General features: G+C 46.6%; 1 protein-coding gene across 1 annotated transcript; it reads left to right on the top strand.

Moving 5' to 3' along the window:
• The first annotated feature begins 30,859 nt into the window (after positions 1-30,859).
• Positions 30,860-143,851, top strand: ntrk3b (neurotrophic tyrosine kinase, receptor, type 3b). The gene is made up of 17 exons (XM_048969528.1): positions 30,860-31,718; positions 59,637-59,711; positions 62,181-62,252; positions 79,792-79,860; positions 88,143-88,297; positions 88,882-89,024; positions 89,119-89,260; positions 90,356-90,661; positions 90,864-90,875; positions 91,795-91,850; positions 93,043-93,145; positions 115,134-115,322; positions 127,520-127,650; positions 130,084-130,256; positions 132,087-132,330; positions 137,812-137,970; positions 142,143-143,851. Exons 1-17 carry the CDS (start codon positions 31,474-31,476, stop codon positions 142,326-142,328), a joined length of 2,460 nt encoding a protein of 819 aa, XP_048825485.1. The 5' UTR covers positions 30,860-31,473; the 3' UTR covers positions 142,329-143,851.
• The last annotated feature ends 328 nt before the right edge of the window (positions 143,852-144,179 follow it).

The following is a 144,179-nucleotide window of genomic DNA, read 5'->3' as shown; positions in this document are numbered from 1 at the left end:
TGGAATTCTAGTGTTACCAGCTGTTTCGAGTCATGTTGATTGCTGTTGTGTATTTAAGTCTGCTTCACAGTATGTTTCCTCAGTCCGACTCCACGCTTACCTGTGCCAGCTCTCCATGTGCGAGGTCTTGAAGATACTAAACGCACCAGTCTGTGGTAAGTGTCATGTATACAGGGCCTGTGCGCTCATACTGGCACAGAGTAATATGTGAGCGCACTTGACGTGTCACATGACCGGGCTCGGTGCGGCAGGTGAGTCATCCTGTCACTCCTGCTCCTCCTTGTCATTACGGATGACCACTCTCATGTAAAAAGGTCATTTCGTCTCTGCGCTCGCCGCTCTCACGCTTTCATCTGACTTTCCAAGTTTTTAACGCTGTTACCTCCTGCTGAATTAACTGCCCATGTGAGAAAAAACAAATCCATACAAAAGCCCACAGGCGAGTCATTCAGAGATGTATAATTATCCCCGTCACTCAGACGCCGCTGAACTGACAGGCGTTTGCTGCAGATGTATAATTTACATAAACAATTTCAAGGTAATAACAGCAATTGCAAAACAGTCTTATTGACAGACCTTATTGAAATCTTAATGAAAAAATGCTTCATTCGATTGCTGTTGATCAGTCCTTGAATTCACCGAGTATTTAAAAAGGACATCCAAGACTATAATATGTATTTACTGACACCATCTTGATTTCAATTGAGCTTTTGAGCAGTGAGAACCCATTTTTAATAGAGACCTTTATAAGTACACAGCACGGCGGAGTGGTGGACCGCGATGTACGCATTCTCTCCCTGTGTTGCATGTGCATTTCCTTCCGGATTCTGAAGGTATGTTTCATATGACCTTGTGTGCCTTAATTTTCCGTGGTCTGACTGTGTGTTGAGTCCAGACTTATTGTGACTCTGCAGGAAATATGGGAAATAGGTGGATATGTAGGGGGCAGCATGGTGGTGTAGTGGTTAGCACTGTTGCCTCACACCTCTGGGACCCGGGTTCGAGTCTCTCCCTGGGTTACATGTGTGTGGAGTTTGCATGTTCTCCCCATGTCGTTGTGGGGTTTGAATGGTGTGTGAGTGTGCCCTGCGATGGGCTGGCCCCCCATCCTGGGTTGTTCCCTGCCTCATGGCCATTGCTTCCGGGGTAGGCTCCGGACCCCCCGCAACCCAGTAGGATAAGTGGGTTGGAAAATGGATGGATGGATGGATGGATGGATAAGCCATCATAATTATGCCCCTGTATGCTTGGAATGTTTGGATTCGTTATTAAAAATGCAAAATTAACGGCACTGACAAGTTTAAAAGTTACTGTGAGAAACGTGAGACGTCCACTTTATCAAAACTCTTCACACAGTGTGTTTTACGATACAAGTCTGACCACATCAGTTGACCTTTGGGGCAAAATGCACTTTGACCACTTCATGATTCATGCTGCCATAACTGTCATATGCTCTTTCCCGTAAGACTGCTGCATCACTCACTGTACAATCAACTAAACACAAACTGAAGCATCACAAAATACATATATGTATCATATGTACGCATGATGTTTCCATGTGTTCTGTTTTTGTATAGTAGTGTTGCATCGCAAAATAAGGGAACAGCAAACATGGTGAGTTCAGCAAGTAAAGTGGGACATCAAGTAAAGTTGGACATTTAATCTTCGCCCTATGCTACTTGGAAAAAGAAAAAAACAATAACTGGTGAAAATCATGCTACAACAGGGCTTGGTCTTCCTCAGCTGCTGTCATCGCTGTGACCTGTGTATGACAGCTGTGTTCAGAATTTCAGGACATGCTGTGTAGCTCAACCGCACGGCAAGTGGGCCGACAAACAAAATGACTGTTTTGTAAGATAAGGCTGCTAGAAGAATGTAATGGGGTATATTGTTTAAGATGGTGCATTTAGTAAAAGAGAGCTGGAGATTGTTTTTTAAAACAAAGCACATTTTTGAAAATGTATATCAGCGTTTAGTTTATTTTTATCTTTAGTGCTGTACCAGTCTTGCCGAAGGTGCTAGTAAAAGTGGGAAAGTACTTTTCAGGTAAAATGAGACACATTTTTTTACATGGAAATAATGTATATCGGGGGTGCCCAAGTCGTCAAACGGGATAAACCAGTGTACGTAGGTAGATCGCGATACGATAAAGGATAGTACAATGATCTCCCGCCTATCGCGGAAGTTACGTTTCAGACCCATAAGCGATAGATGAAAATACATAGAAAGAGTCTCTCTGCCATGGGTCTGTGTGTGTGGAGTTTGCATGTTCTCCCCATTTCCTCAGAGTACTCTGGTTTCCCCACACAGTCCAAAAACATGCTGAGGCTAATTGGAGTTACTAAATTGTTGTGTGTGAGTGAATGGTGTGAGAGTGTGTGAGTGAATGGTGTGAGAGTGAATGGTGTGAGAGTGTGTGAGTGAATGGTGTGTGAGTGTGTGTGAGTGAATGGTGTGAGAGTGAATGGTGTGTGAGTGTGTGAGTGAATGGTGTGAGTGTGTGTGAGTGAATGGTGTGAGAGTGAATGGTGTGAGAGTGTACCCCGCGGTGGGCTGGCCCCCCATCCTGGGTTGTCCCCTGCCTTGTGCGCGGAGCCTCTGGTGTTTGCTTCAGACTCCCCGCAATCCTGAATAGTACAAACGGGTACAGGAAATGGATGGATTGACGGTTTCATGGATTATCTTGTGCGAGACAAATAATTTTCAGTATTGTTTTTGTCTTGCGCATGGAGTTCAAGTTTCTGCGATCTGTTTGCAGGCTCCAGAAATATTCCCACTTAATTGTTCATGGCCAAACTCAGGAATAACCAAAACCAGGAATGCCAGGAATCCTTGCAGTAGAGAGTAGAGGGCAGCCTCGCTGGTAGTGAATGGGGGGAGGGAGCCTGGGAGGGGCTGGGAATGATGTCGATGTGTGCGGTGACCTGCAGCCATGGCGATGCCCCCAAATTTGATGGTAGGCGTTGGAGGACAAGGGGGGAGGTGATGGGGGAGGGGGGGTGCTGATGGATGGGTCTCTGAATGCACATTATTAAATCGGATAAAGGGATTCCTCCCCAGGATTCCCTGGGAATCTCGGGGTAAAACATTTTTATTCCCCATGTGAGGTGTGTTTGTTTGGTGTGACCCCCTCCCCCGCCCCCCACCTGGCTTCGCCGTGAGATGAGACGTGCCCGTCAGTGCACCACGAGTATGAAACTAGCCCGTGCTGCTGGCCGGTGACATTACTATGCGTGCCACGTCGCCGCAGGATGACGAGGTCACCTGTTCTTCCCGGGAGTCACATGGCTCTGCACGGCCGCCCCACTGCTGGCTTGGCAGGACGCCGATGCCGCACCCGGTGAACCCGTGAGGAGCCGGTGATTAATGAGGAGGGTGTGCCGATTCCCTCCACCGCCGCGAGCTTGGCGCCAGGGGGTGGGGGAGTGGGCTATGCAAGGAGGCTGGGCCGCCTCGCTGTAAGCGGATAAAATGTCAATGTGTCGACTCCAGCTGCCTGACGGACTTCGGGGAGCCGGCTGGGCTCCCCGCCGGACACAGAGGCGCCCCGCCTATTTTGGCTGAGAGCAGATTTTATCAAAAGGGGCTTGTGTAGCTTAGCACCCCCTCAGCCTGCTGGCGTGCGAAGGGGGCAGGCCTCTCCCATGCGTATCGATCAGGCGTCCGTCCTGATGATCCCCGATGGGCGCCATCGTCTCCCCTCTCCTGAGCTCCTCTGTGTCTGTGATGCTGAAATGTGACTCTGCATGCATTGGTGGTGATGCAGGGAAGAACAGTGTCTTGGGTAGGGGGACATGAAAGCTGACTGAGCCGTGGAGATGTTGGCGTGTGTGTGAGTGACTGTGTGAGTTTGAGTGTGTGTGTGTGCATGTACACTTGTGTGTGTGTATATCTATGTGTCTATGTATATCTATGTGTGTATATCTATGTGTCTGTGTATATCTGTGTGTGCATATCTATGTGTGTGTGTGTGTGTGTATATATCTATGTGTGTGTGTGTGTATATCTATGTGTGTGTGTGACTGTGTGAGTTTTTTTGAGTGTGTGCGTGCATGTGAACTTGTGTGTGTGTGTATATATCTATGTGTGTGTGTCTGTATATATCTATGTGTGTGTGTATATCTATGTGTGTGTGTCTGTATATATCTATGTGTGTGTGTATCTATGTGTCTGTGTATATCTATGTGTGTCTGTGTGTGTGTATATCTATGTGTGTGTGTGTGTGTGTGTGTATCTATGTGTCTGTGTGTGTGTGTCTGTGTGTGTGTATATCTATGTGTGTGTGTGTGTGTGTATCTATGTGTCTGTGTGTGTGTGTCTGTGTGTGTGTATATCTATGTGTGTGTGTGTAAGTGACTGTGTGAGTTCGAGTGTGTGCGTGCATGTGAACTTGTGTGTATGTGTATATCAATGTGTGTTGTGTGTGTGTGTGTATCTATATGTGTGTATGTGTGCGTTGGGTCATGAACTTACAAGCAATGAAGTAAAAACAAAGTAACCACGTTTGCTATCACTTTTGATCTATGTCTGCTTTTTGGTGGTTTGGGGGTTTGGGTACTTAATTAAAACTGGAGTTTGGGGAAATAAAAGTGAACACAGCAGGCGTGTGCATGTGTGCCCCTCTGCGCGACTCTTATTGCATCAAGCGTCTTTTGGTAATGTAATTGGGCAAATCAACTTACCGTGAGGTGTGTAGACGCACAGTCGAGTTGTGTAAGTATACCGAGACCTCAAAACTGTTTAACTGGTTTTCCCTGTAGATGTACTGGAAACTGTAGGAGAAGCACTGATTTAAGGTGGCTGCAGGTTTAGCACTTGGTTGGTTTTCATAAATATGAAAAATCTTATGTTGAGAATATATTTCTAATCACTAACTTATTCTCACAGCTATAAAGATATTAAACTTGCAATTACCAATTAATTCTGCAATAAATACATAGCATAGTGAAACACATAAAAATGTCTTTTGTCTGTGAATCTTATAATGGAAGGATGGTTTGCTGCTGAAAATTATCAATAACAAATATAAACAAATTGTTAAATAACATGTCATCATGAAGGGCCACAAGTGTTTAAGAGTTTTGAAAAATATTCATTTAAAGCAGGACATTCTGTGCTTGTCCAATAAAACTGGGCACAAGTCTTTGAAAGGAACCCAGCAGAGTCACATGGTGCCATAGCGCTCAGGGTGTGATTGTTTGGGTGAAGGTCGGCCCGGTTACAGCCTGTCGCCCATCACGGCACTCCGAGGGGTGTGAGTTAGGGCTGCTTCTCGTCGTTACACTTCCTGTCCTCCATCGTCGGAGTCGGTCGCTCAGGATCTCGTGCTTTTGCTCTGGCATCAGGCTCCTCACGTTAATTCTGCTACAAACCGTCGCCTTCGGTTCCTGGATTAATTTGTACTACAGGCCCCAGCTTTACACTGATGGTGACGGACACGTGATGGTTGGGTAAATGCTTCTGGAAGCTGCGCTCCCATTGGTCCACCATGAAAGCTTTGATCTGCAGCCGTGTTATTGATCTCGGAGTGCCGTGGGCTTCCGGCGGTATGATGAAGGGCCTTTGCGGACAGACAGAAAGGCCCCAGCATCAATCCTGCCGCCCACCAGGAGCGCCGAGACGGGATCGACACGTATGGGGGGGACTTCTGGGGCCCGACCTGAGAAGACCTGACCTGGTGGACCACCATTCCGGCAGGCGGGGATCCGTTTGCTGGGGTCTTTTCATACCCCGCTGGCAAACGTCCACACTTCCATGCTTCTGACCTTCCAAAAATTCCAAAATTTGGTGCCGCTCCAAACTGCAAGTTTTGCTTCTCTGTGCTGATGAAGAACAGCCTCTGTAGCTCAGCAGGTACCGTACTGCCTTTATAACTTGAAGACTGTGGGTTTGAATTCTTTAGTGCCCATGCAAAATTTTAAACCTTTCCTCTACTGTAATCAGGTAAGAGAAATTTTGGAAAAACTTCACTCCCCCCTCCCTGTTTTTCTGAGGGTGAATAGCCTGGCTTTTCTTTTTATTTTCTTAAAATACAGGTGCCAGTGTGGGTCTCTTGCCATCTCCCCAGGTATGAGGAGGGGGGTCTGTAAGTAGCCCTTGGCGTCCTGATATGTGTGTTGTGTATGTGTGCCTGTCAATGTGGTGTCCCCTGCCCGATGTCCCCTGCCCGATGTCCCCTGCCCGATGTCCCCTGCCCGATGTCCCCTGCCCGGCGTCCCCTGCCCGGCGTTCCCTGCCCGGTGTTTCCTGCCCGGCGTCCCCTGCCCGATGTCCCCTGCCCGGCGTCCCCTGCCCGGCGTCCCCTGCCCGGCGTCCCCTGCCCGGCGTTTCCTGCCCGGCGTTTCCTGCCCGGTGTCCCCTGCCCGGCGTCCCCTGCCCGGCGTCCCCTGCCCGGCGTCCCCTGCCCGGCGTCCCCTGCCTGGTGTCCCCTGCCCGCTGGGATTTCTCTCAGGCTCACACTGACTCGTGCTACATAAGCAGCAATGGAAGATGGATGGATCACCAGGCCGGCTGTCAGTGCTCAGACACTCACTATGCGGCCTTGTTTCAGACAGGAGCTGCTGTGAAAATGGCATCTCTATATCTCTATCATGCGGTGACAGATGACCATCTGTGTTTTGGACACAAAAGTGAATGAAATACCTGAAATAACATGAAAAACACGGGGCAATGACCTATAAAGACAAATAAGAATGTGATGACTGAATAGGTGTTTCCTGTACACTGGGGTTTCAGTAACTGAGGTTATAGACCAGAGGAGAGGTCCCCCCCCCTAATTTACCCCAGCCACTTAAACCCAGCTGGCCTGTGGGGGTGAGTGCAGGTAGCTGAGATGTCTCTGACCCTGGGGAGGCATCATTCACCTTAGACTGCTCCTTTAAGGATGGAGAACAACGTGCTGTTTCTGCTGCTCACTGACGTGAGTGTGGTGCTCTTTTCCATAAAGTAGGGGGCACCCTTTCAAGAAGACTAGGAAATTCTTTGGCAGAGGTGGGTAGTTCAGGTTCAGAGAGTAAAATTCCAGACCAAAATTTATTTCAACCAACCAGTTGACTACTCTGTGACTGTGACTCAACTTTGACTGGTTGGTTGAAAAAACATCTTTATCTGGACTTTTACTCTTTGGACCTGAATTACACACGTCTGGTTTTTGGTTGCTCAGTCGTTATCTCTGTTGCCACCCAGCTCAAAGGGTGGGTAGATTGAATTCCCCTTCTGCTCTGCGTGTGTGGTTCACATGCTATCCCTGTGACATACCAGTTTCCTTCTGTGGTCCAAAGACATGAAGTTAGTGACTGGCATCGTTAATTTTAGCATGACAGTATGTGATTTGTGATGGACTGGCAGCCCATCCAAGGTGTACCCCAACCTTCTTCCATATTCTGCTTGAGATACCACGTCCCAGTCTGGGATAAGTGCTTGGAAGACGGGTAGGTGAGTAGATATCACTCTGGATTCTGCAGACGGGTTTGACGTGACTTGGGATCAACATGGCGCCATTTCTGAGGAGAAAGCAGCAGGTTAGCGAGCAGTTAAACGTCTCGGTGACGGAGAGTTTTTTCTACTTTCTGCCTTTGAAGAATCCAGGATTATCTGTGAAAGTGAGGAAACAGCTTTAGGATTTCAAGTCCACAGCTGAAATGCTTTTTAAGAGTTTAAAATTTTCCATGCATTCACGTTAAAATTAAATATTTATTTAACAGCATTTCAAAATAATTTCATGCTACACTGTTCTAATCCACAATAGCAATACATCACGAAAACAGAAAGTGATTCATTTTCAGAGTGATTACAAGTAGACATTAAATAACATTACAATTACACATGAAATCAAACTACAATTAAACATTAAATAACATCACAATTATGTGCACATGAAATCGCATTAGCTGGGCATTAAATGTATCACGATTACGTATGAAATCAGATTACAATTATATATTGAAAGGCATTGCAATTACACACAGAATCACATTAGCTGTTATGGATCATTGTTCACGGCCAACTCAGGAACCAAAACTACAAATGTCAAGTCAGCAAATACCAAGGGTTTACTGTATGTCACAGTAATTTTGACAGTGTTCCTCAGCCCTGCAACCTGTATACGCATTTAGAAGATGGATGGATGGATATTTTCCCGCATTCAGGTAATAAATACCGGCACTGATTCCATGTGGTGCCTGTAGAGGGAGCACTCTCTGTCACTGAAGTGTCTCCCTTCCCCTGTTCCCTGTGCAGCTGATTTGCGGCTCTCCTCCGCAGTATATATTTCAGCTCAGGTTGGCTCATTCACATATGGCCACACCCCTTACCGTAAAAGAATTACTCCAATTTGGCCATTTGCTCCAGTTGCTGTGTCAGTGTTTCCGTGCTGCTCCCCTGAGTGTCCTGTTGAATTGGGGGGGGGCGGTAGAGAAACAGGAGAGAATGCATCACCAGGTTAGTCTAGACGGTAGTATGTGCTGTGCTGGACCTAGTGATCACCTTCAACTACCCCTAACCTTAACCCCTGACCTTAACCCTAAGCTGATTCCAACTTATTTAACCTCCAAAAACAATCTGGTGTCTTGAGAAGAATACTAGGACCCCTGCCCCCCCCCCCACTTTAGGAGGCAAGGTCATTTTGTCTTTGTTGTGCTTCTGTTGTTTTGCAAAAAAGAGCAGTGTTTAGTGAACAGGGATTTTTAAAAGACCGATAATAATAGTGATTTAAATATAGTAATGTAATGAGGGTCTCGCACTGCCAAAGCCATCCCTGCATGTGATGTCTGCAGGGGTCCCTGTGTTTGATGGGTTCCCTCCGGGGACGCCGGTCCCGTCACAGTGTCCAAAAACATGCAGTTAGGAGAATTGGCATCATGCGGTGTGACTGTATGTGCTACACTCTATGATGCTTGTCCTGCAAAGCAATGGAAGTCCGTTCACGGAGTCCCCTGCCTCGTGCCCTCTGTTCCCTGGGACGGTCTCCAGGCTCATTTTGACCTGGTGGGGGGGGGGGAGTATCGAGAGAAAGTGCCTGTTAAGCCTCAGATCAAAAATCGTCCTTCAAAGGGGTTCTGCGCCCAAATTTTCATAGGAAGGGTTAAAAGCCACCCTGAACCATTGAATCATCCAGAAGACTCTACTTTCTCTTTCCACAGACAAAATGTTTGCCTTTTATCTTTGTGACATTTAGCTTACGGCGTAGGGCGCGCTGTGGGGTGTCCCATGTAGGGTGGGGGGGGGGGGGGGGGGCAGACACTGTGGACCCTGGCGTGTAGGCGGAGACACAGACAAAAGGTCAGAGCCCACTCCCCACTCCCATAGAAGAGTAGAGGGAAGGAGAAGCCACATTTCTCCCAGGACGAATGGAGGAATCACAAGATGGAGGTAGAGCGTGAGTTGGCCTGGGAGAGGAGGCTCCCTGTAGGCAGAGTCTCTACAGAAAAGACACTCAGAGATACAGATGTTTTATTAGCTGTGCAGGGGCTGGGAGCTGACATTAAACATGCTGCTCCCCAGATTTAGGCCTCTTGTTATCTAAATATCCAGAGGAAATGTTTGACTTCACTGAGATACTAATGTCTGAATCAGGCCAGCTACTCTTTTCTGCTGCCCTTTGCTGTGTTGTCAGGTAGGAGACCTGGTTTCTCAGCTCTTAATTCATTAACGTTAACGTTCATACACGGTACCCTGTCACGTGGTTGAACTAACAGAGGTGTGTGGGAACGTAGCTGGATACCTGCTAAACGTCATAGAGGTACAGCCTCAGAAGTCGCTGCAGAACTGCACTGGTACCCGTGACCCAGTCTGCAGGTTGAAGCTTCACTGGCAAAATGCTTGTATCAAAGACCAAGACACGAAGACCCGGAACTCCAGGGGAGCCAGATTCCCGCACGACTCACGCTTTCAGACTCTCACGCTCATGCAAGAAATCCTACGGCAGATCTATTATATTCCATTATAAACCTAAAACTAGCTACACCAAAAGCATTGAGGTAGTTTGCAAGCCCAACAGACTGTTTACAGGGTAATAAAACTGTTACATGCATGTAAATAGACATGCAGACTTTTCTCAAATTGAAAATCTCAAGCCAGCCAGCGGACCAAAGCTGGCAACCCTGTGAGTCAGTGTAAGGAGCAGAACACCTGGACCTCTGAACAATAAAAAAAGAAATGTGATCTGATGAGTCATCATTCCCCCGGCATCCCAATATGGGCGGGGCTAATGAGCCACCCACCCCCAGTGTATTTCAGCAAACATGTGGTCCTACCTGTTCTGTCTACAGGTCTCAGAGGCCCAGGAGTGCCCTGTGCTCTAATCACATGACAGAAGACCTCTGCCTTGATCACATGACAGAACGCATATGGCCTGGTCACATGACAGAAGGCCTCTGCCTTGATCACATGACAGAACGCATATGGCCTGGTCACATGACAGAAGGCCTCTGCCTTGATCACATGACAGAACGCCTATGGCCTGGTCACATGACAGAAGGTCTGGTTAGTTGGATTACCATCCCACTTCAGGCACAGCGGAAATCACGGCGATTATGAAGGATCCGCAGTATGATTCGCCGACATGTGCAAGTACATGATATTGTGTTTTTACAGTGGGTGTGTAATATGTCTTCTTAAGAGAAGCATCGCTGACTATTTTAGGACTGACTGTGATGTGCAGATCTGAAGGTGACGCTAACTCTAGACGCAGAGATGCTAACCTGAGTTTGAATGAGGCTGGGCCCCCTCTGGTAAAATGCCATGTTAGCCGTAATTACAGTCACGCTGGCCCAGACTTCCTCAGCCACGATCAGACATCAAATGGATCAAAACCTGCTCACTCTGCTAGACGCCCTGCATGAATGAATGGCGGCCTGTAAATCTTCACAGATGGCCAACAGGCCGAAGTGCAGCTCCGATTCCTCTGGCTTGTGATGAATCCCGTGCCGTTTTAAGATGGATGCTGTAAAATACCACGTATGATGTTCACAACATTTAAATAGCATTTTCAGTGGTTTGAACTGCAAAGACAAGTGCCCTATGGGAATATATTTTAACTAGTATACAGTGCTAGCTTTTTTTTTTAACGAGGGCGGGTAGTACCGACAAAAAAAAAATATTAAAGTTTAATTTTGCTTAAAGGGAAAATGTTGCATTTTCTCCTCTGGATCCTTCTTCATGATTTAATGAAAGAAAGAAACATATGAGGACGATTCCCTCATGTTGTAAAGGGGGGGCCTGAGAAGTGGGGGGGACGAAAGACTTTCCGATGGCCCGCCAATTAAGGAGAGGCGGTACGATCCAACACCGCCACCCACGGGCCGCCGGGCCTGGCTGCGAGCATCGGCAGGCAGAGCCGTGCGGGAGGCTGATGCAGTGTTTATATGGCATGTGTCCTTGGGCGTTCTGGTTCCACGGAAAGTCACGGATGGTGTATACAAGCGCTCACACCGTAAAGCACCTCTCTGTGACAAAAAAGCACTTAATCACTAAATATTCACACCTGCTCCTGTATAATCTTTAACGCAAAGACATTGCGATACCTTGAAATATGTAATAGCTCTAAAGGAACATAATTTCATTTGAAATGTAACTTTAGGTTTGCTGGCAGCCCTAAGGAACTCCTTTTCTTTTACAGAAGATAAATTATTGTTTTTTTTTGCCATCTTTACAGCATGTTAGAGGCATTTATTGTCTTAGATGAAATTTTAAACTAATTTAGATGTCTAAGAAAGGCATTTTAGATCCATGCAGCTTTTGGCTGGGAACACGTCTGAGAGCGCCTCTGAAATAGCGTTTCTGCTCTCCCCACGGGCACCGGGCTTCGTGACATATTTACTCATCAGGAACGGTCATAAAAAGAAATGGGGATTTAAAACCAGGCGTGCTATGAGAAATCCCACTTTTTAAACTGGAAGAGAGTCTGCTGAGGTCTCACAAAGGCAATGTTCTCGCTAAAGCTTTGACACACTACTGGCTGAGAAGTATTGCTGTAATAAAACTATATATCTTAATAATAAAAGTTCTGAGTGGTTTTAGGGAGACTCCGTGGGTGTCGGCGCAGCCTCAGCCTGTAGGGGGAGTGGGGTCAACTCCCACCGCCGGCTCTCCACGTTCTTCCTGTGTTTTTGTGGGTTTCTGCTGCCTGTGTGGTGTGAGTGTCTGCCCTGCAATGCAGGCAGAAAGGGGGCGCTGGTGGGCATCAGAGCACCTGCCCCCTTTGCCCCAGTTATTTAAAGTGCATCCCCTTTAATGTGTGCATCAAAGGCTTTAAAGCAACTGCCCCTCAAAAAATCTCTGCAGGGTACGACTGTATTAACCTGTACTTCCAGGGATTTGCTCCAGCTACAGGAAACAGATAATGATATACAGTGGAATATTGTTGGAGACACAACAATAATCCGATCCATAGTCACAGGTCATAAAAAACTCATTTTTACTAAGTCTGTTCCATGATATATGATAAATGGAAAGTTCTGGCCTCTTGTCAGGAGTTTTTGGGGGTGCTGTTATTTCTGAAATCCAATCAGGACCTTCCCATTGACTAAATGTCGGTTCTGGCTCGCTGTAGTGACACGTGGTCGTCCCGGCGCGACTCACAGAACACCGTGAGGCGCAAGGTGACGGCCTGACAGTTATGGATAACGCGGGCCGGCCATCTTTCTGGATGCGGAGAGCAGGAGTGAAAAAACTACTGGCAATATGATAAATGTCGGGTCCAGCGGGTTAGCGAGGCCTGGTGGAGTATAAAACAGGCAGGTCCAGAGGTTAAAGGAAGAGCAAACATCTTCTGAATGTTTCTGAATGTGAGGAACATGGTTGAGGCCTGAGGACCCCAACGATTGCTCAAATGTTACAGCGGAAGGAAAAATCCGAACGTTTAGCAGAGGGAACCAAAAAGAGCTCTGCGAAGGAATAAGATGGATATTGGAAATACTGTGGAGGGTTAATGACACTGCAACCCCATACTGGATAAATGGATAGAGGATAGATGGATGGATGGATGAAAATGTTTGAGGGGTTGCCTCTTGCTCACTGTGGATCGGGGCTGGGGTTTTGCATGTAAATGTGTATCGATCTCCAGGTGGCCCTGTTCTTGCTGGCCAGCTGAAGGTCTCTCAAGCATTAGAGTCTCCTGAGGACATGCCTTCCTGATGTACCATAATGAGTGTGCCCCCCTCCCTCGACTGTGATCTGTCCCTCAGCTGTAAGAGCCGGCATAATGAACGAGGACAATTAAAGAGGCTTGTTTACGCAGCAAGACATTCTCCATAACATCAGAATTCTTCAGGGTGCCGCCCAGTGGATCATCGACACTGATGAACGCGTCGATGATAAAGGGCATCGCGACGTCCTTCGAAAACTCCCCAAGTATTACTGGGAATCAGTCACAGTTTTCTAAATGGCGATTCAAGCTATTACAACCCATGGCGTAATCTACATTTATGGAGGTCATCACCCTAAAATGCGACCAGCCGCAGAATCAAGTCCTTTCGTTGTCCCCAAGCACAGCGTGGCACGCTCCCGCTAGCGTATAGAGGAGTACGGGCGACGGGGGCTCGGGGGGGAGCTGCCCGTACGGCCTTCCGGTGCAGCGATCCGCATGAATCATGATCCCTCATTTTTCTGACTCATTCAGGTTATGCAACTTCTGACAGTTTGTCATTCATGTGCTGCTCGGATCAGTCCCCGGATCTTCTGGGAATAAGCCAGTGCACTTTATGTAATCATAACCAGCAGCCACTGCAATCGCCACGGAAACAATATTGTTTGATGCAATATAATGTCATGCATCTTACACTGTTGCCTTCGCAGACATGAATACATTTATGGTCATTTTAATTTCTGTTAATGACTTCAATTACTTCAAATGAATATTTAAAAAAAACTTTCTGTTAATGCTTTGGTCATAGTCTGGGTATTATCTTTATAATATATGCTTTACAAAAGCCTTTTTGAAGTGCGGTTGGAATTATTATTTAAAATATATTCTACGGCCCCAGTGATCGCAGTGAAATTTGATACCTTTCCTTTTTAATGAGACAGGCGGGTGTTGAAAGGGAGCAGGTTTGTGTGGCAGGAGTCGGAGATCCGCATGAGGCGGTTCTGCGGGCCCTGGGGCTGATCCGTCTCAGCTGTGGGGTGCATGTTTGGGGGGGAGTCAGAGTAGCGTGGTGTGGTGAACCTTTGTACAGTTTCTTGTTGGTTCAACAAGATAAAACTTCCGACAGAAGTTCACTCCTATTTTTATACTTTTGTATGCATACCACAGACTTCAAAAATTATTTTGGGGATTTTGGATAATATCTTTTGGCTTCCAAGAGCTGCCCGGTAGTGATAGAGGGGAAAAAAAGCAACATCCAGTGAAGAAGATAAGAAAAGGACCCTGGAGCAGGGGGGGGGCGGGGGAGAGTAAGCCTGGGTGGAGAGGGGGGTGCTTTTTGACATGGGAGCTAATCCTGGACCTCCGTAGCAGAAAGACTCACAGATGCCGGTATCTGGCGTGAAGAGAGTGGAGAGATTACATTATAAGGTGCAAAGAGGCCCCCCCAAAAAAATCACCCTTAACGTGCAAGAAGAGAACGGCAGCATTTACAGGACGCGCTGCTGCCGTGTCGAGCCCAAGTGGGGGGGGGGGGGGGGGGTAAGGCACCTGCAGACTTTTCATTAGCAATCCCCAGCATTCACTCACTCCTCAGAACCAGGTCCTGCTTATCCATCATTTTCACAATTTTAACATGAGCAGCTCCTGAGGCCTTTGTCTATCGCCGCTACTCTTGAGGATCGGCTCTTGAGGAGCGGCTCTTGAGGATCGGCTCTTGAGGAGCGGCTCTTGAGGAGCGGCTCTTGAGGAGCGGCTCTTGAGGATCGGCTCTTGAGGAGCGGCTCTTGAGGAGCGGCTCTTGAGGAGCGGCTCTTGAGGATCGGCTCTTGAGGAGCGGCTCTTGAGGAGCGGTTCTTGAGGCAGGTTTTTGGTCCGGGTTCAGACACATATTTTGAGTCTCGTTTGAACAGTGTTGGGACAGTTACTTTCAAAAAGTAGATTATTAGTTACCCTGTTAATTAAACACAGAATAAATAATGTAGCTATTTTGATTACTTCATGAAAGGAATGAAGCGTATTACATTTGATTATTTTCTGATTACTTTTCGAACAAATGTTTTACACTGGGCAATTGAATGATAAAGTCAAATTTGTCCGAATACCTTTGCTGACCATTGCTGTCCAGAAATATGACAAAGGAAGATGCAAAGCAACAAAAATGAATGTTAAATTCTACATATAAGCTTTTTACTGAAATGAATATATTTGGATGTAACCCTTTTGTAATCGGCAACATTTTATTTAATCAAATTGATTACATATTTTTTTCTCAGTAACTGTAACTGATTACAGTTACATTTATTGTTGTAATTTTGTAATTTAATTATATGTTTGAGGATGAACTTCACCCACAGCCCCCAGGTTCTCAGCCGCACGTTTCCAGTCTTAGGGAGCAGGACACTCACAGAATTTCTTATATTTATATGTCCATCCATCCATCCATCCATCCATCCATCCATCCATCCATCCATCAATTAGAAGATAGATGGATGGATTAATGCAGTGGAGTACTGAGAGAGGTGAAAGCCCGGAAAAAGTCTGAACTTTGTGCCCTTGGGCCCACGGGGGGAGGGGGGAAATCAACGGGAGGACAGCACATGAACTCCTGACCGCAGCAAAAAGGCCCTTCAAGGGGACGCTCACCTGCAGAAGGATGGCGAATCAGCACCTCTGAGCTGCATCTGTGGCTGGTGAGGGGGGACAAAACCGTGAGCGGGGACGTCTCCCAGCTTAAATCGGAAGGAGTGTAAACGGCCCCTTAATGCAGTCCCTTAATGCGGATGACAGCGCATTATTGTACAGAGAGAACATATGAAGACAGGGCTGGTGAGTAAGTCTGAGATGAGAGCTTTCCCTCCTAAAAGCTGCAGCCTCCCAAACATGCAGCGTATTCAAGAAAAACGGCACTAATTAAGTCACAGGTAAGCTGTAGCCTCCCCACGGTAACGTGACTGTAATCCTGTCCACTCAGCTGTTCCTCTGCAGAAAGCCAGTCCAGGAAGGAGATGAGGATTTCAGAGCACCGATGGCAGTAATAGGCACTGAGCTCGCATGATTATTTATACCATATTTTTAGGGCTCCCCCCACCAACGTCTGCGTTCCGCCTGGCAGCCCTTAGATTACAGCCTGCTGTTTGCTGTCTGCGGCCTTGCGGAGGCTCTGATCTGGGAAATTCTCAATGCGATCGACAGGCCGGTCCCCGTCCTCGCAGGCTTTCTTAGGACATTGATGACACGTTAAGGAGAGATCTTAGTAAACCCACTTCAGGGTAGCCCTGCATTGCTACACGTTCATTAGCTAGAACGAGTCTGGCTGCAGCAAGCTAACCTTCAATGAAATGGTGATGTCGTTCGGCTGAAAGGGAAGCCGGCTCATTCGCATTCGACAAACACCATGCGTCGCGTAGATATGCGCTAGGAAGGCAAACAGTCCTCCTCGGCAACAGATGTTCGCCGCCGGATGCGTGTTCTTGTTCACGACAAATCAAATTTGCACAGGGCGAAAGCTGAAAATGACGGAAACCCGCTTCACAAAGAGAGAACATGACCGCGACTCGCTCAGCCTCTGTAGGAAGATGGCGGTCTCCGCCGTCCAGTCTGACGTGAGTGGGATCACATGTTTTGCTCCAAGAAACCTCAGCCTTGTCTGCCAACAGCCAACAACCCACTTCCCTGCTGGATTCCAATAGATTAACTTTAATTATTTATTACTGGATGAATGACCCTGACCAGGATAAGGGGCTGGAGGATGGATGGATGGATGGATGGATGGATTGTTTTGACACTGTGTGTTACTCCAGCCAATGTCAGTGGGCCGTTTAGAACCAGCCTATTGACTCCTGCCCAGTCATGAGGTCCTCAGCCCTGAAAGAGCGTGGCGATCCTTCGTCATCCCAGCCGCTGCCAGTAAGTGCAGTGGAGGCGGATGTTGTGAGGGACACCTGAGTATGAAGGGGGAGTACCGGAAACACCGCCCCCTGTTGGCGCTCATGCCGCCTTCTCTGGTGACCCGAGATCGGGGTGGAGGTGGGGGGGGGGGGGGGGGGCCTTCTCTGATTCATTCATTCATTTATTGCGCCCCTCACCCTCCACCCTGAACGGAAGGGCCTGGCCGATGCCACGTTATCCTGGCGCTGGTGGTGGCGTACCCCGAACGCAGGGGTGTTTGCGCTCTGCCCGGCTTGTGGGACAGAATCGGACACTTTGTGCCCTCTGGGTCTTACGTGTACTGCAAGCTACATGCGGTATAACCGTACTGCAGAATGCGTACCTGGGGGGGGGGGCACCCCTATTGCCACCCCTATTGCCACCCCACATCAATAAATCTGCCTGATCAGATTGCTAGCACCCCTTCTCTCTCTCTCTCTCTCTCTCTCTCCCCCCCCCCAGCCACAAATTATAAGACTATTGATTGTTTTTAATTCTCAATCGTTTCACTTTTGGCTACATGGCCCCCCAGAAGCGACAAACCCGCCCCTGGTTACCTCTATAAATATGTTTTATTATTGCATTAGGACGTGCTGCCCCCCCTTCCCACCCTTCCTTGTAGCACTGAAGCTGACAATATTTGTATTCCCCCAAGTACTCTCCACCCCCCCCCCCCCCCATTATGATCTTATGATCGCTCTTGTGATTTCAGATCTCGAATGTAGGCCAGTATGTTTTGGCTCATGTGCTACTTTGAAAATACACGTTACAAGGCTTCATTCGGAGACCTTCAGCCCTGCTCATGTTAAAGTCAAAAAGAAAGAAAAGTAAAAAAAAAAACACCTTTATCACAACACTTTTTTGAGCATCCAGTGTCAAGCTCTCCGTCAGAAACACAGACCAAAAAAGGAAAGCTGTTAAAAACGTCTCTGGGGGACTGTTTCAGTGCTTGTGAATCTCCTGGAAGAGATCAAATTAAGGCTGACTGCTTTATTTTCAAAAGGTCTTTTAACCGTCCCGTGTCTGTGGCAGTGAGGGGGAGTGGGGGGGGGGGGGGGGGGTTCAGGTTTGACCCCCTGTATCTCCAGCTGTCACAGGAACACAAGGCCCCCAACCTCTTGCTTCATTGATTACTTGGGACAGCCTCAATTTCTGTCTTATTTGGTGAGCTTGTGTTTCTTTGGAGGTCACGTCGACGGCATTAATGGACCTTCTCACAAGATTCCACTTGGACAGGTGCAGACCTAAGAAAGGGAACACAATTTACCCCCCCCCCCCCATCCCATACCCTCCACTTCTGAAGAAGGCCCATTGGAGCAATGAGTTCAATTAAAGGCACATTACAGGGACGTGGACCAGGCTACAGTCTCAATTCGTCACCAGACAACTCTCTCTTTCCATTGCCATCCTCCTCTCCCTAATTTTGTCATGTGACTTTCCCACCTATCACCCCCCCCCCCCCTCCACCTCCAGGGCCAAGAAAAAGACCTGAGGGTAGCTTTACTTAAACGAATAAAGATTAACAATAATGGAGCGCGGTCTTTGTGCCAAAGGAGACCACATCCCTCAGGAAGCAGACTGCAGCTGTGCCCGTGTCTCTGAAAAGGAGGTTTCCCTCCCACGGCTGGGAAGGGGAGGAGCTTCACTCAAATCTGCCAAATGGCAGCACCGAGATCTGGAGAAGTCGCACCCTCGGAGAATTGCTGGCCTGTGTCTGGATGACTTTGCCAGCAGGCTGAGTACAGAGAGGCAAACCAAATTATCCAATATCACCTAGGTGTGCAAAATATACAGCGCCAGTCAAAGGTTTGGAGACGCCAAGCCACCTGGGAAGCAGAGTGATAGAGTGTCGCACCGTCATTAAAAGATAGAACTTACGAATGTCGTAGCATTAAGAAGCCGTCGGGAAGCTCAACCCTGGTTACCTGACCTTAACACAGTGGAAATGAGAATGAGTTTTGGAGGAGTTTGCAGGTGAAGGAAAGCAGCCAATGACTGGCGAGCTGGAAAAGCAGCCCAGGAGGCCGCCTCATGGAGCTGGCATGGAGGAGACAGTAGGTTCAGCCAGTCCCTGGGAGTGATTGGGGTTAAGGGCCTCGCTCAAGAGCCCAACCGTGGGATCACTCTGCTGACCAGCAACCTTCTGAGTCCCTACCCAGAGAGCTGCTGTTATGACCGGCACATCCAGTCCCCGTGTGTGCCACGCCCCCCCTCACCATCCATGTGTGCTTCCCCGATTGTGCCCAGCTGTTCCCTGTTATTTTGCCTTGTCTTGTGTATATCAGTCTGCGTCTGAGTCAGTTCCCCAGATCAGACATTGATGTTTGTGACGTTGTCTGACGTGTTCTTGTACCTGTGCCTGCAATAAGCCCCGTTTGTTGGACTTCCCTGTTTTCATGATCTGCTTCCCCGCTCGCTGCCCGGAGAGTGGACGTAGCAGCTGATCCCCCCCCCCCCCAACAATTTTTTTTTCTGTTTAATACTTTTTTGCTCAGTGCATAATCCGTATATGTTGTTTTACAGTTTTGATGCCTTTATACAGAAATTATTCAAAAATGTAGAGAATAGTGCAAACAAACCTTTCTACAGGTAGGTGGATCCAAACTTTTGACTGGCCATGTACACCCAGCCCATGAGCTTCACTGAGTACTAGTTGTACTAGCTGCACCAAGCAGATGAAGGGCCCATCTCGCGGGGATTTCACGTTGGTCCGAGGAGCGAACGGTGCCGCTGCAGGAGTTTGTGGATCTGTGAGACTTCTTCTCACTTAGAGGGAACGTTTCTCATCTGGCGAAACAAAAACAAAGAGCGAGAAAATCTGAATGTGCCTCTTATTGGCCCGTTCTTCTTTCATCTGACTTCCCTGGTTAAAAACTGTGCATCTTCACTTCCTCAACGACACGCAAAAGATTAACCCTCTCCCCGTATCGGCTTCCAATCAAGCTCTGATTCATACGTTTCGAATCAAAGATGACAAGGGAACAACTTTGATGTGCTCTCTACTTAAAGCCCTGGCTCGGAATGTTCCGTGCGGGAACGACGTGACGCAGAAATACCAAAGGAGCCCATCGCAGAACTCAGCTGTCACCCAGCCCAAGGCCAAAGGTCGGCATCGACTGAGCCTTAATAGCCTTAATATTCGTGACGGGCACATTTGGTTTGTAATTGGTGTCGGCTAGTTTTGGCTAATTTTTCCAAAGAGAGAAAATGTGTTTTCAAATAACAATAAAATTTTAATTATAGTGATGAGTTATTTCAGTGTTGCTTGGTTTATAATTTAATCTCTAAAACAGAGGAAGTTATAACTCCTCGACCTCTATGGAGCAGCTGCCTCTGTTTCTAATGTATTAAACCCAAAGTCCTACACCTACTCATGTCCCTTGTTATAAGTGGAGCCTTATCAGTGTCGCCCCATCGTTTGAACTTGCGTCTTTTTTTGTTTTCAAACTGCCAAATCACTTTCACTATGTTACACAAGTTCATTCAGCTGAAACAACGGGTAAGGAAAGAAGAATTATGTTACAATTTTGGCTTACTTGCTGGATGCCTGATTTGCTCCCTGGTGTGTAACAATTGCATTGCTGAGGAACATTAAAAAAAACTGTTTGTCCAACATCTGCTGTTGTCCAGTGATGGGCTGATGTCATGCATATGTTGCCTCCTAGCATAGAGTTCCTGGGCTGGATCAACACGACCTGCACTGGACATTTTACACTGACATTTATTTATTCTGTCTAAAGCAATGTGCAAGAAAGGCAGTAAATGCACCACAGGCAAGAAGTCAAGCTGCTGCCCAGATGAGCCCCAATGGGTAACTAGTAACAAGTGCCGGTTGTAAATAGTACAGGGACAAGATAGCAGGAGATGGTACAGGTACAAGATAGCAGGAGATGGTAGAGGTACAAGATAGCAGGAGATGGTACAGGGACAAGATAGCAGGAGATGGTACAGGGACAAGATAGCAGGAGATGGTACAGGTACAAGATAGCAGGAGATGGTACATGAACAAGATAGCAGGAGATGGTACAGGGACAAGATAGCAGGAGATGGTACAGGTACAAGATAGCAGGAGATGGTACAGGGACAAGATAGCAGGAGATGGTACAGGGACAAGATAGCAGGAGATGGTACAGGGACAAGATAGCAGGAGATGGTACAGGAACAAGATAGCAGGAGACGGTACAGGAACAAGTAGAGAAACATCATTATGACATCATATCAGAAAGCTTTTCAGTTGAATAACACCAGGAGACTCCAGTAAGAACCAAGTCTAAGTGTAAAATACAAGAACAGAAGAATCAATGACTCTATTTCACTTGGACAGTCATCAAAGACAGAGGGAGGGTCAGTGGTGAGACAGGTATTTACTGAAGTGTGTATGCAGTTGGGATCCACCTCACTGATCTTCAGAAAGAGCGAAGTGACACACCATTGATGGCGTCATGTTCCCCATGGATGGATGGATGGATGGGTGGTGTAATCATTGCATTTTCAAAAGGTCTTATGGATTCTGGTACAATCATGTCCCTCCATCTCTGAGATGTTTCTGCTCTCATACTGGGACATGGTACCGCAGTGCTTCATTCTGGCCAGTGTCTTTCCAGCTGAAATTAGCAGATTTACACCCCCATGCCCGCAGATCCCCTGGGGTAAATCACTAGGGGTATTACACAGCTGTGGAAAACTGTGTAAAACTGAAGCAGGTCCGCTTGCCGTGAGGTTACGGGGGGTAGCGTCTCTTTGACAGCTTTATATGTAGCGTTGCTCTGGGAGAGAGCGGGCGAGAGTGGGATCCGGATGTTGCCAGTGCTCGCCAAGGCCTCACCAGCCTCGCCAACGCAGGAACCGAGGCCTTGATCTAGCGGGATGCGAGGCTGCTGCCTCTGTGTCTGTCACAGCCTTCAGTCCTGCTGTCACTCCACCTGTGACTGACGCTGGGTCTCTCTCACGATGCCGCATAAGCACTCAGTCACATTCCTCACTTCAGAATCACTTCATTTCCTGCACGCACACCCTCACACACACACAGGCTCTCATGCAAACGCACACGTTTGTTTACTTACCTATCACTGAGTGCCACTTTCACGCAAGGTTCCCAGTTCCACTCCAGAACAATTCAAGGACTTAGGAAATTTGACAACAAACAAAAAAAAAACATTCCGGCACTTTTGGTTTTGTAGAACGAAAAGCTAACTCAGTTTTTAAAAATCAAATTGTGGGGATATATTTTTTTTCAGGATTCATTGTTGTGCTGTGGACATTTCCCACGGAAATATCACCAAGGTTAGAAGCACATTCATGCAGAAACTTCCACAACAATGTCTCTAAATCTGTGAAGACGTCAAACTTTCGATAGCAAACAAAAATTCTGGCCCATCTTTAAATCTTTTCTAAAAGTTCATGAACTTTTTTTTTTTTTTTTTTAATAAAAACACAGCAAAGTCTTGAAAACCTTGCAGTATCTTTATAAGACAAGCATCTCCATAATGGCAGGTTTTCAGGACTTAATATCTTGGTGGATGCATTTTCCAGAAGTTTGGAGAGCACAGACATAGTGGGATGTGCACAGACACCCACACACAGACTTCCTGATACACGTAACACATCCATTGAAGTGTCTGTCTAGATGCGTGACAGGAGATGCGACGAGATTGCTCTCCTAAAAATGATGTTCAGTTTTGAACTGATTAGTACATTGCTATTGCCCAGGTCATGTGTGGTAGTTTTGATCAGAGGGGACATTTTACAGATGGTTTCCTCTCACATGCATGTGTAATTTTGACTTTATTTGCTACGGGCATCTTTTACATCCTCGTCCTGGTTTCATGGATTCCTCGCTACGATATCTTTGTTTTTGTACCCGGTGATGCTGTAGAGTCTTTAGCATGTAATCTATCTTCTCAAATTTCTCTCCTGACCCAAATGACCTTCATTTGAATTCATTCTGGGTTCTAAGACAGAAGGTTTGATGATGACGTCTTAGATGGAATGACCTTGAATTAATCTGGGTCATCCTTCTGTCCCAACCTGTCCTTGTCACATTCATCAGCTTACTGTTTTCCTCATTGGAAGGACCTTAGTCATCAAATCAGTTGACTGGATCTATAATCAATACTACAATAAATCAACGTCAATGGCTTAGTAGTAGTGAAAATGTCAGTAGTGAGCAATTCCCTGTGATCACACCTGTTACTTGACCCGACACCATTACACCGTCACAACTCTGGGTTGTGACATCACTCCGGCGTTCTGCATGACGTCCGGGGTCGGCAACACTGCCCCGCTTTACGTCGTATTCGCCAGGTCATCGCTAAGGCGTCGTGACAGGCCTGAGGTGTCAGTCGTCCTTCTTCCGTGAGCGATTGCCGTGGGCTCCATCTAGCCCGACACCCACGAGCTAACACTGCACAGACTGTTGGTGAAATATTTCAAGAACTGGCATGTGCACAAGAGAACATGTTCATCGAGGTTCCCGCCAGCGTATCTCTTACGTAAACGGTAATCTGCTGTTGTTCTCCACAATAATTATTTATCTTCGACCAGCTATTTATCTCGGATGCAACGATGGAGCCGCGCCGCCCGGCTTCTTCGTAAGTCCGTGGGGAAACAGGGTGTCCAGGCAGGAAGGGACGGGGAAACAGCCCCCATCGCAGCAAGGAGCGGGAAGCAGACGGCACATCCGCGCCTGCGATTGCATAACTGAATATTAATTATTTACCAAAAGATAATTATCGCCGTTTTTTTGTTCTGCTCCGTACGATATTTAGCGGTCGTGGTGTTTCCTCTCACACTGATGAAAACAACAAGAGCCACAAGCTCACAGGAAAAAGAATCGAAGGCATGAATTAAAAAAGAAAGAAATATAGCTTCAAAAATGCGTCCTCCCCAGCTCTCCCATGGATACCTCCTCAGCAGATTATTGCGGTGCTTCTTGATTGTGGCGTCACCATGGCAACGCGGCAGCCCAGATCGTAGCCCCCCCCCTTTTTTTTGGGAGAAGGTAGAATTTGAAATGTATGCATAATGAGTAAGTGTGTATATGCTGCGGGGAGGGGGGGGGGGGGGTGCTATTTACAGGGTCCTGTGCAGCCATGCAGCTCACAGAGAGCAGCTTAAACAAACCTGCCTTTTCCTTCTTCGGGCAACAAGACTATCACATGTCCTCAGAGGAGCCAGGGCTGCCGTTAAACAGCCTCATCTACACATTCAAAATGTTTACAACTTCACGGACTGTAAAATGTTCATGAAGTTTGTGCCATGAGATCTCAGACAACACCTAACGGGAAGATGAGGAAATCAGTCCAAGAGTGGCTGATAGCCCAGCAGACAGACAGCTAGACTTCAAACAGACAAGCGTGTGTGTGGAGGGTGCGTGTGTTGGGGGGGGGGAGATACATCTTTTGACAGGAAGCCTCAGATCACACTCAGATCAGGGAGGCAATTAAGGTCAGAAATAACCATTATTTAACATCCCCTAAGAGTCTGAGTCTGTCCAGTGTTCGGGTATTGAGGCGTTACAGGTGCTGAAGACAGCAGGGTTTGTGTTTATTTTCCAGCCATTAATGACTTTAATGAGTTAAAAGGGCTTCACTTGCTAAGATTCTTCCCCCTTACCTCCTCCTGAGAGTGCTGTCAGAATTCTGCTCTTTGGATTATCAAATCATCTATTACATCATATCTGCCTAAACTGGCTTCTTTGAAGTGGCAGCTACCTGTGACACTCGCTTGTAATGAAGGAGAAGACTGTAGTGGAACAGCGACTGACAATATGAAAAGACCTTCAGGTTCAAAACATTATTTTAGATGGAAATGGTCAAATATTCAGTTCAGTAAACCTCTAATGGTACAACATTTGGTATTTGCTTTGGTGAAATGTTCATTTAATGAAATACAGCTGAATAAATCAAACTAGCAACTTATCCTGATGTAGAGACAAACTTTTTATGATCTGGAAATTATCACATTGCTTATTTCTTGTATGACTCCATGATTTTAGTATCATAATGTAGCTAGATTCAGACTACCGATTTCTAGAGTAATGCTACTCCGATATGATATTCTACCTACATAAGGACTATTGAATTCTAATGTTACTCCATGATTTTAGTACCATGATCTAGCTGGATAAGCACAATTGATTTCAAGTATTACTCAACTTAATTTTAGTATAATTTTCTACATTGGTAAGGACTACTGATTTCTAAAGGTACACCAGTAAATTGTAGTATCATCTAGCTGGACAAGGACAGCTGATTTTAGTATAATTATCTTGTCGGATTAGAACAGTTGATTTTATATTATTATCTAGCTGGATAAGCACTAGTGATTTTTAATGTTACTGCCATCGATCATAGTATTATTATCTAGCTGATGTTACTGCACTGTTACTGCATCCCACTAGTACTGCAGTCTTGCCATTAGAGAGTATGAGGCCCCATTGCAGTCTGCAGTCTCACAGTTAGAGAGTAAGAGGCTCCATTGCAGTCCGCAGTCTCACAGTTATGGAGTAAGAGGCCCCATTGCAGTCTGCAATCTTGCAGTTAAGGAGTAAGAGGCCCCATTGCAGTCTGTGGTCTTGCAGTTATAGAGTAAGAGGCCCCATTGCAGTCTGCAATCTTGCAGTTAAGGAGTAAGAGGCCCCATTGCAGTCTGTGGTCTTGCAGTTATAGAGTAAGTGGCTCCATTGCAGTCTCACAGACAGAGAGTAAGAGGCCCCATAGCAGTCTGTGGTCTTGCAGTTATAGAGTAAGAGGCCCCATTGCAGTCTGCAATCTTGCAGTTAAGGAGTAAGAGGCCCCATTGCAGTCTGTGGTCTTGCAGTTATAGAGTAAGTGGCTCCATTGCAGTCTCACAGACAGAGAGTAAGAGGCCCCATTGCAATCTGCAGTCTCGCAGTTAGAGAGTAAGAGGCCCCATTGCAGTCTGCAGTCTTGCAGTTAGAGAGTAAGAGGCCCCATTGCAGTCTGTAGTCTCGCGGTTAGAGAGTAAGAGGCCCCATTGCAATCTCACAGATAGAGAGTAAGAGGCCCCATTGCAATCTGCAGTCTCGCAGTTAGAGAGTAAGAGGCTCCATTGCAGTCTGTAGTCTAGCGGTTAGAGAGTAAGAGGCCCCATTGCAGTCTGTTGCTGTGGTGCAGGACCAGGCTGGTAAATTAATGCACCTGATAAATAATGCATTCTGCTGATAAATAATTCATAGTTATTTTGAAAGTTAAGTGTTTTGAAGTAATGATGTGTCAGTGAAGAACACACATCAGTGTCTCAGTCAGAAAACCTGACTTTTGGCCTTGCTTAAACGTTTCTTTTCCATGTCCAGTTACAGCCACTGTTGTCATGAGGTTGAGCACTGTACGGGTCTGACAGATAAAACCGGCATGATAAACAGCTCTCTGTTGAACTACACTGTCACAATGACTAACATCGTTACATACAGGTCCTTGAATGTGTGTTTCACCTATAGAAGATGTATTTCATCAGCATATCTATAACAGCGTAAGTCGGCTTTGAACATTACCTGTGAGGTTTAGGAAGCAATCAAACAAGTGGAGAGGACAGGCAGGTTACTGGAGGGAATTTTATCAGCTAAGTACATGAAGAAGCTGACATTTCCTCCTGTGCTGTTGGTTTGTTCTTAGGTGGTCTCAGGGTTAAACCCATTTCTCTGGCCGGTTGTTCATCTGAATTGCATCTCAGGGACTGAAAATTAAAGTCCGACTGATGAAACACGTCTTTTGTTCATAAAGGTCTTTTCTGATAGTGCCTGCAAGATGTGTCTGACAGATGGTCCTAATTCCCTACCCTGTCAAAACAGGCCGTCAGCCATGTGCAGTTGGACGGAGATCTCTTAACATCTCATCGGAAGGGAGGTGTGGCGACACGGGCAAGTCGGTGCAAAGGCGGCGTGGGGGGGGGGGGGGGGGGGTTACGCGAGACACCTGCCGCACGCCAAGCCATCAGGGAAGCTGTTTCATTATTTCCTGCCCACAGGTCGTTGATCATTTTCTTGCCAAGATCATGGGTTTGAAGGTTCGATTGGAATCAAAATAACATGGCCTACTGCCACGGGCGCCCCAGGCTTTCTGTTGTTTCCCATCATGTCACTAATTTAAGTGTCTGTATTTATTAAGAAAGTAAAATGGCAATCTGCAAATATACTATAATACAGTTAAAAACATTTTTAAACAGATTTCTAAAAACGTATATGTTACATGTTAGCATACATGTGTGGAGTGTGGGTGTGGCTTTGCTGATGGGTGGGTGTGGCATGGGTGAAGGGGGGTGTGGGTGGTGGGTGTGGCTTGAATGAGGGGTGGGTGTGTTGTGGGGTGTGGCTTGGGTGAGAGGTGGTTGTGTTGTGTGGGTGTGGCTTGGGTGAGGGGTGGGTGTGGAGTGTGGGTGGGGGGTGTGGTTTGGGTGAGGGGTGGGTGTGGAGTGTGGCTGGTGGGTGTCGCCCGGGTTTGGCTAATGTTCATAGCACCTTTTTGGCTTGTACATTAACTTTAAACAAAAATCATACCTGGACCATTTCTTGTCCATCTGTACATGATGGTTATGGACACTCTGATGATTACTGGGATAGATTTAGCTCGAATTGTTCCAGTAAAATAGGCGAGTATAAGTAGGTACAATTTATAGCTGAGCAGCACAGTAATGATACTGGAAAATCAACTTGCATTATGGAGCCAAAAAAACAAAACAAGTTTATTATGCTTTTATGTGAAGTTACTGATGTTCTAGGTGATTGTAAACTAACTGGGAAAATGCACTTCATTTTATTTCCGACTATAAATGGGATTCATCTGTAATATGAAATGCTTTATGTCCACTGTTGCATTTGCATTTCCATATTAAAAAACTCTTGTTTCTTTACAGGCTACCTAATGTCAAAATATCTGTCAATAAATGAATATTTTTCTAATTGTCACACAATTTATTTGATGCGACAGCACCTGTATGCATCTGTTTTTAAATATTTTTGCTTATTTGACAGCTATTTGCTTTGCTGGGGTGAAATTCGCTGTTCATTGCTCACCTGTGAACCTGTCTGTAGAATTCAGCTTAATAAAACATATAGCACAACTTTTCCCTCATGTTATCATTACAATGGCTAGTGACGTCTTTGACTGAAATGTCATGTTTCCTTGGTTTGTTCTGCCCTCAGTCTGACTTTGAGGGTCTGCATTCACGTCTGAGTTCTGGAGTCAGAGAGTATGGGTTAAACGGGGCACTGAAATGCGCCGGCTGAACTGAAATGACCGTTCACTTCTACGTTTACGCGCTTAAACAGAAAGGATAAATATAAGCGCCGTTTGGCATTGTGAGGGACTGGCATCCTGTCAGTCTGACTGCAGCCCCGTGAGAATAATGAGTCAGTGAGAGTTTTATGTGTGAACGATCCTAAAACCTTGGATGTTATGCTTCGACAAATAGCGAAATCCAATATAACTGGTCATTTGTCTTGCTCACCAGTTTTATTGGGTGTTTAACAAGGAGAAGGTGGTAAAAATTGTGCCATTGTCATGTGATTTCTGTAGTGATCGTGCTCACATACTAATTAGTTATACTGACAGCAGCGCACCATTGTATGCAGGTGAAATTTCACCCCCTTTGGGTGGCATGCAGGCTCACTGGGCAGCAGATATGGGGAGTTTTGCTCTACCTGCTCCTGTGCTTGTTTCCTGTGAAGAGTCTGCATTCCTCCCACCATTTAAAAACACAGAGTGTCGGTTAACTGGTGATTCATAATGTCTGGCTGTCCTCTGCTTCTCAGATTAGCCTACAGGCTCATGGCAACCCTAGATGGAGAGGTTATGGAAGACAGAGGATGGGAAACAGGTTTTCTGCTCAAAACTTACCCTGCTGATTAGCATTTGAAATTTAATTTGGGTGCATATCCTGTTTCTTTGCTGTATGGTGTTTTGCAGTGGGCTGCAGGCTGTTTGAAATAGTACAGTGAAAAATAAACGCGCAACCTGGATTAGACATTAACCATGTGTCGCTCTACCACCTCAAAGGCCAGATCGCTTGGACTCTCATGCATAAGTGAGAAATGAGCTCAGCCCAGATGAATTGGGCTGTGGCCTTTTCAGGCTGCGAATGCTATTCTTTGACTGGTCGTGTCACTCAAGATGCTGAATAGGCCAGTACTCATCTCCCTCAACAACCAAACCATCTCTGTGTTTCCTCCCGGGTCTGGAAATTTGCTGGAAAGGCTAACTCCAGATTTATCGCCCCCGCGCTGTTGATCTCAGATGACACAGTTCCACTGTTTGATTTATTTTAGCTCTAGGCCAGCTTGTCTTGCAAGTTCCCGAGATCTTCTCCTCATGTCTGCCTGAGATAGCTGTGGTCAAGCGTGGCTCTGTCTGGGCATGTGATGTGTGGGGTCTCTTTCTATCACACCCTCTCATTTTTGCTGCCTCCTGTGCAGAGTCTTGCATGCCTTCCCGTACCAAACCATTTTTGTTGAACTGACATAAATTGCAAACAGAAATCATCTTGGAAAAGTGTCAATTAGTGTCTAGTCCTGTATGATAATTTTGTCCCCTATTTCAAAGATACCTGCACACTGCAGAATCTTCTTAAATTATTTCTCAAATGAAGATTTAAGAAGACAGTTGATCTGTATTTAAATCTTGTGTCAAAGTCAAGGTCAAATATATTGTCATTCTTCTCATTACAGACAAATGTGAGAGAGAATGAAGTACAACGTCTCCAGGGACAACAGCACAATTAAAAACAGCGACAGACAATGGAACTAAATAAAAGAGGCTGGTCTAGATAGTAGCTCTATGTTCTACTGTGGCATTTGGAATATCCGTTGCCAATTTTTATAGCGAAATCTATGGCCCAAGAAGGCGAATTAAGAGGTTTTGGGCTGTTAATAATGTGGGTGTGGTTGCCAGAGGTTGGAGAATAACTAATGTTGTCACCCATGGAATTACTGTTTGGTATCAGAAGCTTGGGACAAGGTTCCACTTGCCATCCATGGAGGTGGAATGTCTGTTTGAAGGTCTGCAATGCAGAACAGATCTGTTCTAGCAGGTTTTAAGCTAAAGTGTCAAGGTTCCTGGAAAATGTGCTCAGGGTGGGGTAGTACGGTCCCTGAGTCTGTAAAAAGCAGGTTGGGTCGGGTCTATAGCTGGAGCAGCAGTTTGGGATGCGAGTCTGACCGTGGTTTTCCTTTGGCGGACATGATGTCTTAATATTTCCATGAAAATTGAGTAATTGATATCTAAGGACCATTTCATGGATAGAAACATCACTCAGGAAAACAATCTGATGTTTTATAAGTGACAAAATCTATTGGCACTGGGAAATAAATGACATCTTCAAGCATCCCACTAACGGCTCGTTACAGTTCAGGCTCCTAATTCTCCACGTTGGTGTCAGAATGTCTAAAAGAAAGAAAAGTTAATCAAATCTAAGTGAAGAGCAAAGGGTTTCCTTATTTTGCGATAGAAATGACAAATAACTTGTTTTTGGAAGACTTCACAATTCTGTATGCATGTATCAGCACATACTGGAGTGAAAATCGGCCATTTCTGTAATGTGTGCAAAACCAGGCTTGGCAGACGTTAAACACAGTCGGCTAATTCGTTTGTTTTGTAATTCTTTTAAAGCCTCGGTTCCGTTGTTTGACAAATAGGATATGCGAAAATCAATACTCTGCTCCAAGTCCGGCTCCTTTTTTAATATTTTACCACTGTTTAGTTATAGCTGCCATTGAGTTGTCAATTTAACTTTAATATGATTTCACAAAAACAAAACAAGAGTAACCACATGTCCTGCAGATCCCCCTTGTATCTGCCCTAACGCTTTCAAGTGAGATACAAGAAAACCAGGCTCCTGCTAGAGTCACGTTTATTGCATTGGTCCGAAGGAAAATTGGAAAATTTGACCTTTGCGTGGTATTGGAATATTTCGAGCCCACAGCCGTATGAATGCGAAAGCGCAGAGATATTTAACGGTGGAAATTTAAAAGGCAGAGGCGTGTAACTGTGGTCTGCGGATGTTTCCTCATATCTGATGGGGTGCCTTTCTTGTTCTGCTAGTGTGTCAGTTTTAATTCTGCCCAGTAGGTGGGACTTGATGTTCAGAACACGGACTTCTCGCTTTCCCGTCCTTCTTCCTTATATCATCCATATAAGTCCCAGCGCTGCGCAAGAGCAACCTGGACCGAAGCGACAGCAGAAGACCATACCATGCTAGAGAGGAGCGCCGACCGGGAGTACTGATTTTTTTCCCCACCGTCTTCTTCTTTAACGGAGTATTTTGGTTTTCTTTTCTACTTTTCAGGTCTCTCTTATACAGGAAGAAGGCTTCGTTCGACTAATTTTTAATACCGCAACACTTATTAACACTGAGGCGTTTATCTTTCGCACATACACATACACACACACACACATCACAATTTATATACTACCGCAGAAGGGCACCGACCCTCTACTGGCTCGGGAGTCATGGATCTATCGCTCTTTCCATCCCGAATTTGCTGGTGGAGGGTACTGTTTCTCCTGAGCATCTTCCAGGACTATCTGAACTCCATGCTGGACTGTCCGCCAAGCTGCAGTTGTTCGCCCACAGAGATCTATTGCAATAAGTCCGACAATGGGAAATTCTTTCCTTTGCTGGCTCTGCAAGACACGGGGAACAATGGGAATATCAGCAACAGTATTCCCGATATGTTCAAGAACATCACCTCCATGTAAGTGCAAGATGAGTGAATGCGAATGTATCAGAAATGCATTTTAGAAAATGCTCCCTGCGGGCTGCCTTTTCGTCTCCCAGTCACACCTGCATATTTCATTCGAAACGCCAGCGAGAAACCACTTGTTCATTTCATCGATGGTCATTACACTTACGTTATTACCATGACGATATGGAACAAGACAATCGGTCAGTTGATAATGAATGAGTATTTAAAACGTGGGTGTGTTTCTTTTTTATTCCTGTTTCATAAGAACTGCTGATCATTTTCAATTCTGGTGAAATTTAAAACAAAAGTTTTCCCCTGGTGTTTGCCTTCCAATGAGTTTTTTCGGATTAATGAAAGAAAACCTGTTGTTAAAAATGGTTCTCGGTCGATTAACGTCTTCTTCGGTAAAGAGAACACCGGAGGGATTTTCCATTTGTATATGAAATTTGCCTGCGTTTGCGGCTGCCCTTCTTCTGACAAATACTCAGCTAAAGTGGGGGGAGTATTCCCCTAAGCATGATAATAACAAGGTTGGTGCGACTGTAGGAAAAGAAAATCATTAAATGCACTTTTTAAAATCTAATTGCCTAGTCTCATAAGTGATGCCGTATGTGACTGTGCCTCACAGAGGCGTCTTGGAAAAGGGCTTGCTTTATATTCCTGAGAGGAATACAAAGAGGCTGACTATAAAGGAATGCAGTCACAGACCTTGCCATCTGTGCTATGTGAAAGTTGTCATGTACTGTATAACTGTGCCTCTCGGGATTGGCATATTACAACACATGAATAGGGTATTTACACCTTAAATCCTAGTTATATAAACAAATCTAAATACTTATATAAATCTCAGCGATTTTAGTCCGTCCCTTGTTAAGCAAACTAAAACCTCTTTATTATAATCGTTTAAGAAAATCAGACAGTTTTATCTATTTGTAAATGAACCCGGAAATTGTGTTTATAAAAAAGATCGGTAAGTTACACACCATGAATATGTATGAACCATCGACGCTATTTTATAACTGGTGTATATGCTGTAGCGCAGCCGGACACGCTTCTTCTTTCTTTTTTGAAGTAGAGTATATCTGCCACCCTAGTTTTAAAACATAATTTAAACGTTTTTTTAAAATATACTCCCATACACATCACTGTATGCGTAACACGCCGTTTAATAGTGTTTGCTACAATGATTAGGGCTTGTGCGAAGTGATTTTTAAAACGAAGTCATTTTTAAAATGTCATTGGTGACATATGTTCTATACAAGGCTTTCGCTTTTAGAAAAGCCTTAAGGTGTAGATCAGATTCTCCCCAGGCTGTGTCCTTCTGCTCTCAACCTTAAAGCGATCATATTCTCCTCATTCATTCTCTTATGAACTCCCCCTCCATCCCGAAACAGACACACACACACGTATATATATATATATACGTGTGTGTGTGTGTATCCCGGAATAACGCGAATCAAAGCTGTTACCCCAGCAGTGCGTCACGGAAATAAAGGATGTATCATCGATTTCTTAATGAGGTCGGGAAGACGCCGCGACAACCTGCTTTGTAGACTTTACAGTTCGCACGATTTCTAAACATTATGTGTTTTTGCTCGGCACAAGCACGCGTTTTTTAATTTTTTTTACTGCGTTTACTCGGTTTTGTTCGTGAGCTTAGCCCACTTTCCAACTTTGCATCCCGCACACGTCCTGCCTGGGAAGGTGGACATCCTTCGGCTGTCTTTGATATTCAGTGAGAAATGCCTCTGTTTCCTTTGTGGTCTCACATCCTCGGGCCACCAGAGGGAAGACGCTGGTGCTGTTTTTTGCGCGGATCTCGGAGGGGACAGATCACGCACAAATTGCCGTATAACGAGATGCCCTGTGTGCACAGTACCGCTTCGCAAACGATGTCATGAGATCGCTGCAGATCTTCTCCCCCGCGCACGGAAGGATGAGGCTGAATCTTTCCCGGTGCACCTGTATCATGTCTATCAGCACCCGGTCTTCCGGACAGCTCCCACCTCTGTGTGAATTACTGCACGGCTGCGGCGGGTGCATGTTTTAAAAAGCTGGATTAATCCTTTAAAGCAGACCCGTATTCCATAAGACGTATGTTCTCCTTTTCAACTATTTGAGCTCAGTTTACGTAAGGATGCATTTCTGCAGACCTCCATTGCCTTGAAACCAGTTTAAATGTTTTAAGTGAAACTTCCCTTGGTCAGTTGATGAAAGTGGCAGGTGTGCACCCTCCTTTAGGCTTAGCTAAGCATAAGCTAAAATGTCTCAAACTGCCTGATAAGAATGTAACATTTCTGGGTATCGTTACTTAAGCAGGATTTTGAGATCTTGCAAATCCCACAAATGGGATAAAGCACAACTTATTGGGCGATTCTGGGACAAAATAAGCCATATTTTGAAGATGCCTTGCCAGCTGATATAAGATGGGGGCTGTGTAGCCGTCCAGTTGGAATCGCGACGCTCCTGAGGGCCGTGATTGGGGGATGGATTAGGTAGAGTGTCACTTACAACGAGGCGGCTGACAGGAGATGCCCACTGAGTTCTGCCTTCATGTAGACTCTCCCTGCTTGCCAGCCAAGGCCTGGATGCTATTTATTTACTTGAAATGCTCCTACAAATTGGTTAATGGAAATTTATAATGCAGCATGTTATTAGTCAACTTTCAGACACGTTGGTCATGTGACCTCTTTCTGCTCCATGCTCTCAAAGGGTGAAAGTGAAAAATTCTCGTTGTTGACACACCACAGCAGACAACAATGAAATGTGTCCTCTGCATTTAACCCTTATGTGACCTTGTGGCATAGCGGGGAGCAATGCTGGGGGGCAGAACCTTGCTCAGTGTACCTCAGTCAGTACTTTGCAGGCCGGGGATTCGACCCAGTAACCTTTCAGAAGTGTGTTTGCCTCACCATTAGGCCACCACTGCCGTACGTTAATGTGTCTCATGTGTACGTTCAGAATATCAGGCAAACTATTGACCAGAAATATAGGATTCTGTGCATCATACAAACATTATTTTGTATAAGGCTTCCATTCTACATATACAATATTCCGTACGAGTTGTCTTCCTAATCGAGTAGCTTATCCATACCTCATCCATTCCCATCAAGGGTATCCATTAAGCTAATTGCCTTTTCTCTACTTAATAAGACGGTTTCTGTATTAAGCATTAAGCAGTGTAATTTTTTACATTCCTAATGGAATGTCACAGCTCATGGCATGACAAGTATATATGTGTGTGCGCGTATTGGCCTGTGCCTTCGTTATTGAATTATGAACTTTGCTGTTTCCGCACCAAATACTGCATTTATACATATTAATAAAACTTAAGTTTCATTAGGTTATAGTGAGGCTCTCTGCAGTATGTTTGCAACAACACGGTTGGCCTATACCCAGAATAGTACCAGTGGTATACTGATACTCTATATGGTATAACTATACTCCGAACCAAGAGTATAGTTACCAGATTATGTTGCAGTATGGTTTTGGTTGTATAGTGAACTGACATGCAGCACAGTTTGAGAACAGAACAGAAAATAGTGAGACAGTTTATACATTATGCTTCCAGTGGTAGAGTATGCCAATGTATAGTATAGTTAGAAGGCTATGGTGCAGTATGGTTCCAGTACTATAGTGAGCCAAAATGTAGTATAGTTACCAGACAATGGTGCAGTATGGTTCAAGTAGTATAGTGAGCTAATATGTAGTGTAACCATAGAATTTGGTTATGAATAACTATGGAGGTTTCTGCTATAAAATGAATATATATATATGAATGAACGAATGATCCCCAGTCTGATCAGACACCCTCTCAGCATTTGTTTCTCTCATTAAATTCACACTCTCCGCTTCCTCCCTTTTTCTGGAATGGCATTAAGCCACCATGACACCGCCTTAGCAGACAGCGCAGTCCGGGTTTCCGTGGGACAATTAGACGGTGTCTGTCTGAGTCTGCAGAGTCTGACCTTGCGGTCCCGTCTGATCTCTCACATCCGCAGAGCTGGAAAATTAAACAAATGTTCTCCTCTCAAACATCCAACCAAATCGTACCCTTGGTCTGCAAAAACAGGCACAACCCCGCTTCCAAAAAAGTTGGGACGCCGTGCAAATAAAAACCAAATGCAATGATTTACAAATCGTATAAACTCGCATGTAACTGGAAACAGAACAAAGGCGACATGTGAAATGTCGAAGCTGAGGAATTTTATTGTTTTATGACAAATATATGCTGTTTGAATTTGGTGCCGGAAACACATTTGAAAAAAGTTGGGACAGAGGTAACAAAAGACGGGAAAAGTTGTGTAACGCTAAGACAAAACACCTGGTTGAATATCTCACATCTAATTAGGTTAATTGACAACAGGTCAGTAAGACGATTGGGTATAAGAAGAGCCTCCCAGAGAGGCAGAGTGCCTGTTACGTGAAAATGGCGACAGGTTTCCCCACTGTGTGACAGACTGCGTGGGTAAATAGCGCAACAATTTAAGAATCATGTTTCTCCGTGTAATATTGATTCTGCTCACTGTTTATCCTTTACTCTGTGTACCATGTTATTTTTTTTGTTATCTAAGCTTATATCTATAGCTTATTAGTTGAACATTAGGCAGAATGCAGAAGAAAAGCCTGCTTCAGACAAAGCTGGCCTTGCGTAAAAGCCTTCTGGAATTTGGTACCTGTGTTTCTCAGGGTTGGGCTGCTTCAGTTTTTCCTGTTGAGCGATACCGATCTCATGTTCCTGGAATGTTATCGTTGCACTTTCTGGTCATTGAATTGTAGTTTTATTAGGTTTTTTACGTTTTTTGAAAGATGCTGCGTAGCTCTTGTTCCCATATCGCTTACGCTTATACCTGGGTGTTCATTGGAAGCCCAGCTGCACTTATGCCTAGTCGACTCGTTATCTTCCTGACTTCTACTACATAAAAATAAATGTGAATGACATGTATTATGTTTAGGGAGGGGGGCTGTAGGGCTCCTCAAAGACGTAAGTGTCTCTCTTTGGTGAAAGATCCATCTGTCTTCGTTCTTTTTCTGAGGGTCACACACTGTCAGTGTAGCAATTTGTACCTTTTGAAGGTACAATTACTTGTCACTGAGGCTGAACCTGTAAGGTTCTGCCAGTTGTTCCCTGGTTCTAGATAAATGTTCCTTTTAGTCTAATTTAAGGTACAAAAAATGGACTCTGATGAACAATTTTGTGCCATTGGGGACGATATTGTTTGTACTTTGGGGAACAAAACTGAACCAGCGTCCTACCTTTGTTCTGACAGTGCGGCCTTTGTTGAAATATGCGATTCTGAAATCTTTGATTTGAGTCAGGGAGACCGCTAACCTGATTTAGTCATCTTTAACTAACCTCCAGCTGGACACAGCAGTCTCTTGCTAACATTAGCGCTGTTTGTTTCCTGTTTACGCTGGGCTGGAGGCAACAGTGGAAGGTGCATGAATGATTTACCCCGTAAAGGTCCTTCCTCAGTGGCACACACGGCTGTCCTTTTCTTCAGAAAGCACGCGATTTATACGGCGGTCTACCGCTGGCGGAATGGATGACGGCGCGTGAATCGATCACAGTCCATTCGACTCGCTGACATGGATGTTTATGTCAGATTTGGCTGGAAAGGAAGCTGACGCCAGTGACACTGGGAATACTCGGGTTTATGAACAGAGCGTGATTTGTTGGTATGAAATGGCCACCCAGTTTTTGTGGCAGGCTGTAGTTATTCCTAAGGTATCGATGTACCATTTTTTATGTCCTCCTGTCCCAGGCTACGATGGAAATATTTAGAATGAGACTTTTATTGACTGGTAAAATAGGAACACTGGGTAACACTTTACTTGAAGGAGCACTAATATGTCACAGTAACTCAGTAAGTACTGAATCTCAAGTCATAAGCAAATATAGTAGCTGCTGGCGGTAAAAGATTCAATATTGATGTAAAAACGTGATCAGTATCTTATGCTATTCATTACTAGTTCCTTCAGTAGCTCACAAAGGTTTACAGAATTAACATGAGGTCAACGTAAGCATCATTAAGACATAAATAATAGCATAAAACTATATTTTTTGTGCCTCCTCAAAGAAAGTGTTGCTGAATACTGTAGTTTAATCATATGGTTCTTTATGCTTCTGTCCCTGTGTCAAAATGAGGGACATCAGATACCTTCTTCCATACCTTACTGAAAATCTATCAAAGGGTACAGATGGGAACGTGAGATGTCATTAGTTCTGGTAAAAATGGAAAGAATTTCTGCATGGGGGGGGGGGGTTGAAAGAAGGAATGGAGCAGGACTGATGTACCCCTCGAGGGGGGGGTGTTGGGGTTAATGTAGCCAGGTGGAGACCATACCCACAATGCACCCAGTCTGGAATCCAGTTCCCTGTCAAATAAAACATGTTTTCTTGATGTTTTCCTCATTTTTGGTGCCTTTTATTTGCCCCCCCCCCACCCCCCTGCTGAGGTGATGGGCAGACTCTCCAGAGCTCTGCGAAGCGTCCCACTGTTTTTGCACGTCTTTTTAGGAGGTGTCCAGTCACAGCTGCCAAACCGTGATTGGATGCTTACAGCAGGTTTTAACGGAAGGCTGGGTTTTGTGTCCTGAGAGACTACTGCTGTTTCATTAGCCCAAAAATAAAGAAGAAATACTGTAGAATTATACAGAGCACCGCAGTTACCCAGCAGCCCTGTGTTAACTTTTTCTCCCCTGACTTTTGAATCCTGGACAAACGGACACTACAAGGCCACTCGCAAAAACAGGAATGTGGTGTTTTCCCCTTCTGTCCTCAGACATTATTCCGCTTGTTAATAATCCGATTATCTGTTCACTGGAAATATTAAGGCCTCGGAAAGATACTTGTAGCCCTGCAAACATACACAGACATACAAAAAATACATGTAATACTTTACATTTCTGTAAAACATGGTGTTCGATCTTAATTTCTCGCGAAAAGACCACTAGCTATCAGAGCGGACGTCTGAAAATGAAGCCTATGTCTTCATTCCAAGCAGAAGGAATATTTTTATAGCGCTTGTATTTGTCCTCGCATTGCTCTCCAAACATCTTCCAACCACTCATCCAGTACAGTGTCGCTGAGGGAGGGGGCTGGAGACCGTCCCAGGCACACAAGGCAGGGTACATCCTGGACGGGATGCCAGTCCACCACAGGGCTCACACACGAGCACACACACAATGGCACACTATAGGCAAATTCATTTATCTGAAGACAATAAAACACATTGCTTCACACAAAGGATGGTTAAGATCCCAGCAGTGCAGATAAAGCGCCGCTTAGATTCATTTAAATCAGCTTGACATTAAATTGTACAATCATTTATTCAACAACCACTTTAGCTGGATGAGATAAATGGTCGGCTCTCATTTTTCATATTTGTTTTGTACTTATAATGTTGGAAACTTCTCATTTAGCCAACAAGCTCACACAACAATATCTTTTATCCCGTCGTATGGGATCGCTGGATTCCCGTGATGGCGTTTGACCCAAATGAAAAGCAGATTAAGTAGCTTCTCTGTTGCTATCTAAAATGAACCGGCTGTGCTTAACATGCGGTGTTCTAAAAATAAATAAAGCAATGTTAGGTGTGGCTATTAGCGCTAACTAGCATAATCCTGGGGGGAGAGCACAAAGGAGTAAATAGCTGAAAAAATGGTCCATTTTTGTTATCTACTTGCTTAATTTTTGCATTAGTTTTTTCTCTTGCTTATTGAATGCTTTAATTATTATTTTTATTATTATTTTTTAACAATGTAATAGATTTTGACATGTCACAACCTGTAGCATAGGATAGGGTTTGCTTGTTGCTAGTTAACTTACTCTGCAATAACAAATAATAAATTACATGCATATATGCAAGCGAATAAAATTGCTTATCTTGTTACAATGGCACCTGTGAAGGGTATCATTATATATGTGGCAAGGGAACAGTCGGTGATTGAAGTTGTGTTAGAAACTGGAAAGATGGGCAAGCGTATCTTTCTGAATGACTGAGCATGAGGGCTAGATGACCGTGCGAGAGCATCTCCAAAACTACGGGTCTTGTGGGTGTTTCTAGAATGCAGCGGTCAGTACTTATCAAAAGGGCTTCAAAGCCTGCCAACCATTGAACCGCCGATGGGGTCAGGGGTGCCCAAGACTCATGGATGTGTGCGGATTGCGAAGGCTAGCTCGACTGGTCCAACCTCAGAGGAGAGCTACTGTCGCAAATTGCTGAAAAAGTCCATGCTGACCATGATATATGAGTATCGGAACAAACAATGCATCATAGCTTGCTGTATATGGGGCTGAGCAGCCAAAGACCAGTCGGAGTGCCTGTGTTGAGCCCCGTCCCACCACCGAAAATGTCTACAATGGACCGTAAAGCAGCGGAAGATGGTGGTCCGGTCTGATGAATCACATTTTCTGGTACATCATGTGAACGACTAGGTACTTGTGCATTGTTTGCCTGGGGAAGAGATGGCACCAGGATCCACTATGCGTTTGACACAAAGGACCAACTTTGACCAAACATTGTTACACACTAAAGATCCCCCTCTACAGTAGTCAATGGCAGTGGCCTATTGTAGCAGGATGATGCACCATGCTACGATACAAAAATTGTTTAGAAATGGTCTGAGGAATATGAAAAAAAGAGTTCAAGGCTTCCAAATTCCACAGATCTCAATCCAATCAAGCATCCGTGGGGTGTGCTGGACAAACAACCTCCCAACTTACAGGACTTGAAAGATCTGCTGCTAACGTCTTGGTGTCAGATACCACAAAACACCTTCGGAGGTCTTGTGGAGTCCACCTCTCTGTGGGTCACTGTTTTGGTGGCACACGGGGGCACTACGCAATATTAAGCAGGTGGTCGTAACGTTACGGCTGATCAGTGAATATCCTACCTGGAAAAAGTCGCGCGTTACGTCTCCCGCATGAGATTACGTTACGTTACATCACTTTATTGTCTGCTATGAAAAACTATTCTGCGTGACATTCTGGCAGTTTGGCAGATAATAAATCACACGTCTCAGCCAGGACATACAGTAGATACTGAAACGTTCCAGTATTTACATACAGGGTTGCTCTCCGTGGCCTAACCAATTTCTGGGGTTCCTGTCTGTGTAGATAAATGTCCACTGTCATGTGTGTCACCCTTGAAACATTAGTAGTCGTACAGTGACTGCTGCTGAGCTCGCTACACAGTGACTAGTTCGTTAGGCACTTCTGCTTGCTAATGCAAACAGCCAATCACATGGTTGCCACTGCCACATATTGCACACACACAAGAAGGTCAGTTAATGTTCAATTAAGCGTTAGATGCCTGACCTAAGCAATATGGATACCGTCAAAGATTTAGGTTTCGAAATACAGCAGTTTTTTGTTTCAGCAGGGAAGGGTGGCTAAGTAAACAAATAAACGAACAAACAATGAATAAGGACGAGTAAGTAAATAAATGTCCAGACTCGTTTTTATTTTTATTTATGTAATGACAAAAACATCGACTTTAGGTGTATATAGCTTTCTATGATGGAGCTCTGCCCTGCCCTGACATTTTGACACCAGCTAAGCTAGCTAGCTAGCTAATTCATTCAGCATTCGACATCCTGTGGATCTACACAGAGAGCAGCTGCGCAGAACCCATGAATCCGGCTGCGGGTTGCCAGGTTGTGGTGACAGATGGGTGGGAATTGTATGCAGTGCGTGGATTGTGCGTCAAGATTGTGTTTCATAGATGATCTGGCGAACCTAGGCAATGTCAAACAAACATGCATAACTTATGGATCCGTCTACGACAATTAGGTTGTGGGCCAAGCAAAATCATGGGAGTTTCCCAGGAGAAACAACAAAACAGGAAGGTGTTGGGAGATGCCCTCGGAATGTAGGAGATTCTCGGGAATGACGGAAGTGTTGCCAAGTACGAGTATCATTGTTGGTGTAGTAGCCGGTGGTTCTGGCATATCTGAGACAGCCGCTACCCTGCGGTTTCCATGCACTACTGCTTCTGCAGAGACTGCTGCGATGAAACAGAAACATCCACTGGATATCATTTCTGTGGTGGGAATCCACCTTGTTAATGGCGACGGTCAGAGGAGAATGGCTTGACTTGTTAGAGCAAAGAATGAAGGAAAGCACAAGCATAGACATATCAGTGCAGTAATAGAGGGGCCGCCCTGTGAATGCACAGCTCACCTACACCTGGTGTGGTTCTGGAGACCATACTGAGTCCTACCTGGTACTAACTACACGTGCCATAATAAAGTTGGCCCTACTCATTAATAGCTAAGCATTCCTAATAAAGCGGGTCCTACCCAGTACCAACTAGGTAAAACTAAACGCGCCCACTGAATGTACATTCAAATATAAGTCTGTCTCAACTTGTCTGGTTTATTTTCATATTAGTCTTTGTTTTTATAGCAATATTCTATAGTGATTTGGTTATAAATGTATTGGCTTACTCTGATGTATACTAATAAATGAACACCGGTTTTCCAGATAAAAATCTGGAAAACATTTTGGTTAGCTCATAGCTTCATTGATGATTTTGAGTTTGATATCCGCTCCGTGAGCAATCTGCGTATTTTAAAGTTGTCCTTGGCTCCTCTGGTCTGTTGACAGACTTCGTCGGCATCTGTGTGCATTGATCCTAGGAGCTTCAGGTTGCAAAAACACACAAAAATTTAAAGTATTGCCTGTTCGGTTTGATCTACATGATTAAACTCGGTGCCCAAGTTGTCATGTCCTCGAGTTTCTCATGTAAATATTTACCCCGTCTCTTACGTAATAACCTACTTAGTGTTTAGCGATTAGCTCGGCCGCAAGTGCCTCCCTCCTAAGTGCTATATTTGTAAACGCTTGCGTCTTCTTTAATCGCTCCCAGACTTTATAAGGTGTGAAATTTCTACAACGTCAAACGGGGCCGCGTGGTGCCCAAGAACAAGCGGCAAATGGGTCCAGCCATCTGGACTGAAGCCCCACTGGTTTTATTGGTTTTATTTCAGAGGCACTTAATGTCAGATAAGGAGCCAGATGTGTGGAGACTCACCTGCTCCCCCAAGGCTTCTGATACCAGGCCAGTCGTCCTTCGACATCCTACATCCGTGGAGGGTCGGGATGATGGTTCCTGCTGCTTACAGCGGAAGCACAGAGATCATTCTTCTTATACTTGCTCTGTACCCTGTGATACTTTGGAAAATCAAAACCCACAGTATTACAGAGTCTATGATGTATTATCTTCCTCGCTTGCATGTCGCTTTGTACAAAAGCTAAATAAATGAACATAAAGTAGTCCCTCGTATCTTCTCCGTGGTTTACCGCGGTCCGGGAAAAGAAAAAAAAATCTAAAATGTGTAACAATATGTTTTTTCATAGTTCCTTCATCCTTTGAGGGGTATAAAAGCCAAGATTCTCATTGCTCCGTCATCCCTTGATACATGTTTTTTAATTGCTCAATCATCTCTTGAGAATTAGGCTAAAACATCCGAATTCCCTTCATTAGAGAGAGTTCAGTACTTCATAAAAATGTGCAGTGTACTTCGCCAATATTACGTACAGCGATAATAATGTATTACAGTGCATACTTTATCAATTAAAGTTTACCATATACATGTACACAAAAATGACGTTCTATATGAAATTTGCAGATGTTCACTATTATCTGCAATTTTGGATATCTGCGGTAGGTCTTCGATCGTATCACCGGGGGTGTAGCTAAACATTCTGGCTCCGTTACAAAATACCACCTATTCATGGGCCCCTGTAAAATGCTTGCCCCTCTGAATCTGACAGGGTATCCATTTCCCTACAATGCCCCCGTTTATCACTCATGGATGCAGGAGAACCACTGTATATATTCATGCGCAAAAAGTACAGTGTACTCACAAAGAATTTGTCAAATCATCACCAACAGGCCCTCCATATACTGTAGATTTTAATAGTAAGTATGTTTAATACTATCAGTCAAGAGCATAACAGCACGCAGTCCAGGTGGCTACAGCCATCCTCAGCTGTTTCTTAAACAACTGCCATTCAATGTGTTAAACTACTATAATTAAACTGCCCACGATCTAATCTAAAATGTTTTCACCCAGCATATAAATCTTACTTTCAAGTCAAACTAACAACCTTTCTGCAAAAAAGTATTTAAAATAAGTTATGAAATGGAACCTGTAATTCTTTACATTTACTGCACCTTCATAATGCATTCATAGAACATTCATAAGCAGCATATAAGTACATCTTAACATACCTTTACAGCTTTATTAAACATTAATAATGAATATCATATGATAACAATCATATAATAATATGTTTCTTGTTAATTTATGAAAGTTATTCATTAGATATTCACACTTGGACTGTAACATCTGGATAAATGTATTTCCTCACACAGACGATAGAGTCTATCTGTTGGTAACCTACATGTTATGCAATGGCCTTCAATAGCCCTTAAATAACCTGCAATTTTAATCTGGATAATATATTAGCCATAATTAGTTTCCTTTTAAAATGATTTCGGGAAAGATTAGCAACCACTTATAGTTTTACAGTTGTAACTCATCAGGTTGCATACGTACTTGACATTGTGTATAGACAAGGTCATGAAAAGCCATCTAAAATGATAACAATGTCACGCACGGCGTGAGCCATAATTCTATGAATGTGGTAGTTATATTACCTGGAGTATAGAAGACTTTTGTTTTGACGACATGTTTTGGAAGCTCCCAATGTGTAACGTGAAAAAGGCATTGATTAGACATTATTCATATTTCATTTAGATTTTGAAAATGCTCGTTTGACCTTAAAGTGTGTGAATATCAAGTTATACAGTGCCTTGGAAAGTTAATTTGAGATGGGGCAAAAATGGCTCCAACCATCTCAAGACGGAACATAGAAAGCTTTATGTTACCGGGAAGGCTGAGGTTACAGATAGAGGCTTGAAATCCTTGAGGTTGCTTGCTGAGGTCTCCTGCGTGGTGGGGGAGGGGGGTAGTCAGAGTAGCACCCCTGAGAACCTAACCTGTACGCTTTGGTTATGGACTGTTTCCAGGGCTTATTGACTCACATTTCAAATGTGCTGATGCTCGCTCTATTACCCAGGACCAGTTCAACGTTAACAGCGTTCGCAGAGTTCGTTTGACGAGGTTGCTGCTCCGTTCGAAACGTTCCTAGGCTGTACTGTACCTGCCATACTGGAGACCGTAATGCAGCACAGAACAGCAACAGAAAATGGATCAGCGGCACGTCTTTCGACAAGCACGAGATAAAGCTCCCAAATTGATTCTGCTTCACAGGCCTGTTAGCTATTTAAAGGATGTTTAACGTTATGAATAAAGTAAGAGAAACAGTCAAAACAGGAATAGTGCAGAAAGAGAATGCAATAGACATGCTAGGTTACTTCCTATCAAGAAATCCAAAAAAATATATCTGCCTTTCCAGGTCTTTTAGAGCTTGGCTTAAGAGCAGGAAGTAACTGGCTGACACTAAGAAGAGCGAAGCCCACATTTACTGCACCTATTTCTTTATACACTCTTTTTTCTGTTGTGATTTACAAATCATAGCATAAGTGAGATATTCTATTCAATTCCTTTATTTTGATACTGTCCCTACTGCCCACCGGTCGCCTGCCTAATCCCATCGCGGCGTGTTTCCTCCCTGTGGAGGAAGATCTCTACCTGCACAGGAGAGCCTGGTTCCCCAGGGACCGTGTTGCTCCATGATGAGATGATGAGAAAGCTGGCCGTCATCCATTGGACTTTCTGACGACGTCGGTGGTGTAGAACGTTCACGGGCCTGCCTGAGGACGCGCGGGTGCTGGTGGGATGTGGGCGTCGTGGAAGCAAAGTGCTGATCTCACGTGCACCATTTACAGAGCACCCCCCCCCCCCCCCCCACCATTCTTAGCTGCTTTTTAAATAGATCAGGTCACACTTTTAAAAACAGCACAGTCAGGGGTGGAGCTTAAGACTTTTTTTTCTACTAGCCAACTGGGCTAGTTCAGCAAAATATGCAGTTTGATATGCAGTTACTGACCACTGGGCTAGTATACACTGTTTTGTACTCACCTTTCGTCTAAATTAACTACCTCAGGCAAGTGGCTGAGCTTAATTTCTAGCCCTGGGTCCATCCATCCATCCATCCATCCATACATACATACATACATCAGTTGCTCATAAGATCTTATCAGCTGCAGAATTCAGGGACACAAAAGCCCAGGATGCCAAGGACAGAATGATCCTTCATTACAAACAAAACGACCTTCCCTGAGAAATGTCCAAAAGCCCATTAGTAAAACATATAACTTTAAACATCCAGCTGGGTGTCCATTAGGGCTTAAGACCGTAGCGTTGCCTCCACATTTAGCAACAGTGCCGTGCTCCTCTAATTGTCTGTTGTAAACAGTTTTAGACTGGGTTACACGGCGCGTTCGACTTTCCGGTGAGATATAGATCTGCAGAGTAAAGGTCACTCCGAAGCGGCAGAAAACGTTCTTTGAGACGTGAGATGGTTATCAATTAGACTGCGTGTTCGCCAGTCCTTTTCAGTCTTCTGAAAGAGCAAGTTGGCGCAAATGATTTTTTCGTGAAATAAGCATCTGCTAATCACAGCAAATCTGGAGTCAGAGGCAGAGATATTTCTGCGTCAAGCAGGTGCAGTTTTTGCCATATACTGTGGCCAATATTAATCCAGTTATTTCATCATTACGGTTAATGAGATCTTTCTCAGGATGTGTAAGAGTTCTCTGCGCTCTTCCTCTTCCTTTCTCTCGTAGCTTGAGTACATTGTGGTGTTTGGTTGACCCGTCCACAGTCCCCAGATGGATTGTATTCTGCAATTTGTGCATACTTAACATTTGTAACGATTTTTTTTTTCCCACGTCTTTTGAATCCATAGACTCTGTGTATTTTTTGAAGTCCTGGTTAGAAAGGTAGATTCTGTCAAAACCCACTCCCTGAACTCTGGGTCATAAACTGCAAATGTCTCTCATTCGCAGATAATCGGTAACACTCCAGTAAATAACCTTTAGGAGTGCCTTCAGCAGATCCATGCTATGCACTGCTATGCACGGGAGATGTGGGCAGGGTGATGTCCCATCCTTTTCAGAATCAGTTCAAAAGCAACAGCATGATACATCCTCCCTCCCACATTCACACCGGAGGCTGCTTCAGCTTGCATCAGAAATGGCGGACGTCCGGCGTTAGCCTTTAGCTTTTAGCCTGTAGCCACAGCACACCGCCGCAACTTAGTAACGGTTTTCCTGGTTTAAGTTGCGGTTATTATTATGATTTGGGTCATTATTTAACTTTGGTGAAATCTGCATTCAGACACCACATCGAGGGCTGTGTTTTACGCTAATAGTTAATCGTTTTGGGCTCCGTGGAAGGAATAATGCAGTTTTGATCCTTTGTTCCTATGAAGTTTGGTAATGAAATGCGATCAATATGCATACAACAGCGTGAAAAATGACTATAGGTAAAGCGCATCAATGGAGAATACTTGACCCATTCATTCATCCATTGCAAATTCTCTAGGACATCATAGTTTAATTAATTTATAATTGCTTTGGATATTCTGGAATGCTCTCTGCTGCACTATTTTCAAAATAATTACAACTTTGCTGCCCGATGGGATGGATTTTAAGGCTGATCATCTGGTCTTCAATTAAATTACTCCTGGAGTATGTTGGACTCAATGAAAAGTTTACCTTTAATTAATGACAGTATTGTTCGGTTTGAGTGTCACACTGAAATCTCATTATGTGAATATTAACGTCTAACCGTGCGTAGTGTATGTAATGAGCCAAAAAGTTGTCGTTCTCATTTGCGTTGTTTCACAGAGGAAGCTGTGATTTTTCCCGTTAACAACCGTGTTTATAGTACATTAAATCTTACTGATTATAGTAAGGCTAATTAGATTTAGTCAATTTTAATTTAGTGACTAATATTTGTTCGGAGTGAAAGTGAAGATTCTGCTGTAATTCTGCCGCCGAGCAGAAGCATCGATTGGCGGCCGTTTGCCAGCTACTTTCTTCACTGCCAAAGCGCAAAGGTCACTGGTGACGTCTAGGTCACCTAGACTTTCCTGGGACTGCTGTCCACGGGCTGCAGCTAGCTGGCTTTCTCCTTATCGCGCGGCTTTCAGCAGAGGGGAAAAAAAACCTTTACGTGTTTCAATTAGCTTGATGAGTGTTTCTGGGCAGATAGTGCCAAAGCTTTCCATTAGAGGAGTGAGCCCCGCTCTTACATAATGGGGGAGGGGGGGAGCGTACATGACACACACACACACACACACATCGGGAATGAAAGAGCTCCTCGTTGGGATACAAATCCAACCAGGGTATGATGTTTTTGGGCTGTTTGGTGCAAAATCGCACAGATGACGCTCGATAATCGCGCCACCCTTTCGTCTCGTCATCGGCACAATTATTCTCCAGTGCTGGCCCGGGATCGAGCCCCAGGGGTGATTTTTGATTGGCTGCTCACCTATATTTTTCACAGATTTAAAGACGTGGGGGTGGGGGTTACTTGTAGCTTTCCCACGTTATCTGCGGAGCGAGAGGCATTACAAGCAGCGCTGGGGCGCACACGGAGAATAACGATATCACTCCTCACACTCATCACGGAAACGTGCGAATGAGCCTCATGCCCGAACTCCCGCGTGCTTTCTAATACCGCAAAGCATCCCCTGGCTTTCCCCTTTGGGTCCTTGAGGTGGCGCTGTTGCTGTTATCACCATGCCATCGCGTCAAGGGGCGACATCAGAAGTCGCACTGGACTCCTGTTTCTTCATTACCAGCTCGGTCTCCAGAGACGCGGTTGGCTGTTCTCTGCATCGCTGCTGTAGATTCATATGAATATACGGAAAGATGACGACTGTGAGGACCGTGTGCATGGAAACTAGACAGACCAAGTGTGGTTGCTGTGTCCAAGCTCAGCTTTTTTGCAGCGAGGACAGACAGGTATTATTCACGGTGTCAGTGGTGCCCATGACCACTGACCACTGGCAGATGTGCTGCTTTAATGGCCCCCAAAAAGGCTTGCCAGGCTTGTGCTAAGCAGTCTGGATCCTGAGAGAACACAGAAGACCCGCTATCGTCAAGCTGACACGCTGCCGTCTCCAGGACGACATGTCACACGCCATCGCTGTCCTTGTGGCAAGGACTTTGCGGGTTCCGGTTATGTAAGCATCCGTTCCGTTCCCTCTCGCGGTGGCGTTCTGAATCCTTTCCCTCGTAATGCAGTGGTGTGTGAATTATTCCCTGGAATGTTTCCTCGTTTCAGGTGCCAAGGGAACCTTTCAGAGAAGCTTAATCCCTTTGAGCAGTGAAATACCCCTGCTTCACTGCGTTTGTTCACAGGTCTTACAAGACGAAACAAAACAAAACCAAACCAAACAAATATGCAGCTGTTAGAGACGGCCAGAGAGGTCCCATGGGTACAGGATTTCATTAATATGATTATCTTAAAATTAACTCATGAAAACTGTGGAAATAAGAGTTTATTTTTCTATTTCACATGCAGAAGTGCTTATACCAAACCTCCTGGACAGGGCAAAGCCTCTGCACCTGTGTTATGGGGCGATTCGGGTTTTAATTGGACCGCCTACATTAATTCTGTATAATAGAATGTACAACAGACTGAAGGTACCAGTATTCAGCACAAAATTCATTTTCGGGTCTGATATTCTGATATTAAGCACAATGGTGCCCATAAATAGCCCTATAATTTAACTTTATATAATCAAAGTCACCAAAATATTGTAAACCTGAAGTGTTTTGTCATTTGTCGTGTTGTGTCTGGGTCCTGTCACGTTCCCCAGTTCTCTTGTCGGCTGTGGGGATGGTTTGGTTTCACTGTGGCCTGCTTGGGGGACACTCTGGTCCTCAGCCTGCTGTCTGTCTCAGGAGATGGACCTCGTCTAACGTCATCGCTGTGGAATGTGGGATTCAGCCTTTCAGACACTAATTTGTTGGGATCTGTTTGGTCCCCATAACTACACGGACAATTCCCTGCAGAATGACACAGGTCCCAGTGTGGATATTAATTCATTACATGCTTTTTGTTGTATTTTTGCTTCTTGCGGTCTGGGATCAGTATGAATGGTAACATGCATGATTCAGCTCCACGCTTGTTCGGCAATTTCTCACATTTCAGTGCGTATGTGATTTTTATTTAATTAAAGGTAAATGATTGTGACATACAGACAAAATTGTAATTAATGGATTTTTTATGCCAGTATGTAGAGCCACATGAATCACTATCTCAGTTTATTCAGTTTATCTCAAAGGGCATTTCACTATGAACGTACTTTGATTAAAATTAATGTAAATATGCTGTCATATTTTACCCTTATTTGAAAAGCCAATTGACTTTCTTTGATGTTTCCATGGCGCTGCGGCGGGGGGGGGGGCGTTAAACGAGCGTCATCACAGCAACCGCCTTCATTGTCGCTGGCAAAAATGTTAGGGGGTGCCCAGTTTTAGCGCAATTATGGGGAGAGCGCAGGAATGTGTGTGTGTGTGTGTGTCATGTATATATTACATGTATATTAAAAACCACCTTTTATCTCTCCTCAAGGGGAAACTCAATTTTACAAAAGTCTGTGACTTCAATCAAAAAACTAAAAATCTTTTATGTTGTTTGGTTACTTATGGTTAAGGACCAAATGTTCACCACAATGTAATAAAAACCTGTTATTTTGACATTGTTGGGGACCATTTTTCTGGTCTGTGAATGAAATCAAAAAACTTAAAACGCTTTTTTTAAAGTCTTGTATTTTGTTTGGTTGCTTCTGGGTGTGGTTAGGGCTGGGTAGGGGGTTAAGGTCGTCATGTTGGGATTAGAATTTTCCCCATAGAAATGTATGGATAGATGGATGTGTGTGTGTCTGTGTGTGAGAAAGAGGGAGAGAGAGAGAGAGAGAGAAAAGCCACCTGGCTTTGTGGACTAAGAAAGGCCTGGAGTCATATTTTGTCACTGGAGCGTTAAAGAAGAGCGATGCTGGTCCAGAACAGGCTCATTTTTAAATACCGGGCCAAATTGAATAGTTTCAGTCTTTGCCAGAGCTAACTGGCCAAAACTAACAGCTGCTTTCAGTCCAACCTGACTGAGTTTGGTCTGTATGCGTAAAGGCTCTTCAGGAGAATGTACACATAATTACTGGTGGGTGTTTGATATGAAGGAATTTTAATTATGTATTAATACTACTCAGGGTGCGATGCCTTCAGTGTCCTACAAGGGGCGCGATCTGAAAGGATTAATACTACTCAGGGTGCGATGCCTTCGACGTCCTACAAGGGGCGCGATCTGAAAGGATTAATACTACTCAGGGTGCGATGCCTTCGACGTCCTACAAGGGGCGTGATCTGAAAGGATTAATACTACTCAGGGTGCGATGCCTTCGGCGTCCTACAAGGGGCGCGATCTGAAAGGAACACTGATGAATCATTTCCAGAAAATGCCCATCCATCCATCCATCCATCCATCCATCCATCCATCCATCCATCCATCCATCACCTATACCCACTTGTCCTATGCAGGCTTGCAGGGGTCTGGACCCCTATCCCAGATCTTAAGGCAGGGAATAACCCAGGATAGGGGACCAACCCATCACAGTTAAGGAAACGTATTTAATAAATTCAACTTCCACTGTCTCTTTTCTTACGTGTGTGTGTGTGAGCCAACCGTCCAAGGGGGGAGCGAGTCAAGTTTATTTTTTATTTTATTTCTCACTTGTGATTTATTTCACATGTAGGGCTGTTTTTGCTTGTTTTTAGCCAGAACCCCAGTGCTGACGCCGGTCCCAAGACCCGTAATCCCAGCTAGTGCGTTTGATCCCTGAAACGTTGCATGTTTTCATGTCTGTCACCCTTGTGGGATTTGTTGTTCCCATTTATGAATAATGTGTACTTGGAAACTCATTACCCCTTTTAAAACATTCCTTAATTATGTTAATCTTTAATTGGAACGGAATTGATACATGTATTGTTTTCGGAGTAATTTTAGTTCTTGCTCACTGCTGCTGTTTAAATACATCTTTCGATGTCTTTGGGGAATTTCCGTTTCAGGAAAATCCTCTCTTTCTTCAACTCCCCAAACTGTAGCTGTGTGTGTTATTGAACACCGTAGCTCTTCCGCATAGCATAATCTCTTGGTGCAGCAAAGATACGATTTGCATTTGCTGCAAAACCCGGCAATCGCAACTCTGTTTGAGTGGTACGCCTTAAATATTTATATGCATTAAAGCAGGTCCAGCTAATGTGATTGCAAAACAGTGGCTAAAAATAAGCCGGGCCAAGCAGTGGCACAAAACAAGGAAAAGGCTGGAAATATTACGGAGTGTTTAACATAAAAAGATAAATTAACCATTCAGATGTAATTCACTGTATGTGTCAATAGCCGTAGTTATAAGAGGAGGGTGGATTTCATCATGTAGCAGTGTTTAGTGTAAATGTATGCGAGGCACCTGCAGAAAATAAGCCAATCCTGAAAGACGGAAAACCGCGCTGTCGCCACGGGCGACAGTAACTAAAGTAAAGGAAGGAGAAGAGCAAAGACGAGTGGTTATGAAAGCGAGGCAGAGCCCCCCCCCCCCCCTCCGCTACACTTACAGGCCAGCACCTGCTCTGCGCTCAGAATCCTTTCGTTTTAGTCACGGTCCGTCTAGAACACATCACCGTCACCAAACATGGGTAATCTGTAACCAAAATTGTCAATTACAAGCCTGACCGGATGGCTACTCGTAATCTGTGATCCGTGACATCGGGCGAAACCACGGAGAACAGAGAAACCGATGAAATACAGCAGACCTCATAAGGGGGCCCAGAATAAGCCAAACACTACACCCACAGATGATGATGACACACTCGACACTTACTCTTCAGATGCATATATTTCAGCCGGTGAGAGGTAACCAAGGTAACCACTCACATTCACAAAAGGATCAGAATCCGACCCACTCCTCTGACAGCTAGTGGGCCACAGCCCACCGAGAATAAACCAGCGAGCTGAACATTTTACACCTACAAGATCCCACGGCATGACCGTGAGCTCCGGCAGAACCGCACGCTGATGGCACTGACTAATCCCGGTCTCACGTCTGTACTTTGTGCTGCCTTTCATATCTCTGAAGCACGGACCTATTTGGCTTTTTGCCGTTTTTGAAAGTGAAAAGATGTGCAGTTTTATTACTACCCTCTCAAGCTTTTGATGCACATGATGTAATAATAAAATGGAAGTTTAGGGCTGGATGGTGCAGTGTCCTCGCACCTACAAGGCGGCAGGATCCAGTCCAGTTCTAGTGCTATTGTGTTTTCCTTCTATACACGTCAATTTTCTTCGGGTTCAGGTCAACTAATGGCTCTAAAATTGCCCCTAATGTGCGAGAGTGGGTGTTTCTCGATGCCAAGAACACAGAGATCGTATTTGTGGCCTCGGCAAGACCGACCTTGTTAACTTGCCTTCCACGAAGGAACTTGGGGTGCAGTGAATCATTGGTCTCGTTCAGCAAGGATGCAACCGATGCAACCTTCGTATACGGAGCAGGGAGAAAATGAAATCCAGGGATGTTTACCATCCTCTGTACTTCTGTTCTTGAGTCTTGGAACTGGTCATCGGCAATGGGAGACGACGTAAAACGGGAACGCAAGTACGGTCCAGTACGCATATTGAGAAACACCCAGTGTATGCTACAGTGCCTAGAGCGCTCTGCCCCATGTACTGTCCTGGGGGTAGGCTGCCCTCCGTCTTGTACTTAAGCCATATCTGCTTATCCTTGACTGGTGGTCGAATTCGGAGGGCAGACATATTACTGTTGTATGATGATATGAGAACTGTGGAGCGGACGTTTATGGAAAGTCTGATCGAAGAAGGAAAATAAATACGGTTTGTAATACTAATCGCTCACATAAATACGGCCATAACCAGCCCTGTGCCTGATGCTAGACCTAAGGCTTGCTCACTGAAGCATTTATCAGCCTTTCCAGACGGGAGGACTTTGAAGCTCATTTTAGTCCCTTGGTAAAAAACGGTCTTCAGATTTGCATGCCGAACAGCACGTTTGGCTGGCTTCCAGCACGATATGATCATTTATTTAATTGAAATATCCAGCATGCTAGCAAAGTTTGACAGAGAGTCAATGTGAAAAATCACCAGGATGTAAATGGTGACCGCGGGGTCCTAACACTCACCGGATAGCCATGCTTTTCTCTAAGTTGCCTACCTGGTGCCCTACACCAACTACTGCAGAACTCTACTTGCAAAAGGAGTTGTTAAGTAACACAGAGATTGCTGCTTTATCTTGCAATCTTGACCTTTCTATGGGGACCGGAACAGTACATAGCCTTTTTTTCATAGGTGTTCAAAAATAACCACCTGATGCAACTTTTACGTGTGAAAAAAAAAATTACTATTAAATCTGCCCTTTTCTTCTTTGAACCCGTTGCCAATTTAATTAAATGGCAGAACAAAATAGGGTTGGAGGCATGAATTATGATTGGCTCTAATTATTTAGATTAGCGCTGAGAATTCCCCAGCAATACCAATATTGTTTATAACTTTCACATTTTAAAAGATCTATTAGTCTGCATTAGTATTCAGCAAAATGTCAGGTTTCCATGACAACTCTTTTCAGTGAGTAGTGTTATTAACAGACGGAGTTAGTCTCCATTTACTGGTGAAAAATTTCCATCGTATTTACTAACCCTGACTCAGTTCAGACAGCAGTGTAGCCCTACCCAGAGGTAATTCACGAAAGCAGAGTGTTTTTAGTAATATGATCAATGCAGTTGTTATAAAATCATGCGGAGGGGGGCGGGTGGGGGGAGAACAGTCCCTCTGTAAGACTCATGCGAAGAGCTCTTTTTATATCCGTGACGTGCAGACTTGGACGATTCTAACACTGAAGCAAAATGTAGTAAAGATACCATGTTTGTCCATGAAATTGGGGGTAAATGAATAGGCCTCTGTGCTCTGGGAACTTTGTGTGAAAGATATGAGGTCTGAGACCTTGAGCTGTCTTCAGCGCCCCCTCTGGGGGGGCAGAGAGGAGCAGTGGCTACTGATTTTGTTCTTCCACTGGACCTGACCACCGTATCGGTACAGGTCTGTTCTGCTGTTGTTACTTCGGCTAGTCAGGCCTCCGTATTTGCGACTGGCCAGCGGCCGGATCCCGATACGTGCCCCACTGCATTCCACTGCTTACTTTCCGTATGTGCAAATTACAAGCAAAGTCCACGTAACATTGCAACACAACACAGGGAAACTCGAAAGTAATGTGACTGGATACTACTGTACTAATGAGGTAATACTGTTTTCATGACTTCGTGATTCAGAGTAGCTGTGATTGCAACGTAATCGTTCCCGAAGTGCTGCTATCGCGCGATAAAATACAAAGACCTTGTGAGCAATGCATACCTTACAACTGCTGCTGAGTGTTAAATCTAGCATGCCAACCATGTCATAATCAGAGCAAATGGGTTTTCAGGAAAATGTATGATGAGTTATGATAAAACGATGATAGAACTAAAAAAATTGAGGCGGACAGTTTTGGGATGAAAGAAGTGAATCTGGAAGGTTTCAGAGCCGATTCCATGAAGAGGGCATCAAGCCAGGCTTTAGCGTGTTCAGGAGCGAGCTGCAGATGGTACAAGGGTTGAGAACCCAACTGATCGTTTTTGAACACCAGAGAACTTCCTGTTAATTCTGAAGATTAAAGAGGAGAATACAAAGGTCCTGCGAAGTGCAAGGTACCACTGAAATAGATGTAGTTGAAAGAAGCATCTTAATTTCCATCCTTCATCAATTAGTGCTTATCCATGGTAGAGAATTCAGGATGCTGGTCTCTCACAGGGCACTCTTACATGCTAAGGGCAATGGGAAGACCTCGAGTGGAGTCAGGGCAGGACTCAAACCCAGAAACATGGCGCACAGAGCCATCACCCTGCCTACTCTTGTCCTGACCACAGGGAAATGCTTAAAGCTGTGAAGCAGAACCCACACAGTACCGGCGGGGAAGCAGCATCAGGGCACCGGCACGGGTATTGTTCTGACGACGGAGGCAGAAGACAAGACAGCGATGCAGAACCTCAACGGCAGTGAAGCAGACTGTATGAAATGAGTCGGGCCATTTTAGTGAGGTTTTACGGATGGGTGAGGTTAAATAAAAGCCAGATGGGCAATGGAGGGCTCTCACCTGAACATTGAGGTCAGTCTCTCAGACAGGCTCAGCTCATTACCCATGATGCCAGTGGGTCACAGACCACATATTGACTTTTAAACCTTGACATTTGCTTCCTAATATGCATGGTCGGTTAAAGCAACTTCTCAATGAGAATAATGTGTCCACTCCGCCATGACGGTACATCAAAAACGGAAATGAATATACGGCCGAACCTAAGGGAAAATATGGACTTTTGATGTCCTTAGATTTTGTGAAGGTCATTATTTACGCTGAGACTTGAGCAGGGATCGTTGTTCAGGTTCTGTATTACGCTTCCTCAAAGAGACGCCATGCTCGCACGAGGGACATGCTGATGACTGGGGACAGAGTAAATTTACTGCTGGGCCAATCCAACCCCCCCCCCCCCCCCCCCCCGCCTGGGTCTTCACATGCCACACAGAAAGTCTCCGGCATCGGCAGCCCTGCTCCGTGTTGCATGTCCTTCTAAATGAATCTGTCACTGATCTAGGCTCCATCAAGCTGCCTACTGTCACGCTCTGAGCGGGAACACAACATCGGAGCAGCAGGGGGCGCCACATGCTCCAAAGAGATAACCTGCATTTTATTAGTTTGCATGGCTGCAGATGTTTCGTGATAGACTGACTGACAGGACTCGTGTGTGATTCTTGGTTGATTTCAGTTATTTATTCAATACATTTTCAATAAATGACCTAAAATCCATTAAAATACATACGACACAGACCCATGACCTTGACAAAAAGATGGCTGTAACTGGTTAAAAGATGCATGGATGGTTATATAATACATAGATCCATGACTGGTGAGAGATTCTGAGTTTAGCGATATGTATATATAGAAATTCTGTTTAATTTGACTTTAGATGTGAACAGAATTTGGTTATTGTGCACACTGTCATATCCCAATAAGTACCAGATTGATTTCTCACCCTTGCTGGAAAGAGAAATGGCTTCGTTAGTTAATGGAAATGTCCTTAACTGGCAAACGCAGCTTGCTGCTGTGTGGAGGTTTTGAAAATGAAGCCAAATTCAACACAGGTCACAAACCAAATCCTGGCTACCTGCAGGGAGGAGGGCATGATTGCTCTCCAGACAAGTTGTAATTTGTTGGTCTGGCCCAAATACAGTTTTACAAGGCTGTGATTCATTGGCAATACCTATTAAGAGAGAGGAATGCTTGGTACACCAAATCTCTAATGGCATTAGTGGAAAACTGAACCTGAGACCCTTAATTATACTGAGTTAAACGGGAGCAGGTGGACCTGGACCGCACGTAGTTTATAGATGAGACTCGGCCGTCCGCGAGAGGATTGAACGCCAGTGATTACGCCATTCAGGGGAGGGCTGCGTCCCGCTGAGAAGGCGTCACCCTTTCAGCTCAGCAAACACGTTCTGCTGCAGACTCCCTGCCTCAGACTTTATGACGGACGTGTTTGGCCAGGTCCCGGTTCAGGCCAGGAGATCGATAAACATGCATTATTTATCGTACTCGTGTTTGAGTTTAATTTAAGTGCGTCCAAATTAGCTATAAAATATTTAGTCGCTAAAAGTAATTTAAAAAAATTACAACTATACATATGCAGCACATATGCAGTACCGAATAAGGCACATGGTCTTTTAACCCCCGGTGACAAACACCACATTTAGGGATGACGAACTTTCCCTAGGAAAAGACGAGGACGAGGGAGGGGGACACCAGGGTTGCCAACTTCGGTCAGCTGGTTGGCGTGAGCTTTTCGATTCCAGACACGCATTTACACCTACGTGACAGTTTTATAAATAGTCTGTAAGGTTTGCAAACCAGCCCAACGGTTTTGACGTAGCTAATTTTAAGTTTATGATGAAATAATATAAATTTGCCGTATGATGTTTTGCGTGAGCGTGAGATCCTGGGAGCGTGAGTGTCACGCCTGATGCGTGAGAGTCTGGCAGCCCTGGGGCACGCCGCGACAGGGTGCTGCTTCTCCTGCATCACGCCCTCCCCCGAGTCCTGCCTTCCCATTACTGGCCACTTAGATGGTCAATTGATCAACTGGTCACTTAGTCTATTGGCCAATTAATCCCAAGAGAAATTTACGTGTGAAGTCTGTGCTGAACTCGGCAATCAATTAGAATTTTATTCGCTTTCATTTTTAATTTCAGTGAGTATTGATTTATACAGAAGCGGCGGAACACTGTTTCTTCTGCTTGTTGCACATCGCGAATCTCATTTTCCAGATGCTTCCGGCATCGTTACTACGTATGGAACTGAACTATCTGGGGATTGCGAGCAATTTCAAAGGTTAATGATGATGATGATACATTGGGATGTGCATCAGTTGTCCAATCAGTGTGCAAAGTTCACAGTTAGGCATCGTCCCACAAAGTGGTAACTCCATCTTCCATAACTGTTTGTCCATTACGGGGTCTCTGATAACGATAACAGATGAAATTTACTACCCCCATAACACTTTCAGTTCGGTGTGTTTCAGACACACAAGCTTTTTCATTTCCTTTATATAAGCAATAGATGCTGAGACCTCCGATACTAAGAGGGCATCGCACCAACGCTCAGAGACGGGATGAAACCATTTATTCGCGCATGTCTCGGAGTTTATGTTGCATTCGCTTCCCAATACTCATCCCAGTTCAAAGAGAAGAAATAAATCGCGTTGCCGGAGCTCCCCGTTTAGTCTGTCAGCAGATATAAACATCTAAAGTAATTCCCAAAAGTTTCACGTCTGTGATGTTCCGTAGGATGAGCTGCACGGCGTGCCACATGAAAACCGCCTGATTTTCCGGGTGACCGCAGAAGATCAGAGCACCTCGTAAATCTGCGCAGCATTAACTGCGTTCACGGTCCAGCGCCGTCGCGGTTCAGCGGCGGGGACGCGCACGGAAGCGCGCAGAGAGACGCACGTACAGCTGATTTACCTCGGGCTCCTACTACATTTACCATGGCTGTCAGCTCCGCCTATCAACCATAATAACAACCTTTAGCTATAAATCACATCACTGGTTCGCGGCACAAAGTGATCGGTTGAGGTACAGGTGACATTACACGTATGGTTTTCTCCAGATTTCACGTGGAAGTTGATGATCTTCTAGGATTCCTCCCCAATCGGCGTATTTAAATGTTCGATTCAAGAGAATTCAGTGCATACGTAAATAAATCTATTGATAAGGAAATATCCAGAAAACTACGAGCCACATCCTCCGCTCCCTGCAGGGCTGGACGGCCATCTGGCGTACCGGGAATTTTCTGCTGGTGGGCCGATGGGTATTTGGGTCGGCAAAATGTTCCGCTCGAGAAAAGTTATTAAGGAACCCCCTCATCGCGGGAAGTCTCCCCGTCGGCAAAATTTATCCTGGGTGCGTGGGGGACCTAAAAGTCCAGGACCGCAGTTTATTTCATGGATGCACGCCAGTGATCACAATAAATGAAGATAACTCTAGGTACAAACCGTATAGCTTTGTATTATGTTTGTATTTATGGTATTGTCACGGGGGGGCGGTGATCGGTAGAGAGACACAGCAACACTAGTGTGACCTGAAAAGGTCCGTATGTCGGTTCTTTCGGAGTTTAACCACTCTACAGCAGCAGTCGGACAGCTGTGACATAACTCACCATCAGTTATTATCGTTTGGCATATTTAGAAAAATAAATTATCTGAAGTTGAACTCAACTCGGGCTTATTTATTTTAAGCCGTCCTGTTGCAGGCCTCTTGTCTGACTCTCCTTTTCCAATCTTGTTACAGACACATAGAGAACTGGACAGAGCTTCAGACGCTGAAGGACGTCGACATGGAGCTGTACATCGGGCTTCAGAAGCTGTGAGTATCCAGAATGGGCAGCCATGTCTGGCTTTCTGGCGTAGGGGGCGCTACGCTCTGGGGAGGGCAACAGATTAAGGTAGACATTGATTTTGTTGGGGTAGCTTAGCACTGACTGGCAGGACTGGCCCAGAATGTCCAGCAGCAGCATTAGACTTTCAGGTGGGACACTGTTATCCTTTACTGATGCCTTCGTGGCTGTCCACCAATCGCGGGCAAGCTTTTAATTCCCTCACAGCACATGCAAGCGGGGGCCCCATGCGGCCATTTAACACCAATCAAATGACGCCTAAAACGCAGGCAGGAAATGTAGTTACGCCCCCCTCTGTCTCAGATTAACGTGTTATGATGAGCCCTCCCCCCTCAGTACCCACGCCCCCCCCCCCCGCCGGCTCCCCTTCCTGACACCGCCCCCCACCGCCGTCTTTCCCGCTAGAGCCTGCTGTCTCCTGAACGGGGCTTTGAGTTGCGGGCCGGTCCCCGGCTTCCTCAAGTCACTGTCTGGGTGGCCAGGCGTGAGCAGAATTAGCATTTTTCCCATTAACATCGGTCTCACCTGCCCCCCCCCCCCCCCCCACCCGTGCCTCGAGACGTCTCGACGGAGCAACTGCGACAGGCGTCTCTGAAGGTCAGTGGCACAGCGGCGAATGAATCCCCTCCTCTAACCCCCATTTGAATATTCAGTTTAGGACGTTTCATATGCAGATGTGGATCAGGGTCTCACACAGGACTCTGCGTCTCTCTTGAGCTCCCTGTAGTCAGCTGTAACCGATTTTAAAACGTAAGGCTTTTCCCTTAATAATGACCTTTCATAAGTGACAGGACTGGAAAAGTACGTCTTTGGAGCAGTATTCTGGAGTCTGGAACATTTGTTGATGAATCCATCCTAACCGTCTAATCTAACTCCGTAATTACAGTTATGATGAAATCCAATTCCACTTTCAATTCAGTTTTATTTGTATAGTGCATTTTCACAACCTTACATTGTTTCAAAGCTTCAAAACTTTACATTATCCCTGCCCAAAGCACCCAGTGATCAGGCCAGAGGCGACAGTGGCAAGGAAAAACCTGGAAGGAAGAAACCTTGGGAGGAACCAGACTCAAAGGGGGAGCCCATCCTCCAGGGGGCAGCAGAGGAAGCCCTAACCCTAACCAGACTCAAAGGGGGAGGGGAACCCATACTCCAGGGCTCAGTGGAGGAAATCAAATTAACAACATAGCCAAATCCTAATTTGCGCTGTCCAGATTTTAAAATTTGAGTCTCAGTGTGGGGGGCAGGCAGGTGATGGCAGGCAGGTGCTGATGCTGCTTCTGATGGCAGGATGAACAGTGGTACAGCAGCAGGGTAGGAAGGAGAGATGTCACAGCGACAAAGGGCAGCCAGGCCGGAAGGACCTCACAGGTAGTAGAGGCGTCACAGGCAGCAGGGTACCCAGAATATCTTTTTGTTTTGGGCTCCAGGCAGCCCCCCCCAGGAGAGGTGGGGGGAATGAAAAGTGCATTAAGCTAAAGTAGGGGGAGACTAGAGGCAGTGCAAACAGTTTGGTGACTGCAATATGTAAGCTCCGGCAGATATGGCTATGGCAGCGTAAGTATGAGGGAGAGGCAGGTGGGAACACAGGCATGGGGGGTCCCTGAACATGAGTGTGACAGTTCCGTTCATCCAAAGCCAACGGCACCGATCCCCACCCACCTCACACTGCAGGCCTAACTGGAGGTGAGCAGTTAGCTACAGCTAACTGGCGGGAGGCACGGGGGACACAGAGAGAGCATGCACACCGTGCATCTGTACTGTCCAGTAGGCGGGGCTTGAACCTACCGCCCTGGCGGCGTGAGGCAGCCCCTCGCTGAGCTTCCTCGCTGCCTGTTGTGAATAACGTCGTTTTTGCACGCTACCGGTCCCACCGTCCGTGTAAATAAAGACAGAACGAAGCTGGTTTTGATAATAATTTCCCCCTGATAATATTTGCTGGGCAGCGACAGTTTAGATCACTGCACGGCGCTTTTACACTCCCGGATATTGCTGCTAGCCGGCTAATTTATTATCTGACTGCCAGATCTGCTCCGTCCAATTTTTTTCAAACTACAAAAAGTAAATGACTCGACTCCACCTGCTATATTTCCTTAGCTGAGCTGTCGGTGTCCATGCCTGACATTAAATAAAGTCTTTATCGGATGCTGTTATTAGCCTGGTCGAAATACAGCAGGTTTGCCCTGTGGGATGTAGATGTCTGCTTGTAGCACACGCACATCTTGGTTTCCCTCTGTGAATTCCTGCTATTTTTTTAAGGATGGTCTCTCCAGGCTTTATTCTGGAACCAGGACAAGGTTGGACATTGGTTTGAAGTTAATAAGCAGCCATTATAGCTGGGGACAGAGCCCCCCCCCCCCCTTCCCCTGCAGGATCCCTCAGCTTCAGGGGTAGTCAGGAGAACCGGTGTCTAATCCCACATCTCTCCCTTTTTTCAGAACCATCATGAACTGCAACCTCCGAGTGATCCAATCGCGCGCCTTCGCTCAGAACCCCCACCTGCGCTACATGTGAGTCCCCCCTCCCCTTCCTTTTTGTTATTCTGTCCCATTAAAAAAAAAATAATGCTACATAAATAAACAGGATAGGCATTAGGGATCTGAGAGAGAGGCATAATTTTATATATTAGGAAACGCGAACAGACGGTGATGCTTCACTTTGGCTGTAAATGGATTCCTGTTCCGCTGAGTCGGGCTGGTTGGAGGTATGCACGATTGCGCACTATTCCTCACTATTCCGCCCTTTCCCGTGAATATCTGTGCCCCTTATCTCCTGCCGTCTCCTTGATGATTTACCCTCCGGTTAGCGTTTCTCGCTGCAAGATATTAAAGGTGGAAGCTTCGTGTTTTATTTTAATAATTGGAGTTGTGTGTCAGCTCGGAGTGACACACACAGAGGGGGCCGCTGTGCTCTGAGTGCATAAAGCTGCCGGAAACGGGGTGCGGGGGGTGGGGCGCATGGGGGTTAATTTTCCTAACGAAGGCCGGTCTTGCATTCTGACAGTGTGCAGTTCCTCAGTGTTCTTAGGGTAAATACAGAGAGAGAATGAATTGCTCGATGCTTGGGTAGAGCAGCCATTTGCAGGCTAAGCTGCCCATTAAGGGCTGTGTGTAGCAGTGTATGCTATCGCGTTTATGACTTACGGAGGACTGGCAATTGGCTCTTTATATGGCCTTATAGAGGACCGGCCGGGCCAACCAAGAACACCTCATCAGCACATAAAGAATTGTAGCAAGAGGGAAGATTGGAGTGCTTTCATCTGAACTGCAAGCGGATCATTTACTGTGCTGATGGATGTTCGGTAGGGGGGTGTAGGGGGGTGTCGATCCTCCTCTTGGGTGGAGTCTGCTGTGGGATCCCAGTTTATAGGGGGATAAAGGGATACGGGCGCCTCAGTTGAGCCGTTTTGTGCTTGCCGGTTCATCCGGAAGATGCCGCTCTGGTTTCTGTGGTTACATGCCCCTCGTCTCCGAGGCCCTGACGCGACCTGAACCGTCTGCCCCATGCGGACACGCCGTGTTGGGTCCCTGACACCCCGTGAAGCCGTGATACGTACAACCGTCTGACCGCAGTCCTGCCCAACAGTCTCTTCATGTCACAGCTAAGCTGTAATTTTATGCAGGAACATCACCAGCATAGAGAGCATGAAGAGCAGGACCTGGGTGTTTCCATGAAGGTGCTGCGTACTGAAGCTGGAAAGATGTGAAGTTGTTAATAGGGATGAGTGGTGGCCAGGGGCGTAAGAACCGGAGCCTGCATCCCCCAGTATTTGGGTTCATTGCCCCCCCCCCCACCCCATAAATAGACCTTTTCATTTTAATTATTAATTTTGCCCTAATATCAAACGCTCTTCTGCACCATTGGCGGTTGAGGTTGCTGTTAGTTACTGTCGAACACCATTAGCAGGAACTTACCCCAGGGGTCTGAGATGAGAGGGCTTTGACCCCCCCACCCCCCCACCCCTCTCCCCCTCCCCCAATCCTCAATGCGCTGACATCTTCTCATTACTGTGTGCTTGAGTGAACAGATTTTCCATCATTTTTAAAACCAAACTGGACTGTTGCCAACCTGTAGTGGGACCCCCCCCCCCTATAACCAAGGGAAACCGAATTCTGAGAGGGAGGGGCCTGATGCTCGGCAGGTGAGAGGCATCTGCTGGCCGAGATGGAGTCAAGAAACATGGTTGGCCCAGAAAAGCTGGGCGCCTGTAATGCTACCGGGCCCCCTCAGTCAGGGCGACCCGTGCCACGCTGCCTCCACCTCCCTCGGCAGGGTAGGGCTTTCATCTAATCATGCGGAGCTGCCGGTCACGGCCGGGATTCCTCACAGACCGCCACTGCTGAGCTCTGTGACTCGCTGCTGGAATAATACAATAATATCACGTGTTTGCTGGAAGTAATACATCTCTGCCGAAATCGATCGAGCGACACGAGACCTGCATTTTCTGAGGCTGTGTTTAAAAGTGCAGATGTGCCTCTTTGTCCTTAATTGCTTTGGATAGTCAGACGTCCGCTGTGAGGAGGGACCCACAGAGGGACCCTCCTGTTATTTCACGTATGAATGGAGTCCTGGGAGATCTTTAGGGACGCCTATCGCGGGGGGGCTGTGAAAGGTCACTCCTGGGGCGAGGAGTGCCAGCGATGGCTCCCATTAAACCCCTCTGTGTCTTTGCACTCCAGAATGTCCTTATCATTCACACAATTCTTCCCTCGATGCTTGTCTTATTCTCCTGACGGTCGCCTTCCTGCAGCAAAGATGGGAACAGATACACACGGTTTGCGTTCAACTAATGGGCACCTCAAGTCCAACTGGGATATAAAGGAACAGGTCCCTCCTGTGTGTGTCTGGGGGGGGGGTGTGTAATCATCACCTGATGATCATGTACATGCTAACGTACCTAACCTTGGAGAATCGGTCTCTAGTATCTGTGTGTGTCCTTGTCTGGCTTTATTAATGACAGTCTGATCCAGACTGCGTCAATCACAATGCAGACCAGCAGACTCTGTGTGTGTTATGTGTTGCTATATAAATAGCAATCGATCTAATTCTACACTTTGCATCGCTAAGTGAGACGTTTTTATCCTTCCCAGGCCTGACAGTTGTTTTTGGTTTGATGTGTCGGTCTTCACTTGTTCAGTCTGGCTTTCCTGATTAAATGTTATGCAACTGTTTCCAATATTCACCTGCTTCTAACGACCCACTGACCCTAAACTACTCCCTCTGTCTCCCACTCCAGCATTTGTGTCTTCCTACTTGTCTTTCTGCTGGGTCTGTGTTTTGATTGACATTTTGGGGCAGTTGAGAGACTGCAGTGCTGGCCCTTTAAGGAAGAGGCCAATTTGACTCGCGGCCACCTTACTGGGGAGCAAACCGGATCCGTAAGTGAATACTGAACAAACACAGGAGCCTGCTTCACTTCCTGGGACGGCCATTCAGGCTGCTGTACGACAGAGAAATCATTGTGTCATTTACCGGAATCTCAGCCGCTGTTGAATGATTTTGAAGATAACTGCCTTTGTGGATGTTATGTACTTTACTGTGTAGGATAGAATGCATTAAAATGTATTGCTTCTGGGCTGCAAATATCCCACTGCAACTAACTGAAATAGTTTGGCCATTTAATGTGATAAAATTCCGGACGGCGATGCCAGAACAGGAACTTATTAGTGTGTGTTTGTGTGTGTGTGTGTGTGTGTGTGTGTGGGGGGGGGGGGGGCATTTTTAGCATTCCAAACAATTCCACATAAACTTATTTGTGAATCTGCGTGTGTTGATCTGTCTGTTGCATCCCTAGCAGGTGTGGCCGCTCCTCTCGCCCGCGTGACAGTGTACCATCCCAGGCTTCTCTGCAGTGGCTCTCACACGCTCCTTCTACAGCTTCCCGAGCAATTCCAGGCTTCCGATTACACCCATACGGCACAGATACAGCAATGCGCCCGAGACACGTAATTAGACTGCAATTCCCTAACAGCCGGGGACGCAGCTTAGGGAACTCACGGGCTTTTTCTGCTTTGGTGTGATCTTGCTGAGGATTCTCTGAATTCTGAAGGGGAGACACGGAAATCACAAAAAACAGCAGATTTCACACGGGTACAACAGCCGGCCCCCAGGGATCTGAGGGGAACTGACAGCGAGTCTGGCAGACTCGCTTGTGACATTCTGGGTTTGCGCGATCCCTGAGCTTTTGGTAGCTTGTTCCCAAAATGAAGGGCTGCATTGTGGGGAGCTACATAGTGCTGATTTCTTGGAGCGAGATAATCTGGAGCAGGAAGCTTGGTTCTCTCTTGTCTTTAGGTAATTCACCAAATGAAGGACAATTAGGCATTGAGATAATCGGTGGATCTGTCCTATTCTGCCTCAGCCAGTTCCCTACATCTGGATATCTGTGCTGTGTGCAGTCACAGCAGTAACTGAGTGTTTCCGTCAGTCAGCATTAGTGATGGCTCTCTCCCAATCTCTCTCTCTCTCTCACTCCCAGTCTCTCACTCTCTGTCCACTGGTTTTCTGCACTTCAATTTTACTCCCTAACCTTATTTGAGAAATCTAGAAATTTTCGCTCAGCGAAATGGAAATAGATTTGGAGGATTTTCCAAGTAGAAATGGCTTGTTAAATCAGTGACTCTCACATTTCTAGCATAGTGTTATATGAATTTTAGGGCTACTGGAGACTACAGTCATCAAGACTGTGTCAGCGTATGAAACCTGGCACATCCCGGAGAGCAAGACTTATCAGTGATGAGCTTGATCTTAAATCCTTTGTGATTGAGATTCAGTAAAACCCATATTGCAGCGTTTAAACATGACTTGTCTCCAAGTGGTCTTTTTGCTGGCCTTTGTCAGGCCGGTTAATCTTCTGGTCGTTTTGACCTTAAGCGGCCGCGACATGCTACGCAAGTTTTTCTGTTTCTCTACCTTCCTCATCAAAACACTTAGTATATCCGCTTTCCAAATTAATATTCTTAGCAATTCTGTCTGCACAAAACAAACTCTTTTTTTTTTAGCTGTTTAAAGCAGAGAGTATTGATTTTTTTTCTTCTACTCTGAGTCTCATTATTTGATAAAAAATTCCCCTCTAGACGTTTATATTAAAGAAAAAAATTGAGCCTAAATGGGTTGATTAGAGGAAAAACTCACAATGTAACATCGTGCCTCATTCCCCTCCGATTGCATTAGAGGGAGAATTTGCTGAGCGCCTGCGGTTCTGGGTCCTGGGTCCCGGCTCCCAAGCCCGACTTTGGGGGCATGATTAAAGGGCCAGGGTGATCCGTGCCAGGTCTTCAGCCAGCCCAAACGGTGCCGGTTTACCATGGCTTGGTTGTTTGACTGTGATGCTGTTGCTTTGAGGGGTGGGGGGGATCCTGCATGTCCAGCAGGAAATACCCAACCAAAATTCCTTCATTTCATAATACATTTGGTGTCCTCTCAATGCGATGGATCAATCAGGCCCCTCCCTCAGGACACACCCCTTCCTCAATTCCCTTTCCCAGGTTTTTTGGTAGCTTGGCTAAGTGATACTTTTCTTGTTGGTCATGTCCTTGTTCGGGGGGGGGGGGGGGTTCGTATGTTCTCATTCGACACACCGCAGGCTACGGTGAGCGTGGAGGAGGACGCGCTGCCTCCCTTGGCCAGTAGGCGTCACTGTGGAGCGACGGTGGGTTTTGTCCAAATGTAGCAATGTTCCGAATCAGGGATCCTGCGCTCCCGTCACGAGCCAATTAACCAACTGTCGTCCAGCTGCTCAGTGTGTACAGTTTGTGAGAATGATCCACGTTAATGACGCGTCAGCGTGTTAAACAGCGTGGCTGTGTGGTCAGCCTCGGCCACCCAGATGAGGGGCTGAGCTTTGGAAGTTGGTCCTTCCAGAAGCTGCTGTCTGGTCTCTCCCACACATGGATTTTTGAAAGCCGTCTTGGGTTTCCGGCCATGAGATTCCTTCTGGTTCTTTCCTTGTTAAATTGTGATAATTAGCAGGATCTGGGACACACTGTAATGAGTTAAGCTTGGTATCTCAACCGGTAACCAATATTGGAGGGAGATCCAGAGCCAAAACGCCTGTTTGTAATGTGTTTCATTAGATTCTGGAGTGCAGTGTACTGTTTTATAATAGTTACTGACTACTTGATATTTAATAGCGATAATGTATTTGCCTAATAAGTGTCTGGGAATGTTCAGCCTTGGTTGGCTTCAAATGAAGTTCCATCCATCCATCCATCCATCCATCCATAATACATCATTTTTTTAATAACCATCCGTCAGATCCATGGTCATGATGAGCTTGGAGCTTGTTTTAGAATGAGATACGGTGTTTTCTATCACACACACACACGGAGGCGGGAACCAAACCCACCACCCTGGAGGTGTGAGGCCGCGGTTCCCCCCACGTTGAAGCCGGCCGGTCAGCACCTCTGCCTGCTGGCTCGCACGTGTCCTGTATGGATGTGCTGTTGGCTCTGAGTGAGTGATGTAAGGGTGGCTCTCCATTTGCTGCCAGGTGGGCGTCCATCTCGATCCCGCAGCATTGGCCGACGCTGTTACTATGTGGGAAAGGTTAGCTGCCTGGCGGCCATCTCGTCCCGTTCCCCCACGGAGCTCGTAACTCCATCTGTCGTATACTACACTGTCATTGGGAAACAGAGACAGGGTGTGGGACAGTTAAAAGACCCCCCCCTTCATAATGGTGTCTTCTCATTTAGCTGTCAGCCCATGAAGACCCTCACAGCTTCCTCCTTTCCCCCCAGAACGACGATCTTCCTCTCTGGGGATTCTTCTCTTCCACTCTGTGCTAATTCGTCCCATTGCGCTAATGCAAGCAGACAGACTCCTGACAGAGGCTGGAAAGGGGAGGGGCTTCAGTAATTAGGAGTGACGAAGGCAGGGACCAGGCTGGGCAAGTCGAGGTTACCTGTCGCTATTCTTAATCGCTTCCCTGAATCTTGCTGGTGCTTTGTGTCCGCGTGGGCAGGAGGTACAGCAGCCACTCAGCGGGGGGGGGGGGGATCGGCTTGGCATAACATTCACCTGGATCATTTTCCAGTGGAAAAAATCATAACCAGTTGGAGATGATGTGACCTTTTATCTTACAAAATGATGACATATAATTAAACTGTGGATGATTGGTTGGAAGGTGGGTGCATGTAGTAGCTTTGAGTTTCCGAAAATGTTATGAAACTAAGACTCCTAAAAGTGCTCTTTCAGACTCATGGCTCACAGCCCAAGGACAGAAACCTTTAGGGCTGTAAAGGGAGAGTTTACTCCTCAATCCGCAGGCCGCTTTCCGATGTGGGAGAGCGGGTTTGCACTCAGGAATTTTTTATGAGGAATCCTAAAGAGTTATAGGGATTGAAATCTGTTATTTCTCCTCTGCAGCTTCTGAAAAAGATCAGGGAAGAACCTGCCAGGGGCTCAGAAACACACACTCAGCCTGAGAAGCGGCACTAATTGGTTCCTCTGTTAGTTTCACGGGAACCTTTGACAGCGGTGCACCGAGAGACCTCTGACAGGGAGATGGCAGCCCTTCAGGGATCAGGGTGTTGGGGGGATGGTGGAGGAAGGGGTGGAGCTAAGACCACCCAGTGAGCCCATAGCCACGCCCACACCCTCAGTGTATATTTGATGACAATTCAAAGGGCCCAAATTTACATTTGGCATGGTTCAAGGGGCGTGTAGAGAAACAGTGGGTGGCAATGTTCCAAAGCATTGGCCGTCATGCCAAGCATATGATGGTAGTGGTAAATCAGCACTGCCCCCTACAGGCGCAATATTACAACATGAAATGAATAAAAATCCACATGCTCCACTGTAACCGCAGAGGTCAGGGGGTGCGGGATTCAGACCTGGACCTAAATCTGAGCAGAAGCCCAATCGTTGGCCTTCAGGAAGGGGAACCCCAAGTTTGGAGAATGTTAGGCTATCGGGTTTCGGAAAAAAACTAACAAACCAAAAAACAGCAACCTTCTTAGGGGTGACACTTCTGTTCTCTTGGTGACCTTGTGCGCTGTATCAAATAGACCCCTCCGTCAACCTGGAGGGTGGGGTGGGGGTGGGCGCCGTTGAGGAGTTCAATTAATTTGTACAGTGCTTTCTAATTACAAGGAGTGGAGTAAATGCGAGGGGTTCTGGTGGTGATTTTCCGAGGCAGATGAGAAGCCCACATGATTAAAACTGCAGTCGCAATTAGGGCTGTCACTTTGCCGATTAGAGACGTCACTCCCGTGGCCGGGCCCCCATTCAGTGGCCCTGAGCCGCCTGTCATCCCAGCTTCCATTACAAGAATGCATTAAAAAATATAATAACTCACATTAATGGCCAGCATTGCAAACTGCCATCAAAATTGGCAGCAATTAGAGGAATACTTAGATCCTGCTAATACAGTTCCTACTATTGCCGTTTATCATATCTTCCAGCGAAGCTGTTTAAATCGCCTGCTGTATATTAACGAGTGACGTCATGTGGCATAGCATGTGTTTCGATCGACTATGGTGTCACTATCAGTGTTTATGTAAGACACGACGTGAAAAGCTCGCATCTATCCCACTCGCCCACGTCGCTAAGCTGCGATGCTGTCGCTAGGATACTCTCTGGGCTTGCTTACCTGCGGGTTACCAGCCGTCAGATTGCAGATTTCCGTGCATGGTCCTACCAGCCATGGCCAAATAAGCTAAATATCGTTAATCATTATCTTTGCGTTAAGCGTATTTAAGCGTATTGTAACTTCATAATGGGTTCATAACAAAAAAAAGTTCCCTCATCCGCTCATATCTGATTTTTGGGTGGTTTCTCCTCCCCAAACCCAATGCACAACTAACCCTCCTCAGACTCAATGGCCCTGTCTTCCGCTTTAATGAACCAAGATGGCGGTCAGTCTTTTCTTTATCAACCATTCCCAAATGACATTCCTGACCTGTCTTCCCATCCCCAGACCACGTGGAAACTTCTTATGCCTCTAAGCCCAACACACTGACCCATTAATCCAGTCTGAGTCTCGCCTGAAGCGGGACAACTTGCAGCATCATCATCTGGTACCGGGTTCCTGCTTTGGCACTAAGGCTTCAGAAGTGGCAGCTGGTTTCCGCCCGTGTCGTTCTTTCGGGGGACGGGCGGGGGTGCAGGTATGCGGTGTTCTCACCCCTATCACCACCTACACCCCTAACCTTAGCTCCCTACCACCGACGACTACCACTTGCGTCATCACTGTCGGCTTAGAGATGCATAGCGAAGCCACCTTCTATATTTGGAGGGGATTTGTCAGCTGCCGTACGGCGGCACGTGTGGAGGCGGCCCCCCCCCACCCCCACCTTTCGGAAGGTCGGCGTGACTCAGGGTGCCTCCCTCTGGGGAAAAGGCCGTGATATTCCTGCTGGGATCATCTCACCTTTGACATCTGAAGGTCTTTCATTCTGGCTGCAGGCCGAAGCGACACTCTGTTGGCACTCCCCATGCCTCTGTGTGTGTGTGTGTGTGTGTGTGTGTGTATAACATCAATTTTATAAAAAAAAAAAAAAATAATAATATTGTATTTCGTTTAGTTACTTATGGTTAAGGTTAGGGCTGGGTAGGGGGTTAAGGTCTGCATGTAGTGATTAGAGTTTTCTCCATAGAAATGAATGGAGAGTCCCCACAAAAATATAATTACACACCTGTGTGCGGAGGTGTGTGTGTGTGTGTCCCTTGGGAATATAAGTGTAATGCGTGGTAGCCTTATGCACAGGAATGTACCAAGAAACCCCAACAGAATAGGGGGGGTTATTCAGCCTGTAATAACAGCGGGCCATTCCTAGGTTATGAGGACACAGGGGATAGCAGCCCTGCTTTTGGCCTCTTTACCCGTTAGCGCACCCTCCATTCTGACACTGATGGCACGTTCCTCTCCTGTGCTCTGTGTGCTGCGCAGGTAGCCGGTAGCCTTCAGCCTTGTCAGCTGACAGGCAGCACTTCACACACGCAGACCATCACCTCTAAAAAAGAAAGATGGCCGCTTTCCCTGTTCATCAGTCCTTACTGCCCAAAGTGGCCTCAGTGTTTTTTTTTTCAGTGCTTATTATGACGATAAAGGAGAGGGGGGCGTCAGTGGCATGGCGGGGGCATGTTGGCGTGATGAGCCGAGCCGGGAGCCCTGTAATTTACCAGCCCCTGGATCCGTACGCCGCACTCAGCCAGGCCTGTGTGCTGACAGATAGCAGCCTGACCGCTCCTGACACTCTGTACACAGCAGCCGGGGGTGCGTGCGTGTCCACCTGTCAGTCACACTGCGCGGAGGAGCCCGCGAGCTGTGAAAGAGCAGGGAAACGGGAAAAGGAATTCCGTGTCGTATTCGCGCTGGTCAGTTTGTAGGAAAACGGAAGGGCTGCACCTCCTGCGCGTTTTCTCACCACTGCCTGAGCTGACGCTGCAATCAGTCTCATGCTGCCAGAGCTGGGATCTCGCATGGGGGTGGGCATCCGTCACCTCAAATCCGCCCCACTGCTCACTCGCTCGCTCGCTCTAGGCTCCGGCTTCACTGCCACATGCGAGGAACGGTGTGTGTTCACATTCTCTCTCTCCTCTGAGAGCGGCCATCCGTAGTCATGGCGGCCTGTGCTCAGCGTGTGGCGATTATCTGTGACGATGAGGGAAGCTAATTTGTGAAACACAGCCACGGCCCTCTGAGGTAACCCAGAATGGTAATAATCGGAATACCCTTCATGTTCCGGGATTAATCCCGAGGCCCTTACTCCTGATTCGGTCTGTTACTCTAGCGGTGTATTCCCGTTCATCAGGGAATCAGTGTTCAATGTATAGGCCAAGCGTATGGGAGTGCATGGATGTGGACAGTTGGGTCCTCTTTTTTCCATTAAATGATGAAGGATGGATACGTCATAGGATTGCCTGTAGGGGGATTCCATGCACTTACTGCCAGGAATGTTTTCCTGATCCATAGCGAGTAGAAATGCACAGTAACATTGACGAGCAGCTTCCTTTGAACGTTTGCATCTTTTGTGCTTTTATTTATTTACCTAATAAATAGTGTGAAAAACCCTTATGCCAGATGCTTTGATGATATTAATGAATATAAAAAATACCGTAGCAGTTTAAAATAAGCCACATTAATGTTATTACCATGGGATAAACGCTCTTCAGTGTTGTTAAGATGGAAGATTTACACTAACCTCCAGTAAATTACGCACTGAGGCGACCATGGCCTTTTTCCTCTCGGGGTGTCCCGTCTTCCTCTGCCTTCGATGTTTTTATTACGCAGCCGCCTGACGGGGGCGGAGAGAGAGTGTGGGGGCGTGTGCTGGCGTCACGCTGGGGTGTCGCAGGCTCCGGGAGAGCGCGTGGGGGTGGCAGGAGGGGGAGGAGCTGTGCGAGTGGGAGGGTATCTTGTTCCCCGGCCCGTGACGCTTCCCGGGGGGGTCACGCACCAACTCACAGCGTTTGGACACGCCAGCCATACAGCAGCCATACGGCAGCTTTCGTCATGTATAAAACACGCATCATGTCTGCAGATTGTTGCTGCGGTGTGTCAATGACGGTACGATGCCTGTATTAACGATCTGTTCATGTGTGATACTGTGAATGTGAAAATTATTTATTATAAAAAAAAAAGTAATATATTTCTTGAAGGCGGCTATATTCATTTTAGAGGCTCAGTTCCAGATTCTTGGCCATGGCCCCCCAGGATCCTGCTCGGAGAGGCTTCCTTAGTCAGTCTGCCTCTTTCCAGCTTTCTTCAAAATTTTATGTCAGGAACGAAACCGGTAAAATGTGAGCTTAGACTCCCCATGTGAAGTCAGCTCAGACTGCAGCTCTCCCGCATTCACCTGGGCCGACGTTGGTGGGCACTCCCCCCTCCCCAATGGCCACCCTGTACGCCCCGCCTCGCCCCCCCATCCGTCCCCCCAGCTCTGTGAGTTATTGATCAGCTCTGCACCTGTCAGTATAGCTGCGAGAAAGTGACTGATGGTGTGGGGGCGGTAGCAGGTGAAATAGATATGACGTGAACTGGGGCACACTGCTTAACTGGATGGGGGGGGTGGGGGGGCTGGAGAAAAGAGAGGAAACGAGGGGAGAGAAAGGAGGAGGGAGAGAAAGGAGACAGGCAACGGGAAGGAGAGAGAGGGGAGGGATGGAGAGATTTTGCAGAGGTTCAGAACAATCTCTGTCATCTGTGCATTTTTCCCATTTTCAAAGAGAGAAGTACAGTTTCTCATCTTTGGGCAACTGAGCATTTTTTTCTCCCTCTTTCACTGACGTTGAGTATCGGTAATAATATAAACACATGATCTACAGCCTTCTGATTTGACGCTAATGGGAAAATCTATTTCCTGTATTTTGTTTTTTTTTTTTATTAGTCATACATTACTGTGAAATATACTGTGTGTCTCCTTATGACGTGCCGCCTCTTACCGTGTGAAAAATAATGTCTACCTTTATCTCTGCATAGCACCCAGTATAATGTCCAATGTCCTTTTTGTCCTTCACAGCTTGTCTAAGTTGATTACGTTGATTTATGTGCAACTTGTCATATTTACATAAGTTTTGGCTGAGGCCTGCAGACTTTCATCCAATGACAAACGCTCTTGTGGTCACCTGACTGCTGTGTGTGTTTTAAGTAGCGTGGGTTAATAATAACTGAATTATCCAGAGGCCACGTCCTGATTGTCATTGGGACGGTGTGTTCGGTTCGGGGCCGGTCGTTATCTCTGCGGCCGTCATGCGGAGGTAGTTTTCGCCAGCAGTCCTGTGGTTTGCTGTTGTTTCTGCTTCCCTGTTCCTTTTGTTTTACATTCTGTGGGAATGATGAATTAGTGTAGGTGAATTACGCCGGTAGCAGCAGAACCGCAGGGATCATAAGCGAAACAATTAGCGAGCGTCTAAGTGCCCGGCTGGGGCTCGAGTCGGACAAACAGCCTTGTGTCACCTCCCCCCTGTGCTCTGGGCCAAGTCACCCCTCCGCCCAGCACCGTGCGCAATCGAAGGAGACGATGGACCTTCATGCCTATTCACTCATTCGCCAGGCACATCAGCACCTGAAAGCGCTCATCATCACCATCATCATCATCATCATCACCATCATCTTCATCACCATCATCATCACCATCATCATCATCATCATCACCATCATCTTCATCACCATTATCCTCACCATCATCTTCATCACCATCATCCTCACCATCATCATCATCATCATCATCACCATCATCATCACCATCATCATTATAGGTCCACACTGTGAATTCTCAACACGGAACCACACTGTAAACTCTATACATCGACACCCTCCACTAGCAGGCCCCAGATAACTAGATGGTGGATACTTCTAGAATGTCATCCTATTACATTTTTAAATTAACCAGTAGCGTAGCCCAAAGAATTATGTTTTTTTTTCTCTGTGTACAGATGAACATACTTTCCAGACTAATTTGTGGTCCTGGTTCCTTATTCTGGATCACAGCCTGGCCATTTCTGGGATTCGAACCAACATCCTATGGGTTACAAGTTGGACTCCTTTAGTAACACACTGCTGAAACATCACATCTTTGTTATACACAGAAGAAAGTTTAACTAGCCTTGTCTGGTTTATCGAGTAGTGACAGGCAGGAAGGGGAGAGGGTGGATGGGGGAATTAATTAAGAGCAGTTGTTGAGAGATAATTATTTACTGATCAAACAATGACAGTGTTGTAATGCGGAGTTGGGGAGATAATTCCGTCATCACTCGTTATTTCCCACATGGATTAAAGGAGAAGAATATGCATTTTGCTTTAATTATACATGTTTGAAGTCTCTACTGCAGGTTTGATTCATTGTGCCGCATGCTGGGAGACATTAAGAAGCTCTCTAATCTAATTAAAATCGTACTAGTAATTTACTCTTACTCGTCCACCAGATCGTAAACGGACACAAGATCACGGCTTTGATGTTTCTTGGATTTTCCCTGATTTGTGTATGAAAATCGTGGTGCACTTGCGCTGGTCCCATGGACACAAATAAATTCCTCCTGGGGACCCTGAGGGGCAGGTGATCCCATCGCTGTAAGGCGCAACATAAAATGTTAAAGACACAGAATAGTAGCAGTTATATTCGCAATTAGCTACCGCAGCATTTCTCAATCCGGCCCTTGGGGACCTAGAGACAGTCGATGTTTTTGCTGCCTCCCAGCTCCCTTCTTGGGACCTAGCAGGGAGCAGAAATGTGGACCGTCTGGCAGGGAGCTGGGAGGGAGCAAAAATGTGGATTGTTTCTAGGTCCCCATGGGTTGGATTGGGAAACACTGAGCTAATGTTTTTGTCCAAGCGATTTACGAGTTTTCCTAGGGAAGGTTAGATGAAGTGTCGTACCCAGGAGTGCAGCAGGCGGCCCGCTGTCATGGGGCTCAGATTTTGCTTCTCGTGTCCTTAAGCACGCTGCCGCTTTCTATCTCGGCGTCACGAGTCTCTGAACTTTCATATAACTTCAATGGCCCCGTGTCTTTAAAACTTTCTTAATAATGTTCCTGGAAAACGGCACCATCGAGAGCTTTGCCCGTAAGATGGTTTGCTATTGAAAGGGTGCAAAATGGTGACAGAACAGGCCTGAGGAAGAAGGAAGGCCGAGGAAGACAGAGCGCCCTCTATAATTATGAATAATGGATATTCCAGCAATTTCTCTGCTCAAAGACAGACAGAATGGGCCTTAATAATGTTGCATTTTAAATGGAAATGGGTCTGAGCTGAAAACTAATGACACGGACATTTTAAAACAAAATATCTAGGGGAAAAGACCAAAAAAATATCAAGGGTGAGTCCTTTGTGCCTTTGAAGCCTCTGGTCCCTGTGTTACGCTGATTCACTCATCGCACTGATCCCTCTCAATTTTCATAATTGCGCGCCGCCCGTCATTGGGTTTCTCGTCACGTGTGATGGCTGATTTATTTTTTATTTATTGCCTTCCACCAAATCCAATTTGAGTTGACATTTCTCTGCACTGTGGCAAAGGATGACCTTTGAAAAGGACACTTCCTGCCGGCTCTGCGAAGGCCGCCTGCGAGTCCGAGGCGGCCCGTTTCAACCTGGCCCACCTCTCTGGAGCTGGCCCACTTTTAGCCGTTTTCAAAAGCAGGCCGGCATTTTGCTGAGTGCGCCGATAACAGACCATGTTCAGCAGAACCTGGCGCTTTCGGGATTCCGTGCAGATCCGGGCCTTTTTCCCGTCACATGGTGACCGAGGCTGTTTCGTGGTCGATCTGTATGTGAACAAAACAAATCGAGCGTAACAGATAGGATGAGACTCTCTCACATTTATTTGTCTGATCGGATGGTGACTGAGCTTCTAGAAAGATCCCGAGTTTCCTCTGTTTGGGCTAAATACTGTCTATTATTGATGAGGTCGGCAGATTGACGTCCTGCTTTCATAAAGACCCAGTTATTAATTGTAAATCTAATGTTAGCAGTGCTAGTAGTAATTAGTAATAATAGTAATAATCCCAGAACCCCCCACACAAGCCAGAGAGATAGTGCCAGGTCGTACAGGACATGAGGCAGGGGACACACTGGGAGAAAGTGCCATCAGCATGGACATGTGGAGAAGTCGAGTCCACTGGCTGGGATGTCTGAGGCCACAGGGCTACCTTAGACCCCTTGACTGTTTAGTTACTGTATGGTTCTGTTGTGGGCAGTGATCCAGGGATTTGCTCATAGAGGCAACTTTGTCCTTGAAGAGGCATCCAGGAAATGCTTCTGGGAATCTGGCAACTGGATTCCTCACTCCAGCCATGGAATTTCCTCCCATCCTCCTCATCCTCCCCTTTCCCTGTACACTCCTCATCCTCCCCGTTCTCTCCATGCTCTGCATCCTCTCCATCCTCCATTCTCATCCTCCCTATTTTCCTCATCTCTCCCTCTTCCTCCCCAGTTCATCCATCCTCATCCATCCCACTCTCTTCATATTTCTTATCCTCTCCATCTTCCCCGTCCTCCTCATCCTCTCCATCTTCCTCATCCTCCTCCTTATCCCTCCCATCCTTGCACATCCTTCCCCTTCCTCCCAGCAAAAGCACTGACAGGAAAGGCTCTCTCCGAGGAACGCTGCTTTTCGCAGCCTGCATCGCTGAGATGAGAGTCAGAGGGTTCAGCCTGCCGTTGCCATGGAGACTGGCCCGAGCGGGGAGTGCTGCTGCCTGCGGGCGGATGCGGTGCTGGGCCGGCGGAGCGCCCACACTCAGGGTTCAGTCGCCCTCGTCTTCAACGAGGGTCACAGGACTGAAGTTGCCTCACTGGTTTTTAGCATCAGTGCGTGAGCCTGGCCCCAGTATGATGACAGCAAACCAAAGCAAACAAGTACAGGCTAACAGCATTAAAGTGTTTCTGTTTGGTCTGTGTGGTAAAGCGTGCATCAATGTTTGGAATACATTGACAGCTCTCCCCCAACCCACACACACACACATACACACACCACGCACACGTTTGTAATTTTATCTTTGTGGGGACTTTTGGGGAAAACTCTAATCCCAACCTGACACCCTTAACCCCCACCCAGCCCTAACCTTAACCATAAATAACCAAACAAAATACAAGACTTTTGGCACTTTTAGTTTTTTTTAGTCATCTTTGTGGGGACCTGAAAAATGGTCCAAATACCAGGTGTGTATCACATTGTGGGGGATCCAAAGACACACACACACACGGTGACACACACGGTGATACACACGGTGACACACGGTGATACACACGGTGACACACACGGTGACACACACGGTGATACACACGGTGACACACACGGTGACATACGGTGACACATACGGTGACAAACGGTGACACACGGTGACACACACGGTGATACACACGGTGACACACACGGTGATACACACGGTGACATACGGTGACACACGCGGTGACAAACGGTGACACATGGTGACACACGCGGTGACACACATGGTGACACACGGTGACACACACGGTGACACACATGGTGACACACACGGTGACACACGGTGACACACACGGTGACATACGGTGACACACGGTTACACACACGGTGACACACATGGTGACATACGGTGACACACACGGTGACACACATGGTGACATACGGTGACACACACGGTGACACACCCTTATTCCTTGGGAGGAGCGAGTGACTTTCCCATTGGCATCCCCTAGCTGCAGGAGCTAGCAGATCTGCACGCCCCCTCGTACCGGTGTTAGAGGTATGGGGTTGAGTGGATTGAACTCCAACCAGGAGAGATCACAAGCAGTGAGCAAGTGCCTTTCTGCATGAGGAAGCGGCCATTTTGGTGTGTTTCCGAACCTCCCGCCCCTCCCCCGCTCACCTGACTGTGGTCAGCGCCCCCCTGTGGTTCACCTGGCTGGCCCAGTCTGGGATGATGAACCTCGCTTGGCTGCAGTGAAGCACAGGAAACTGCAGAATGCAAACTGATTACATGCCGGTGGCTTGTGGCGTGATCCGGTGTTGGTCATGGGGGGTATTCGGCTCTCGACTGCAGGGTGGGGGTGTCTTTTACATGTGGCAGCATCATCACTTAATATAACCACGAAAAATCATCATTGTGCTTGTTTTGATATACAGACAGCATTTATTTGTTTGTTTCCTTTAATCTCGTGTGAATTGCTGCAAACAGGAGATTACCCCTAAACCAAAAATCCAGGGACCTGTATCACAAAGCAGGATTTCTCGCTTAGCCGGTTAACTTGTTGGATTTAAGGTAGTCTGTGCTAAATGTAAGTGAAGGAAGATATAGTCTATTTAGCCCAGACTGCGTTAAATCTAACAAGTTATCCAGCTAAGCAAGAAATCCTGCTTTGTGAAACAGGCCCCAGATTTCATCATTTTGTTAGGTTTGCTGAAAGGTTTGTGTTGACTTGCTTTCTTATCTGGTCTTCATGCTGTGGATTTCGAGATGACAGGTTTTCTGTCCTTCATGTGGAATTATTGTACCATCCATCCATACAGGGTTTAGGGGGCTTCGAGAAATCTGCTCATTAAATTAATTGCAGGATTCCATGTTGCTGTGTACTATGGTAACTTTTTTATCACTGCAGATTTTGAACATCTTCCCTTCTTCTCTTTTTAGAAACTTGTCCAAGAATCCCTTAAGCACCTTATCATGGCAGCTGTTCCAGAACCTTCAACTCACCGAGCTGTAAGTTGCACCAGTCCTCTTTACTTGTCCTTCTGTCTGTGTTTCCCATTTTGAAATGGGCAGTGGTGGCTTAATGGTTAAGGACATGCGCTTGTAATTGAAAGGTTGCAGGTCCGAATCCCCGACCACCAAGGCACCACTGAGGTACCCTGAGCAAGGTACCACCCCCAAGCACTGCTCCCCGGGCGCTGAATTAGCTGCCCCCTGCTATGTCACGATGTCACATATGGGTTAAATGCAGAGGACACATTTCGTTGTTGTGTGCTGAGGCGTGTCAACAATGACAATTAATCGCTAAATTCTAAAACTGGTCATTAGTAGCCTACATGTCGTTCCTTCTATTTATACAGTAACATAATAGTGTTTATATCTCATGGAATCTTTAGTAAATTACATCCCATGCCTACTGGAGGTGTTCAGTTTGTGTTCTGGGTATTAATGAAGCTGGATTCATTCTGAAGAAGTAACATCAAGTGTTCTGTTGGGGACGGGCTTAGAGGTGGAGCCCCCGGTGGTCAGTTAGGCAACATTCATAAACACTCACGGTAATTATGTAGGTAAGATGGCTTCTCAGGCATGGAATGGGCCACAGTGTGTGTAGGTTACTTTGCAGAGTCCCACTACTGGATGCCCATGTGGATCCCAGATCCTTGTTAGCTACAAGCCTTAAGAGTTAAGACGTTCGGGTTGAAATAAAACCAGAGTTCCCTCATCAGCCATGCGAGCGAGCGAGCGAGCGAGCGAACCCTCTGACGTGTGCCCAGCCTGTGTGGGTGCATTGAGAGCCACCTTGCACGTCCACAACGTCTCTTTGTCCCGCCTTCGTGAATGCCACCATTCATGCACAAATCCTGCCCGCCTGCGCTCTGCGTGGGCGCTGCGTTGGACGCACTCAAACTAGGAGGGGTATTTTTAAAGGCGGTGATCTCCAACGTGTTATTTTAAGTCATGGAAGCGGGACACCTCTCCTGGGGGCGCCCATCTCCTTTACGGTATTTGTCCCACCCAGATAACACTGAGGAGATGTGAGGTGGGGGAGTGGGGGTGTCTATATGTATGCAGACCCCAGTATCTGCATTGCACCCTCTTTTGACACTTTGCTAGCCCGAGAGCTTAAAAACGCCCCACACCTGCTCTCTTACATGGGTGCCACCTGAGGGCAATGACGCAGTGACACAGCTCTTGGTGATCAGGGAGAGTCTCCTGCACGTGGATAATCACAGCCAGCGAATCAGGCTCCAGGTTCAAGCGGAAAGCGAAAGAACCGGGCCTGGGCAAATGAACGACAAGCACAGATTTTGCTGCAGAGTAGGAGTATTCCTGCTGAATGTGCAGGTGGATTCAGTAACACACAGGAACTGTAAACATTCATTTAAAGTGGCAGGCGTATATATATTTTAATCAACAAGTGACTAAAAACCGGCAAAAGCTGTTTCAGGTCGATGCTTCCAGAACTTTTCCCAGTAAGTTCTCAGTATATCTAGGTCTTCCCTCAAAGGCTGCGGTACACAGCCTGCATCGCGGATTAGACATTTAACTGAGATGAAACACAGCAGGGGGGGCTTTGGGAGGACCGGGGGGGGGGGGGGGGGGACAGGGCAGGAATTGGGCCTCAGGCGAGTTAGAGAGAGTGGGAGAGTGGGGTGGGCGGGGCTAGAGTGGAGACAGACAGCCGGGGAACGCGGCGAGGATCGGGAACAGCTGTCAACGCCAGCACAAACGAGCGATCTGCATCTAAAGCGAAGCGTTCCCCCATTCCGGGATTTCGTCGCAATTTATCCCTCAAGAGGTGTCATAAGAGAAAAGAACAAACTCAAAAAAGAGAGAAAAAAACAGAAGAGACCAGCTTTCTTGTTCGCGTGAAGCATCCAGTCAATCAAAAACAATAAAAAAAGAATCATTTGTTTTAAAAAGCTTGAAGTATTTATGTTGTCTTTCTGTGGGGGACTCAAGCATCGCTGGATTTAAAGCAGGAGGATGTGGAAAGGGGCTTTTTTTGGCGCCCAATTGTATTGCGGCTGAAAGTTGACTTCATGCAATCACGCTGTTTTTATCAGTAGCTAACAACCAAGAAACATGAAACGTAACAGAACATGAAGGATCCAATGAAGGAATCAGTTAATGGTTTGGAACTTGGAGGTTTATTCCTGAGCTGCGGTCTGGTTTGTAGCTCAACATTTAGAGCATTGTGCTAACAAGATAAAGGTTATGGGTTCAAATCCCTGGACGCGCACACAAATTGTACGCCCTCATCTCTACTGTAAGTCGCTTCGGGTAGAAAGCATCAGATGAGTAGTGTTTGTGAATTTTACATAATGTTATCATCAAGCTTTGTGAACAGTCTGGAATCGGTAAGATTTCCTCATGGAAAAGCACCCAAACACACAATGATTTCTATCTGAAGGCAAATCGAACGTAATCTTACTGTTCAACCTGGTATCAGGATTAAAGGCTGAAAGCCGGCTGCAGATGCAGTAACGATAACACAGTGGGAGGCGGGGCAGTCGCTTTCTTTTGTGATGCTTAGGTATGGCCACTAGGGGCAGTGTTCCTCAGCCCTTTGACTGCACTGTGAATGAGCCAATGGGTAACAATTCACATTGTCGCCTATGGGCCCCAACAACCAGCCAATGTTGTGTCATAGCCCTCCAAGTTCGGGGAGATAAAAAGTTATGAGCTTATTAATTTGTAATAACCTTTCATTCATAAGAGCTCGTGAAAAATGTGCTGAAAGTTTTATTATGAATATGCCAAGCAGGCTGCAACACAGCAGCATGTTCACCCTGTTATAGGCATCATGGGGAACAATGTGGGATTTATATTCTGCATTATTTCAATGTCTCTATAGAAACTTCAGAAGGAATTTCTCATTGCATCTAGAGCTGTTGAGTGGAAAGTTAAAGTTAATAAACATCTGGCTTAGACATGAACTCATTTATTGGTCTAATATCTCCTCAACAGTTAGTAAATACCTTATCCTCAGCTGGCCAGAGTTTAAAGGCAGCGTGTGTATGTGCTCCCCTTAGTAGCCAAATGGACCTTCTGCCCAAAGAGTTAAGGGATGCCCGATGCAGGTGGAGAAGCTGTTCTGGGGAGTCGCTTTGGCCAGGTGTGCAAAGAGGAGAAACAAACCCAGACTGAAGAAGAGAGCAGGAGAAGAAAGGATGTGACAGAGTGATGGGAGAGAAGCACCGGGATTCGTCCCAAATGAGAGGGACCTATCATTTCTGAGCAGTGAGGCTGAATTTCACTCATGGGTTCAAGGAAAGGGTGCAGCAGATGTCACAGAGAGTCTTTTGATGGCTGGTGTGGTTGTGCTGTGAGGCGTCCGTGGCTTGAGATCAATCTGAGCAGATTATAATTAATGTAGTGGCTGGTGAGCACCGGGTTGCTGCGAGCTCATGTGAGGTTTAGATTAGCCCTTTATCTACCGACTGATTCACACCTCAAGCGGCCATTCTAGGCGTGGATGGTTTGTGTCGGTTGGTCGCCGGTTTGAGGCTAATTAGGCCTCCCCCTGCTTGCTCACCGCGCATCAGCTCCTTTTACCGTGTCACCTGTGCTGTGACTGGAGGAGTCATTTAGGAGCAGCTGTCTGCTCCTCACTCTTGTGGAGATTGACAAGGAGCGGCAGGAGAAGAGGCAACAGAGAATGGTGTCTCACTGGCCATGATGTCGTCTGGGGCTCTTGTTTTACCTGGGGCTGGAACTCGGGGATTCCAGGCCTGAGGAATCACTGTTGGGGTGACATATGAGGTGGGGGTGGGGGGGGGGGGGGTGGAGGGGGCTGTCCTGAGCTCTGGCTCACCCCCCTCCCCCTCATTTCCTCCCAGGTCGCACCTTTTAATGTGACGGCTTGAGTAAACACTGGCATTCTGACGGAGCAGGACCATCTGCTTAGGACCTGGCACAGCCCGGACTGTTCCGTTTAGGTGCCCATGGCCCAGAGGCTCCTCGGTAGCTCAGGGTTTACAGAGCGACAGGCCCGCTCGCGAAACGCTGCTCGTCATCGGCAGCAGGGGGACCGGGGCCGTCCAATGGGGCACCTTCGGCATGCGGATGACCGAATCAGACTTGCCGCTTGGGTAGTTTCCCTACAGTGTGTATGGACACCAAGCTGGAAATTTCCAGGCTTTTCAGCTTGTGTCCTGTCTGAGTTTCAAAAAAAAATAAAAATGATGCATCCAGTTTGAAACCACATCTCATGCCGAATACACTTGTCATCCCTTCAGGTGATCCGACTGCTTCTGGGCCAGTGGCAAAGTATGTTAGATAAATTTACCAAAAAAAAAACAGAATACATATCTTACGACCACGTTCCTCACAACTTCAGGGATATCGGACTCATGTCTTGTGGCACGGGGGAACCTTAAGGATCATGTGAGTCAGTCCGATGCCCACGTCCGGTTGGATGAGTCAAAATGAATGTCTTACTATGGGACTTGATGCTGAGAGGGCAGTATAAATCATCGGAACAGCATCTGAATCTCCCACAACATGACCCGGTCCAGGAAACTGCAGGGATGTTCTGTGAAGCTAAATCATTTTCCCATCTCAGAATTATTTCTGACCCCAAGATCAATAGGAAAATAGAGAACAATTCAGCATTGTTCTCATGCTGATAATTCACCCACATATCTGGGATTCAGCAATCGCCTCTGTTTCGGGAGCAATTTAGTTCTTCAATTAACTCTAAATGAGGAAGCCAGACAAGTGCGTCCATTCCACAATATGCCGAGAAATAAATAGATTATAAATTCAGATCTGCACTCGTGCAAGAGTTTCCTTAGCCTACGAGTCTCTTAGCTTCTCAGGCAGAGTACTAGAAATTTCTTGGGTTGACATCAGCATTGTATCAGTATGGAGAACTGAAATTGCTGTGCCAACTCTTCTCCTATACAAATAATTGGCATCATCCTTGTCTCCGTTTTACAACCCATAGACAAACAGCACTGCTGTGTAGTTTGAGAGTAAAGAAAGAGCATTTTTAATTGAAACTGTACTCATCAGCTGATGTTGAAGGACCTTTGCTAACAATAAGAATGTTAAAATAGCTTTAAACTGAAATTAAAACATAAGACAGTAGGTTTGTTTTTTATTCGGGAAGCAGGGAAATTCTTGCACTTAATGTTTCGGCATTTTGTTTTGGAGTATTGTGTGTGGAATGGGATGGATTGGCACCACCTTCAGGGAGGTCTGTGCCTTGTGCTGCCTGGGATAGCATCCATCCATCCATTTTCTGTAACCACCTGTCCTGTTCGGGTCGCTGAGCCTATCCTGGAGGCTACGGGCGCAAGGCAGGGAACAACCCAGGATGGGGGGCCAGCCCATCGCAGGGCACACTCACACAGCATTCACTCACACATGCACACCTACAGGCAATTTGGGTAACTCCAATTAACCTCAGCATGATTTTGTACTGTGGGAGGAAACCAGAGGACCTGGAGGAAACAGCACTTGGGAAACATTCAAACTCCGCACATGGAACCCTGGCAGAGACTCGAACCCTGGTCCCAGAGGTGTGAAGCGACCACCCCACGTGTAGTTGTATTTATAGATAATAATAAATTGAAGATTTTTTACTGGGTTAAACATGAGGTAGCTAGTTTCTCCTGAAAATGAGAAAAAATCAGCTCAAAGCTATTTTTTTGTCCTGTGGGGACTCACCCCAGGTATGAGGGAAGCACCTGCAGGCTGCAGACATTCGCAGCCCAGCTCACATGATACAGGGCTGACGAGGCTGCCGTGCTGATGCAGTACCACCAACAGCCTCCAGGGGGTGCCCTGCTGCACCCTGTGCACGAAGCCACTCCACTTATTTTACACAGTTTATGCGATCACACTGGTCTATATTATCACCCAAACAAGAGAATATGCTAGTAATTTATTTATTTTTTTTAATTTAAGTTAACAGAGTTCAGCTGTAGAAATTGAGTGAGTCGATTCCGGGTCGAGCTCCGGGCCGCAGTGCAGCTGTAGATGGAGGAAAGTGATCATACAGGCCACCTCAGTCATGCGTTCTTCACGTCTGCAAGGGAATTTCTACATAGATGAACCTGCATCTGATGTAGTTATATACTGTTGTATGTGAAATATTAATCAATATAAACAGATCATTTATTTGATTTGTCTTTCGTACCTTTTCATAAAGGAGATCGGTCCATAGCTGATATAATTAGGACTGTATGATTATGGAGATCCACTATAAATGACTTTAAGAAGCCTCCATTAAACTGGCTGCCGTCTCTCTGATTGTATTCATGGGTCTTTTTCCGAAAGCTTTGATCACAATTCATCAAAGACTTAAAATGCACATACTTAACAATGACCCCGGAAAGTTTGGCCTTGAGCAGAATACAAAACCATTTTTTTTCCCTGTCAGATTTTGTTATTGGGGTGAGATTGTATGATGAAAAACATCTCTCCTTCAGGACGTTAATTTTGATGCTTCTCCGTTTTATTAACTTGCTGTGCCTGGACCCGCTTGTTTGATACTCACGCCTGTCTTGTTCATATCTTCGGCCCGATCTTGTAGCGGAGAAAGGCTGTCCTCCTCGAGTGAATGAGCAGAAGGGTGAAACTCCTCGTCCCAGCTTCTCTGAAGGGCTTCCCCGCCAAAGACTTTGCGGTCCAGATCGCTGCTGAGATGGCTCATCAAACATGCTTAAGATCCTTGCAGATTAGCCGTATTGTTGCTCTTTGGTGTTGCTAGCTGATATGTAAAAAAGCTGATGCTTTAAGTATAATAGATGTGCACTAATTCTCCACAAGGCAGATGGCAGCTGCTCCCGGATCCATATGTGAACTTAAATTCTTTGATGTTTAATTGTCTCTGGATGTATGAAAGCCTCCAGTTAACCCCGGCGACAATTAACCAGTATCAAAATACCGCTGCTCGAAACCGACCACGCCGACGGGTCCCAGTCTAACCTGCGGCTGTAGTGTTCCACTAAATAATTCTAAATCCAGCTGAAAAGTTGGAACTTTCTCCTGGGTATTCATTCATATTTAAAACATTGATATGTTCTGTCATGTGATATATTTTGTTTTAAAATTTCTGATTCATCGTAGAACCGTTTTTTTCTGTATCATGTTGTTATTCACTGTCCTCGTCCACATGCTAAATGTACAGACACCTCTGATTATTGTCACACTGCACTTATTCTATTATTATTATTAATAATAATATCTTATTCTATTATTATTTGTAGCATTATTATTAATAATAATAATGCTCAAAGGTCACATATGGAATTTAAATAAAACCAAAGGCAGAGAAGCAACTAACAGTGAATGAAATTATAGGAAGATGGAAATAATCTAAGTAAAATAAGTAAATAAAGGCTAATCAAACAAATATATAAGTAAAAAATAAATGACATGGAATATATACAATATAAAGGGATGCAAAGGTAAAAAGACATAAAAACTGGAGATAATTAATTCCCTATTTTATGGATATGGTGTGTATTTACCATACTGTGTTCACATCTCTACGCTATATTAGAGTATTACTGCGCCAGTGACCGTGCTGCTCGCTCAAAGCTATAACCTTTGAACTGCAAGCTTGACTCTCTGGTCCGGTCCCTGTTAGGGGAGTCTGCTCATGGCAGTTACAGTGCGGCCACATCACCACTGCATTTCCCAATGAAATGGATTCTCCTGTTTCGTGATACTTCATTGCTATCCCTGTCACACCCCCTCAAACCCCAAAAAGGGAAGCCCCACTCTTAAACAAACGTGCCGTTTGCGTTCCTCTTCAGGCTCTCAGGATTTTCACACCCAGTCTGGCGAGCCTGAGACCTCTGAAGCACCCAGGTGCACTCAACTTACAGAATTTCCAAAAGGGTCTTTAAGCGTAGCTGACTGTGAAGGTATCTACAACCAAACAGTGCAGCTCACACCATCTTTGTAGGAGACGTGCAGTCCTGTAATTCTTGCCGCGGTGTTTCTAAGACGTTCCGGAAGGGAATGTCAACATTTTTTTAGACATTCCTGGTATGAGATTCTATTAAATCATAGAACCTCTGTCCCGCTGCACCTGCGAGGTTCTGGTGGTGACCGAATAGCACAGATCTATGCTTTCCAACACAGTGTGGCTCTCCTACCTCCAGCAGCTTCAGGTCCTTTTCCTCCATATCCGAGGCCCAACCGATGCTACAAGCTGTATTTCAGCAGAAAACATCCTCTTGCTAATTGTGCCCTGGCTGTGAGTGACAGAAACGGCCTTTATTAGTGATCACTTATTTATTGATCTATTATTTGTTACGCTTATTTTGCAGGAGGCTGGAGGGAGTGGTATTTAAGTGTGGCTGCGATATCCGCTGGATCCAGCTGTGGCAGCACAGAGGGGAGGCAGGCCTGCACACGCAGAGGCTCTTCTGTAACAATGGCGTCTCCAAGATCCTGCTCAGCACCATGAACATCTCACAGTGTGGTAGGTCGGCTTCCCCTTCTTACTGTCCTCAGAGGTGGGTAGTTCCGGTCAGAGAGTAAAAGTCCAGATCACAGTTTTGTTTCAACCAAACAGTTCAGTATAAAGAGTCACAGTCATAGTACTCAACTGGCTGGTTGAAACACAATTTTGGTCTAGATTTCTCTAAACTCAAAACTAGACTGGCTACCTCTGATAGTCTGGGCTCACATGAGAACATTGTGACCATTTTCACTAGGGCTGCTGAATTATGGTAAAAATCATAATCACGATTATTTTGGTCACGAGATCACGATTTTTTAACACGATTGATTACTCCATTTACTTCGGAAATATCACATTTTAAAAAAAAAAAAAACGTAACAATGGATTTACTTGAACTTTAAATATAATTCAACTGAGAAACAAATAAAGGGGGGGCTGGATTCAAAACACAAAACAAAACGGGAGCATCATTGCGAAATCAAATGCATAAAAATAATTATCACAATTATTTTTTGATAATCGTTGGAAGCCAAAATGGTGACTGGAATGAAAATGAACGGACCCTGCCGTACTTTCCACTCAGTTCCATGACTCTTCTTTAGATCTGCCTGACATCAACCTTAGCAGAACCAACCTCGTTGTGATGGAGGGAGACAATGTCACCATCACCTGCAATGGGTCGGGAACCCCGCTCCCCGAGGTTGACTGGACCGTTGGTGGCCTCCATTCCATCAACACCCACCAGGTGAGCCGGTGAACTGACTACAGCACCCCGCCCCCCCCCGTCCCCTCCCCCTACGAACTGGCTCGACACTCCCTGATGTTGCTTTTATCCACAGTCCAACGTTTACTGGCCCAACGTGCACTCCATCAATCTGACGCTGGTGAACATCAGCCGTGACGACAATGGCTACATGCTGACCTGCATCGCCGAGAACGTGGTGGGCATGACCAACGCCTCGATCCAGCTGGTCGTGCAGTGTACGTCCCGGCCGATAAGTCACTTGCTCCCGGGGGTCCGTCGTAGATCACGCACGTCATAAACATGCCGTCTAATGTTCTCTTCTTGATGAATGAACCTCATCTTCAATTCATCAGACACAGTGACAACAGTGCCTAATATTTATCTGCCTTGGTGATGCACTTAATATTAACTGTGTGCAGCTGGGTTAGAGTACAGAACAGTTTTGTGTTTAATCATGTTGTTCAGTGGTACAACAGCTGGATTGTGCTGGGACTCAAACCAGACCCATGGCTCCATGGGCATGTCTGTCATACCCTGGTTAGTAACCCCCCCCCCCCCCCCCCCCACACTTCCCAATTAAACAAAAGTGACCCGATTTTTGTCATAAAACACAGCTAACAGCTGTGGTGATTAGTCAGTCTAACTGACAGTAAAACGAGCGTGCAATTCCGTTCTCACTGTTAGACCACTCCTTTATTGCACCCGTATGTTCTTTAGGCTCCGTGTCCCACCTGCCACTGGGGGTCCTGAGATTGTACCCCGCAGCCCCAAACGCATTCTGCCGTGTCAAAGCACCAGGGCGAGACTCAGAGGGGCAGATGTCACGCCGGGGGCAAATTTGGGTACTAAAAAAGGACTGTGATCCTCCCGCAGAAGGTCCTAGAAAAATCTCCCCTCTCCCTTTACACAGGGGCAGCAGCCTGAAGCCTAGTGGTTAAGGGCATGGGTCACTGGTTTAAATCCCAAAAATGGCCGAACCGTGGAGCCCATGAGAGAAGTACTCAACCTAAAATATAAAGCAGGTTTTCTGGTTTTGGATAAAGGCCTCAGCTTGCCAACTTTATGTGAATTTATGTTAGCTGTCAGCAAATAACAGACGTGATTGTCCACTGATAATCCCATGGTTTTCACCTTGTATGTTTCGGATGGATGAAAGAGCGAGTCCAAATATTAAATGGACCCCGGTGGGGTATTCTGAGACCCCAGACTAGCACTCTCTGGCACTGTGCAGGGAGGTGGGCTTGTATGAATCAGGAGGCATAACGTATTAAACAGATGAGCTGAATGACAGTAGAGGTGTTCAACTCAACACGCCTCGCATCTCCCTGCAGTCCCCCCCACCATCCTGACGCTGGATGAGCCGGAACGCCGCCATGACACCTGCATCGAGTTCACGGTACGGGGCTACCCCCACCCCACCTTACGCTGGTTCTACAAGGACAAGGAGATCCCGATGGGTGATTACATGCGCACAGAGATGGAGATCTACCAGGACTATTTGGAGGGCTGCCTCACCTTCAGGAATCCCACCCACCTCAACAACGGCAACTACACCCTGGAAGCCAGCAACTTTTTGGGTTCCGTCACCAAAACTGTGTATGGGCACTTCCTGGACTCCCCTCCCACTGATGGGATCGGTAGGTGGCTGACGGTCACTGTGGCGGGGGGGGGGGTTGTATGGACTGGCGACGTATTTCTGATCACATGAGGCGTCGCTTTTCCACTGGCAGCTGTAACGCTCAGGTGGCTGTTCAGAGTGTCTCAGGAAGGAGAAGCAGTTGCTGTGTGTTTGCCTCAGAATTCCATTAATGATGCCTGTCTTCTGCTTTTCCCTTTCAGGGTATGAGTATGGTGAGTGTCTCACTTCCCTTCTCTTTTACTGGTGAGACAGAGAGCAGGGGTGATGATCTCTGATGAGCAGTGGAATGCCGGGAAGGGCGGTGTGAGGAGACGAACGTTTGTAAAATGCTAACCACACAAGCATGATCGCTTGGTTCTCCCTACACAACTGAACACCCCCTAGTCTGGTCAGTTTGAGCGCCCCCCCCCGAATATGCATTCGGAGAGCTCATCAGGGTATTTCACGCACTGTGAAGCCCGAGTGTGTTAAGGGGTTGGGCGTGTGGGGGAGGGGTCAGTGACAGATTGTTACTGTCATTGCTCTAATGAAGCTGAATGATGGAGTTCTCTTTGGACCGTGTCCAGGCCCCCATGAGCCAGCCCCATTGAAAGATTAAGAATGATCATGCCCGGCCCCCTCCCCACCTAGGAGCCCCTGTGATTTTCGCCCAGTTCATGGATGTGAATAAAGGCCAAAAGGTTTGGTACTGCAAGCTGTCAGGGAGGTAGGAGCGGTGCAGAGTGTCTAATTATTATTGAATGACAGGATGCTTAGCCCCACCCACTTCGGGCAAGGGCGGGGGGGGGGGGGGGTTATGGACCACTGTAGACCCCCATCTCAATGCTGTGTGTGCTGTCTGAGATGGGTCTGAGCTGTGCAGCCGTTAGCTTGTGCTGCCGATTCCCAATGCGAGCACGCTCACGCACACACACACACACACACACACACACACACAGACACAAACACACATTTTTATTCACATTCAGATTTAATTCGCAAGGGAGTGGGATGCATGTGATGGATTTCATAAAGGGTGCTGCTGTGGTATTTGTGACTGTTGGGAATTGGAGGGTGCATGTACACACACACACACACACACACACACACACACACACAGCCCTGTAACCTCCATGCTGCTCTTCTTCACAGACACCCCGATCCCCACTGTCAGTGCCACCCCCAGGCCTGAGGAGGACACGTTTGGGGTAAGCGATACATATTTCAGTAAAAAGTTGTGTCTTTATGTTCCTGGGGGGAAAGAGAGATATTTTATTTCATATGTCACCGGCCGGTCTTGTGCCTCCTGTCTGCCGTACGGCGACCATGTCCGACTGGCGACTAAGTGTCATTTTCTCCCTGGCTTTGTGTCGTAATTGTCTAGATGGCGTTCATTTTCCTTCCCTTTGAGAGCCCAAAGGAGCTTAAAAACAGCACTCTCGATACTGCAGGGGTCTTAATTGCATAAAGGTTCCTGCTAAAAATAAGGATCTTGAGGGCTTTGTTGTGGGCTGCAGCCATAGAATCTGAAGTGTTCATGGGCGAGAAACGGCACAGAAGAGGCACATCGCAAGCCGTGCTCAAAGACGGGAGCGATTCCACGCTGATGGGGCTGAACGTACTGCTTGTTTCACTGCTGTTTGTGTGCTTATTTATGCACACTGCGTCTGAATTAATAAGAATGATGTTATATAAATCGATTCAAATAGAATACTATGCTGTGAGGATGCAGTCAGCATATGGAATTATGAGACGTGAGAAAGGGCTTTTGAGAGCACATCTGCCTAGGCTTGGACGTCACCAAATTCTTCATGATGTCATGCCTTCCAGGCATACAGTATTTTGAGGGTATTTTCAAAAGCAGAGCTAATCTGGAATTCTGAAATGTTGTGCTGGGGCTGGGGGGGGGGGGGGGAGTGGTTCTCTATAATAACCCCCATCCCCCTGCATGCTGGGCGTGTTTTCCACAACATTCCCAAAATGCCGTAGCCTAGTGTTTTACCCTAATTACAGCCTAATCCTCATCGATCTTTACTGAGACCCTAGTAAAGGCCACAAGCTCTCAATGATAGTGTATGGTCGATGTACCCCAGCTGGTCGGTAATGGCCACAGTCGTTGACTAGCAGTTGTGCGATAGAGACCTTAAACCCCTCTGAGATACTCTGCTGAATCAGTTTCCCACAGCCTGTTGTGTTTCCCTTCATCTTTTCTTTTAGATCTTAGAGTCGGCGGTTTGTGTCCCTCTGTCATGTTCAGGATTACAAACTGCTCTGAATCCCGAAGGTGCTATAGCATGGGGAACGGGCCACCCTCTCCCCCGGTGTTAATCTCCCCCCCCCCCCCCCACCCCACACCCCACACCCCACGGGTGGATGTTGATGGGACCTCCTCTGTCGTAGGTGTCCATCGCTGTGGGACTGGCCGGGTTTGCTTGCCTTGTCCTCGTCATCCTGTTCATCCTCATCAACAAGTATGGCCGGCGCTCCAAGTTCGGAATGAAAGGTGAGCAGAAGCAGGCCGGCACCTCGCCGGCGGCCCACCAGTGAACGACTGCACTCACAGCTGGCCGCCAGTGATTAATGTGCCTTCTATCCCTGCGGAAACAGAGCGCAGAGGATGTCTGTTAAACTTGGGACTGCGTCTGTAAGGTGGCTTCATACAGCGGATTATATGGTCACCCATGTGACTGTCACTGTTGCATTTTCATGGAGAGTTGAGTGAAATACTGCGAAATTTGGACGGTTCAGGATGTGAAAATTAGTATTTTATTTTAGGAGCTTTTAGTTTGTTTTCATTTAACGGGAGATCGCATTTCACCCGGAGGTGTCACTTCCCGTTTAAAAAGTGGCAGTCTGTACCCATCCTCACGCAGAGGAGGTCCTCGACCGAGGGCGACTGCATGGTCGGTGTCGCTCTGAAATCCGAGATGTTAATGAGATGCCATCCAGGGTCCATTGCAAACTCACCAGCCATCGACTGGTCGGTCACGAGGTACGGGAATCCTGGGACCTTATCACTGGATCAGAGCTTGAGGCTGTCTGGTTTCGACTGGGTGGTGGATCCTGTTGACAGTGTGCGACTCGAGGCCTCTGTCGTTGTTTGGTCATTTAAGACGGATTCAAAACGGATCAACCAGCTATGGTTAAAAACCATTTTAAATGGAAAATTTATCTAAATGTTTCCTGCTGAATGTAAACTGGCGCTTGAGTATAACCGTGAGCTTGAATTAAGCTGGAACATCAGTACATGTGAGTCGGTGTAGGAGAGGTGTGTTTAATGATTCACTTTCATCCACTGCTCAGTGGGGCTTTCTGATGCGCTTTAAACATCAATGGGGTGGTAATGGCTCACGCTTCCCACGCTAATGTCAGCCCAGCGCATTCAGCGGCCTCCGTGCTGGGATCCTGTTGGGCAGTACATTCAGCATCAGGAGAGTTCAGCCACTGGAGTGTTTTGGCTTAGGAGCAATCAGGGCCTGGAGTGTTCAGTGGCAGGAGTGTTCAGCAGCAGGAGTGTTTAGGGGCAGCATGTTGAGTGGTAGTATTCAGCAATGGGAGCTTTCAGGGCTGGCCTTGTTGAGTGGCGCGAGCCTTCAGAATCCGTAGTGTTCAGGGATGGGTGTGCTCAGTTGCTGGGGTGGTCAGGGGCAGGCACATTCAGGGGACTGGGCATGCTCAGTGACTGGAGTGTTCAGGGGCAGGATCATTCAAGGTGGGAACATTCGGGGCTGGGCGTGTTCAGTGGCGGAAGTTTTCAGTTGTGGGAGCATTCATCTGCCGGAGTGTTCAGTTGAGGGCACATTCAGCTGTCGGGAGTGTTTATCAGCCAGGGTGTTCCGCAGTGAGAACATTCAGGAGCGGGTCCATTCAGTGACTTGAATGTTCAGGGATGAGCGTGTTGAGTGGCAGGACCATTCAGCAATGGGGGCCTTCGGTGGCTAAATTACACAGGGGTGAGCGTCTTCAATAGTGGAAGCATTCAGGAGAAGGAGCGTTCAGCGGCCGGTGTTCAGGTACGGACACATTCCGGGGTTCGGCGCATTTAGTGGCCAGAGTGTTCAGTGACTTCAACGGTTGGAGCGTTCAGGGACGGGCACATTCAGCGGTGGCTGCTTTCAGGGTGACAGGATTGGAGGGTGGGTGGAGGTCCCTTGTGTGATGACAGGGCACAAAGATTTTTGTCTTTTTGCAGTTTATGAAAAGAGGATTGTGAAGAAGGCAGAAGTGTCATACAGCAAAGTTAAAGTGGAATAGAGATGGTTTTAATGTGCTGGAAGGGATATTTAGTGGGACATTTTGTGCTTTGATCCGTGCTCAGAACTGTGCACTGATTCGTGCAGTTCCTCATACATACTCCCCATATTCGGAGTCGTGCTCTGGCTTAATGACGTGCCATGATGAGTCTGTGTGTGCTTTTAATATTTGACGCCTTCTGTTCGCATGGACAGACAGGTCCAGAGTATATATCAGGTAGTCTGGTATCGGAAGTGTGGAGGGGGATTTGGAAGCGGGGGATTTGCTGTTTACTTTTTAATTAAGTTCTCAATCTGTGCCTGGATTGGAGGAGTGCGTGAGGAGAGCGAGAAGCTGAACGCAGTGACAGGCGCGGCCCCGCGCTCGACCCTGCGATCGTCAGCGGCTGTCACCATGGGAACCGGCCTGACTGGCATGTGACATTCGACGAGGAGGAAAGGCAGAGACAGAAATCCCCGATGAGACGCTTCCTCTTTTACAAACAGTCTGCCTGATGAAGCCATTTATTGCTCCATGACTTCAGGAGGAAACGAATACACGATGATGTTCCATATCGCTCAAAACAGTTTGGCAATATCAATGTCCTTCCCTCCCTGTGTTTTAGGCAAAGGCTGTTGTCAGTGGTAGTTAGTTCTATGGGTATTTTCTGTGCAGGTCTAGTCTAATAAATAGTGTATGATACTGATCCAATTTAACATACAGAATGTAAACTCAGGGAGAGCAGTAGCAGATGGATCTTATGTTTCGGATGATGTATTATTATAATATTCGTTGAGTATCGGACTTACTGGGAGATGTAGAGTCTGTTGCTCCTTATTGTTATATCATGCTTCTCTGCTGTTATGTTTGTTTCGTCTAAGGCAGCGTTTCCCAGTCCAGTCCTCAGGGACCCACAGACGGTCCATGTTTTTGCTCCCTTCCAGCACACAGAAACGTGGACTGTCTGGCAGGGACCTGGGAGGAAGCAAAAACGTGGACCGTCTGTGGGTCCCCGAGGGCCAGATTGGTAGTCACTGGTGTAGGCTGTTTTTTCCCCACCTCATCCAGTCTGGGATAGTTTACAGACAAATGTAGATTAGCATAGTAACCGTTCCAAGTTGCCTTAACAAAGTCTACATGAGAAACCTGTCTGTGAATCCAGGGAGTATTTAGATTCAGTACCTGCTGGATCTCCGAAGATCCCCTTCAGCGGCTTACAGAAAGATTCGTTTATTACCAATTTGACAGCCGGACTGTCAGTTTCCAACAGACGATTTTATTTCCCTTTTGAAAATGCTTTGTGCGACATCGTGTGATCTGAGATTTCACATCGCCGCGTCCCCTTTGTCCTGAAAGAAACTAGAGCTGTATCACTAGCTAAAATTAATGGCACAAGTCTGACATTTTGCTGCCGGAGTGAGATTTTCCTTTAATGTTAACCGTGGTTGCGTGTCAGGGCTTGGAAGTCGCACATCTTAGCATTGGCAGTTACAGGAAAACGTGTCACCCAGAAACCACACTGCCTGCAGTACATATTCTGAACTAAAGCCTAGTCGCTACACCCATAAAAGCAAAAACAATATGAAATAGACCGATGTTTACCGCTGGGTTGTAGCTAATGTCGTATTTACGTGTCGTACTTTCACTGGGGTGTAGTCGTAATTCAGGCAGCATCATGAAACGTCACGGAGTTCATATTTTGATATGACAAAAATTATATGTAGATTATCATTGAGGCCGGTAGCCATTTCCTCTGTAATGATGAACAAAAGACAATTAAGCTTTTAAAGGTGATACAGGGTTTTTAAAAATCAGTTCCTTCTCCAGAATGTTAGCAGCTAATTCGGTGTATGTTTTGTGAGGTTTAACTGAACTAGGGTTGGGGAACAGTTACTGTATAATAATTCATCTAATTATGAACAATAGTCTGTAGGGAAACACAACACATAAAGAGGCTATTAAGACATAAGCAAACTCTATATATATATATATATATATATATATATATATATATATATATATATATATTATTTTGGATTTCTGCTTCAATTCAGACCTCCACTCCACATACGTGTTGCATTGATGGATTTTCTGCTTGAAGAAAGATTGGATTAAAGTGGTTTGTTTTTGTTTTAGGATGAGGACTAGGTCGAGGAAAAAAAAAGGATCATATCTGATTGTATTTAATCAATGTTTCTGACTCGTTATGTCTGTCTGTTACATCCCCTGGGCTACAAAGAGAAACGCGGCCTGGAGATGGATTTCTGAGGCTAACGTAGCGTGTCTAATGCATCACTCTGATTTTCGGAACAATTTTCCAGGTAATTATGCCAAGTAATTTCTTAAAACAAGTCCGTTTACATAAGGGGGTGTTATTTTTGACCGTGTCAGTGATATCCTGCCTTTGCTGATAGAGTGACCATGCGTTGGTTGCCAGACATTCTGTCCGACTCCAGTCCTGTCACCTCCATGGAGTCAACAAGAAGCTTCTCCCTCAGTCCATGACCACCTGCATCCTTTGGGAAATCTGACGTTACTTATTTGCTTCTAAACGTCACTCGTCGCTACCAGTTTGACAGGAACACAGTCTCTTTTTGTGACCACTCTCATGTTCTTCTCGTTAACATTTCCAAATGTCTGATTTAATTAGAGCGGATGGTGGTGCTTACATAACAGTTCGCATCCTCAGAACTTCGCAGGTAATATATTTCACATCAAAGGGGCCCCCTTTTTTTGTTTGGTATGGAATAGATTGCTGGAATTATGCTTCGCTTTCAGAAACGAAAAACAAATTAGGAAGTAAATAGAAAATTTCCTCACTGATGAATTTCTCTGTGCCTCTGAGGAATAAAGGACGTTTTAAAGATTGCAGCCGCAGAGGGTCCCTCGCTGGCTGCCTGAGTATGAAGCCGGTGCGGGGGGAGGGTGGGTTCTAAGCCAGGGGCAGGATCAAAGTGAGCCAGAGAGGTTTCTTCAAAGGGACACTCTTTAGTGGATGGAGCTTGCCCGTCTATTAGGGGTAAGTTGGCTGCTCAGCGCTGCGTGAATTACGGCTCTCTTTGCTGGTGGGGAGGGTCTACCTGGAAAAGCTGACCCTGTAAGCATGCCGTGGAACACACTTACAGTCAGAATGAAGAGGGGGTCACTAATATAATAACTATATACCATACAGCAGTGTCTCCCAATCTGGTCCTTAGGGAACGACTGACTGTTCACTGCCGGGAGCTCGGAGGGAGCAAAAACACGGACCGACTGTGGGTCCCTGAGGACCGGATCGGGAAACGCTGTCATGCACACTTCCTGGAGCTGGACAGCAGGACAGGCTGGAATTATATTTCCGATGATACCGATGATATTCATTTGCCCGAGCCGCTCGCTGAACCCTGCCTGTCAACCATGATTATCTGAGTCCTTCCAGATAAAGTTTTTTTTTTTACTGATAAGAAAGCTCAGACAATAAGATATTGGTTCATTCTATTAGAAAATGAAATAGTAATCGTTCTGAATTCAATTATGTTTGATGAACTAATTGCTTAGATTACTGAATAATTTATTGCCTCTGAACAATTACGTTAATGATTGATTGTACCTAAATAAGATGAATACTCATCTATATTATTGTTTGAGTTGCACAAATGAAGCCATTAAAAGCTAGCTAATATATTTATTTTACCGTCTATATATTCAGCTTTCTTCAAAGATTCCACAGCTAGTATAGCAAATCCAACAGTGAGGGTCGTTATTTTTAATGGGTCCTTCAGTCGTAATTTAATTTGAGGTTGAAGGAAAAAATCTGGGTTTCGATGGTTGAAAATGGCTGTTGGGAGATTGAGAGGGGTAGAGAACATGGTGATTTGCGAATGGGGTTTTTTGTTGGGACTGGGGAGAGACAGACTCTGCACAGTATATAAAGAAGATGCTGGGGCAGGAAAACCGAACAGGATTTGGAAAAGACAGAGAGCCATGTGATATGAGGATGGGAGGATGTAATGGGGATTTTCTTTGGATTTTACAAAACCGCTGAGAAGGTGGGAGGGAGACAGGAAATGAGAGACAGCTGTTTTAACTTTGGTTAGGCAGAAAAGGGGGGGTACAGGAAATAGCAGAGGCGTTGGTGGGGCGTGGATAGCCTGGCAGATTCTTGACCCCAAAAATCTACCATCAGGGGCCCGCCAGCCAAGATCCCGCCCCCTGGTTCAAGAAATTTGGTCTGCCATGGGAACAATATTTCTTTTCATTGAAATTGCCAATTCAAGTGAAGAACCCAAGGTGGCGTATGCAAGGGGTCCCTTCCTTTGTTATTACGTTAATGAGCCGCTCATTGGAGTTTTACTCGCGCAAAAGTGTTCTGAGGGCAGAAAGTTCAGGGAGAAAACCAATCAGATTGTAGAGGAGGTGGGTCCAAGCAGCTAAAGGAGGCTGGACCAACCAATCACATGTCTTGGTCCCGCTTCCTCTAGTTGCTTGGACCCACCTACTCTTCAATCTGATTGGTTATTTCTCTGAACCAATCATTTTTTTGTTCTGCTCTCAGAACATTTTTGTGTAAGTAAAACTTCCAGAAGCAATGTGGATTTGGGATCTTCCCCTGGGGTTTCTGAGGGGTCTAGCTTGCAGGGTATCCGGCCACTTTTGTCAGGGCACCCCCCACAAGTGAGGCAACAGTTATGTTAGGGTTCTGTTTCTGAGCCTGGTGCTAGATCTGCAGACACAGGCTCCCAAACCCTCCGGCTTCCTCCATCCTCCCACTCCCATGTACGCCCAGCGGGGGGCGCTGGTGTGTCCATTACTGAGCATCCTGGAGGAAGCTGCCCGGCGTGCCGGAATTCAGATTCTCCGCGGGGTGGTCATGGCGACCACGGTGACCACGGTGACCGCAACGTGGTGAGGTCAGAGAATGGGATGGTACGGGGCCAACTAATCCATACAAAACACTGGCATCAGGCAGCGATAAGGCTGCCTTCCCACAGGATGTCATTATCACACGCCGCCTCTGTTTTCTCCCAGCATTTATTGATTTAGTTTTTTAAGCTCCTCAATTTATATTTGCGTGCAAACAGATAAAGCTGTCAGCTCTCCTCAGCCGGAGTAACGCCAATTCCAGATCCTGTCGCACCCCAAAATGAAATGGTAGCGTTGCTTGGTAGGACGAGGATCTAAACGGCGAACAGGAGATAATCATGAAAGCGCCTGCATCTCTCTGAATATGTGTTGGGTTAAGAGAAAGGGGGAGGCACGTCTCTGGGGCCGCTTCATTTATTCATCCGCATTAAAGATACATGCGCAGCAGCCTGGGGACTCATGTCTGCCTCCATGTCACTGTCCTAGAAATAGAATGGAGGCAGAAGAGCCGTGTGCTACAGAAGAGCCAGGCAGGGAGGAAGGAAACTGCAGACGCCGGCTCAGGTGCGGCTGTCCTTCTGAACGCGTGATTATTTGTTTTCAGGATACCTGGAGGTCCCACTTGGTGGCCTGAACACGTCCAGGAGCCGTCGCAGATCGTATTTTATGCGGATTCGAGCCCACAACCTGCAGGGGCAGGGGACGAACCTGAGACTATTGCTGCAGTTTAGCTCAAACAGCAGAGAAGATCTCAAAGGAAGATGGTGAATTTGTATGTTCAGTCCTGGCAAAACCTCCGGTTTTCAGAGAAGTTTTTTTTTTTTTTGCGTGACGAGCGAATCCCACAGCTTTGAGCTGCCGTGGTGAAGTTCCTACATATATAACCTGTTATTCATGTGTGTTTCTTTCTCTTCAAAGCCCACCTTGTCCTTTTTATGATCATTTTCTCAGGATTTTTTGTCAGGCGCTCCCATTATCTCACCAAATGTTGCCAAGCTTCAAAGCTTGTAAGAAATAATCTGAGTTTTGTTTTAAAATACACATTCATATTCGAGGCATATTTTTTTTCTGCAGTCCAAGTTTATTTCGCGTGGTTTATGATTAAAAGCAACTTGTAGTATTTGTACAACCTCCCTCAAGACCATTATCAGTTACACGCTAAATGGTTTCTTAGCAACAGAAAATATTAGTTATGAAGCGATTCCCCTTTTCTAGCCAAAGTCAGTCTAAAAGGTTTATAATAGAAAATTGCCTCTAATTGAGGGAAAGCTTCAGTTAGCTGTCGTGTGAGCAGGAGTGATGGACAGTGAGGAGAGAGAAGGGACTTCTCGTGTCGTGGGGGGGGGACGACTTCTCATGTCCCTGGGGGTGTGGCTATTCCCAGCATGGTTTAATTGTGTTTTGCCTGTCCCCTCCCCCTTCCCCGTCGCAGTCGTGGGTGTGTTTTCTGCTGCAGACTGGCATCCTCGCTACATTGTTTATGCTGCAAAGCAAACCTCTGGCTTTCTTGCAGACCCCTGCCATGCATCAGACACCTGCGCAAGCAGGAGAGACCAGATTTGCCACCAGATTCACATAAACCATGTAATTTTTTCAGCCCCTACAAGTGAAAAACACGGAATGCAGGTTTTCCCTTCTCCTTACATATGAGTCCCTCGTGTTAAATTCAGCAGATAGAGATTAGGCACCAGTGTCAGCCACAGGGAACTGAATGTGGGCCGAGCATTTCACTGCGGTGACCTGTGACCGAAACACGCCGGTCCGGCAAAAACCCTGCTGATCTGCTTTGCATTGAGCTCCATGTGAGCTGCTGTGATCAAATAAAAACGTCATACATGATCGGCCGTTAAAGGAAGGTACTGTATATTATATGTAATGGGAGTTTCTGTAGAAAGTCTCAGATTGATGTGAATTGTGTGATAAATCAAAGGGGGGGGTGTCTGACTTACTGATGTAGGTCATGAAAGGCTCACTCCTCAGAGCACTGGGAAGCTCTGGTAGAAAGCGGCAAAGATCTGCCGTTGCTCCATGGTCAGCTCTTCATCAGTAGCCAGCTGACTAGCATCTAAGGGCAAATTGGCACCGTTTGAGGTCTGCCGCAGGATGTCGTGTTATCATGATTTACCTGAAAGGCTCACGTTTGCTTTGAGGGTCGTCAGTGTTGTTTTTTTATGTGTAAGAAGTTATTATTTTCATTCATTGTATTGTTTCCTTTGCTATTAAACCACAAATGGAATGAAGCTGGTGGAGGGTTGCTTTGGGGTCTGTTCCTCACAGAACAAGCTTTGTGAAAGGGTGGGATTTGATCTGAATATGAGGCAAATTTCCATCCATCCATCCATTCCTCCATCCATCCATCCATCCATCCATCCATCCATCCATCCACAGAGGTTCCTCCAGCTGGAGCCTATCCCAGGTACCACAGAGCACAGGGCTTGGGTACTCCAGGATGGGATTATTTGGTATAGTTACCTTGGAGAGTTACCTTGAGTTATTAATGCATAAAACAAATTGAAATTCAATGGTACTCTTGGGTTATAGCTGTTTAAATTTATAAAACAGGATTGGTTGTAATAAGAAACGTGATACTTCCTCGGTTGTTGGTGTTGGTGTTCTGGTCAGTTGTCATCAGACAGACTGATAGACTGTTACCTCAACATGGTGTCGTGACCATATGCAGACTTTGGCTCCTGTCTTACCCCCGGGCCCCTGTTTTACCCCCGGGCCCCAAGAGGAGGCCCGGAAACCTGGGGATGGGCAACACTGCTGCCTATGGGGCATGTGACAGCTTCAGCGAAACAGAGGGCCAAAAGGTGTGGGTGGAGTCAGTGCTTTGGGCAGTATGAGTCTCCACTACGCTTCCTCCTGCTCTCCGCGCAGTATCAGTGTGAAACACGCCTATAATGATTTTAGTCAGTAGGAAACGTTGCTTTTAGGTCGTTTAGCTGTAGCCTCAAATTGAATTAGATTCCTTTCTGATAGAGGTAGGTGTGTGATTAACTCCGTTTGGTTATATCTGCTGTCAAGGCACGGGATTCCAGGGAGACCATTAAAAATGGCAATCATTACACTGAAACCAGCATGCAGCGATAAGCTGCACACCGGCTGCTGCTCACGGGAGGCGCTGGGCAAGTGGCCCTCTGTGGCCTGGGGATGCGTGCGGGTCGCGTGTGGGTCTTGAGCACGGCTGCAAAACAGCAAGCTTCAGAAACATAAATTATGTTTAGTCTCTTTGTCATCGCGTGCTGCTACTTTGTGAATTTCAAGAAAAAAATTAAAATTAAAAGCGATTTTCAGCGCTGGATAATTCTTATCCAATTCTAGTCGAGCACTCCCAGAGATGGGGCTCGGAGGCAAACAGGCAAAACAAATCAGCCGTTAATAAATCCTTTGAAGGTAGCATCAAATAAAATAAATGCACCGCATTTAGCGAGTCGTGCCTGTGTGGGGCGCTCTCCTGATGCCGACTGGCTCGCTGGGTCCCGCTGTGCCAGGGCAGACCGGCAGCGGTGACCCACATCTGGTCCGGTGCTCTGTGACATTTTCCCGCTGGGCCCGACTCATATCTGACCATCATATTAGGCAGCAAAAATGAGATTACGTCTTTTATTATTATTTCCCAGGAAAAATAAATCTAAAAAGCAAGTCGAATCTATCTGTCACCGCAAATGAATATTACGGCGGATTATGGCCGTGCATGAAACGCATCGGTTGTGAGGAAAACGTTTCTGATGGGATTAGTGCTCTGACTTCTGCAGGAGACGGGCAGCCATGGGGGAATCCGTCTGCTCTCCATCCCCCTCTCCTCTTTCTCTCCTTCGGCGTGAGCCCCTCATCCATCCCTTCATCACAGCACTCTGGGAGGTTTTGCTCAGCACCCTGACGCTCCTGTTACTGAGACAGCCAGGATGTACTTTTGATTTGCTGCGAGAGGAGCCGCGTTCATGACACGCTGTATCAGTCGCTGCTACTGTCTCTGCGGGATGTCTAACATTTCATTTCTTAGTTTGGCTCTGTTAGCCAACACGTTTTTCTTACATTCATCCGTCAGGTTCAGTCAGACGTGCGTCCCATGTGTGTGGGAAGGGATGTCTGTCCCCCCCCTCCCCCCCCCCCCCCCCCCCCCACCGCTCCTTTGGTCTTTGTGTCATTTTTTTCTGCTTTGCTGGGGACAAGTCGCGCCAATTTCCCTTCTCTGCGCTTCATAATTACCGACAATTACACAAGTCATTTCAGGCTGGAGGAACCTCAGTGAGCAAATGCTGCCAATTAATGTTGGATGGAATTTTTTTTTTGTAAATCAAACTGGTTGGGGGGGGGGGTACCCATTAGTGAAAGCATCCCCCTCCCTTCCCCCTTGAGCTCATTTTCAAGGACAGTGACCTTCGGATGTGTAGTGGTGACACATCGTCCTCACTGCAATGATGAGGACGACGTTCTTGGCCGGGCTTGTAGAAAACCCATCAGTCCTCAGGCCAGACTGATGTCGCAATCAAAACAGCGATGAGTCGTGTCAGAAGGGCTGTGCGGTGCATCGCTGTAGATACTGTCTGACGGGTGACATTATGACGTTATGTGGTTATATTCGGTTTACCCAATCAGAACTGATATTTTCTTTAATTGGGACCCTTAATTGGTGTTTCTGGGGTTGACCTGCCCACAGTTTCAGCTGGCGAACACGTTTCATCAGAGGCTGAGATGGAGAGTAGCTCGCCTCGCTCCATGCAGCTGCCTCAGACAACACCAGCAGGTGAGCTGATGTGCAGGAGCTGGACAGCAGCTGTCAGACAGCAGGGAGGCGGCAAGGAATCTGTCAGGCGGCTTCTCTCCAGGCCGAGTTTACGGCATTACAAATGTCGGATGTTTGTTTAAATCGACCAAAATATCGTTTAACTGCTTGGGTGAGGGATAGTAACACCAACAGAAGTTACAGAGGTGTTACTTCTTGAAGTTCTGAGGGCAGGCTGCAGCAGCTTTGAGCCCGGTTCTGTAGGGGTGACCTGGGACCGATGCACAGAAGACCACAGCATCAGAAAATCATAAACTATATGAGAGAGACCTGCGCTGCAGCGAGGCCTGGTAACTCTGCACATCCTGCTGATAAACCTGCTCCCGTTGCATTCCTGCTGCAACCCTGCTCCCGTCGCATTCCTGCTGCAACGCGCATTTATTAGTTCTGTTAGTTTGACCTTCAGTGTTTCCTGGCTTTGATCAGTAATGGAGCACATTTAGGCAGAAACATGGCAATCGCACGAATGAGACCCCCCCCCCCCCCCCCCCCCCCCGCTAGACCCTGCATTCATAGCTAAGAGTAAACGTGCAGGTGAACTTTTACCCCCTTCCTCCGAGAGGGCGCATCCATGAAAGACAATTTGACACTCAGTAGCGGTTTTCATATGGCTAGTCCTGACTCAGTAGCGGTTCTGACGTGGCCAGCTCTGACTCAGGAGCGGTTCTGACGTGGCTAGCTCTGACTCAGTAGCGGTTCTGACGTGGCCAGCTCTGACTCAGTAGCGGTTCTGACGTGGCCAGCTCTGACTCAGTAGCGGTTCTGATGTGGCTAGCTCTGACTCAGTAGCGGTTCTGACGTGGCCAGCTCTGACTCAACTAGCGGTTCTGACGTGGCCAGCTCTGACTCAGTAGCGGTTCTGATGTGGCTAGCTCTGACTCAGTAGCGGTTCTGACGTGGCCAGCTCTGACTCAGTAGCGGTTCTGACGTGGCCAGCTCTGACTCAGTAGCGGTTCTGACGTGGCCAGCTCTGACTCAGTAGCGGTTCTGACGTGGCCAGCTCTGACTCAGTAGCGGTTCTGACGTGGCTAGCTCTGACTCAGTAGCGGTTCTGACGTGGCCAGCTCTGACTCAATAGCGGTTCTGACGTGGCCAGCTCTGACTCAGTAGCGGTTCTGACGTGGCCAGCTCTGACTCAGTAGCGGTTCTGACGTGGCCAGCTCTGACTCAGTAGCGGTTCTGACGTGGTCAGCTTCATCTTGATGGTAGCTCTGAAGATAAACAGTTCCACTTGAAGGCTCAGTAGAGGTTCTGAAATTGACAGTCCTGATGTGGATTGATCTATTTCAAAAGAGTCCTGAAATGTACGGCTACAGCTCAGATGCTGGAGTAGGCAGCACCCAGTCGGGTTCTGTGGGACCTTCCACTCATGCTTAGGTCAGGTTCAGAGCTAAATCCTTCACAGTATCTCTTGTGTCCTTAGGGACTGGTCAGAATGAATGGAATCTTAGTCTGAAAAAGGTATCTGAAGGAAGCTTTTCATCCTCAAGGTCAGGCAGTGTTATAAAAACAGGTAAATAGTGAGTACAGTGAGTACAGAGGGGGGTCAGTGTGCTTCCTCTGTGTGGCACTCCAGCCCTTTGCACACTTAAGCCACGTGTTTCTGGGTTACCGTTAAAGTTTTCCAGTGCCTGTGGAGGGCTTTGTGGTTTTGAGAGACAATTCATTGGCACCATGCGGACAGCGTAGATTACTGAGGTAGGCCTGATGCGAATGCATCTCAGTGAGCTGAATTTGTTACCTTCAGATCTGCCTGCAGATACGCTGTAACAGGAAAACTCTGTGTGTTCACAGTATTGCAAAATGTTTAAGTAAAGGAAACATCTCAAGATCTTGTCTGAAGTCTTCATGTGGTCTTGTAATTCAGACCCAGATCTGCTCTAAACCAGTGTTTCTCAACACATTTTTGCTCCCTCCCAGTTCCCTGCCACGCAGTTCACATTTTTGCTACCTCACAGCTCCTTACTAGAGGCTGGGAGGGAGTAAGAATGTGGGCAGTCTGGGGGCCTCTGAGGACCAGTATGAGAAGCAACAATAGAGGACTTTGTTCTACTGGCTTTGCCCGGGAAGCTGTGTATTGGGATGCAGTGAAGGTCGCCACTCAGTCTGCGAAGATCAATTCCGTATTACACCCTGAACCCTGCCCCAACCTCCTTTCTCACTTGGAACAAAAAAAGAGGAAAATGCCTATTAACCGCAGTCTCACCCCACTGGGGGGGGGCGGGGGGAGGGATGGGGGAGAGGGTGCTGTTTTGATGGACTATTGATTCGTCTCTTTTCTTATAAGGCAGAATTATGAGAGTGGGGTCTCCCCCTAGCCGTGGGTAGATATCGAAGTCATTTGTCGGATGTCTGTAGGTAATCCGCTCATGCGCAAGTTCAGAGTTTTCGGTAGCAATCCGCTAAAGGCTTATTAGCTCTACCAGATCACTTAAGTGCGACTGACTGTCTCTGGGACTTTGTGCTTCCCAATTAACAAGAACACATGCAGCGTGTTCATGTAAACACAAATAATCTTATTTTTTAAGACAATCGGTTGTTTTTAGGCCTACGGTTGTCGGGGGGGGGGGGGGGTGAGACACACTCATCCACTTCAGTTATTCCTTATTCCAGGCCATTAAATACGATTACAGGGAATTATGGTTTTTGGTTAAATCTGGCCCCTAGAACTGCAACCAGGCCCCAAAAGCTAACCCCACACCTGACCTTAGCCCTATTCCTGAACGCACAGCCGCTTTTATCCACATACATGCTTTCCTTGCTCTCCAAAACTCCACTACACGTCCCCAAAATAACAACCCTGTTCCTTCCTACCGCACGGTTTCGTTCTTTGTCTCTCACCTGGAGTCGGTCTCACGCTGCCATTTGAGTATAAGTATTCCTGGCCGTCTCAGGTGTGAGTTGATTGAGGTTTGATAATGTACATTCTGTGTACTTCAAAATGGACACGAAAAGCCACTTCTGCTGTACAATCAGACGGTGGGACGTTGACCCGGTGATGGGTTCTGCTACTCCGGATTTAACACCATGCAGCAAAACCATCTCTTTGTGGTAAAAATATCAGCATCTCTTCCAGCTGCAAGACTCATGTCTGAGAGCAACTTATTCCCGGTGGTTAAATGGAATCTGAAGGTTCATCTCCGTTCGTTCATTCTTTTGTTCGCTTTTTCTCTCCCTGCACACGTTCTCCCCTCTAGAGCTTTGCTATGACAGCAAAGGAAAAGAATGAGCATGTAGATGATTCAGATCAGGCTTCCAGATCGCGCCACGCAAGACAGTTCCTGACGTTAGCACGTGTATGCGCCCCCCGTCTCCTTCACTTTGTCTTCACTCTGTATGGCAGCTGTATATTTGAACAGCAGAACGGTCCCACACCAGACGTCCATAAGCCCTCTACCATACTCATCAACTCCAACGAATAATTAAACACCAAGATGGCTGAATCCAGCCAGACAGGGAAATTTTTGAGTTGATGCGAAAGCCGTGAAAAGAAATTTTACGTTAAAAATAGCTAAATGTAGCGTAAAGATGCGGCAAATACAACGCCGACCAAGATCGCAGCTGTTCCTTTTTTAATATCGTTATATAAAACACTATAATTTTAGCCTTGAGTGCTAATGTAATTGAACCACCAATTAAAGTCTTTACCCACCTATGCAAGGCATTTATTACTCACAGGAGACGCATTGGAGCCCATTTAACACGTTGTCTAGTTTTATGAATATTCTAACAACTTCTGAAACATCTCAGGCACATTTTCGTGGTTTTTCTGGTTTCGAGTTCCATCCCGTTAGTGTTTCGGACAAAAAGAAAAATGTCCGCTTATCACGGCATAAAAGACAGAAATGGTCGTCTGCTCAGATACGCGTGCAGATCGACCGTGGGTCAGTTCTGGCTTCTGTGCTGTTGGTTTAGGAACAGAGGAGGTGTAACTGGGATAGTCTGAAATGAGTTTTTAATGTTTTCATTTGAGTGCCGAGCGAGAGAGCAAAACGGTCATCATGAGTGACGGTGTCGAGGCAGCACCCCGCTGATGGACGGAAAATGAGGAGAGCGACTGCTCACCATGCAAAGAGGCAGCCTGGTCCCTGGCGTCACCTCGAAGGTGACGTCCCTCCTCCAGCTACATTATTTCAGCTTTTCACATTATTGCTGGGAGTACAGGCCCAGTCGTACTGCTGCGTTTCTTGTCCCAGCTACAGGCAGGCGAATAGCAAGGTGCCTCTTAGGCGAAGGGGTACTTCCTGTCATGTGACTCGCTTGAGAGCTGTTCTCTCTCAAGTTCCCCCAGCAGCCATGTATTTTTCAGCCTCCCCTCACCCTCTCCTGTTTTCAGCCTAAATACAGAGGTACGGAGATACTTTGATCTCTTTAGCTCGCTAAGCCATTACCTGAGTGAACGCCTCGGACGCCTAATGGAAGCGATTTGGCTCCAAAAGCGGTCGACTTTCATTAAGCACCTGAGAACGTAGCGTTAACAAATCGAGGGCACTTAGACGCTGCCCTCCAGTGCCGCAAGGTGAACGCGGCGCTGGGCCGGGGCTGTCTCTACCCCAGTGCATGCTGGGATTGGGTTTTTTCCCAGCCCTGTTACCCATGGCCCTGCCAACTGGCAGAGCGCGGCCCGCAGCCAGGCCCCCCCCTCCCCCACCCCCAGTGCAATATGCTCCTGGCATTGGCTGAGGATGGGGTAGGGGTAGGGGGTGGGGCTTTGTAATTGCCCCACATTAGCTCTCATGACCCCCCCCCCCCCCCACTTCCCCCTCCGTGCCCCGCAGCTAACGAGCTTAGCTTTCCGCCTTCTGCCCCCCCCCGCCACTAATCTGGTGGAGCAATATGGAATCCATATCTCCTGCTGGAAGCGCATCAGACACCCTGGAGGCCCCTCCGGTCCGGTCGCTCTCGTCACCTGCGGGGTATGTCATGTATGGTAAATTTCTAAACGCCTGAACGTTATTTCGTGACCATATCCGGGGCCAGATTTTTTTTCCCTCCTGCTAAAAGTGGCTCCTTTCCTCGTCACGCCGTCCCACGCTGACGCTGACTGGAGGTGGATGCGCTCCCCTCGCCCTCCCCCGTCACTATAGGCCCCCATTTCACTGTAGTCCTGCCAGGCCGGCCATCCGCGCTGAGTCAGCCAGCTGGTCCGGGAGGCGGCTGCCGGCACCTCAGGTGCTGCTGAGGTGAGCTGCTGATCGCTGATTCCCAAGTAACCGTATCGGTGCCTGCATCCCGCGCTCGTCAGCATCGGCACACTACGGGGGAGGCTTCAGGTTGCTCGGTGTTTTTCCCCTCAAGCACCACGCACATAGGCAAATCGTAACAGATCTGCCTGCTCCTCCAGTCCTGTTTCCTTCCTGTCTTCCATTTCTCAATAAATTAAATAGGAAACAGAAGAAGGACTCCAGCAGTGTGTTGAAGATAAAATCGTTGGACAGTTAAATGTGAATGGCTTTGTCTGGTCTGTGCTGTCACACATGCGACGCAGCCTCAGACCTGTCAAAATACTTTGACTTCTAGCTAATATGTCTTATCTGAATGAAGAGGTTTGTTCCATTAAAGGAGGGAACCGCGATTTTAGTTTTTAGTCTGTGTTGTCCCAGTGCCAGGCTTAAACGGGCGATTGGTAGCACAGTACCAGTGTGCTTCCGGCTGAAGAATCTGCATTCAGCTGCGCTGCTTGGGGGCAAGAGGTGAGGCATGAAAGGGAGCCCTCTAGAGGCTGGGACAGGAAAGGCAAGGACAGCAGTATGTGGGTAAGGGGCAGGAGAGATAGTGTGCTGCCAACATGCCCTCCATCGCCGTCCCACAATGCACCTTTCCATGCCTACAAGCTCCGCTCTTCTCTCCGGGGGCAGCACAGACGCGGAGCGCTAACCGCCTGTTGACCCGACGCACCAGCACCAGACTGCCAGTCTGCACGGTGAACCCAGAATGTTCTGCTGCAGGTACCGGCGGCAGGCACGTGCTCCTGTTTTTGCCGCGTTACTGGCAAGCCCGAGTCCCATATCCCACGTGAAAGGATGGGGTCTGTTTGACCCCTGCACTTTGCCGTGAAATATATCCGGACAAGTTAAGCTTCCCTGGAGGGACGGTGTCTCCTTTAAGCCCCATGATTTAGTATGATAATCGGGCGCGTGGTTAAACTTACCGCTGGAATCAGTCCGTATGAAGCGTCCAAGTCCCAAGGTGCCGACGTACTTTTTTTTTCTGAGGGAGGGTTACCGAGACTTTCTTTTATCCATCAGCAAAAAAATAAAACCTTAATTGAGCTACATTTTTAAAGACAGGTTGACCTTCATGAAGAGAAAATAGCAGCAGACACAAAAACTTAACTTTAGTTTGTCATATAAAATCAGCAGAAACCCCTTACTGAGGCATTTTCGTTGTGTCTGTGTTATTGTGCGTTTATAATACAGCGGGAATCGCACCCTGAACTGATTGGTTATGTGTTTTTTTCAGTAACAGGGGACTTTACGATTCGTCACTGGTGTCATTGCTCGGAGCCTCTCTGTAGCGCCTTTCGGGGTCATTTACAGCAGCGTTTTGGGATCTGGCCTTCAATTCAAACACCATCCGAAGGCCTGTTGGCTCGAGGCCAGGAGTAGCCCTGTTGTTGTAACCTTGAGCAGGTAATTAACCTGGATTTTTTTTATTAAAAACTCCCTGCTGAATGCATGGATAAAAACGATAAGCACACTTGCATGAAATGCTTCTCTGCAGCCTCAGAATAATGCGACATGCACATGTGAGGCAGGGACTCGGCGTCGTGAATCTGCTTGTCACACGACCTTCAAGGTTAAATTCAGCTGTGATGATTCCTAATGAAACGAGTGCCTTGCGCATCTCATGAAGAATGTTACAGCGACGGAAAATGTTTCCCCCTCTCTGCCGTAAACGGAACAGCAGCCCTGACTCTCTGCGGAGTCACATCTCTTTTTGTTCCCTTTCCAAATTCTTTGACTCCTGGCACATTCGTGTGTGACATCGCAAGTCCCGGCTAACATCGAGTTCCCGCACTCGCCCAGTAATTAATGACGAGAGGCACTCTAATGGCTGTGTATGCGTTCAACTGAAAAACTGTGTTTTAACATCCATCGCGGTGCCTGTAAAATCATTTAAACGGTTGGAAGATGGATAATTCGGCGGTAAAAGGCAACGAGAACCAAAAAGCTCTCAGCAGAACAAGAAAATCATTATCAGTAAAGACACAGGCGGGTGAAAGACTGCGCCGGAAATTGATTGGTTGACTGACTGATTGATTTATTTATTTATCGATCAATCAGTTGATCAATGGAATGGGGCATTGAATAAACACCCAGGTGTAGTTAATGCGTCACTGATTACATCTTGTTCAAAAAATACTTAAATACTATACCAAAAAGAAACTATCCTGGTCCTGTATTCAACATTAATGCTAAAACTATGTTATATAAACTGACGATTTATTTATTATATATTTACCTCTGAAAACTATGGAGCAATCTGGTGCAGTGGGTGGACTGCTTAAAATTGTGTGTAAAACATTGCGGTGCCCCCCCCAAAGTTGAAGTGTTAACTGTCGAACAGACAGATTTATATTAGAGGAGAAATTGGATGATGTGAAGTGTTTTTGTGACCTAAGCAGCTCCTTTTCCAGATGTACTGGCAACGTGAGACCAGCTCAGGGCTTTATAAATGCGCCTGGCATTTGTCTTTCGTGCTTGTGAGAAACACCCCCGGCAGTGGTGGAGACAAAAATAACATGGAGAAGCAGTGGAGAGCTCTGCTGGGGGATCTCCTGGGGATCTGCTGGGGGATCTCCTGGGGATCTCCCCAATCATCCTGCCTCATTGACACAGCCTATCTCTCTGATGTTGGGTTTTGTTAACCGTAACTATCCGGCGTGAGCAAAGGAAATCTGTGGGTAATTACTAACAGATGTGTTGAAGAGGTCGCGTTAACCCTACACTGTACATCGTCATAGCCTGTTCTTGTATATTAATAGTTTTTATTTATGTACCACTGTTCATACATGGAATAACGCGAAGAGCTTCATATATGAGATTACAATAAAAACCAAACCGTTGGTGAATAAAAAATGTTATGGATTCGGCAGATATATTTCTGAAGTAAGTAGAATTTGGGGATAACCTTCAACCTCACCTAGTTCTCGTTTGTGGTTCTTAGAGTGATGAAGAGTCTCTCTCGTATTATCACCGGGGGGTGGACAATTCCTCTGTTCTTAACGCCCCAATGTCCTCTCTCAAGCACCTGCCAAACTAGGGCTAGACAGCTGGAGACTTTCCAGGGAAATTAAAAGAAATATTTGGGAATTAACGGGAAAATTCGCAGAATTTTGCAACCCTACTGCCAAAACATCTCTCTCCTCTAGCTTGTCATCTGTGTCTCATCTGTTCCTGTTTTTCCTTTTTTGCAATGATGCCGTTCATCCATTAAGCTGTGATCTAGGCTGTGTCCTCATCCACTGTGTGACACACTGCCCCTGAGGATGCCTTCCAGAGGAGCTGACCATGGGACTCATCGATGTCCTGTTTATGCACCATCAACATAACTGAGAGGGCTTGAGTTCTCCTTTTCATGCTTATTTCAAATCCGGAGTGACCTGTTATGGTGGACTTAATGACACCCTTCTGGGTCTCGGTGTGAGCCAACGTTGAGGCTTGTTGGGTCTTTGCAGTCTTAATTCTCAACAGTTTAGTTCTTCACAAGTCTGCGTTTAATATCTTATGCTTGCGTATGGATTATTATTTTTCATTAAATACGTCCATATATGATCAATTGATGCTTGTTTTAATGAAGACAAACAGGGCTTGCGGTAGGTTTCGTTGTCTTCTCGACAAGTCGTTCGTCACACCCAGCAAATATGAACGTGCTCAGCACAAAACACACACTGGCACCTGAGGGGCTACTCACGGCTGCGAGATGAGCGGACGAAGGCCACGGGAGACGACGCGACTCGATTGTGTCTCCCAGCCCATCTGGCTGCTTCACAAGCGATTGACTTCTGAGCCCCAGTAATAAAAAAGACCTCGCAGACTCACCCCAACACTCAAAGCTCCGAAATCGATTTAGGGAGGACGTGGGGTGCAAGGAGGTCTTATTCATTTATTTACGTTTCTTTGTGCTTGAAAATGAATTGGAATCGGATACGCAAAGACTCATGGATTTGCAGTTTTTCAAACAAACAAGGCGTTTTTGTTTCTCTGTGTTAAAAATAGAAAGATACGAGTATTTTGTTATTGCAATCTGTGGAATTATTTTGTCCTTTTTCTGGATTTTGTGGATTCCGTGAGGTAAACATTGATGTTGACAGGAGAGCACAAGCTCTTCTGATGACACACTTGTGTGACACTCTCACTCCAGCTGTCTACAAGGTGCCCCCCCCCCTCCACATCTTCTGACACACAGCTGCTCTCTCTCACGAAGCGGAGTATGAGTTTGCCGTCATTTCCTGCCCACCGCCAAGCACTGTGTGCGGGCACGTGGCATTTCGCATATTGCTGCTAAAAATAACAGGAGCTGATTAGATAGCCGGTACCTGCTCCTTCGTCCAGGTGGGGGACGTGGAGGAAAGACGGATGAAGGAAGGTGAAGAGACGCTTCATCGCCCGACCTCTCGGTAGTAGATGTTTTCTCCCTGAAGATGAAGCCGGCAGAGGGAGGCAGGAGTGAATCGCGGCCTGCAGACTGGCTGCAGTCTGTTAGCCTTAGCGGCTTGCAGTCATGACCGCTACCTGTTTTAGAACAGTAAATAGATATCCCGGGAATTAATTCAAGCATATTAAAATGGGATTTTAATGCTGCCGGCTCTGAGTGGGGGTGGGGTGGAGGCTGGGGGGTGTGGCTGAGTGTATAAATTGCTGTATTCTGTTTTTTTTAGTCCCTGGTAACTTAGGGGATGTCGCCACCATCACAACCCTGCACTCGTCCCACACACTCCAACGAGCCCAAGCTGTTCCACCCCCCCCCACCCCACCCCCCCCCCCCGTCTGTTTGGTTTTCCTTCTGTCCCCACAGTTTCCCTTTTCAAACTAACTAAATCTGTCCTGCTCTCTACAGAACCGTGTTTACTCTGAAAAGGACATGGTTTCCTCCAAACACAGGTCCTATTCCCCTGGTCTCGCTCGTGGTTCTGCTACCGCTGCTAAGACTCATTATATCATTGTAGGTTCCTTGGTGAAATATAAACTCTGGCACAGAACTGAACGGTAGACTGAGGCCGCCGACTGCAGGTTAACTCTCTAATTCAGTAACGATCAGTTTTTTTTTTTGTCTACGATCATGTTAAATTGCAGAATGCTAACGTGGTAAAGGGCCCGGGGGAAAATTATACAATGCTAACCCTAACATATGCTAATCGTAACTATGCATTCCACATATCGCTTTAATTATATGTTTTTCCTACATTGGGGAAATAAATGCCACCCTAATACTGGTATAAAATTGGATTTCGATAGCCAGTAAACCTTAATACACAGGGTATAGGTTTTAAACGACGTTGGACCCCCTTCGTATTTTCTGGATTCACTCTTTTTCTCCATTGTGGGCTGTTTTTCTGCTGTTTTTCACACCCATTAATGTTCTTAATGAAAACCCCAGCTTCTCCCTCCGCTTCTCTTGTTAGGGCCGGTAGCTGTGATCAGTGGGGAGGAAGACTCCGCCAGTCCTCTTCATCACGTCAATCATGGCATCATCAGCCCGTGTTCCCTGGATGCTGCGCCCGACGCAGTCATCATCGGCATGACCCGCATCCCGGTTATGGAGAACCCACAGTATTTCCGGCATGGTCACAACTGCAACAAGCCAGCCACCTGTGAGTACATCAGCTGCTGCTGGCTCTACCTACATCTACCTGAATAATCAGCTCCCTTTTGCTTTGTGAGAATGATCAGCTTCTGTCTGCAAGAATGATCAGCTTCCATCTGCTCTGTGAGAAAGACCAGCTTCCGGCTGCTCTGTGAGAACGAACAGCTTCTGTCTGCTCTATGCAAATGAGCAGCTTCTGTCTGCTCTATGCAAATGAGCAGCTTCTGTTTGCTCCGTGCGAATGATCGGCTTTCATCTGCTCTGTGTGAGTGATCAGCTTCCGCTTTTATGTTTGCCCTCTGAGAATGAACAGCTTCCGTCTGCTCTGTACAAATTATTAGCCTTTGTCTGTTCTATGCATATGAGCAGCTTCTGTCTGGTCTGTGAGAATGATCAGCTTCCGCTTAAACTGTGAGAATGATCAGCTTCCGCTTAAACTGTGAGAATGGTCAGCTTCCATCTGCTCTATGAGAATGATCAGTTTCTGTCTGCTCTGTGCGAATGATCAGTTTCTGTCTGCTCTGTGCGAATGATCAGTCTCTGTCTGCTCTGTGCGAATGATCAGTTTCTGTCTGCTCTGTGCGAATGATCAGTCTCTGTCTGCTCTGTGCGAATGATCAGTTTCTGTCTGCTCTGTGCGAATGATCAGTTTCTGTCTGCTCTGTGCGAATGATCAGTCTCTGTCTGCTCTGTGCGAATGATCAGTTTCTGGCTGCTCTGTGCGAATGATCAGTTTCTGGCTGCTCTGTGCGAAAGAACAGATTTTTCTGGATGATCTCTTCAGTGTCTGTCCTTTCTGATCTTGTGAGACAGTTTTTCTCTGTGTTTGCTATGTGCGTTCAGCCTCTGAATAACTCATAAATAAATGTATACTTTTAAAAATCAGAGACTTGTTTTCCTGTATTTAAAATGCCCTCATTCCTCAGTGGTTCCTAAATCAGACTCTTATTTGTTTTATGACCTTGACCTTGAATGTCCACTATAACACAGTCTAGGGCATTCCTCTAACACACCTTGGCATTTCTACATCTGCAGAGCTTAGGAATAAAATTTTATCTTCCTACTGCTGAAGCTGGGTTTTGATTGATCACCAACATCCAGATGTGTCACTCAAGCCTGTTAAACTGTTTATCTGTTGTTCTGCATAGTGTATTTCCTGAGTACTCTTACTGAGAATGATTTTTTTCCCCAAATTAAATTAATCTGCCAGTAGAGGATCTGCTTTGGTAATTAAATCATGACGAGTCTTTGTTCATTAGTGTTACGGCATCTCCTGTTAGAATAGCCGACGTTTACGTGCAGCCCGTCGATTTTTTATGGCATTATATCCCTGTCTGGTTTTTCTGCTGGTAAATTCGGTGCTGAGTGATCCAAGGGTTATGCATCGATTTCCAAAACACTCTGATTAATTAGCACTGAGACCTCAGTGTGAATCATATCGCAAAATGCATCTAAGCTATCTTAACGACTTTCTCAGCGGAGGAAAGCCTTCGATGGTAAAACTGTAATATGGGGAGCTTGATTTAGTTGTGATGGGGGCGCAGTGATGTGAAATACAGGATCACGGAGGCGTGTTTGCCCTTCTGAGGCTCTCAGAGTTGCTGTAGCTTAGCAGGAACCTCGGGTCTGATCCAGCAGCATTATTACCATCTCAATGTTCTCTGTCAGAACAAAAATCAAAATGTGGACTCAGCCTATAGTATCGGGCCCAAAAGGAGCTTTGCACAGAGGCAGGTTTTGCCGGGATTGAAGTGTCCTCAGTTGGATGTGAGTTCAGAGTTCAGCAGGATGGATGGATGGTCTGACAGCTACTGAATCTACCCGTAAACTTTCTGCCAAGTCAGCCATGGAGCAGCGGTGGGGAGCACAGGCTGAGGTCAGTCATCCAGGCAGCAGGAGCCTTCCTACCTCCCCAGGTCTTTCTTCTTTGTGGTTGGACTTTCCAAGCTTAGTTACCGCCTTCAGGCTGAAGTCGGGTTCCTTCTCCTGTCTGTCCGAGTTGGAGATCCTGACCTCTGGTGGCCTCAGGAGTGAACCAGCATCCCCTCGATGCGGTCGCATTTCAGCGGAACCGGAACCAGAACTGTCATTACTGGGAGCTTGAGGACAGATGCTCCCAGCTCAATGTCACCGTTGCCATGCCAGGCAGCCGGGCCTGTCACTTCAGAACCTGAAGCCGATAAGAGATGGCTGTCCCAGATCTCGAAAGTGGCGCCCGGGAGGGGTGGGGGGGGGGGGCATATGAGCCGAGCTATTCTAGCAGATGATGTTAATGTAACGCCAGCAGAGGGCCTGTGTTTGCCAGCTGTGTTACATCAGGCCTGACGGCACCAGACTTTGCTAGTGTACCACTAAATAACATCATCAGTTTATCTCCGTGGCTTGGGTCACCTCCAGCTTTTGATGGTGTCAAGACGGGAAGCCAAGGCTTCAACCGTTCATGGCCAGCCTCTGCTCTCTCAGACTGGGGGAGGCTTTCTGGCTGATCTGGGTCACAGTGGGTCAGGGAGTGGACAATCTCTCCGGGATGTCACTCACCATCTGGCTTATACGGAGGTTCCCTCACTGTTTACCGGCAAGCTCAGCTGCCCAGTAGCAGCTTCCTCTCTCCATGCCAGCGGGGTCAAAGTCTCACGCGCTTCCTTATGGCAGCTCGACGGTCTGCTTGTTCCTCCAAGCCCCCGTGTTCCGGGCCAGGTCCCAGTCCCTCGTCTGGTGGACGTTCTCAGCCTCTCATTGGCCTTTCTCCACACGCTATCTCACATCACTTCAGGCGGTGTAAGGAGCAGCTGTCCTTGCATCAGAGCCTCGGACTCTGTCCATACATGCATGGCTGCTCTCCCACTCAGAGCCAAATTCAAAAGTGTTACTCAAGAATCAAGTCCTCAGCCTCCCTGCACCCACTCCACTTAATGTCAGGGACAAGGACCCCCCCCCCCCCCCCCAATAAAGTGTCTGTTCTCCACTATCCTCCCCCAGCATCTGTCAGAACCAAACGGCCTCTGCAGTCTGCAGACTTGACATCCCCCTTTTCAGTCTAAAAATGCCCCCCCTGACTGCATGCCTCAGGGCATTCTTCTGACCTTCGGGGTCAAAATTATATATATATATTATATATATATATTATATTGTTTTTCAACAGATAAACCCTGAAGACTAAAAATCTGACACTAAAGAATGCAAGTCTGTTGTTTGAACGGCTGTAGCTCAATGGACAGTAAGCGACATCTTCGCAGTGTTGAGCGCACTTCTGCATTTTGGGTTGGATTTGTATCCGTGGCCTGGATAGAAACCAGCGATTAAATTGATTAATGTTGACCTTTGTGCTCCTGTAATTTCAGACAGACCACATGCCAGTTTGACCTGAGATGGCATTTCTTAAGACCCGCCCCTCTTTGGGTCTCTCCTCGGTTTACATTATGGGCTGTGAAGGGCTGGCTGACACCCCCCTCATACCTCATGTTTCCACACACCCCGACTCTAAACCATTTCCCCCATTTTTAATTGACATACAATGATCCTTTATTTGCCATTTACACAAATATGAGCACAGGTATATCAGAATGCTTCTCTCATCCCATTTTGTACTATGTGAGACACACAGACAGGTGAGAAGGGGTTAAGGCCAACATGCCGCCTCCCTGAAGCTGGGGGTTAAGGGCCTCACTCAAGGGCCCACAGAGTCCAGGCCTCAAACCGGCGAGCTTCCGAAGAAGGGCGTAGAGACTGAACCACTGAACCACTCACTGCGCCGTTGCATGGGTGTCACGTTCACTGTGAGAATAATCAGCATAACAGTCAAGTCTCACAGAGTAGAAGAGTGTTTTCTTACTCCCGTGAGTACATCGACTCTCCACAGACACTAGCCCGACAGGAAGAGAACACCGGTGCTCCCTAAGAATATATATACTTTTAAAAATTGTTTCTTTCGGCTGTTTCTGCATATTTTTTACAACAGTGTTATTAGCTTCTTGATCGTGGCTCTCTTGAAGAGTTTCGATTGATCAGAGGCGACCAGAAAGTTTGATTTGTTTGATTAGTATTGAACCAATCCACGGCAGCACTGGGTTTGTCTGGCAGTAAACACAACGATGGCTGAAGCTCGCTGGGAAGCTAGGCAGCTACTGCTGAGGATGAGTACCAGGACAAGGGTGGTGTATGGCGTGCCAGGGCACCCCCCCCCCCCAAGGCAGGGGAGATGTTGGAACTGTTGCTCAGCTGACTCACAATTTTTGCCGGTCCCTAAACTTGCCATTTTCCACATTACATTTCACGAAAAAGTTCTTGTTTTCGTAAAAGGAGAAAATAAGCCATTGAATGAGAAAATGGTCATTTCAGGGAGCTGTCTGTCCGCAGAGAGGTTTTCTGCAGACCTCTGCTTAATGCAATCATTTGGAGAGTGAGATCGTTTGGAACTTGGCATGAACACGGCCTGTACGCTTCATAACCTTCCCATTGCTCTGTTCACGGTCCTTTGTACGTAATAATGTACATATTTCTGTTCTGTCAGAGTCACTTCTGATGAGCACTTACTGTACCTCATGCACAGTGAAATGTGTACTGCTGTCACGCCCAGCTCGTACAATCCTCGTGTGTGCCACGCCCCCCTGATTATCCACGTGTACTTCCCTGATCGTGCCCAGCTGTGTCTGATTATTTTCAACCAGTCCTGTCTTTTTAAGTCCATGTCTTGCCTGAGTCCTTCGTCTGTCATTGATGTTAGTCGTCGTGAGATGTTCCCTGCACCCTGTTCGCCTAATAAATCCCCGTTCACCCTGCTTTTGCCTGCTCGCCTGCTTCCTACTCGCTCGCCTGCCAGCGCGTTCACCCGCTTCCCGGGCGATCACAACAACTGCCTCCTTTGAAAAAAACATAATTAAACACCATTCATGTGTTCCAGCAGGAAACGTCTAGGTCAGTATAGTGTCCCCATTATGACAGAGGATTTCCCCTTTGCCTCAAACAGAGCCAGTCGATTAACCAGAAGTGTGAGCACTAATAACCTTTTATGCACAATTGACTGCTGTCAATACAGAGTGTTTCGCTCTGTGTGAATCTTTAATCATTCCATTTCAAGTCTTCAATGTTTGATTATCAAATTCTAGTAATAACAGTGAGTTTTCTGCTCTAGCAAGATCAAACTTACATGTCACACAGTGAGTGTCTCCCTTGTTAATTCTATGGTCTTTTACTCCTGTTCACCCCCCTGAATATATTCAGTAATATTTCCTGGCCCTATAAACTGCTCCATAAACTGTCCCTGAGAGGCTCCCTCTTGCTCTCCCTGTCCATAACAGTGAGGGGGTGCCCAACACATCATTAGCATTAGGTTACTGTCTGGACGCTTTGTCCTTGTCTAATTCACACCAAAGGAAGGCCACCTGTTCGGACACTGTCTCTTGGATTAGTCCCTCGATAGTCTGGAAGATTTCTGCAGCAATAATTGTCACTTATTGTTTTAGGTGGCCTTGAGAGAAACTAAATTCATTAATTGTAAATGATTTGTATAATTTATTCATTTATTCATAATTTATTTGTCATAAAAGTTCAGCCACGCTCAACCCGGCTTTCACTCGGCGTTCCGAGTCATCACAGCGCCTCCTGGTGTCTGAGAGTATTGCGCATACAATTATAAGGTCTCGTTTTGAGATTGGCCGTCTCCTCTGCCGGCCTGCGTGCACTAGGCCAGCCCCTGGCTTGTCATGGCGTGTTCGCAGGCTCCTCTTACCACTAAGTCACATCACGAAAGCACCCCCGTGAGATCTTCTGGGCTGGGTGTGAGGCGGCCGCTCCCCCCTTGGGGTGCGGCTGCTCTCTGACTCGAAAAACAGGGCCGCCTTGTACACAGAAGCGAGTGATTGATTGGGACACAGTGTGCGATAAGCCCTTTCTCATTACCGCGGGCAGCGGACCCGCGGGGAACGAGACCTCCGATTCTTAGCCAAATAAAGAGCGGTGTGGCCGAACGGCAAGGCCCAGCTGCAGATCCTATCTCCCCGACTCTATTATCGCTTCAAGTGGCTTCTTCATCTTATCCCCCGGCCTGCTGTTTTAATTAAAGATTTGTCGCAATCTGCCACCCTAAACACCATAATGCTTTTTGATTTTTCGCCATGAAAATGCCATCTTTTCATAATAGGCCTATTAGTGAGCGTCATGATCAGACACTGAAACAACCCTTTGTGAACCTCCCCTCAGGTCTCTGATTATGAAGATTTCACGTAAAATCCGTCTCGACGTGATTAACCGAGTGATTAAAATGCGTGTAGGGATGGGTGCCTCTTTCTGCTTTTAAATCCCGTATTTGGGCTGTATCGCACGTGCCTGTCCTGCATTGGGACATGGACCGAAGACGCGTGTGAACATACTATCGCAGCGCGTGGCGTGGAGCGCAGAACAGTGAGTATGTGTGAGCATGGATGTCCATCATCTCAGGAGAGATAAATTCAAAGCATCCGCGTTTTGCTAATCCCCAGTCTTGAAGAAGCAGGAGGAGGTCCAGAGGACTCTGGCTTCTGATGGGAATTAAATCCTCTCCTCTCCCATGCACATACACAGTAGCACCTCTCACTAACATATACGCACACATACACATGGCCTTAAAGTGACCAGGACAGCGTGTCCCTTGATTGGCCCCTGGGTCACCAACGGGCCAGTAAATTGTTGGTTTAAGGAAGGCAAATGACAGCATGTAAATCCCCAAGGAGCCAGAGGTGCCGGGCAGCAGAGAAGATGCTTTTCTCAGCCTAAGGAAGACACATATGAAGCTCTCTGGCTAAAGATAGGACTGGATGGCGCAGCATAGCACTTAATGATCGAGTGAGTGAATATTTATGGGGTATTTAAAGCCCCCCACCCCCACCTAGAGCCCGGGACCCTGCAGGTCTCTGATGAAGGTCAGCACCTCCACTCCTCATGTCCAAAACTGATGCTCATATTGGGTTAATGATGGCGATACCCTCCACTGTAAACCTGTCATCGGCTCATGTGTCTGTGTTGTGTTCTTTCCTATAAGCCCCATTGCTTTCTCAGGTCCATCCTCAGAAATCCAACACATATTGTAGGCCACAGAGTGCTGCCCCCCTCCCCCCAAGCCTTAAACTCAAGAGAAGCGGGCTACAATCGATACGAGATTGATGCTACGCCGGTGTTTATTCACCTCACGTACCCACACCTCTCGCGATCGAGCCTTTAGCTCAGAAATTCTAGACCTGTCCTCACCAAGCACTTTTCGTTCAGGTTTCTCCCTGTTATCTCATCTGTCATTTCCAATTCTGTCCACGGTCGACAGTCGGCCGGACGAGCCAACCGCCGCGAGCGGCAGACCGAGCGAAAGAGCTGTACGCCGTCTTAAACCTCTTAAACTTACTTACCGTGTCCTTCCCAGATTATTCCGCTTGCTTGTTGTGTTTCTCACCCTTTATGCATCAGAAGGAGCTTTCAGACTTCCGTCGCCACCTTTCTGACTTTCTCCCGTGCCTGTAAGCTATTATTATCAGGTTACACAATAACATGTACGGTAGGTCAAGGTAGACCTAGACTGGAGACATAAGGAACAAGGGAGACCTTAACTTTTCCCTTAACTGACACCAGAAATAGGCAGCGGATGTACAGTAGACAGCTCAGATGGTGCTGGAATAGGGCTCCCCTGGTGCGAGTTGAGAATGCCCATGCTGGTCAACCACAAACACCAACATCTTCACTGCGGTCACAGAGCCGACACCCTCTATACTTCAGTACTACTGATGAAGACCGACCAGTAACTTAACACTTGCCAGGAAGGAGCAAACCAAGTATCGGATAACCTGCCTCAAGCCTAATTTTTGCTAGTACTATATGAAGCAGAATGTGTACGTCTTGCATAACTCTCACGCTGCTGGTAGAGTGGTGGTGGTATGTGGAAAGGGTACGAGGACAGAATGGGACTGGCGGCTCGCAGAAGCGTGAGCTGCGTTCTTGTGGCAGCAGCTGATTCGGTCCCCGGAGCAGAAAGCACGGCTTCTCTGTAACCCGTGAAAAGGCGTCTTGCACATCTATTTATGAATCTATTTCTGCACTTTAAAGCTCATTACCTATTGATGACTTTGTGACAGCTGTGCTCACTGTTCCAGGTTCATCGGTGGTTCAGGGCTCTGTTTGCCCTCATCTGTCCTTCAGAGCTGCTCCCTGGAGACCGTCTCTGCACGTTTCTCCCGGCGTGTGTCAAACGTACGATGAAACGGGAGGGAGGGAAATACCACGAGCGTCGTGCCCCATTATCGCACGCATTCACGCGTTTCTGGGCTTTACATTAACACTCCAAAACACGGCCATACAGACTGTAATGGAGAGTATCAGGGCCAGACAGTGCTGCACTTTCTCTTCTCTCTTGATATCTTTCTGTCGCTGCTGTTTTAGTCTGATTTATTTGGGATGCCCCCCCATCTAATTTTTAAAGAGTCATCCAGCGGAGGCTGTGTAGGGTTTAGGTAAGTGGTTCTCAAACCCGGTCCTCGGGCCCCACTGCCCAGCCTGTTTTCCTGCTACCCCTGCCCCACACACAAGTCCCAGCTGTCTTTCAGCTTCTCTATTGACTGAACACACCTCATCCAGGTAATCAGCAGTGTGTAGGGCAGGGATAGCTGGAAGACAAGCAAGGCAGTGGGGCCCGAGGACCGAGTTTGAGAACCATTGGTTTAGAGCAACAGAAAATATGGCTTCCAATAAACTGATTTTTTTTTCTTTCTTTAATGCGTGTTGCCGTGACACGCAAAGTTCTCCTTTTCCACCGTCAACATCCTGCCATCTTCAATTATTCGCTTCTCGAGCCCAAAAGCATTCTGCAACACGCATTCACCCACGGTACCTTGAGTGCTATCCCCTGAAATCATGCCATCTATTATTTATCCGGGTTTCTGAGTGGGGAGACATTCTGATCTGGGTCCACCGTGGTCCTCTGAATAAGGATGTGATGATTCCCTCAGACACGGTGACTGCCTCCCGGTGATCAGTTAGCACATTTAGTTTTTGAGGTTCTGTAGCTGAACCGCTGTTCGTGCTGCTTACAGAACAGAGGTGGTGGTGTGAGGTGAGTCGCATATTTGTGAATGTCAAGGTTAATTGGTGTGGCCTCAGTGCTACAACAGACCTTGGGCGTCTGTAAAGTGCCACACGGGTTTGCTACCTTCGGCCGACGCATGGCACTGCCCCGTCTAAGCCCTCACTGACCTTGCCGACGATCATTCTCTCCCTTCTAGCGGCATCAAAGCAAGGGCATTTTTCTTGAGTGAGGGTCGAGTGCTACAGCCCATATTTCAGCTGGAGCATAAAATATCACATTCTGGTTCTAAACCTCACGAATGTCACACTTTCGGAGCAGATGTGACATATTTACGTTTGTAATTTTGTGCCATCACTTATAGCTGGGTTTGATTCCCTTGAATGCTGGTTTTGGATCCCTTGGGTGACTTTGCATGGCCTTTGTCGACACAGGGCACATATGAGGTAGATGCTCCTCGCTAGCATTGAGTTCAGACTTCAGCTCCTGCTGTCTGCCATTGCTAACAGGGCCTTGGGGACCTGCTGAAATCAGCTGTAGCTGAAGGAAGGAGCCAAAACGGTGAAAGAACAGGGCAGGGGGGGGGGGGGGGGTCAGAGGACCCCGGCAGAGAATTAGCCAGAGGCAGTTTGCATTATCCTGCATGAGCAGCTACATGTTATAAATGTCAAGGCTTAACGACGAAGCCCAACCAAAGGCCTTCGGTTTTTCCGTTTTATTCTGAATCATGAAACGAACGTGGGACGTTTCATCCGATTACGTAAAGACCCCCGCAGCTCTCCGCACGCCTGTTTGTTTGCGGCTGATCTGAAGAGTTCATCAGTCTCATCAGATGTTTCTCAGCTGTCGGGTCCCCGAGGTTTGTTTCGATAGCTATAAACGCGGAATCAAGTAAAACACGAGCTGCTGTTTTGTATTTCCCGTCTTCCTCGACGCTGGGAGGATGAAACGCCTCGCGATTTTCACGGCTCCTCGCTATGGAAAACATATCACTATTTGCATATCATCAGCAGATCATAGCGCCACTCCTGTACGGCAGAGTGACTCTAATTTCGCTAAGTACCCGGCAGTGATTAGCACCCAGACTGAGACCATTTGTGAAAGTTTGTTTTGACTAATATCTGTTGTTGTTTTTTTGCCCTGTGTCTTCCATTATTCCACAAGAGGCTGGGGTAATATTTCAGTAAATACCAGATGGCGCAGAAGCCTCCTCTGCAGAGGACGTCTTTCAGCGGATGTTAACGGGCAAATTTTTCAGCCCTTCATTTAGTTCATCAAGATAGGAGAAGGCAGGCTTCTAGTTAAGAAGGTGAAGCGATGGGTTAACCTACTCAGGTATTCACTTACAAAGCAATTAGGTGATTCTGGTCTACGTATTGTGGTTTAAATGAGAGCCATTTCAAATGGAAAGTACACTCAGTGACAAAGTGAAGCATTTGGTGGAAATGGAATGAATCTGCATGTGGTGAAAGGTCATGTGACCATAAAGTGTATCAGAATGATTATAATATCACATCAAACGAACAATAAAGTTGGCAGTATGGGCACGCTGCGGGTCCCATGTCTCAGTAGGGTGTGACACTCCCCCCCCCCCCCCACCCCGGGCCTGGATACACGCGGCGTTGCAGTGCGGAAGGGAGTCATACAGCCGTTGTATCCTCTCCTGTGGCAAGTCGGCCCACAGCTGATGTAACTGGCCCTCGAGATCCTGCAGACTGGTAGTGGGTCTGAGTTTACGCCTGAGCTGATCTTACACATGCTTGACTGGGGAAAGATCGGGGGACCTGGCTGACCAAGGGAGGACCTCAACTTGATGCATGCAGTCCATAGACACATGTGCTGTGTGTGGACTGGCGTTGTCTTGTTGAAAGACTGTATCAGGGTGCTGTCTCAGGAGGGGTAAGACATGTGGACACATGATGTCACTGACATAGCACTGTACCATTAGGGTCCCCCGAATCACTACCAGAGATGACCTGAAGTCATATCCTATGGCTCCGCACAACATGATGTCATACCCAATGGCTCTCCACACCATGATGTCATACCCAATGGCTCTCCACACCATGATGTCATACCCAATGGCTCTCCACACCATGATGTCATACCCTATGGCTCCCCACACCATGATGTCATACCCAATGGCTCTCCACACCATGATGTCATACCCAATGGCTCTCCACACCATGATGTCATACCCAATGGCTCTCCACACCATGATGTCATACCCTATGGCTCCCCACACCATGATGTCATACCCTATGGCTCCCCACACCATGATGCCAGGAGTAACACCGGTGTGTCTCTCCATAACATTGTCAGGATTGGTCCTTTCCCCTCGGCACCGCCATACGGCACATGACAGTCATGCAGAACCGATATTCATCGGTGAACATGGTCCGACGCCACTCATTATCGGTTCATGCCTCCTGGTTATGGTACCACTCCAAACGCAGCCGTCTCTGCGCTGGTGTTAACAGCATCCTACGCTATGGGACGGCGAACCCATAGTCTGGCTGATGGCAGTCATTGAGACACGGTGCAGGATGACACAGGGTGTTGTAGAGAGTCCAGTACCTGTGTCCGGATCGCAGGCGCGGATGTCCTGGGGTTCTGTAATGCTCGGCACACAACCCGATCATCCTCCCTTGGTGTGGTCTGTCTTGGGCAACCGGAAGCTTCCCGACGTGTGTGGGTGCCCTCATGTGCCCATTGTTTCCAAAACCGGGTGACCGTGACACCTGCACGCCCCACATGCTGAGCAATTGCACGATACGACCACCCAACCTCATGCAAACCCACAATGTGACCCCTATCAAACTCCGTCAAGTGCTGGTAATGCTGTCTAATGTGTCTACGAGGCATCCTCTGTGTCTGGTGACTAGACATGCCAGCTCCTTGCAAATCGAATCATTTACACACCCATCGCTGGTCTGCACACGTACCAAATTGCATCCAAATCGTAACATTACTTCTGGGTGCTTTGCTTTTTTGTCACCGAGTGTACATAGCCCTTTATATATTTTTTATGTGAAATTTCATCTGTCATTTTGACATTATATAATGCAAATTGCTGGAAGTGTGTGTCGTCAGAGAAGGTCCACTGTTGTAGGAATGATGAAAGCAGTGCTGTAATCTGATCTCCTGCCTCCGCCTCCTGTCTGCAGACGTTCAGCATATAAAGCGCAGAGACATCGTCCTGAAGAGGGAACTCGGGGAAGGAGCCTTTGGGAAGGTCTTCCTGGCTGAGTGTTACAACCTGAGCCCCACGAAGGAGAAGATGCTGGTAGCTGTCAAGGTGAGGCTGCTGTTCCTGACGGGTCTCTGGACTGCGTCAAGCTGATTTTCAGGCCACACTTTGAAAGCCACCGAAGTGGCCATATTCTTTGCACGTTTTTTTCTTTTTCATTTTTTTTTTGTGTGAAGCCAGTGCAGCACAAACCAGTGCGTCTGCTAAAATGAACGTAGCTGCAGATCATCATGATTGTGTTTGTCTTTATGGATGTTTCTGTTGATTTACGCCCCTCCTGCATGTGTTACACACTTATGTGTCGCATTGATTGGTTCAGAGAGATAACTAATCAGATTGTAGAAGAGGTGGGTCCATGTAAATAGAGGAGGTGGGGCCAACCAATCAGATGTCATGGTCCCGCCTCCTCTAGTTGCTTGGATATCATGAGGTGTCCACCAATGCTGTGATAAGATTATTAGATAAGAAGGAGAGGGAGCTGATGTATCTTTACATCTAATGTAACATTTTCCCTGTTGATTTGCATCATGTGTATTTTCTTGTTATTGTGATATTTCAATCTGCTGATGTTTCACTTTAAACAAAAGATCCTTATTTAAGGTCTGACTCTTTGGGGGAGTTTCTGCTCGGGGCCACACAGGTGGGCCCACAAACGTGGCATTTAGCAGCACGGGAGTGATTACGTGCTGCGGATATGGATGGATGCGTCGCCACCTGTGCATTTGAGCCAGCATCCATCTATATACTTCAGCACTCCGGATATAAAGTCAGCCAGGGAAATATAATCAAAATTAATTAGTGCCATGTGTCGCTGAAACTCCCCATTACAGAGGGATCAGCGAAAGTGTATCTCAGAAAGAGATGCAGACTGGACCCTGTAGGATTGCGACAGAAATGTCATTGCTAATGCTTTTGGGAGCGGGACATTTTCAGGATGGTGTGGCGTCCACACATATTGTTGGGGGGGGGGGGGGGGGGGGGTCAGGGGTACCTGTGACCCGGAAGTGAAAGGGCCGGGCAGCCTTCTACACTTCCTGCTAGTGGGAGTTAGGGGTACCTGTGACCCGGAAGTGAAAGGGCCGGGCAGCCTTCTACACTTCCTGCTAGTGGGAGTTAGGGGTACCTGTGACCCGGAAGTGAAAGGGCCGGGCAGCCTTCTACACTTCCTGCTAGTGGGAGTTAGGGGTACCTGTGACCCGGAAGTGAAAGGGCCGGGCAGCCTTCTACACTTCCTGCTAGTGGGAGTTAGGGGTACCTGTGACCCGGAAGTGAAAGGGCCGGGCAGCCTTCTACACTTCCTGCTAGTGGGAGTTAGGGGTACCTGTGACCCGGAAGTGAAAGGGCCGGGCAGCCTTCTACACTTCCTGCTAGTGGGAGTTAGGGGTACCTGTGACCCGGAAGTGAAAGGGCCGGGCAGCCTTCTACACTTCCTGCTAGTAGGAGTTAGGGGTACCTGTGACCCGGAAGTGAAAGGGCCGGGCAGCCTTCTACACTTCCTGCTAGTAGGAGTTAGGGGTACCTGTGACCCGGAAGTGAAAGGGCCAGGTGACCCTCTACAGGTCCTGTTAGGGGAGCTTCACACAGTTAATGTGTTGAAATGAAAGTCGCTGCAGCGCAGTTGCACATCCACATCCCTAGTTGGCGTCCTCAACGTCCCACTAATTTGGGTTTCACGTCATATATATTCAGGACAGATTCTGATGCAACCTGAAAGTCAGAATAACTGAAATTGAGTAGAGAGAGAAGCTAATGAGATTTCAGGTAATCTGCACGCACCATCACAAACTTTCAGCAGATCGTGAAATGTTCATTTCATGTTCATCTCTGCTTCCAAATCCTTTACTAACAAGGTTACATATTTGCCTACATGGACATATGATAAAATATTTGCCTTTTAAAGCAAGCATGCTATTTTGTGCAGTAAATGATTTCTAAACGGAGAACAGCCCTTAAAATTATGAAACAGACAAATAAGGCTTTATGCTGCGTTGTATCGTTGATCATTATCATTCACATTTTGCAGTTACTGTGATATTTACCACCGTGTATAAATATGTAAATTCAAACGCCTATTTAGACTTTTCTTTCTTATTTTACTTTATTTCATGTTATCAGTTTTTTCATTTGCTTAAATGACTTTATTAAATGAGTTCCTATTTCATCTAATGAAAAAAGAGACGTCAGAAACCTTTAATTTTCCTTGTGATTTTCTGCGTTTTCCGATTGTGCTGTCAGGCCACACTGTTCCCAGCGGCCAACACCTGAAGCTGTCAGTTGGGTTTTTTGAGCAGATGAACCGACTCGTTACTCTAAAGTGGGCATACCAGTACACCAGTCAGATGTACAGGCCTTACAGCTGAATACTACTCAGAAACCCATTACTGGAAATGTCAGAATTTTTCCAGAACCTTCTGTTGGCAGTACAGGCCGCAGCAGTAGATAAGTAACTGGCAACGGAACAAAGGCTCCCTTGGCTTTCAGACCCTGAAGGAGCCGACCCTGGGGGCCAGGAAGGATTTCCAGAGGGAGGCGGAGCTGCTGACTAATCTGCAGCACGACCACATCGTCCGCTTCTACGGCGTCTGCGTGGATGGTGACCCGCTGATCATGGTCTTCGAGTACATGAAGCATGGAGATCTCAACAAGTTCCTCAGGTAGGGCAGGGTCAGAGCCCCCATCAGTAAAGGATGAGAGCTCTCACCCGGGGGGGGGGGGGCACATTAAATGCCGGCATGCCTGTGAGGCATTTCATATGACACTATTAGAAAATATTCCACGGGGAGGTCCTGATCTTCCCTCTGATATCATTATGCTGGTATCATGAAATACCATACACATCCTAAAGCTGAACTAATCCATACACATCCTAAAGCTGAACTAATCCATACACATCCTATAGCTGAACTAATCCATACACATCCTAAAGATGTACTAATCCATACACATCCTAAAGCTGAACTAATCCATACACATCCTAAAGATATACTAATCCATACACACCCTAAAGCTGAACTAATCCATACACATCCTAAAGATGTACTAATCCATACACATCCTATAGCTGAACTAATCCATACACATCCTAAAGCTGAACTAATCCATACACAACCTAAAGCTGAACTAATCCATACACATCCTAAAGATGAACTAATCCATACACAACCTAAAGCTGAACTAATCCATACACATCCTAAAGATGAACTAATCCATAGACATCCTAAAGCTGAACTAATCCATACACATCCTAAAGCTGAACTAATCCATACACATCCTAAAGCTGAACTAATCCATACACATCCTAAAGATGAACTAATCCATACACAACCTAAAGCTGAACTAATCCATACACATCCTAAAGCTGAACTAATCCATACACATCCTAAAGCTGAACTAATCCATACACATCCTAAAGCTGAACTAATCCATACACACCCTTAAGCTGAACTAATCCATACACATCCTAAAGATGAACTAATCCATACACATCCTAACACATCCTAAAGCTAATTTGATATAGCTGAACTGATAAACTAATCAATCTTTACTTGACATGATCATCTGATCAGAATCGCGTTCAGCATTTGTGCAAAAAAAATTTGGCAATTTTTTTTGTTGTGTACATATTTAAGATGCAGTATTAGCCAGCTATTTTCTGCACTGCTTATCCTGGGCAAGGTGACAGTGTGCATCTCCTTGGAAACAGATGTCAGTCCATCGTGGGGCTGACAGTGACACACTAAGGGTGACTCAGAGACAGCAGTTCACAGGGGCGACAGTCAAACCCGCGGCCCAGCTGGCTGTGGTGTCAGCTCACTGTGACCCACTGTGGCTCCAGAGCTAGCAGCTGACATTCAGCCTGAGGTGCGGGGAGCTAAAACACGGAGGGGAGCATCTGCACCTTCATCTGGAGTTCAGTGTGTCCTTGAGGTAACAAGGGAGGGGCTTGTGTTTCCCTTCCTCAACCAATCACAGTCTTCATCGTATGACATCACTGTGTTGGTCTGTTTTTTTTCCCCCTCATTTTCAAACTCAATGCTTCCAGCCATCCAGTCACCTGGCCTGGGGCGGCAGGGGGCTCAGCTGCCTAAGCCTCTATGCTTCTGAAGGTTGCTGGTTCGAGCATTATTATTATTACTTATTATTATCATCATGAAATAAAGACGCTCCCTTACATTGCTCTGTACAGCTTTTGCAAGTAAGCATGTTTCTATATTTTATATCTATGACATGTCCCTTAAGAAAAGACAAACACTATAAAAGTTACTTTAAAAATCTGTGCACCCTATCGCTTAACAGAAAACAACGTGGTGATGTCAGACAATGAAGACTGCGATTGGTTAAAGAACTGAAACCCAAACTAACCTGTTGACCCAGGGACACGTCAAACTCGGCAGAAGCAGGGTGCGCTCTTCATCTCCCAGGTCCTGCTGGGGAGACGTAACGCCTTGTGGCGGACCCCTCTGACCGTGCTGTGTTCCCCACAGATCTCACGGGCCGGACGCCATGATCCTGGTGGACGGTCAGCCTCTGCAGACTGGCGGGGAGCTGAGTTTGTCGCAGATGCTGCACGTTGCCACCCAGATCGCCGCCGGCATGGTCTACCTGGCCTCCCAGCACTTCGTGCACCGTGACCTGGCCACCCGCAACTGCCTGGTGGGCAACGGCCTGCTGGTGAAGATCGGCGACTTCGGCATGTCCAGGGACATCTACAGCACTGACTACTACCGGGTAAAGGTGCTTCCCACTGGTGGCTAGACAGACTGGCTGCCTCCTTCCATTTTTAATGTGCCTAATTGTCTTTGTGTTTACCTAAAACGCAGTCAATTCTACAGCGGTATTTGCAGTCTTCAGAGTATTTAAAAAGTAAACAAAACCTTATTATGTTTGCATTAGCACATTAATTGGAAAACACCTAATTGCATCTTAATTTCCCCTCTGGGATAAATACAGTCTGTCTGTCCATTTTTTTATTAATATTTTGATTTATTGCAGTGTATATAGAAAACATAGGTATATGACTAGCTAGATTGCATGAAATTGAACAGGAATGGAGTTCATTTTCTCTGAAGTCAGGAATTCCATATGCATGTAAAGGAGGAACGGCCATTTTTAGGAATGCGGTTAGTTCATGAACGTGGTTGTTGATGAGCGGTCACTTGCATTGAAAGGATCTTCCCTGCTTCACTGAGCCAAGTACAGAGATACAAAATGATACAAATATACAGTCGCATGTCCCTGCTACCCTGCCAGTGATATTCAGCCTGGCTTACTTAATATCTGAGTGATTAAAATGATCCTTCTTTAAAATGACACACAGCCTGTAAAAATACCAGCCAGTAAACATGGTTAATCTGTGCTAAATGTGGTTCGTATTCTGCCAGATCTGGGTGGCTTGTCAAATGTGGCGTGTGTGTGTGGAGAGGGCTAGACTATGGAGGCAGCTTAGGGTTCGAGGCTGGGATGTAGCCCGGATGGGATGCCAGTCTATGGCTGGGCACACATGTGCACACTGTCTCTCTCACACGCATGCAGACACACTATGGGCAAAGAGAAAACTAGAGCACTTCGCTCAGAAATGAAATAGCAGGCCTTGTCGAGGGCCTGAATTTATCTGTGTAATTTTCACTTCAGTTTTGGCATTTACGTGTCAACCCACTATTTGGGGAGGTAATGCAAAAATGTTCATAATTCGTAAAGCACAAACGTGGAGATGATTTCATGTATTCCGTTCGGTGCTTTTCCCGGAAGTGTGACGGATGATGGATTGATAGACCCCTGCCTGAATCTGCGCCGGTTTGAAGCAGTGGCAGGAATTCAAGGTGCTCACTGGATGCCTTAAGCTACTAAGAAACCTGCTTCTGTGGCTTCAGTGCTTTTGTCAGATCAGCACAGACCTTCCGGGCCTCGCGTGAGCTTCAAGGGAGGTGCAGCTCAGCGTTCTCCTCTTGTTGCTTGGGGGGGGGGCTGCATCTCAGGAGGTGCAGCGGTACCTCATTCTGCCTCTCGGCGTCGCATCCACACATGGCGGATATCTGAGATGTGTGCTTTCAAGAATCCCAAGCAGATGAGGTTCTTGTGATCCAGGAGACCTCCATGATGTTCATTTTCCTTTTGGGGCCGCAGGGCCAGAGAGGCTCAGACAGAGAGACGATGCGGGAGCATTTGCTGGTAGCTGGTGTCACACTGATAATGACAGCGAATCGACTCGCTGCCACTACGCTGCTCGTCACGCGCTGTGCATGTGGGCCGAGTGGCGCTTTCTCTTCCACTCCGTTCTGAAAAGTGCTGTTCGTGCTCTGAACCCCAGTGACCTATTTAAATCCCCCGCAGGTTCTCGCTGGCGTCCCGCTACTTCTGCGGCATCTCGGGGGCGGTCGGGGCCAGCCTCAGCAGTTTCGGTGTGATGCCGAGAGCGTTTCTTAAAGTCGACACTTTTTCATAGTTCTCTGGCCTTGTTGTGGATTCTCGAGGGTAAGCGTTCAGTGCTTATCCAGCCCGGGTCACTGTGAGGCCGAAGCCTGTCCTGTGAGCCCAAGCCGGGAAGCTTGGGGCACCCAGAACAGGATGCCAGTCTGTCACCAAGCCCAGAGACCAACTCACTATTGGCAATTTACGGGCACCGATTCACCTTCTTTGGGGGGTTGAATCATCAGGAGAATTTGCAGAATTTAGGGTAGGAAACTCTGCCCTGGAGGGGTGAGGCTACACCACTGACCCTTCCGTATATATCAAGTGTGATAAATCTTTTGTTAGAAGACATAAGTATGAAATGTCCAATAATTCCTGCTATAGAATAGACTCTTTGTACTTTTGATGTAGGGCAGCAGTGCTTACTGTCAGTTCTCCATTGTGATCTCGAGGTTGAAACGTTGATTTGAGATTCTGTAGGAACATATGTCAGGTACTTGCTAGATGAGTGCTGATTTTGTGCATTCTGACGCTGTTTGAGCAGGCAAAGCAAAAGAGAGCAAATACTTACTATACAGCAGTTAAATATCCTAAGGCAATGTTAGGAAACAGACATTTTCACGCATACATTCAATATGGCTGCCGGTCATAATGTCAAAATGCTGACTGTTCATTTGCATATTTTAACACATATATTTGAACTGCAAAACAATGTAATCTAACCCTTTGTAACTGATCTACCAAAAACGTTTGATCTTGGGAAGTTAGAGGGGAATCATTCCTGGAATTTTGCAAACATAGTAACACATCCATGCTGGATAATTCTTAGCTAAACATCATAAATATCATCTCAGATGTCCACAAATATTGCTCTTGTTTTGTGTATGGAAGACAAATATTGGAAGGATGATCTGAAGCCAAGAAGATTATTAAAAAAAAAAACCTGAAGTGTAGGAAGCAACATGCCGAGAGCAGATACTCACTCGCTCACCGGGCTCGACCCATCTTGGGATAATCGGTCGAGTCGGCACGCCATAGTCACACCTGTAATGGTGCATTAATGCACCGGCTCCCGTTGGTTTATCTATACACACGGTTTATTGAATGCTGTATTTCAGCATTATGGCAGCTCATAGAAAGTGTCCGTAAAACACACAGTTGGGAATGAAACAGCGGGATGCTCAGTCCTGGCTTCCTTTACGTTGTGTGACCACAGAGCTCAGCGTCTCTTTCTGTGGTACATTTATCAACAGCTTCCCTTTGCGGCTTACGTGCTTGAAACCATTCTGTTTCAGAGGTAGGAACTGTGGGTTTGGGGCACCAGGGTTGCCAACTATCACGCGTCTGGCATGACTCAGACTTTCAGATTCTCACTAAAAGTAGCGACATCAAAGGCGTTGGGGTAGTTTGCAAACCCTACAGACTTTTTACGAGGTAATACAACTGTTACATGCATGAAAATACATGTGCAGATTTGTCTCGAATTGATCCAGCCAGCTGACCATGCCAGGGGACCACATCCCTGATATGATATTATGGTGTATTTGTGTGTTGGGCCCTAAGCTAGACAGCGAGGTTGGAGGCCGTTCCAAAGAACTGCAGGCTACTTAGATCTAGGTGATGGAAAGCGATGTCCGGTCAGGCGATCGCTCCGTGTCACAGCGTTAATTGCTGCATAAAGATGCCTTGGTGTGAAAATGGATGTGGGAAGTTCTTGTAGGAGGAGGCTGAGAAACGAAAGCGGAAGGTGGAGGCGGTGAGGAGCGTCAGTACTGCCCAGCCCCGGGGAGCCCTGTGCTGCTGACGTGGAGGAATATACGCAGCGGGGCTCGGAGATGCCCCTCATCCCTGCAGAGACTGCGCCTTATTTTATGCTGTGATCCCCGGCGTGCCACAGGCCTCTCCCCAAGACGAGCGCTCCGACGGCAAACCTGCGCTCCCACGGAAACAAATGGCCCATTAACCCCGAGAGCGCCACCGCGGTAGATCGCTGCCCAGTGGCGCCCGTGACAAATGGGCCCGTTTTAAGGCGCGCTCTGCCAGGTGCGACAATTAATAAAAACGCCGGCCCTCGCTTCATTTGTTTACGCTGAGCGGTGTGCGGAAGCCATGGCGTCTAAGACGTAATGAGGACCTTGATGAGGAATCGATTTTCTGGATGTATTTTTGAAGTGCTTTTAATCATCCGAAATGCAGTTTCGCTACATGCTTGTACTGTACCTGTGCCCTCATTGTAAAGGCGGAAGCTTGGGCCAATCTGACTCTTTTCGCTGAATCACACTCTGAATGCGGCCTTTTGCAGTGTCTTACCTCCGTAATCCTGTCTGGCCTCGTCTATCCACCTGATTTCTTTAAAGGGCGTATCTCAACACCTGTGTAATATCCTGCTGGAATGGAGCCCCCATTTACTTGATTAAAGGGATGTTTGATCCAGTATCTGTGACACATGTGTGCCCCCACCCCCCCCCCATCAGTGAGCTGGAGAGCCTGGGACTTCCTGCCTTCTCTTGATGAATGAGTCTCTGTTTTTTACAGCACCATTTGTCTCAGAACACGTCTACAGCACGTCATGCGTCTCATGGGCGTATCTCACAGAATAACCGTGCAGAGGCTGTTAGTTTCACACTCCTTTCTGATTATTATGTTCCTCACGTTTACGGTGTTATTTTACAGAATTACACTCTGTTCCCCCGAGTTTCTCTTTCCTATTCCCCTCATACATGCAATTTTCATGCTAAAAATACTGAAAAACACTCTTGCAAAAATGCAGTATGTGGCAGGTAGAATGTGCAAGGAGTTCCGATGAAGTGAGTTATTTGTGAATTTACATGCACTGTTAATCCACTCATTAATTACTGCATGCCCAAAGCCGCCAATGGGAAGACTGTTCCTGTTTGCTATGGTCTCACAAACAGTGCTATTCATGTGAGAGAGAAACAGATAGTGTCTGCTGGCAGACGAGTGGCCACTTTATCTCTTACTCAATATCTAACTGCGGGTGGCTATTAGAAAGGCCCCATTTAAGTTGCTGCGCAGTTTGAAGATTGTCGATTGTTCCAAGACTCAGTCCTGAATTTCCTCTCCTTTTTAAAGCCTCAATCGAAGGCCCTTTGGTGCCGTAATTGATTCCCTCTGTCTGGGTATGTTGTGCGTGTTATGTGTGTGTGGGGCGGGAGGCGGGGGTGGGGGCTGCAGTTCTTCATTTTCTGGGTTCCTGTAGAACTAGTTTTGGGATTTCATTATGTCTAGCTTTTAGCGCAGGCAAGTTCAGTGGCCCGCCGTAAAAGGGTCCTGCTTTAAACACCCTGCTGCAAACATAAGTAACTGGGTGGCGTCGTTTTTATGACGACGTGCCAGCGTATGCCGTAAGAGATTTACACAGTGTGTGTTTTTCGAGCAGCTAAGAAAAGAAACACAGAAGTAGCAGAGACTGCTAATCTTTCTAGAGAAAGTGAGAGACTAAAATAGGGCCCCTGTCATGTTTGCGCGGCGTGTTTCACCTCATTGGTGCCACACGCTTCCCCATGCTGTTTGATTATTTATGTATTTATTTTCTCAGGGGGAGAGATTGTTGCATTAGGATTTATCTTTGTAATGCTGATTTTCCCCAGAAGCATCAATGATTTCCTATCTTATCTTACTTATAATGGTGGATGATGATTTCCTGTAGCTCAGATTAAGTGCCTTTCCTCAAGCATCCTGTGCTCAGACCTTCAATGTCAGCCCTCTGATGACACCCTTAAGTACTATGCCTCCTGCTGACATGCCATTCGCTGTGTTTTTTTTTTTTTTTTTGCTCAGGTGGGCGGACACACTATGCTGCCCGTTCGCTGGATGCCCCCGGAGAGCATCATGTACAGGAAGTTCACCACGGAGAGCGATGTCTGGAGCTTCGGGGTCATCCTCTGGGAGATCTTCACCTACGGGAAGCAGCCCTGGTTTCAGCTGTCCAACAACGAGGTGAGTCGCGAGTCACCGTGACGCCGGACGCCCGGATTCCCCGCTCTCTTCCTTTCTGCTCGGCTGCACAGCTAAGGCAGGCATCTCTTACCATCGAAAAGTATCTTGTGTGTAAGCGGAGCTGGATAGTTTGGGTCAAGAAAGTAAAACTCCAGACCGAGATTTTGTTTCATCCAACCAATTGAGTACTCTGTGGTTCTTTATGCTAAACCAATCACTAAATCAAGATCTTGGTCTGGATTTTTGCTTGCTGGATCCGAACTATCCATCTCTACTTACACACAAGATACTTTTCGATGGTGTGAGATGCAAAACCCCCAAAAGAATGCTAATTTGTGGATTTTTACCCATTGGTAAACATGAATAACATGTTTATTCAAGGAGGCTAATGTGCTAACGTCAACTAGCTGTGAGTAACTTTCAGCCACACTGCCCCAGAGTTTATATCATACTTATAGAGTACCTGTTTGTTTCATCATGACCAAAAAAACAACCTTTGTAAGTACTGTGACTTTTTTTCTGGAAGCTCTATCCACTTCAGATTCCCTTTGGTGACAACTTTTTGCCATGGACCCCGGCAGATGGAGCATAAATATCCAATTCATTTGTCTGCTGTGAACCAGAAATGTGAAACCATATTCGTTGTCCTTTCAAAACTATTGAGGTTTCATCGCACCAGGGAAAACCATCAGAAATATGTGTTGAAATATGTGATGAATTAATTGCGTTCAGCCTGAATATACCAGAATGCAACGTCCTGTGAACATGATCTCATTTTCAGGTTTCATTGGATTCGTGGAAATCTTGCATCTGCAGGCTTGTCAGTCTGTCCGTCCCGTGGGATTTTCCTGGTGGCTTGGGTGGACCTGGGCGTTAGAGAGGATTCATCCGCAGTGATGAATTAAGGTTCCTGTTCCCCACGTACTGCTTGAATTCAATTTCCATGGCGACTTCCTCGGCGTGTCGGCACACTTTTCAAAATTTGTCTCTCTTTGTAGCCAGAGTCACAAAACTCACTCTGAAGAAGCACCAGAGTTTAGCAGGGAGACACTTTGAATGACAACAGCCTGCCGCTGCTCTGAATTTTTCAGAGCTCCTCATGTCTGTTCTGTTGCTTGACAGGCAGCATTTAAAGACGGAGAATTGTTCTTTCCGGTATATTATTGGATGGGTCTTTTCTTGGTGTTTGAATGACAACAGCACGCACTAACTTTTCCATGGTCGTGAGAGTGTCTTCGGATGGCAAACAGAGAAACGTGACACGGAGACTTGGCTGTAAGAAACGGGTTTATTTTCTGTATTTTTTCTACTTGGGATTTAGATGGTGGGGGGGGGGGATGACACAACATAAGCGGAAAAGCAAAATAAGAGCTGGGCTGATAGAGGAGGAGAAGAGACAGCCTAGAGAGGTGAGAGACTTGTGTGTCAGGGATGAACATGATCCAACTGGTATCTGGGGTACTGGGCAAATCGTACATGCCAGTTCGTGCATGTGGCATTGACTGCGGGAGAGGTGAAAATGACCGGTACAGATAGCCGCAGTTACGCGGCCATTCCTCTCAAATACGTCAAGGGTCTTCTGGCGGACTGACTCTCACTCGGGCAGCTGTATCTCTGGTTCGGCACGAAACCCTCGGCTTCTCAATGGCCAACCCTCTGTCTTCATGGGCCTCTGTTGGTCACCAGCCAGGCCGTCCGCATCCAAGGCCCTCAGACACCCGGACACTTCTCACCGCATGGCATTAGCAGTGTTGCAGTCACGTGTTATCACCATGGAAACCCAGCAGACCCCTTTACACTAAAGCTTCCTGGACATTAAACCGCTTTTCTTTAATTTTTCATTCTCCTCATGACATCTCTATGACATTCCTCCCACAGTCCATTTTAACCACAGCACACATTATTGCATTATTTATAATATACATATTACATTTAGAGGTATTGTAAAACCATTTAAAATACCAGAAAATAAATTGTGATGTTTCTAAATGGTAACTGGATTGTAACAGTAATGGGTGTCCATTAAATATGACCATTCAGAATTTATGATGGGATTCCAGTAAAAAGTAATGTAAATGTTTGGCCAGGAGCTGCCCTTTGCATGGTTAAATCCCATTGGCTGAAGTAACCGTCACTCAGCCAGCCTTGCCTCTTATTGGCTCCCTCGGTGTTGCTGTGAGAGTGTGCTGCAGTGAATGACGCAGGCTTCCCTAATGCATTCAGATTTCAGGCTCTTATTCTGAAATGGGGTTTTACTCCATTCTGCTCCTGACTGATCTCTCTGGACCTGCTTCTCTTTCAGTCAAAACTCTGTTCTTCCAGCCCACGAAATTCCAGCCTTTATGTGGCAAGAAATTATGGGAATCTATAAACTACATCCCAGACAAGTAAAAAATATGTCCGCGTCCTTGGTTTGGGCTGGAGTTTATTCAAATGAAAATGCTCGTTCATTCGTTTACTAATTGTACAGGAACTGCTCCGGGAATCTGAACTGTTAAATAATTAATTCATCGATCGAATAATTTAATATAAAGCTATGTGGCTTATTAAAATGGGCACAGCTAAGCTAGTGAGAAGTAAAAGCATAGAATAGAATAGAATAGAATAGAATAGAATAGAATAGAATAGAATACAATTGAATGCCCTTTATTATTATTGCACTAATTTACAATGAATTTAGGTGTGTCCCCTAAAACAGATTCAGCACAACACTAGCATTGCTCTGCATATTAAGCTACGTCGTATATACATGTACAAAGTAACAAGGTTTAACATGGTTTATAAACTGGCCTTGGATGCACAATGGATGTGAATGCAGTAAAATAAAAAGTAACATTCCAGTGTAAGACATATTTATATGTATTTATATAAGCAATATATTATATAAGGTGTGTGTACTTTGGTCGTTTTTAGCCAGTGTGTTCAGGAACGGAGCCATAGATGAGGTGACCATGCAGCTGAACACAAACCACATTTCTGCTCCATTTGCCGGCCGGTATTCACTTTCATCAGACAGACTCTCAGCAGCCTGTCTCTGTTTGCAGCACGAGAGAAACAAAATCAACCGTATAAATGAAAGTCAAATCAGTCACACATGCCAAGACACGTCCCTGAAAACCATTCCCGGCCAAATCATTTTTTTGAACACGGTTACGGATCTGTGTAGGAATACAGATGTAACAGGAACGGCTCGTATTGCCCTAGAAATTTATCAGGGGTCATAACTTTCATAAATCGCCTCTGATTTTCATGCGGTTCTCCTGGGTTCTTCCATACTGCCCACTGTGGAAGTGCCACAGTCCCAATTCTGTTTTTTTTTTTTTTTTTTAAAAAAAAGATTATCATTCATTCGTTATCTGCCAGTGAGCGACTCATTTTCTCTCTGAAATGTCTGTGTTTTGTTGCATCATTTCAGCTAAACAATTTCTGTGGAAAATGACACATGGTCTATGCTCTCCTGCCAGTGGGATGGCTTAAAAACTGAAACAGGAGCCCATTTAAATGCCTTTTCCTCTCTATAATTGCTCCTGGCTGGCCCCGGAGCTGCATGCGTGCCTGTATCTGCAGTTTATTGTAATGTCAGGCTGCGTTTTTTATTTTTTTATCTCAAACGGACCTTAGGAGTGGGTGTGCTGACGACGACTCCTCCACGTCGCTCGGAGGAGCCTGGACTTTGGAGAATAAGCTCTCTGTCCTCCCCGTGCAGCATATAAAGGAGCAGATGAGAGAGTAGATACCACAGACCTTATCGGAGCTGACGGCTGCCTGCTCTTTGCTGTCACTCAGACCCATCGGCTGTTTATTTTTACTTCTGAGAAAGAGTCTGCTTTGAGGGGGATGAGATGCTGCAGTATGATGCGTGCCCTGCATTTTGCGGGAAAATATTCGTGACATGATTCAATTGTATTGAGGAATGAAAAAAAAAACGTTTTTCTCTTTGTCACCAGCTTGTCAAATTTATGACAGATATACTTAAGGTCTTCATAGTCATTGGAAGATAAGCCATATGGTGTGGTCAGGCACCATGAGAGGTCCTTCATGTTCTGTCTGGACATGCACAATTGGCTTGGGTCACATGCCAGCGGCCATTGACCTTTGCCTGTTGACCTTTGGCCATTGACCTTTGCCTGTTGACCTTTGGTCATTGACCTTTGGCTCTCGGTTCTCCCCAGGTCATTGAGTGTATCACACAAGGCCGGGTCCTGGAACGACCACGCATTTGCCCTAAGGAGGTCTACGACATAATGCTGGGCTGCTGGCAGAGGGAGCCGCACCAGCGGTTGAGCATCAAGGACATCCAGAAGATCCTCTACGCATTGGGGAAAACCGCACCAGTCTACCTTGACATCCTCGGCTAGCGGCGGCCGCCCCAGACTTGTCCCGTCCTCTTCTGCCGGACGGACGAACATGACCCAGGAAAAAAAACCAAACAACACGTTCCACTGTCAGACACCTTGGGGATGGAGAGGACCTAAGTGCCTGCTACGCCTTTCGATACACTGGAGTAAAATCTTAAAAAAAAAAAAGCACTTTTACATTTCGTTTGCTATAAAATGTACAGAGATGCACTCTATGACGCGAAATCTATGTCTTTTGTTAAAAACCTCTTTAAAAAGGGGAGCAAAGATCCCACAGCAAAAGAGGCTTTCAGTAATTTTTAGACTCTTGATTTCTTATATATTTTTTTTTTGAAGGTGGGGATCTGTGTCACGTTTGTCGGCGCGGAGTTTCTCGTTTTTTTTTGGAGGTGACGGCTTCCTGTTGCCACTTCGGCCAGTGAGACCTAGACTCACGGAAGAAAACCTTACCGCTATCCTGCTGGACCGGATCTTGTCTGAGATTCAAGAGGGATTTCTGCAGAGTGAAGACACCCTATGAAAGGACCACCAGTCGAAACAAGCAGCATAATTTAATAATTTAATGTACATAATGTAAATTTTCATAAGTGTCCAAAAAATTATGTTAACTTATTTTTGTTTCCGCTTAGTGCTTTTGTTCTTTGGTGTGCTGTTTTGGTGAGTTAATTCTATAAATGTTTTCAGAGTACTCTATATTTTTTTTCCTTTGGACAATGTCATACAATGTATTTATTTTAGTGAAGAGTCCCAATTCTATTTTAATTGCACAGTTGTTTTGAGGATTTGCAACCAAACCTGTGTCAGGCCCTGAGATGATGACCCGTGAGAATCTACAATCGGAGTATAGCGGTTATGAGAGATTCAGCCATTCAGATTTTCTTAATCTGCGTTGAGTCCTCAGTAGGTATGGTGTCACACTCTGATGCTTGTTGGTGACGTTGTTTTCCTGTCTACACAGGTTTGTGTCTTTCAGGATGTCCTTCACGTTGCTCAGAGTCATGAAACATGATACCTATTAATATTTTATTTACCATCAGAAATCAGTGATGGATAATAGAAATCTGTGGTCATTTCCCAGTTTTCTTCACGTTGTAAAAATGGTAAAAGTACGGGATGGCTAAGGTTTGCCTGTGTAAATAGTTTTTGATGCAAATTAATACCTACGGACACGAATTTCACGCGAGTTTGAGTCTCGCACTACATGGAAACGACATCTGACACAGGTGGAAATTCATTTATCGCCGTTAATTTCATTCTTCATTCCTGCGCAGCGTGAGTTTGGCACATTGATGCAGGTTCGGGTAAAAGTACCTTTATCTTCTCATGTTCACCTGTGTTTTATATTTTGGGCAAACGGTATCGTGTATCGCTCTTGGCCTTTCGATGATGAAGCGTCGCGATAATAAGGAAAGGCCGCGTTGATTAATGCTGTATCATAACGACAAATTCTACAGCATTGTGTTGAAGTGTTCTTTTTAGTTTTGCTGGCATATTAAATAAATAAAATGACATTTAAATTTAAATTGGGGTTCAGTGACATTCCAATGATGCTCCCCCTTCACACCCCCCCCATGTCAGACAGAAATATGCAAATTTAGTCCAAAGTGACTTTCAAACATCATGAATGAAAGGTTATATACAGGTTATGTTCATCAGACTCGTTAGCCTTTTAAAACTCTCAAAAAAAAGAAATAATGATTCAGCTGATATAACGTACAACAAAAGCAGCAAGTTCATTAACATTTCTTATGTTCATTAGGCGGAAAAAAAACATCTTTGTAATTCAGCCTTGGGCTTTTCCTTCAGGAAGCATCAGGACGCAGGCAGTTGGTTCCTGCCTCTCTCTCTTTT

This window comes from Brienomyrus brachyistius, chromosome 11 (assembly GCF_023856365.1).
Source record: "Brienomyrus brachyistius isolate T26 chromosome 11, BBRACH_0.4, whole genome shotgun sequence".
NCBI classification, from domain to species: Eukaryota; Metazoa; Chordata; class Actinopteri; order Osteoglossiformes; family Mormyridae; genus Brienomyrus; species Brienomyrus brachyistius.
This window is presented reverse-complemented; position numbering and strand designations above follow the sequence as displayed.

Bases quoted from the DNA above. Each gene is read 5' to 3' on its own strand.
- ntrk3b (XM_048969528.1), top strand. From the start codon at position 31,474: ATGGATCTATCGCTCTTTCCATCCCGAATTTGCTGGTGGAGGGTACTG. The intron at 88,298-88,881 runs GTAGGTCGGCTT...ACTCTTCTTTAG, and splicing joins CATGAACATCTCACAGTGTG to ATCTGCCTGACATCAACCTT. The intron at 93,146-115,133 runs GTGAGCAGAAGC...TTCTCTTGTTAG, and splicing joins CTCCAAGTTCGGAATGAAAG to GGCCGGTAGCTGTGATCAGT.